Source organism: Megalobrama amblycephala, linkage group LG15, assembly GCF_018812025.1.
Source record: "Megalobrama amblycephala isolate DHTTF-2021 linkage group LG15, ASM1881202v1, whole genome shotgun sequence".
Taxonomy (NCBI): domain Eukaryota; kingdom Metazoa; phylum Chordata; class Actinopteri; order Cypriniformes; family Xenocyprididae; genus Megalobrama; species Megalobrama amblycephala.
The window spans coordinates 1,647,916-1,762,100 of NC_063058.1; the positions used below are offsets into that span (position 1 = coordinate 1,647,916).

General features: G+C 38.9%; 3 protein-coding genes and 1 pseudogene across 10 annotated transcripts; 2 read left to right on the top strand and 2 right to left on the bottom strand.

Annotated features, from left to right (window-relative positions):
• The first annotated feature begins 2,182 nt into the window (after nucleotides 1-2,182).
• LOC125247289 (calcitonin gene-related peptide-like) lies at nucleotides 2,183-4,227 on the top strand. Of its 2 annotated transcripts, XM_048158552.1 has the most exons (5): nucleotides 2,183-2,347; nucleotides 2,498-2,589; nucleotides 2,671-2,802; nucleotides 3,788-3,952; nucleotides 4,032-4,227. In XM_048158552.1, exons 2-4 carry the CDS (start codon nucleotides 2,504-2,506, stop codon nucleotides 3,945-3,947), a joined length of 378 nt encoding a protein of 125 aa, XP_048014509.1. In that variant the 5' UTR covers nucleotides 2,183-2,347; nucleotides 2,498-2,503; the 3' UTR covers nucleotides 3,948-3,952; nucleotides 4,032-4,227. The 2 variants fall into 2 exon arrangements, with proteins under 2 accessions (XP_048014509.1, XP_048014508.1); XM_048158551.1 differs by lacking the exons at nucleotides 3,788-3,952; nucleotides 4,032-4,227 and adding an exon at nucleotides 3,131-3,732.
• A 3,834-nt stretch (nucleotides 4,228-8,061) lies between these two features.
• Nucleotides 8,062-44,493, top strand: LOC125247251 (protein inscuteable homolog). Of its 3 annotated transcripts, none has more exons than XM_048158517.1 (13): nucleotides 8,062-8,733; nucleotides 22,360-22,444; nucleotides 28,137-28,485; nucleotides 29,105-29,157; nucleotides 29,236-29,359; nucleotides 30,274-30,387; nucleotides 33,247-33,372; nucleotides 34,544-34,715; nucleotides 40,124-40,302; nucleotides 40,521-40,587; nucleotides 40,664-40,819; nucleotides 41,137-41,213; nucleotides 43,969-44,493. In XM_048158517.1, the coding sequence occupies exons 2-13, from the start codon at nucleotides 22,389-22,391 to the stop codon at nucleotides 44,095-44,097; spliced, it is 1,602 nt and encodes a 533-aa protein (XP_048014474.1). In that variant the 5' UTR covers nucleotides 8,062-8,733; nucleotides 22,360-22,388; the 3' UTR covers nucleotides 44,098-44,493. The 3 variants fall into 3 exon arrangements, with proteins under 3 accessions (XP_048014474.1, XP_048014472.1, XP_048014473.1); XM_048158515.1 differs by having other exon boundaries at nucleotides 8,066-8,733; nucleotides 28,134-28,485; XM_048158516.1 differs by lacking the exon at nucleotides 8,062-8,733 and adding an exon at nucleotides 17,185-17,316 and having other exon boundaries at nucleotides 28,134-28,485.
• A 939-nt stretch (nucleotides 44,494-45,432) lies between these two features.
• Nucleotides 45,433-67,353, bottom strand: LOC125247248 (NACHT, LRR and PYD domains-containing protein 12-like). Of its 5 annotated transcripts, XM_048158509.1 has the most exons (7): nucleotides 67,289-67,353; nucleotides 64,259-66,118; nucleotides 57,876-58,049; nucleotides 57,595-57,768; nucleotides 53,877-54,050; nucleotides 53,747-53,793; nucleotides 45,433-46,218 (listed from the first exon to the last, which is right to left on the bottom strand). In XM_048158509.1, the coding sequence occupies exons 2-7, from the start codon at nucleotides 66,034-66,036 to the stop codon at nucleotides 45,659-45,661; spliced, it is 2,907 nt and encodes a 968-aa protein (XP_048014466.1). In that variant the 5' UTR covers nucleotides 66,037-66,118; nucleotides 67,289-67,353; the 3' UTR covers nucleotides 45,433-45,658. The 5 variants fall into 5 exon arrangements, 4 of the variants coding, with proteins under 4 accessions (XP_048014466.1, XP_048014467.1, XP_048014468.1 ...); XM_048158510.1 differs by lacking the exon at nucleotides 57,595-57,768; XR_007180048.1 differs by lacking the exons at nucleotides 45,433-46,218; nucleotides 53,747-53,793; nucleotides 53,877-54,050 and having other exon boundaries at nucleotides 57,628-57,768; nucleotides 57,876-57,999; nucleotides 67,289-67,344.
• Nucleotides 67,354-70,223: 2,870 nt separating this feature from the next.
• LOC125247249 lies at nucleotides 70,224-74,893 on the bottom strand (annotated as a pseudogene).
• Between the last annotated feature and the right edge of the window lie 39,292 nt (nucleotides 74,894-114,185).

Consider the following 114,185-nt stretch of genomic DNA (forward strand, 5'->3'; position numbering starts at 1 on the left):
TAAAGTATATCACAAGGTTACAGTGTTAATCTGGACACAGAATATGTACGACTCTAAACAGACACATCACAACAGTCAACGCACCCATCACGTTTCATCAGGTTCACATCATTTATGAGGTTTAAGGCTCATTTAGCATTAGTAATTTTTTTTAGTAACATAATATACACATTTATGAACACATTTACTTGTATTCACGCAATAACTGGCAACACTTTACAATAAGGCCTTACTTCTTAACATTAGTTGATACTAACATTAACAATAATACATTTGTTACAGTATTTATTTATCTTTGTTAGTGCTAGTTACTAAATATACAATTGGTTAGCTCAGTTTCTGAAATAATATTAAAAGATACAACTTTTAAATTTAATAAGTGCTTTAGATGTTTTCTTTTTGTTAGTTCATAACTATAGGACAACACCAGACAAAGAAGTTGGGAAACACTGGGGTTTAATTTATAGGCAATACCTTTCTGGACCTCAAATAGTGCAATGTCATAGTGCCTATGTGTGGATCAGATACCCTCGGATTTCATCAAAAATATCTTAATTTGTGTTCCAAAGACAAACAAAGGTCTTCCGGTTTAGGATGACATGAGGGTGAGTAAATTTCATTTGGGGGTGAACTAACCCTTCAAGACTAGGATACTCACAAAGATGCGTTTTTACAGGATTTTTTGTGAATATGTCAGTTTTATCCCAAGAAGACGTAAAAGAAACTTCAATGCAGTTTTCAAGCGCTGTCTAAGACACAGCTTTCTGTGTGCGCTTCGGATGTCTGTGCACAGTAATCTTCTCGTCGTAATACTGTAGGGAGCCACTCGTTATACATAAAACATGTAAACGTTTTTATGTATTGCTATTCATGTATTGCTGCTGCCATATCCAACCGAACTACAAGCTTTCCAGCGATGTCTGTGAAAAAGGATGCATGCTGGACAAGCTCATGTGTCTGTACCGGTGTGCGCTCAATCCAGGTGTTTTACTTCTCGCACACATTAACTTTATAGGCGTAAATATTTAATTAGTTTAACATTTTATTAACTCGATATATTTACTTTATAAACAGTTTAAATACACCAGAGGTAACTGGCAAATAAGACACACCTGGGAACAATCAAAGAGCTAATCAACAAGAAAAAGACTACAAAACATGGCACAGAACAGGAAATAACATAAAAATACACACAAGACCAGGAGAACACAGGACAGCAATGTAAGGGGACCCTCCCATGAAGAAGTGGCTCCAGACGCTGCTCAGATGGACAGTCCAGGAGGGTGTTGAGGTGGAGTGGACAGGCGGAGCTGGAACCCACCATGGTGGAGCAGGCGGAGCAGATGGACACCACGGTAGATCAGGTGGAGTTTGAGATCACCACGGCAGATCTGTTCTTGTTTTGTTACCGAATATTGCAGTGCTTGTTATAAATGATCAATCTGTGCACATCATTATCGTTTTAAATTCATGTTCCTCTAATAACTCTTGCATCTCTTTTCTTCTCTGATGACGAGGGCGGGGCAACCTGTCACTCACATGAGATCCACCAATAGCAAACCACAACCACAATTCCCCTCAAGCCCCGCCCTACATTTGATCTTGTTCCAGAAGTGTTTCACTCGGATATATGGCACAATAGTGGAAAAAAAAGATGAGCACAACTTCTGTTTCATGATGACTTTACTAAGATTAATAAATGTTGTAGAAGTATTGTTCATGTTAACTAACATAGTTATCTAATGTTAACTAATAAAGTGTACATGTTACAGATTTGTCATGATCCCTGTCACAGAAGACGTCTCCTGATACCTCAGAAATGTAAAGCACTGACTAGTTAAACTCCTGTAAGATTCACACAGAAAAAGCTAGAGAACAGAGTGATTCACCCTCATAGAGATGTGTTGTGTTCCTCTCTCACCAGCAGATGGCCACTGGATCACAGTGATGATCCAACAGCTCTGGATGACAGTAAAATATTGATCTCCCAGCACATGTTTATTCAGAGCGTTTATTCAATTAATTTAAATGAATGAGCCGAATGTAGATCCAAGTGCAGATATCAGCGTGATTTTAGTGAATGAAGCACTTAGTGGCTAAAGAATGACGTCATAGTCGATCATCAGACATTATCAGTGCGCCAGAGCCATGGGACGGATGCAGATTGGCTGGCGGGTGCCCGTCTGTGCTCTGATTGGCCGATGGGAGATAATTAAACACCTACACAGATGATACCCAACTCCTCATGGGGAATATATAAGGGCTTGACCACTGAAGCCACACACAGTAGTATCACGGTGGTCTTCAAGTTCAGAGAATCCATATTTTTACCAAACAGCAAGACAAGGTAAGACCTTAAAGCTAGTTTTGACTGAGATCTTTGTGATGTTGGACAGGGGCGTCTTTCTCGTTCTTCTGCTTGGTTTGAGGGGTGAGTGAGGCTTGACACAGACCATGAGGACGCTAAAGTCATGCAGTCACTGTATTTTTGTCCCAGGGTACCATGTTCATGCTGAAGATCTCTGCCTTCCTCGTCGCTTATGCCGCAGTGGTGTGTCAGATGTCCGGCTCAAACGCCGCCCCAGCCAGGTAAAGCTTTCCTTCCTTCTCATGTTGTGACTGGAATCAGCAGATGGACTCTTTCATCAGGTGGTTGATTTGTGTCTTCAGACCTGCTTCAGAGTCTCTGACAGACAGATTTGCGCTCATGGACTACGAAGCGCGGAGATTATTGAGCGCTATTGTCAAAAACGTGGTGCAGATGACAGCGGAGGAACTGGAGCAGACGAGCGATGACAGCAGGTATGAACTCCTTTCAGGACTTTCCGAGCGCGTTTATCTGAAACGACCGACTTCTGCTTTTATTCCTCGAGAGGTAGTGACAGTAGATCCGGTTAGTGAAGTGAGGAACCCGTGGAGATTGAGGTGCAAGGGAATCCCGTTTGCTTGTCCTAACAGCAGCATGTCAATCTTTCCGGAATGACTGCATGTTAACCCCAGAGTTTCCCACCTGAAGCATGTTCTCTCTCTTAACCTGATGCATGTATGAATACTAACGGTGGTGTGGGTCGGGCGGGACGCTGCATGTCTGTGATGATACGCCTGTCTGCATGTGTGTTTCTCCCGACAGCCAGGGCAGATTCCTGTCCAAGCGCTGCTCCAATCTCAGCACCTGCGTGCTGGGAAAACTCTCCCAGGAGCTGCACAAATTACAAACCTTCCCGCAGACGGACGTGGGCGCCGGTACGCCCGGCAAGAAGCGCAGCCTGCTCGAGGGCAATCAGTTCACGAGCTACGAGGAGACGTTTAACGCCATCTAACCCTAACCCTCCCGTTGCATGTGGATTCTGCCTGCTTGACTGACCTGGTTGCATTGGGCTTTTCTTTCTTTCTTTCTTTCTAAAACCTAGACTAAATCTCTTCCATACGGAGTTGTTTTTGTGCATTTCACACATGCCTCTTGAATAACTCTTGAATAAATGTATTATAAAGGTAATATCCACTGATAACAATCAAAGATTAAAAAAAAGTATGATTTCTTTCATGTGTTTAAAGTTCAATAAAGGTATTTTTATATCAGGAACTCTAGTTTTATTGTCAAGTTATTAGTTACATTAAGTTTATTGAGTGCCTCTACAAATACATCAAGATTTCTGCAGGTAAGATGATGACATCTGTGAACGTGCTCAAATAATCAGACTGATAAAGCCATGAATAATGCATGAACGTACATGTATAAGTGTCTCGATCCCTGTGCTGAAGCGCGCTCTCGCTCTGTGTTGGTCAGCGTGACGGCGCAGAAGCGCGCGTGTAACACCGCCACGTGTGTCACTCACCGGCTGGCGGACTTCCTGAGCCGCTCCGGCGGGATGGGCAGCAGCAGCTTCGTCCCGACCAACGTGGGCGCCGAAGCGTTCGGCCGCCGGAGGAGGAGCTCGCGCTTGTGAGCGGGGTATGCACGCGCTGCTGATGCTCTGACCTGCTGTGTGTCACGTGCTCGAGAGTTTCTGACTGTCTCTTCTCTGTTTCAGAGCTGATGAACTCATCTACAAACACAGAAACCTGCTCGCGCGTTCCCAGCTGAGATGGCGGCATTCTCTCTCTCTGAACAAGACTGAATTTTAAACATGCACTTAAGCACTTGTGTTATCCATATGTATTGACAGAGCTTCTAAAACACAGAGAAATCTATAGATTTTTATACGAAATAAATCAGATTCATAAAGACATTGTGTGTTTATTGTGCGATAAATCATGTGCCTTAATTGAAAATAATTGGCATCGAAGAAGAACCTTAAACATCCACAAAAGCATCTTTATAGTGGGAAAAAAAAAGTTCTTAAGATTATTAAAATGTTCTTCACACTGGTCTGATCACTGAAGGTTCTTTGGTGAAACAAAATGCATATTTAAAACACATTTTAGACCCTTTATTTTTAAGAGTGTGGGTTGTTATAATACAGTATTTGATTTTTGTGAACTTCTAAGAAGACCATGTATTTTCTGAGTCCAGCGAAGGCATTGGTGTTTACATTAGCAGGAGTGCTGTGTGTGTGTTCGGCTTTATGAAGAAACAGGCCAGACCTGCTGAACTGAGATGACTTCATTCAGCATCATCTCTCTCATTGAATCTCATGGTATCAGTTCTCATCTGCAGGGTTTGTTATGAATCTGTAACGGAAGATCAGAGCCATTAACAGCAGACTATTCAGTCATCTCCAAAAGGGCTTGTTATAATCCTGTTATGATACAGCTTGCTGTGGTTTTCAAATGCATTAGCTAAATCACCAAATACATTAGATCATTCATCGAGACATTTGAGATTTAAACCTGTCCCAGTTCAAGCTTGAGAGAGTGTTGTGCTGTCATTGTCCAACAGGTGGCAGAGCGAGTCCCATTTTAAAAGCCTAATTTTTACTCAAGATGAATGATTATGATGTTTATTATAGTCATGAATATGATTGTATACTGTCCATTCAGCACATATATTCAGTCTGCTTTATACTTGATAACACTATATTTAACATTATCTGAACAAATGAGAGTGGTGTTTGCTCATGCATTGGGCATTGCGTGTTTGCACAGGCAGTTTCACTGTAAGATGTTAATATTGTGCAGCAGTTAAACTAAGGAACAAGCAGCTGCTCTCGCTCCTTCACTGGGATTTATTCACCTGTTTTCTGCTCACTCTCCTCAACGACACACATGATGAGAGGAATCATTCACAGGCTTCAACACATTCACATATCTTGAGAAGCAATTGCATAAATAAAATATTATTGTCGTTTCTCCATGTTTCCATTGTTCTATATTCTTCAGTGATACGAAATCAGGATCACGGAATCACTTTTCTGATGATATTCACTTTCTTTATTGCACATTGGAGATAAACATTAACACTGTCTGGGTTAAAAACAACCCAATTTGGGCTGGGTAAATATAGGACAGAACAAATGTTGGGTTAATTTTACCCAGTATTGTTTATTTAACCCAGCAATGGGTTTATTCATTTTTACTATAATACTAGCTTTCTTTTACTTCATACATCAATGAATGTTTACAGATTAAATCCTCTAAACTTTTTTAAATACTCCACACAACCACTGGTGTGCATAATAATAATGCTTTATTTTTAATACATATTGCCTACATTTAAGCTCATTTAACAAATATTAGAACTATAAATTAAATCGACCAGTCTCTGTTGTCCTGTTTCCATCATAATGGCGCTAGATCTTGTGCCGGAGATGGTTCGCGTTCGGCGGGGGAACTGATAACTTGGGTCTGCGTTTCACTTGTAGCCGAAAGACACCATGACTGACTCCATAACCTGTATATAAATAATCAGCGTACAGTTCTGAGAATATATTTAACATCCCAAGTATTTATATTCTGTATCTTTTTGAATAAATTCATAACATTTTATGCAAGGCATCAGGCGATTCCATCACTCAAAAAAACTACCCAAACACTGGGTTGTTACGTCTGAACCAGGAGCCGGGTAACACAAGTACTACCCAAACACTGGGTTGTTACGTCTGACCCAGGAGCTGGGTAACACAAAACCTACCCAAACACTGGGTTGTTATGTCTGACCCAGGAGCCGGGTAACACAAGTACTACCCAAACAATGGGTTGTTACGTCTGACCCAGGAGCTGGGTAACACAAAACCTACCCAAACACTGGGTTGTTACGTCTGACCCAGGAGCTGGGTAACACAAAACCTACCCAAACACTGGGTTGTTACGTCTGACCCAGGAGCTAGGTAACACAAAAACTACCCAAACACTGGGTTGTTACGTCTGACCCAGGAGCTGGGTAACACAAAACCTACCCAAACACTGGGTTGTTATGTCTGACCCAGGAGCTGGGTAACACAAAACCTACCCAAACACTGGGTTGTTATGTCTGACCCAGGAGCCGGGTAACACAAGTACTACCCAAACAATGGGTTGTTACGTCTGACCCAGGAGCCGGGTAACACAAGTACTACCCAAACAATGGGTTGTTACGTCTGACCCAGGAGCTGGGTAACACAAAACCTACCCAAACACTGGGTTGTTATGTCTGACCCAGGAGCTGGGTAACACAAAACCTACCCAAACACTGGGTTGTTACGTCTGACCCAGGAGCTAGGTAACACAAAAACTACCCAAACACTGGGTTGTTACGTCTGACCCAGGAGCTGGGTAACACAAAACCTACCCAAACACTGGGTTGTTATGTCTGACCCAGGAGCCGGGTAACACAAGTACTACCCAAACAATGGGTTGTTACGTCTGACCCAGGAGCCGGGTAACACAAGTACTACCCAAACAATGGGTTGTTACGTCTGACCCAGGAGCTGGGTAACACAAAACCTACCCAAACACTGGGTTGTTACGTCTGACCCAGGAGCCGGGTAACACAAAAACTACCCAAACACTGGGTTGTTACATCTGACCCAGGAGCTGGGTAACACAAAAACTACCCAAACACTGGGTTGTTACGTCTGACCCAGGAGCCGGGTAACACAAAACCTACCCAAACACTGGGTTGTTATGTCTGACCCAGGAGCCGGGTAACACAAGTACTACCCAAACACTGGGTTGTTACGTCTGACCCAGGAGCCGGGTAACACAAAAACTACCCAAACACTGGGTTGTTACGTCCGACCCAGGAGCCGGGTAACACAAAAACTACCCAAACACAGGGTTGTTACGTCTGACCCAGGAGCAAGGTAACACAAAAACTACCCAAACACTGGGTTGTTACATCTGAACCAGGAGCTAGGTAACACAAAAACTACCCAAACACTGGGTTGTTACATCTGAACCAAGAGCTAGGTAACACAAAAACTACCCAAACACTGGGTTGTTACGTCTGACCCAGGAGCTAGGTAACACAAAAACTACCCAAACACTGGGTTGTTACGTCTGACCCAGGAGCCGGGTAACACAAAAACTACCCAAACACTGAAAAAATAACACAAAAATATTTTTCAATCCAGGACTTGGGTAGAAAAAATAACCCAAGATTTTTTAGAGTGCATATTCATTTCACCTTAAAACATATCACCAGAGACACATTTATAATTACACAACCTCCTAAACCACAGAATATGCAGCGTCTGCATTAAGGTGCTTTATTAATTTGAGCTAAAAACAGAGAGGAGAGAGATGAACTTCTGCTGTCATTAACATTTGTTCTTGTGCTTAATGGCGACTTACTGGAAGATGGGGTATGCTGTCTTTGAGCACATTATATAACCCAAAATTATAGGATTTATTTAAAAGAAATTCATTTTCCACAAGTTGTTTTTACGGTCTCCATGCAATCCGCTGGGATGACTGAACTCTTGCGGTGTGTCCACATGGAAAGACTGTGGCAGGGATTTGTGTTTTCTTCCTCGCTGGGTTTTGTAACCTTCTCACTGATGCTCGTACTCTTAATAGTGAACAGCTGTTTGTCATTTAGTCATTGCTGTTGAAAATAAACCCTACGAGGGTGAGCAAGGATATCCTTCTTTACAAACAGCCAGAGAGTCGCTGCTCTTATTTTCAGTGCATTTTAGTCCCATTTTCTCTTCCCTATTTTAGGATTGAGTTGGACTATGCGTTCCTCAGCATGTCTTTTGTTTTCATAGGCTTTTTTTTCCATGGCTGATTTTTCCACCGAGTAGATGAGGTGAAATCAGATACCCTGAAAGTTTAATGGTAAAAGTCTAGGAATAACCGAACCCAGACGGCTCCTCCCAAAATCTCCCTTCTTCTGAGATTTAGAAGAAGGGGAAAAAAACAGTCTCCTGTCACATAAAACAGTTTTCTTTCTCATGGCAGCTCCTGACTGTTTTCCCCGGCCTCTTTCGTTCCTCCCCTATTCCACATCTGGATTCCAGGCCCACATTTATTTATGTGACTCCAGTTGTTTTTGAGGGAGTTTAAAGTTCTCGACCATGTACCGTTGGCAGCCGGGCTGGATCCGATGAAGTCTGCAATTACATCTCACCATAGCCGGTCATTCTGCAATTACATGTTTGACCACAGAATGTCTTGAAAAGCAGAGCTCTGCCGCTCATATGGCAGACAGAAATAGACTGGTTTGGTGTCTGGTTGGACCTTCGCCCAGTAGAAACTATGCTGCTTGACTGACGAAGAGATGTGGGCTCTGCTGAATTCAGACTAGAGCTGCAGACCCGCAGACGCTCCAGACCCGGCTCTGCTCCTCACTACAAACCTTCACAAACCGACAAAGTAAGTGTTGTTTATTTACATGCACCTGGTTTAAAGGGTGTTTTCTTCTGACTCCCTGAACTCAGTTTACTGTGGCAGCATCAGCAGCTGGGTAAATCATCTAGTTTGATGCGTGACTGCTGTGGCAGAATGATTTTCTGTGAGGTGTTTAAAAGGTCTTGTGTCTGATAGGAGCTTTGATTCTTTGAATCCACTTGCCTTGAATTAATCACTCGCAATTATTGTGCTCTACAGACTCGTTTGAAAGGTTGATCTCTAGTATAAATCATTTGAAAGCCTCTTCAACATTGGACATTGCATTATCATGGAAACAGTACTTTAAATACTTTTCTTGGCTGTTGTGATACTACTTCAAATTTGGAACACAAGTTGGTTAGACTTTTATTTGATCAAATATATATTATGTGTAAAATAAAGTACATTTGCTTTACAGTAAACCTAAACTTCTGTAACTGCTTTGACTGTAGCAGTAATCTGCTGAGTATTTCTTTAAAGGAGTGTTTGATTATGATTTGACTTTTTTAACTTTAGTTAGTGTGTAATGTTGCTGTTTGATCATAAACAACATCTGCAAAGTTACGACGCTCAAAGTTCAATGCAAATGAGATATTTTCTTTTACAGAAATTGCTTTTTAAACAGCTGGTAGGAACTACAATGAGCTTCTTCCTGGGTTGGTGACATCACAAACCCTAAAATTTACATAAGCCCCGCCCCTGAGAACACTCAACAAAGGGGGCGGGGCCATGTTGGGCTGCTTTAGAGAAGAGGAAGAGTTGTTGTAGTAGAGTGTTGTTGTCATGCCGTCATTTTACGCCGGACTGCTTCACAAACGAGGGTCAATTCAACACAAAAGATGAACATGACGGCACATGCTAGTGGATGAGTTGAATCAACTCCACAGCAACTACATCAATTTATCCACTAACCATTCAGAAACGTCTAAAAGTTGTAACTTCTCTCCATCAGTGTCGACTCCGGTTTGAACAATGTAAGGCTGAACACCGTTACTGACAATCCTCATTTTGGCTGCGTGAGATTCTCCAGCTTTGTTGTTGTTGAGCTGTTAAAGCTCCGCCCTCTTCTGGAAAGGGGGCGGGAGCAGCAGCTCATTTGCATTTAAAGGGACACACACAAAAATGCCGTGTTTTAGCTCACACCCAAATAGGGGCAAATTTGACAAGCTATAATAAATGATCTGTGGGGGATTTTAAGCTGAAACTTCACAGACACATTCTGGAGACACCATAGATTTATATTATAGGTCCACTTTAAGAAGAGTCTGTATTCCAAAGCATTCATGAACTACAACCACTAAAGATCAGATCTGTGATCAGGTTAAATACAAGTTAAACTCTGCTGCCGTGGAGCTGATGGGTGTGCATGTGACGCGTCACGCACACACACACACACACACACACACACACACACACACACACACACACACACACACACAGAGAGTTTTACCACTAATAACAGAGCTGAAAGAGCAAAGCGTTTAATGAGCATCTAGAGATGAGCGAGGGAGACTCAAACAAATGCATGCGTGGCTTTCTGAGGCTCAGGGATACTGTTACTCCCTCCATCATCCACTCAAAGACTCTTTGTTTCAGGAGAGTCAGGCCTGCAGTCAAACTCACCCATGCAGGGTCGCAGTCAGCATTTTCCCCAAACCCAAAGTGAATTCCTTTCTTGCAGCTTGCAGAACGTCTTCATAAGCAGTTTTAAAGTGGCCGGTCTGTGTTTGAGAGTGGCAAGAGTTCACCATCAGTTTCATGCAGGACAGCCTCGTCCACATTTATGTCTGCAGATGATGTTTGATATTGTGGTTTGTTTTGCACCAGAAATTCAGTTTGGAGGTCAGAGAGTCACTGAATCAAGAGCAATACTTCAGTAAGGTGGTCTGTGTGAGAAAGCATTAATCCAGGTAGAGTAGTTTTAGCAACTAAATCAAGCAAGTTAACTATGGGTAAGCTGTTAACTTCAACATTCACTTCCAAAGACGAGGGTAACTTTCAGGGTATGTCAGTGGCAACTAACTCCATGAATCTGACTTAACCAGAGTTATTTTACCTCAGATAAACGTCTCGACTCATACGTGCCCATTTGATGAGGCTCCAGTGGGTGTGACAGCACAGATTACACATGATATTATAATTATACAACATTATAATCATGCAATCCCACTTGTTTTTCTGTATAATATTCTCTAAAAACTGACTATGCATTTTCAGAAAACAGCAAACAGTCTGTAGGTTTGCTATAGCATCACTGTTGAAGGTTAAAGTTCAAACATAATGTTACAAACTGCTCCGACACTCAGGTTGAAGATCCAAATGCAGCTTTAATGGGAAAATCCAGAATCGTAACACATATACCCGCACAGGGGCCTACACTGGGGATGGGCCTACTGGCTGCACGAAAATTATATTTTTCAAATAATTATTTGTATATATGGGAGTTTTCAGCAGTGACAATAGCATTAAACCAACTCGCACACCTGTACATTTTCAGGACTATCAAATGCATTTCCTGCAAAGCCCTGCTGTGCGAATGGAAATGGACTGGACAACTAGTTTTCTGTACTGTCATTTAGTGCGAGAGATCCACCCTGCGCTGAACGCAGGTTCAGTCATTTTTGCGCGGATATAATCTGGGTGTCATCTGAAGGATCCAGTCACTGTTCCATCAGTGCTGCTTTAAAGCCTCAATAATTTCAGGAGTTTTAAAACTGGGGACGGAAATACATGAATCGCAATATTGCTTAAATGTGATAATTAAACTTTAAAAGGCTATGATTTAATTAATAAATACGCCAGCACTGCATGTTTTAAAGAATAGATGCTGTGCTGTTGTTGTGCAATTTACATGCTCGTGCTTTTAGAGCAGTTTGCAATCACCAAATAGCCCACATTTATGCTATTTATACTGATAATAATTTATGTTATTTATACTGTATCATGGAGCTGTACCTGTAAACTCTTGTTTTGTTTTGTTTTTGTGCACAAAAAAGTATTCTCGTCTCTTCATAACATTAAAGTTGAACCACTGCAGTCACATGATTGTTTTAACGATGTCTTTACTACATTTCTGGATCTTGAAAGTGGTGGTTAAATTGCATATTGAAGAGTCAGATAGCTCTCAGATTTCATCAAAAATATCTTAATTTGTGTTCTGAAGATGAATGAAGGTCTTACAGGTGTGGAACGACATGAGGGTGAGAAATAAATGACAGAATTTTCATTTTTGGGTGAACTAACCTTTTAAGTGCCCCTTTATTGTATTAATATTATATTATCTGCAAATACGTTTTTTTTTTAAATACATTTTTAAGATTTGACATACACTACAAGTGCACATTCAATACAATTAAGTGTACTTCTTTTTCACTGTTATTGTCATGAACACAGAAGATCCCCTATCAATAGCAGTAGTAGCCTTTATGCTTCATTTGCCAACATGAAAAATAAATAAATAAACAAATATGCAGCAGACGTGATTAGTGTCAGTGATGAGCTCTGTGTTTAGTGCTGTCATTCTCCGTTTTGAGAACTCACATCCAGTTCTTTTTCTAGCTAACTTTTTACATTTTTAGCTGCTGCATCTTTTCTGTTTCCATGGATTGAGTGGAAAACCTGAATCAACACTCTATAGCGTGTCTAAATCAGGAAAGTACAGCTGTTGGGCCCATTTCCGCTGGTTGTTTGCTATTCTCTTTGTCTAAAGGAACTTGTGGCAGTCAAAGGCAGCGGTTTTTATCACAGGTCGCTTGCGTTTATCTTTACTGCAGGAATGTCAAGTGACTGACAGATTGCTTCGAATTCCATCCCTGCTTCCTCCCACTTTTCATTGGTTTTCATACTCACAATTGAGGCCTGGGGAAGCGCTGTGTCTTGAGTGTCATATGAATGATGCTAAAAATCTGGCTGAACAACACAAGAGCTTTTTCCGATTGCATAAGAGGCCGGATGCCTGTCTGAACCTGTGGAAAGGTGGTACAGAGCGTTCAGAAACAACAGGACTCATTACAGCTGCTGTGTTTCACCATCTTGTTGTCCTGCTGGTATGTATGACGTGCACCTGGCAGTAAAAAGAGTCTCTCATGGATGTGAAAAAGTATTTATCTTGCAGGGATCCACCCAATTTCCAACCAGTGTGCATCAGAAACAATGTGTTTGAGTAAAGTGTTTATTATAGTTATAGTATGGGAGGTGTGCTGATGTTTCTATCAGCCTGTGAGAGCGAAGCGCCGCTGTTCTCATCTCTAGTCAGAGAGGGCATTTGTGTTTGGATATTACAGGCTGCTGGAGTACATAACTCTAACCCCATCTTCACTTGTGCTTGTGAAGGACGTCCCAAAGGGAGCCTTGTGCACTAATCAGTGGCTCTCGAGGAGTCTGTCATTGTGACCTGTGGCTTCACACACATCCTCAAACAAGACACAGAGAAACAGGTTACAATGACAAGTCATCCGAGTCTCTTTAGGACAAACAAAGAGATCTAAAGATGCCAAAATCGGAATGAAAAAAGTTACAAATTTCAACAGGACATACAGTGGGATGTGGGAAGATTTTGTGTTGATTGTGATGATTACAGAGCACATGGGCAGCATGTGCATCCGAGAGTCTAGTTACACTTCATTCATTATTAAAAGGCTCAAGGTGTTTAGCCGCCTACATCCCGTCTGTTGGAAGTCTCTCCGTTTCATTGGACATGAGCATTTCTGTAAACTCTGTAAAGATGTTCCCTGAGCTCCTGAAGACATTAGTCTTTGTGAGCCTCCATTCAGCTCCTGACAGAAACCATCTCCCATCATCTGTGCCTTTGGATAATAGCAACTTTTAATCAGTTTGTAAATGGTAAGACACACTTTATTTATGTCTGTCTGTAAGTGTTCCTCTACTGTATGCATCCCTCTGTCCATCTATGAGAAGATAAAGAACATCTTTGACACTATTTTAAATGGCAAATGATTATGGACAGCCCTGTGGTTTACTTGACTGATGTATTGAGGGAGAGTATTATTCGAGTGGTTTATATGAGTGTGTCTTATATTTGCTTTGTAGTCCAGACCAGAGGGAGGGTCTCTCTCTGTGAATCGTAACCTGACCTCACTGAGTAATCTGACCTCACTCGGACATCTGTCATCTTCAGTGTACATGGACCTCAGTGTACCAGTCCTGCTCTTTTGACAATTTTTTGCTCATTATAGAAAATCTAATATTTGCCAAACTATACCAGCCATGCCAGTATGATGACCCACTCTGACATCCATTTGTTCAGAGTCAGACAAAATTGGAGAACATCATTTTCCTGTTTACAAAGTTTATAACTAATTACATAAAAGTATTCTGAAACTAGATATACAACAGAAATATATCAAATTTTTATATTGCATATTATTCTTTATTATTTCCAAACCATTATATTCTGACTGCTGTAGCTGGTTGAACCAGAGACACATTATTCAATTGTGTGTATTTTAGGTAAAATGTTGTTTTACCACACATATATATATACTTATGTTTCTTCACACACTGAAATGTAAAATTTTGACGTATTGGCAGCAACTAAAACTTAAACCATTTACGTATGAACAACTTTACTGACAGATAAACGTTATGAATCTTTATTTAATCTATGGATATTTTGATTCATGGATTTAATCGTGGATTTGATTGTTTATGATCCATGAGATTATGTTTTAGGGTAATGTTCAACAAGGAGATGAGAGTGTCCATTTGCAAACAAAAACTACAAAGTGATGGGAGGAGGTGATGATGTCCATATGGGGACAGGAATGAGGGCCAGGACCCCCGAGAGGAAGAGACGGAGCCAGAGGAGGAAGAGACCACGGAGGAGCCAGTGGAGAAAGAGACTACAGAAGAGCTGGCGGAGAAAGAGACCATGGGTGAGCCAGAGGAGGAAGAGACCACGGAGGAGCCAGTGGAGAAAGAGACTACAGAAGAGCTGGCGGAGAAAGAGACCATGGGTGAGCCAGAGGAGGAAGAGACTACAGAGAAGCCGGTGGAGGAAGAGACCATGGAGGAGCCGAAGGAGCAAGATTCCATGAAGGAGCAAGAGTCCATGAAGGAGCCTGCAGAAGGACCATAATGGAAGGAAGACACTATGGGGGAGCCAGAAGAGGAAGAGATCACGAGGGAGCCGGAAGAGGAAGAGACCACAGGGGAGCCGGTGGAGCAGAAGATGACCACGGGGGAGTCAGCGGAGCCAAAGGGATAGAAGACAGAGACTGGAAGACTGGGAAGACTGGCCAGAGGACCCGGAGAACCAGGGTGATGCCACTGGGCTGGAGGGTGAGGTAGAGTCAGGGGATTCAATGACCAAGACAGAGCTGAGGGATGGGAAGTGGAGCCAGAGAGATTGAGGACAGTGGTGATGCCAGAGGGATGGAGGAACCTGATCCTGCAGTAGCCCCAGAAGTCCGTAGTTGAAACCATGGGGATGACGACCCAAGACAGAAATGTTAGGACGAGAGACCCTGTTGGAGCCAGAGGGATGGCAGGAAATGGTGGAGCCGATGGTTTGAAGGGCCGAGGGGAAGTCCTGGGCTCAGAGGGATGAGGTGGAGCCGCAGTGTCACAAGTCCCAAGATGCGGCCAAGAGTCCTTCAAAAACAGTTGATGGAGCTGGGTGAGAGACCGTGGACCATGCCAGTGGAGCCAAGGGGCTGAGGATGTTCAGCAGATCAAGAGGATGAGGCGGAGCCAGGGAACTGGATGTAACCACTTTGAGAGTGGGCACAAGGGTGGGAGGCAACCCCCCCAAAAAATCAGGAAAACTGCCAATGAGGGGGTGGGTCAAAGAGTCCAAAAGGCAATCAGGAAATGTTTAGGGTAGTGAGTCTGATATACCAGGCCAAAAAATTTTGGGTATGGTCTTGATACATGCCTTCACGAATGGTTTGGGTTAGGCTGAGAGATAGGAGAGAGATCAAAAATTTCAATTTAATGATATAACTAAAATGATTGTCACTGTAGATTTTTCTGCCTGATTAGTTTCTATGTTGTTATGTTTAGGTTTGAGGCAATGAGTTAAGGGATCTAAAATATATCTATAAAATGGTGTCAGCATCTACCCAAACTTTTTTGTACCTGCAAATTTTATGTGCGAATACCTATGTTTAAACAATGAGAGCAGTCAGTCATGTCAGATTTACTGAAGCACACAGAGACCTTCCTGCTCTCCACACGCCACCTCTCAGATCCTCTCAGCCGCATGAAAGCCGCAGCCTCCTTCAGATTCATCATTGCATGTTCCACAGTCATGCTTTGTTTAGTTTTCATTATTTGCTGTTTTATCCTGTCATTGGCAGTTGAGCACATGCACTCATGAGCAAATAACAGTGAGGAAGTGTTTATGGGTGATTTGTAATGATGGATGCAGTGATTATGTAACACTCAGAGTGAGCCGTCACCTGCCCTCCGTTCAGCATTTGCCTATAATAAACTGCCTCGAAAATACATTACTGTGACAGCCAGCTTTTGAAAGTAATGACTCACTCATGGCCGTTTGGCCATTGCATTGCAAGCAGACCTCGGTAATTTGTTCCACTTATACCACAGTTATATTTAATGCGTTTATCTTAAAACAATTTTCACATTCTTCTACTTTATGCCATTGTTTAAGCAGCCTGATTAGAAACACCCTGGGAATATCTGTCAAACAATCAGAATTGGGAATATTTCATTGTCTTCTGAAGCCCTGTTCATCTCTATTGTCTCTTGTTTAGCTTGTTTAGCTTACTCTTGTTGAGTTCTGTAGGTTCTCCAGTCAATCGCTCGAGGAGATCATTTAGGGCTTTGCACTACACTTAACCCCAGGTTATCATCACTCTAAACCTCACTTTTAACCCTGTGTAAACTAATGTTTCACACTTGTAATTTAGAAACGGGGTTATTTACCTAGAGTTATGAAACTATTTCATTTACTGTTTTCTAGTGTGAAAAGCTCTTCTGTATCTACATGTGATATTCAGAGAGAATCTACAGGCTTTTGATGTAGTGATGGCAGAGATGGAAATGAAGTTCAAATACTTTACACTGCAGAAGATAGCTGATTAAATAGATGAAACATTATTTTATCTTGAGTCATGTAGGTCTGTTGCTAACAGAGAAGGTCAGTCCTTAATAAGATGACCAGATGTCTCAGGAATGAGCAACATTTAGCCCTCGAGTTAAGACCTTTACTCTCACTGTTTACAGCAACAGAAGAAGGCGCTGATTACATCCTTCTGAGCTGCTGATTCTCCACTCTTACAGTCAGTCCTTCTGCTGTGTTGGTGTTGTGTATCTGTGGGATTGAGAGGTGCTGTGGACTTTCACTCACACGGCTTCAAGAACAATGACACGAGTTCACAGCTGGAAAAGCGCTCGTCCCAGTAGCCGCTGCACTCGGCCCACTCCTTCATCACGTTCTTCTTTTTAGGTTCGGGGTGTATCACATTACTGTGTTGCAGTGACAGATAGGCTATGATTTTTACTGATCGAAGCTCTTGAGATGGAGATATTCACTCAGTGGACTGTGAAAACACTCTTTCAGCTCTGGGAATCTCTTTGAGATTGGTGAGTGAAATGTGAAACACTGCAGTGAAATATCTTCACTTAAGGATCATGTTGTTCAATGCTGTAAGATCAGGCATGTCTTTAAAACAATCCTGTCAAAATGGAGATAATACAATTGAAAATTTTAATTTAACCCTAATAAGGTTTTTTGGTAATTTTTGATCAATTTGAATGGTTTCTAAATTGTGTTTAGTTTCGTTTTCATGGACTTTTAGTTTGCATTCATCAGTTCCTGTTTTCCTTTGTTCAGTTTTCCCGCCACTCTTTAGTTGTCATGGTAACAGATATGATTAGTTTTCAGTTCAGCTGTTTGTGATTAATTACGCTTGTTTGCCTTGTTTAAGGAGCTGTGTTTGCACTTCTTTGTCTGGTCACATTAAAGCTTAAGTTGTGTTTGCTCGCCTCCCTTTTGGAATCGTTTGCTCGTATGGATTATTAAACCTTTTTTGAACCTGATCTTCATCTTCATGTGCTTCCTACAACCTAAACATGACCGAAGACATGTTATGTTATAATCCTGGCCAAAACATGATCGATTCTTATATCTATCTATCTTTCAACTTATGGAAGTGAAGATTTTTACTGGAGTGAATTTCAAGAAGTTTGCATATTGCTTATTTGTCTGGCTATCACCAGACCAAGCTCAATTTAAAATTGAACATTGGTCTGGGGAGTTTGCTATGTATTTTCTACTGCACAAGAAGCATGATCATCGAGCATTATTCATGCAATTGGATAGTCCTTCAACCAATCAGATCAACGATCCGGGTGATGTACTTTTGCAGAGCGACGTAAAAACTCCAGACAGGTTTAGTTTGTATTGGTTTGTAGCATTGATCATTGGTTTGCAGAAGCAGCCATGGCATCGAGCGATTTTTGCAGGTTGTGCAAAAAAAAAAAAACATGAAAGTGAGTGGTATTTACACCCACTCGACCGATTTGTTTACTAAACTAAAGAAGTCATTCAGCATCGTCGAGAGGTTGAAAGGAATTGGATTGACGGTTGTGCTTGCCGTCGCTTCTCTATCGTCATCGTGTTATACCCGCCAATAGCGAGCAATGTGGATAAGCCAGTCTGTGATTGGTTCCCGCAAAAGTGTAACAGAAGCAGTAGAAATGAATGTACGGGTTTTCAGACTGAGTTGACGGGTGAAATCAAATCGCTGGCAGATCAGGCTGGGTTTACCCAGTCTAATCGCTTATACAAAAAGTTTAGGAAGGTTAAAGGTCCCGTTCTTCGTGATCCCATGTTTCAAACTTTAGTTAGTGTGTAATGTTGTTGTTAGAGTATAAATAAAATCTGTAAAATGTTAAAGCTCAAAGTTCAATGCCAAGCGAGATATTTTATTTAACAGAAGTCGCCTACATCGAACGGCCAGTTTGGACTACATCCCTCTACTTCCTTCTTTAATGACGTCACTAAAACAGTTTTTTGACTAACCTCCGCCCACAGGAATACACAAGAGTTGCGTTTGTAGAGTGTGTTTGTCGCCATGTCGTCGAAACGCTGTTATTTTCATCCCGCAGTCCAATCACCGGGTCTGATTCCGGCTCAAATTGATAGGGTAAAATTAAAGACATGTTTACAATAACACTGAGCGCGTGCATCTCCACGTTATGGTAAGAGGCGTGACCTTTCCGGGCAAGGAGCGCTCAGAGCTGTCGAATCACAACACAGGAACCGCTGGCACAATCAGAACTCGTTACGTATTTCTGAAGGAGGGACTTCATAGAACAAGGAAGTCATCAGCCCGTTTTTATGACAGTGGAAACAGCGGTATACAGATAAGTAAATTATGTGAAAAATACTGTGTTTTTTTACACGCGAAACATGAACACATGTTATATTGCACACTATAAACACAATCAAAGCTTCAAAAAACCACGAAAAACGGGACCTTTAAAAGAAATCTGTCCCTAAAGAAAGAAAAAGTCTGCTAGGTCTATATTCGACTACTGTTAGTCCGTAGAAGAAAAAACACTTCATTTCTCTTGATAACAACCTTATATATGTGCTGCATTTCTATTGGACCTATTCTGGACACAATCGTTTATGAACTTTATATTGACTAAGAGTGAACGCTGCTTGTGATGAATGTGTTCCTCTTTGTTTGGATAGCAAACATCTAACTCTTCTTTTGTTGAGATAATATGCTGATATCATCACTGATTTGGTGTCGCTACTATAAATGAAAAGATTCTGGAGTGCCTTAAAATGTCCTATAAGAAATGCACAGCTTTCATCATAATATAATATTGTACAAAGACTCGACGCTCAATCACAGTGTCTTTGAGACTCAAGAGTGAATCATCAGTTTCAGAATATGACTGCAGTTTCCTGCAAGACATGAACATATAAAACCAAGTTACTTTCTCTGCTTTATCCAGCGACGTCTACATTCATCTATGCTGAAATCACACATTTCATTAGTCATCACGTTATCAAATCACTTGATTCCAGCGAAATTGGCTCTTATAGTGAAATGGTGAGATCACTTTCAATGGCTCTTGACACGACACTTCAGCGAACGCCGTTGGTCACGACATGCTTGACTTATCTACTTCAATTAGCGTGTTAATGTCGTAGGTGGTTTTAATGAGAGCTCTCGAGGAAGAAAGAGATGAGGGAGGGAGTTTTTAATGGAAACAGAGCAGTCCTGCATCCCATCACATGGAATATAGGATTTGATCACTTCTACTATGGTGAGGTGGTCTTCTATGATGACAAACTACATGATTTGTGTAGTGTTTGTGCAAAGGCAAAGCACATTAACTAAACGTTCTGTCAAGCCTGAAATCGGTTCTCTTAGACTGTCTTCTGTTCTGCGACAGACAGGTGTGGCTCAAACATATTCAGAGTTAGAGAAGTGTGAAACTTGATCTCACATCAGAATTCAAACTCTAAAGGCTTTTCTGTCAATTTCTTTGCTGACTTAGTCTCTGTTCATAAAGCTCTGAAGTGTTTTTTGGGAGTGGCAGAAACATGCATTTTTACTGGCTTGTCCTGTCACTGAGACAGATGAGTAAACTTCAAACCATCCTGCTGCAGGATGTCATTAAATGAATCAGAGGAGAGTAAAGGCTTCCATGGTTAGCAGGTTGTGTAAATTGAATAATGTAAATGGGATACATCAATAAATAACATGGAATGAGCACTAAAGCTTACTGAGTCACTGGATGGCTTTCTGCCAGTAATCAGAAGATACGGCTTATTCTTTTGGCATAGTAATACAATTACTATGGAGGAAAGGACAGGACAAGAATAGAAGCTCTTCAATTTAGATCAGTGGTGGGAGATGAACCTGGACAGAGCCTTTCGACCGCAGTTACATCACTGAACACACGTCACTCACTGCTAAATTTTCACAACACTCGGCGAAGGGAAATTGCTCTTTCTGATAACACATCAGTAATCAGACTTGGGGAGATCATTACAATTACAGAAGTTAACACTACAGAATGATCTGATGAGCTGCAGATGCTCTGTTGCCCATCGTCGACCACCTGACGGCCATCAGTCCCGCTACAGAAGAGCCTCGTGTGCCTCCGTCGCTGTCGGGGATCAAACTGATTGGGGAAATGAGGGTTGTGTGGGGTTACAAATTAAAAAAAGCTCCACAAATACAACACAATTCACAGATGAATAGAATGAGATCCCAAAATATATGTTAGAATATATTGTACATATATATTCTCAACTTTGTCTGACATTCATTTGAGGATTGCTTACTGTTCATTTGTGGATCACAGCACATATTTCTGAAATATGTCTACTCAAGCCAATCTGATAATGGTTACACTGCACTGACCAATCGCAGGACATTCCAGATTCAGCCAATCACAATTTGCTTTACAATCAGGATGTGAACAGAGTCATAATACACCGAACTCACGTTATCAAGGCTGAGCCCAGTTACTGATACTTTCATTCAATCTTAATAAAGCAACACATCAGGATTCATGATATTGTTACCATAAATGAGATTTAAAGTGCTCATTTCTCAGGCTTTTGAAGGACACTGGGGCTTGTGGGTTCAATGGAATGAAAAATGTAGAAAGAAACATTGTAATGTTGCATACAAGTGATTGCACAAAACATAAACACAATGTTTGACTATCTATAAACCTACACTCTAATAAATGCTGGGTTAAAAACAACCCACGTTGGGTTGAATATGGACAAACCCAACTATTGTTTAAAAATTACTGGCTTAAAATGAAGCCAAAATATGTTGGAAATTAAAAATCAGATGCATAATTACTAGAGGCAACAGTAATAATCAAAAGGTGAACATTTATTAATAAGCTATTTAATAAATGTTTATTGTTTAATTATTATTCATTAAACTTATTAATAAATGTTCATTTATTAAGCATAATAATAAATGCTAATTTCCAACATATTTTGGCTTCATTTTAAGCGAGCAATACAGTCATTTTTAAACAATAGTTGAGTTAAATAAAACTACCCAGCAGGTTGGGCAAACATTTAACCCACCTGCTGGGTTAAAACAACCCATTCGCTGGGTTTGTCCATTTTCAACTTGGGTTGTTTTTAACCCAACATTTATGTAATAATAAGTCATTACAAAGTCTATTGCATGTGCTTGTGTATTTTAGGAAAGGGGTCTACAGTTTACTATCCAATTATTGAAAGCATTATAATATACTTTTATTTGAAATCATTTAAATATAAACATATACATTTAAAATAACAACATTTTATGTAAAAATTCCCTTTAAAGATGATGGAAATGTGCCATGGTCTAGTGGAAGATTGCTGCCATCTACTGGAAAACAAACACTTCTACAAATAAAATAACATGAAATTTCACTGACAGCCACTAGATGGCAGCAGAGCATTACTCAATGGCTCAATAAAGGCAGGATGACTCTGTGTTTACGGTGTGTAACACGATGCTCATGCTCTAATATCAGAGCAGCTTGAAGACTGTAATAATAGTTGTCAGTGTAACTGTTTCCTGCACAACATTTGCTCTTTATAATGGCTTGTGTTCACTCTGTGAATATTGTGTTTGGTAGGTGCTATGTTGAAGTAAGGAGGACACAAAATGGCGACGCCGCAGACTTCCAGACAGAGCAGCTACTCCTCAATCTCTGGAAAGATGTAAGTGACGTTTCATGCCTTATTATCAATCCAATCATCATTCTTCTTAGAAATTTAAAAGAAAATAAGCAAGTAAGATATTCACTGAACAGTACCTGATGGGTGTCATTTCATAATAAAGTAGATGCACAAGCATACAGTATTCCAGTTGTAATGTGCAGTAATAGACGATGGCGTGAGTCGTGGAGTGTGAGACAGGCTCAGATTGCAGGTCAGAGTCAGTGTAAATGACTGCATGTGTTTCTGTGTCTGACAATAATCAAACTTTCTCATGACTACATGCCCAGAACACATTTTTGGTCTATATCTTGTGTTTTCACTTGGTCTACCTCCTCAGATATACACCGATCAGGTATAACATTATGACACTGACAGGTGAAGTGAATAACTCTGATCATCTCTTCATCACGGCACCTGTTAGTGGGTGGATATATTAGGCAGCAAGTGAACATTTTGTCCTCAAAGTTGATGTTAGAAGCAGGAAAAATGGGCAAGCGTAAGGATTTGAGTGAGTTTGACAAGGACTAAATTGTGATGCTAGACGACTGGGTCAGAGCATCTCTAAAACTGCAGCTCTTGTTGGGTGTTCCCGGTCTGCAGTGGTCAGTATCTATCAAAAGTGCTCCAAGGAAGGAACAGTGGTGAACCAGAGACAGGGTCATGGACAGACAAGGTGTGGTCCGATCCAACAGACGAACTCCTGTAGCTCAAACTGCTCCAGAAGTTAATGCTGGTTCTGATAGAAAGGTGTCAGAATACACAGTGCATCACAGTTTGTTGCGTATGGAGCTGCATAGCTGCAGACCAGTCAGAGTGCCCATGCTGACCCCTGTCCGTGCCTCGACGGGATATGCTAAGAACAACAAGAAACCAAACACCAAAAGCATTATTCAGAGCGTACATTCATGCACGTGCATATAAATATGAATTGATGTGTGTATAAATGAAGACAGCAGGCTGAACCGAAGCCCTGGTGTTTTGCGGCTCGTCGCTCCAGCAGACAGCAGGTGGAGGAGCGTGGCGTGTTGTGCTGCTCATTCATGTTCACGGTGGCGCTGAATCATCGCGAGTTGAGTTTGCCTTCCACCCCTGATGAACAATTAGCATTGCACACGCCAGCGGTTTGGACAGGTGCTTGTCTGAGCTCCACTGGATTCTCCATCTGTCTACACACACAAGACTTACCTGCGATATAACAACAGATACCGTCATCACAGATGCTTTCATCAAAAACCAGGCCACAAACCTCAGAATATGTTCATGTCAGTGTGTTAATGAATGTGAGTCACAGTAGCTTTGGGACGAACATGAATAATACAGGAGCTTCTTCTGACAGCTCATCCGAAAGAATCTTCCGTTTGACCAACAAGTGAAGAAACTGACATGAAGATTCAGACTTTTCTCCATATGCATCATCTCTGAGAAGAAAATGCCATTTTTATTCTGAAAGACGCTCCATTTCAGATGGTAAATATAGACACGATGTCTGACAAGATCAGCTGAATAATTGATGTGTGTTGGGTAGGAGCGCATGCTTTAATAGGCCAGGATGAGGAGTTTGTAGGTGTACTGTGACATAATGCGGAAGATAGAAAATACGGGGAAGTATTAACTCGATATATTTGTATTGCGTTTTTCCACATCTTCACACAGAGTAGTGTCGTACTAACGCCTGCTGGCGATAAAACCCCTTGCTTTACACAGAGACATAAATCAGAATCTTCTTCAGCCATTTCTGAGGCGATTATGAAATGTTTCATTATGGTAGGAGTTGCTATGGCACATTGTGAGAGAGAATGTGACGTGTCCTGTGAACTTCAGCAGATAATATTAGCATCAAGACTGGTTGTTGGTCTGATTATCCACAGCGTCAGGACTGTGAATGTGTCTTCCTCTCTCTCAGGTGTGTTTACTCTGGAAATGACTTTAGCTGAATGATTCCAACCTCACTGAATAAAAGCGCAGCGCTTTCTGACCCCTGAATGGGTGGAAATGTAAATATTTGTGCTGGAGAGCAGCTTTTCCTCCACATCCATTCAAATAAACCCATTATCATGATGATCCATTCACAAGAGGCCTTTCTCGCAGAAGTTGTTTATGTCGGTTGATACTTTGTTCAAAATGGCCAGCTGTAATAATGTAACAGTCATTTTTACACATTTCTGTACAGAAACAATAACAATTCTTAGTATATAACTATAGATATATTCAGCTTTTAATTTGCATAGCATGAATGTATGTACATCACATGTGAATATCTGCTGAAGACATACATCTATCTGCTATCATTGTAAATGCACACCAATTTTGTTTTTCAATTTGGCCTTCTACACACAAATCTGTGGGTCGTGACGTTTTCCTGTTCCTCTCGATGCTGAACCTTGACACTCATTAGATCACATTGCCTTAGTGTAGGAGGAGAACACCTGCTGCGAAACACACTGGACGCTTTGTGTGTGTGTGTGTGTTTAATCTGAGAGTCATTATCTCTGAACCAAACTCAATTGTTAATTAGACCTCAATATAGAGAAAGAAAAAAGGCATTTGTTTGTTTGCTGTGGTAATATTTGCACTGCCCTTATGTGCCCTATACTGTTTAAATTGTGTTTTCATATCTGTAAAACATTTAAGTTCTTGTAGCATTTTCCCCCAAAAACTGCACTTTTTTTCTTTACTATTATTTTTAATGACTATCTGTAAATATATTCCTCTCTGACCTGCGATCTGACCTCTGCGCTGACCTCAGATCAGGTAATGAAGCACAATCAGGGGTGTAGCAGCCATTATAGCTGGGGATTTCTGCATGCGTCCCACCTCTTATTATGAGGAAATCATCACCATGGCCTACTGTGTCCCCTCCGCTTAATTTAATTGGTCATTCGACCCATAGTTACTGGTGTATGTTAATAATACATCCACATGTGTGTACACTGATAGAAATATACATGCACATCGATCATTTAGCCAGATGCCTCTAATCAATAAGTTATTCAGCATGTTGGTGTAAACGGAAGGGCTTCATAAACGCAACTTGGGCTCATTGGAAACATATGCCTCTACCTACATTTTTGCACATCTATACATACAATTCACTGCCGTTTCCTGTTGAAATGAAACGCCAACAACTTTTATTCCTTTTTACACAAATAAAGACACGATAAAGACTTATTTTCACATGTTTGTCTTGCACAATACTATGTTGTGACCTGTAATTACGTTTTGAGGTTTGCATCACATATGTGTGGCTTTTCTGATGTAGTAAACGTGCTGGGCGGCTCATCTGGTACAGCAGTGCTCTTGTGATGTGAAGCGCTCCAGAATGAGGCTGCGTTCCAAAACTTAGGCAGTGACTTGTTGCCTCGCTGCCCTTTCAGGCAATGACTCTGCAGGCAGTGTTTGAGCATGAAGGCAGCTCACGAAACTGATTTCAGACAGACTTCTGAGGCAGCGTAACGATTTAATGATCTACAGAAAAATACAGCGAACTTTGATGAGAACTAAAATATTTAATAACTACAGTAGTCATTTTTTAGCTAGAAATGATATCAGAAGTGGAAAATACTGATCAAAAACATACATTTACACACAAACTGACCAACAAACCCAACTTTCAGATGCCATCTTTCTATTTCTAGCTCAACTGTCACTGAATAGAAGCACAGGATTGTGGGATATCAAAGGCAGCAAAGGATACATCTATGCTGCTTTCAAAAATCAATCAGATGAAGGCATCTCAGGAAACAGGAAGTGAAACTAACTTTGGATTTGGATGTGCCTTGATGCCTTCCTTCCTTGAAACGTGTCCTCCGAAGGCAGCATTTTCCAGTTTTCAGATGCAGCCTGATTCTCCTGAAACACGAGGCACAATAAATAAGCTGAGAGACTTGTAGAAGCAAGATAAAATGGCATGGTTGCTTCAACTATTGTGTTTTTATTGTGTTGTGAAATGTGTAAGTCGTAATGAAATTTTGCAGAAACAAGCATGTTTCAAGCATGGCTCAGCCATCTCACATCACACGATCTTATTAAAGGTGCCCTAGATTCAAAAATTGAATTTACCTCGGCATAGTTGAATAACAAGAGTTCAGTACATGGAAATGACATACAGTGAGTCTCAAACTCCATTGTTTCCTCCTTCTTATATAAATCTCATTTGTTTAAAAGACCTCCGAAGAACAGGCGAATCTCAACATAACACTGACTGTTACGTAACAGTCGGGATCATTAATATGTATGACCCCAATATTTGCATATGCCAGCCCATGTTCAAGCACTAGACAAGGGCAGAACGTCTGGATGTGCACAGCTGAATCATCAGACTAGGTAAGCAAGCAAGAACAATAGCAAAAAATGGCATATGGAGCAATAATAACTGACATGATCCATGATAACATGATATTTTTAGTGATATTTGTAAATTGTCTTTCTAAATGTTTCGTTAGCATGTTGCTAATGTACTGTTAAATGAGGTTAAAGTTACCATCGTTTATTACTGTATTCACAGAGACAAGAGCCGTCGCTATTTTCATTATTAAATACTTGCAGTCTGTATAATTCATAAACACAACTTCATTCTTTATAAATCTCTCCAACAGTGTAGCATTAGCCATTAGCCACGGAGCACTATCAAACTCTTTCAGAATCAAATGTAAACATCAAAATAAATACTGTACTTACGCGATTAGACATGCTGCATGATGAACACTTTGTAAAGATCCATTTTGAGGGTTATATTAGCTGTGTGAACTTTTTTTTATTTTGTTTAAGGCAAGTGCGAACTCTTGGGGCATGGAGCACGAGATTTAAAGGGCCACACACCCTGAATCGGCTCATTTCTAATGATGCCCCAAAATAGGCAGTTAAAAAAATGAATTACAAAAAATCTATGGGGTATTTTGATCTGAAACTTCACAGACACATTCAGGGGACACCTTAGACTTATATTACATCTTTTAAAAAAAAGTTCTAGGGCACCTTTAACTGCTTGTCTCCTGAACTGCCATTATCTTTAGCACACTATTCAGTGCCTTGCATTCAAATTCACTGGTTAAGTTTAGGGAGTAGGGTAGGTTTAGGGGTTAGAATTAGTTGTAGCATTGTAGGAAATCAGCACTGTGATTGACATGACCAGTGAAATCTTTAGAGTTGGCTACGGGGTGGAGTTTGTGTTGAACTGGATCGGGGGGAAAATCACACATGCATGTCATGTGCCTGTCTGTCAATGGGAGGAAGCCACGCCCTATTTTGGATTGGAGTTCCCACCCCCATTTGGAGATCTTCAGGCTGCAGCTATACCCCTCTCAATCTGGTTTGCCTAAACTAATTATATCTCAAAAGACCCCAGAGGAACATGTGCATAGAGCGTAGAGCTTGCTGGAGTACCTCTGCCTCTGGGATCCATTGGCATCCCATGACTCCACTTCTGATCAAGTGTCTTGGCACGTTTGAGCACAGTTTGAGACAATATTGAGATCTCTCCAATAACTCTGGTTGAGGTTTCAGCAAAACTCTCCATTTCATCACGTTCTTAACAATATTCTCTCTTCCCTCATTACAGTGAATCTCTGAAAACAGGAATAGCTTTAATGACCCTTATTTTCTCAGACTGTATAAAGGCTTCTCAATCCTGTGTATTTTACGGAGTTGCTTCAAAGGTCCTGTCCTGATGTGGTGCTGTGTGTCCGTGCAGCAGGACGCACGCCATACATGTGGACTCCGTGCAGCGCTGGATGGAAGACTTGCGGCACATGACGGAGGTGGAGTGCATGTGCGTCCTGCAGTCCAAACCCATCGGCGTGGATGAAGACGCTCCAGGTGAGCTCATCGTGTCGGCCGTGGGCGAGCACGTGACCCGGGATAACCTGCAGACGCTGCTGAAGAGGGCGCTGGTTGTCAGCACGGAGCTGGGGAAGATGTTCCAGCGGCTGGAGAAGCGGCGCTGGCAGCGGGTCCACAGCACGGCCGTCAGGGTCAACTGTCACGTGCGCTCGCTCATCCAAGAGTACAGCACGGCCAGAAGCGCTCCGCCAGACATGCAGAAGGTGCCGTGACATCTCAAAACTTTAATCACTTATAACAAACAGGTTGTACTGATGATATGTTTTCTGGTTATAGTCAAAGAAATTGCAGGGGTATGAACCCAGCTATCAGAAATATATTCTAAGAACGTTTGGCTGATGTTCCCATTAAGTTATTTCTGAATGTTCTCTGAAGTTCCTGAAACAAGCAGTTACATTTCAGAGATAAAACATTCCATGAACGATGTATAAATAATGTTTTTGTGCTAACGTTTTGAGAACATTGTTAAAGAGCAGATAACTTTGAATGAACATTCTATTAATGTTAACTGAAAGAACCTTGCCAGACCACTGACCAAAGTTCTGAGAGCATTTCCTTTTAGCTGAGAAAGCATTTATGATTCGTAAATGGGCAATTCACGTTTATATTTTTATAGCGCTTTTCACAATATTGTTTGGAATCAACTTTACCGAAAATGCATGTTTCACAGAATATTATTTGCATCATATTTAAGGTCTAACATATGGCTAAAAGTTATGCTCAGAAAACTTCTATTTGTGTAGATAATGTTCACACCCTGCAGGACTTGATATTGTGAAGTACTGAATGTTTGATATTGTATGTGTTCATCTCTCGTGACAGTATGAGAAATCTCTGCTGGAGAAGTGCATGGAGCTGAACGTCATTACAGAGAGGTGAAGAACAGCATCACACACCTTCCTTCATCATCTTACAGCTCTAATCCTAAAGATCTGACATCGTTTCTTCCTCAGGTGTCTTCATACTGAGGACGAATACTTCCTCAAATCCATGAAGGAGGCCATTCACGAGATCCTGACTGACGTCAGCGACTCCTTCAGCCACATGATTGACATGGCACTGGCCAATGAGATTCAGGTAAGAGTGGCCTTATTGTATTCATTCTTCATTAGATTCACTGCATTTTAATATGTGCTTCCATTATTTTGGTTGCAGCTTCAGGATTCATGAATTATTATTGAGTAATACTGAATAATTTAAAGGGACCTATAATGCCTCTTACACAAGATGTAATATCAGTCTCTGGTGTCTCCAGAATGTGTCAGTGAAGTTTCAGCTCAAAATACCCCACAGATCATTTATTATAGCTTGTCAAATTCGCCCCTATTTGGGTGTGAGCAAAACACGCCGTTTTTGTTTGTGTCCCTTTAAATGCAAATGAGCTGCTGCTCCAGAAGAGGGTGGAGCTTTAACAGCTCAACAACAACAAAGCTGGAGAATCTCACGCAGCCAAAATGAGGATTGTCAGTAACGGTGTTCAGCCTTACATTGTTCAAACTGGAGTCGACACTGATGGAGAGACTCAGGAAGAAGTTACAACTTTTAGACTAACTAAAGTGAAAAACGTGAAATCATAATCAAGGACCATTTTAATAACAAATGATTTTCACAATTGTCTAAAAATTGCAGTTCTAATGCTATAAAGTTGATCAGATGGGTTAGGGTTATGTTTATTTATGTTAGTTTCACTGTATTTTAATTTTGTTTTTTTTGTACTGTTCCTGTTTACTTGATTTCCCAGTCATTGTTAGTTTCCATGGTTGTTAATGAGTTTTTCACCTGATCCCTGTTGTGTTGATTATCTTCTCATGTGTATACAAGCCTTCAGTTCATTCAGCTCTTGGTTTGGTGTTGTTCATGTTTATGTGGTTGTGTCTGTGATTACTCTGTTTATTGTAAAATCAAGTGTTTGTGTTGGATTCTCCCTGTCATCGTGCGCTCATTAAACCACCGTTTGTGACATTAGTGACATTTATTTTCTTTTTTCACAGATTCTGATCCGTCAGATTGAGGATTCTGATAATGTTTTTGCCATCAGCACTGCCATCAGTAACCTGCTGTCTTTAACTCAGGACGGGCCGCAGCTCTGCAGCATCATCGCTAAAGTACGGCAACACACACACACACACACACACACACACACACACACACACACACACACACACACACACACAGCTGTGATCATGTGATCAGCTCCTTCTGGCATCCCCTCATCTTATGTAATGCATTCACTCATTTGCGTTTGTTCACATTTTGTTTCTGTTTAACCAAATTTGTAATAAAATGCAGATTTGTTCCAGCTCGGACCAGATCAGATGGAGATCATATGTGCTTCATACCACACATTAATCTCAGCTGGATTCATGTCTGGTTCATTTCAGGCCACTAACTTTGTTTTCCAAGCCATTCCTATACAGATTTAGTTTATTTAATCAGTTTGTTCTTATTCACCACTCACACAAGATGAAATCATATTTACATTATTGTGCTATATAGTTATCTTGATAAAAGCCCTTTATTTTTAGCATGGATCTGGAGGGTTTGGTCTCTGATGTCACAGCGAACCGCAGCTCATGTCCATTAGTCGTCTGGTTTTCCTGGTGTGTTTCTAATCAGATCGATACTGTCCCGCTCCATTAGCGTGCTGCATTGATCACGCCGACTGTCGTGTTTCTGGCTCTCTTCCTCGGCTGCGTCACGCGTCTGTATGAGGATTGACTACCGGCCGTTGACCAGCGGCATCTGAAGCCATCGCTCACTTCTGTCTGCCTCAATAGATCCGCATGTTAAAGATCTGTCAGCGCTTGTGCTTCTCACTTTCTGTTTCATCTCCTCTCATTCCTCTCGTTTGATTTCAAGCATCCAATACAATAGATTTATTTGAAAATGTTGATTTATAAAGAAAACAGGTATGTTTCTAATTCTGTATGAATTTTGGTGTCATCCACTGCTATACATATAGGAATTTACTTCAATCTTCTTAAAGTACAGTTAAAGGTGCAATTCAAGGATAAAAATGAATACCTAAATAGGAACATAGTAGTGTACTTAAAGAGCAAAAATCATATAAATGGTAAAATATAAGTATAATGTCAAGTTCACTTAAAGAAAACTTCACGTAAAGTTGCTTACTGAAAATTTACTTCATAGTGTACTTACATAAACTAAAAAATGTGCTACATGTATTTAAACTATCAGTACACTTATAAGTTCACTTGAGTTGAAGTACAAACAAAAATCGTAGTCGTAAACTAGTTGTGTACTCAAAGTTTACTACTGTTACACTTTTAATACTTTTATACAGTAAAAAGTGGACCAGTTTAGTCCCAAGTACACTTACAAGTATAAAGTATACTTAATAAAATGAGCATGAAGTATTCTTATTTTTTGTAAGGGAAAACCAAAATTGCACTGAAAAATGGACGTCCTTTCCAAACTAATTCAGTCAAGATTCATCTTGCTCATTGATCGATTTCCTAGACAAGCAAAGAAGTATTCATTTCCTTAAAATAAATACATAAATAAATAAAACAAAGCTACGAGCTGCAGTTTAAGGCCTTTAAGCACATGCGTAAAAAGATCTTATGTTTTAATGAGCAAGCCTGTAACCATCTTGATCGTAGATGGAAAAGACCATTTACAGCAAATACAGGCAATTTATCTTCGGAAATATATGCTTTATAAGCTTTTTAACAGTTATAGCGGTTGAGCCAAAAACAGAGGACTAGTCGGCAAAGTTAGGTTTTGAAATAATCTCCAATATTTACCAACGATTCGATGGACAGCGGTGGTCGTAGAGGCAAAAATGTTTTTCTCAGAAAATCTGAAAAGTTGCGCAAAAATTCACACGATACACAATCCTTTACGCACGTGGCCGATTTCTTTCTAATTTCTCACAGGCCTATAGGGCCGTGAGTCAAACAGGCCCAGTGAGTTTCGTTCTGATCGGCTGCCCTAAATTTCACTGGCCGACGGCGGACATGTTTTTTGAGATGCGTCAATGTCCTCAGAAACAATCATGGCACCTCGGACGAAGACACTGCATGCCAATTTTCAAATCAATCGGACTAACAGTGAAGTAGTTATAGCCGTTTTTATGTTTTTTTGCTGTTATAGCACCACCAAGTGGCCAGTCCTGGTTCACGCGACCACATAATGAGCTCTTATATACTGTAGCTGTGCTGAGTTTGGTGAAAATATCTCATTCTGTTCACGAGTTATGGCCATTTTAGTAAAAGTGGCTCCGCCCACTTCAAAAGTTTTGGCGCCCCTTAGAGACCGTGAATCGAAATTTCAACTTTTTTCTTCCCAGAGAATCTCGCTGCACTGGTTTGCTTCAGATCAGACCAAAAACCTACGACTAGTTCGCAAAAGTAGTTTTTTCAAAAAATCCAAAATACCTGAAAATTTCGCTGAGTATTTTGATGAGCAAATCTGGAACAGTCTGTCACTTGCCAAGATAATAATCAGAATAAACATGATTATGATTAATGTTAAAGAAAGAAAAATAAACATATAATAGCTAAAAAAACAATGTTCTTACTACTGTAGCCACAAAATCATTCTTCAGTAGTTTGTTTTTGTCACTGATTGTAAGATGAAATGAAGCAGGTATTTTAAACATGTTGACATCAGCGAGATCATGTTTTCTTTAAGATGTTTTTGAGTCTCTGAACGCAGAGAGAGCTGAAGTGTGTTTGTGAATGTGCTGCAGACTGAGCCTCTCATCACATAATGAAGCTTATTCACATAATGACAGTGGTTAGATCCTCGCGCAGGCATTTTCTCTCTAGTGCCCACCGGCTTCTGTCATCCACAGTCCTGGGTTAAAGGACACTGATCTAATGTCTGATTTCTGTGAAGAGACACACACACACTCCTGATGCACACACTCAAACAGCACAAAGATGAGTTATTTCTGAGCTATAACTGAATGAAGAGAGTTTCTCTGCTGTTCTCCACAGGAGGGTGCTGTGGTGGCTCTGCTGAAGATCTGCCGGCAGGACTGCTTCAGTTCTCTGTACGCTCACGCGCTCAGGACCGTCGCCTCCATCTGCTGTGTGGAAGAGGGCATCAGCCAGCTGGAGAAGGTATCCGTTTCCCAGCATGCACTTAAAAGGAGCCATATGTGAGTCTCCGAGAACGCAGTAGCTCTCCTTTCATGATGATTCTGACCATTCATTTACTTAGATGATGATCAGACTAAACATTTATAACATTAACAGTAAAATCTGTGAATGTGGAGAGCTTAGAGCCACATTAAACACTCCGACTAACTGATTTATAAACAGACCGCAGAGGTTTGGCCAAGAACATCATGATGTAGAGACACACATTCTCCTCACGAGTCCAGAGACGGGGATGGAAGATAATAAACTCTCACAGACGCAGATGTTGGTTTGCTGAAGATCTTCCAGCTGGGAAAGAACGACACAAACACACCAGCTTTATCTGTTACATGTTTACGTCGAGCTTGTACTGATTTCATGAGCTTCCTGCTCTTTTCTTTTCACATGTTAGTAGAGATGATTATAACACTTATTTAGCCTCAAACCAGAGTTATTGTAGTTAAATGAAACTAAAACCATAATTTAATTCTTGAAATAAACTTTAACTGGAATATATATATATATATATATATATATATATATATATATATATATACACAGAAAATACTAAAACATTAATTAAATTTAGAATGAAAATGGGAAATAAATTCTAAAATCAAAATATTCATCAAATCTCAATGTTACTAAAATAACAGCTCAATATAACGGCTAGTTTAACTGTATCCGACTGAAGTTATGAATATAGTTGAGTATAGTATAGTATAGTAATGACTGCTATCATGACAGAGATGTTTGAGGCAGTGTTATGCTATCAAACAGCCCAAAATAATTCAAAACATACAGTATAACTATAAGCTTTTAAGTGCTTTTTTACTAAACTGTAATTGTCTTTAAAGACGTGTATTTTGTGAGCAGGTAGAGGATTGAACTGTATCTGACATGGCCAGCATGTGTTATTATCCTGTCTCAGTTTGTGTGACAGCGCCACTGTGTGGTGATAGATTATATGAGCACAACTGCATTCTGAAACTGTAGATTACTGTACGTCTCAGCATGAGTTTGATTCAGTTCATAAATCATAAATGTCTGTACTCCATACGTCTGTATTTCGGTCATGAGAGACTGAATAACCTTAGGAAAACAGTGAAATGATGCAGCTGAAGGTCAGAGGTGTGTGTGCTGTGTTGGTCAGGTGGACGGGATCCTGTGTCTGGCAGACATCCTGACGGACGGAACGTGTGCGGAGGCGACGCGGGCGGAGGCGGCGGCGGTCATGGCTCAGATCACCTCCCCTCATCACAGCTCCACACAACACCTCGCCAGCTTCCTGGAGAGCATGCAGGACATCGTCACGGCCCTCATCAGTGAGTGACAGGATAGGAGATGACAAAACACATATAATCAGTGCTCTTTCATCAGCAGTCTCTCATCAGTTTATAACAACATAAATATTAAGGCTGTGAGACAGTGAGCTCACGAGACGAGACAGTATTTTTAAAATCCTCGATGAAATTCATGACTGGAAAAATAGTCTGCAGGTGTATTTGAAATATTTTAACTAATCGTCTTGTAATGAATGTCATTTCAGTTCTACTTTCTGAGTATGAATTATCATATGCAGTAAAAGACAACAATACTCAAGCACAGTAAAAGGTTTCGCCACAAACTCAACTGACTGACTTCTCTTCTGTATGATTTCAGTCTCTTCAGATCTTACTGTACATGATTGATGAGCTTCTACAACCTTTGACCTCCTAACTGAACTCCTTTCACAAAGTGATCATAGGAATAAAAACAGTATAAATAAAAATGAATAACACAGTTTTCTTAGTCTTATTAAGTGCAAACAATAATCAAAGTACTCAATATCCAAAGTGCAAGACCAAATCTAAGAGATGGTTACCATTGCACATCTAGCCTAAGATCGCTTTCATATTATTTGTACGCATCAGGGAGCCGCTTTCAAAATGCAGGGTATTGAAATTGTGTTTGAATGTTCGCGTTTTACTTTCGCTTTCACGATCACGCATGTTCTGTGAATAGGGAGTGGCGGTGCTGAGCATGCATGCTGCAAGGCAAGACATTCATTTTTTCATGTTATGACGTCCCAGTCTACGCTGTGCGTCTGTTGGGTGTGTGTGATTCTTAGGTGCCGTCTGGAGGGGGCATGGCCGACATACCTGACACTTGTTGGATGCGGAGTTAAATGCCACTGAGACTGGTTGTGTGGGAGCTTTTGTTGAATGGTCGTCTGGTTCCAGCATGGCACTTGATGGCCTGCGTTACGCTGAGTGTCCTGCCTGGCCCTAAAACGCTTCTTTATTTCTGTTATATGTATGTCTTTCTTGTGTAAAATAAATGTTTCTGCAAAGAAATGGCGCGTCTAGTCTCCTATTTGTTGCAGCCTAAGAGCCGGCTGTAACAAATGGGGGCTCGTCCGTAAATTTAAAACGAATGCGTTAATCACGTTTATTATGATTTTTGTTTGATTAATTTAATTGTGTTGGGATAAAGAAATTGGTAATGGTAGGATTAATTCTAAAATAAAAAAATAAATTAATAAAAAATTAATAAATAAATAAATTAATTAATAAGTTAATAAGTTAATAAATTAATAAATTGATAAATTAATTCTTAGTGCCTGGTCAGTTTAAGGAGGCGGTATTAGGTGCTGCCCATGGTGATGTGGCGGGCCATTTGGGCATGAAAAAAACTTATCACCGGGTTTTGTGGCAATTTTATTGGCCTCGTCTTAAAAAAGATATCGCAGCATTTATTAAAACTTGCCACACTTGGCAGGTGGTGGGTAAACCCAATCAGATTTTAAAGCCTGTGCCATTGTGTCCGACACCCATAGTAAATCAACCTTTCAAGCACATACTGGTTGACTGTGTTGGGCCGTTGTCTCTGCCTAAATCTAATTCGTATTTGCTCACAGTTATGTGTCAAACAACTCATTATCCCGCGGCATATCCTTTGCATAAGATCACTACTAGGGCTGTGGTTAAAGCTTTAACGCAGTTTATTTCTATTTTTGGTATACCGAAGATTAGTTCAGAGTGATCGAGGTACCAATTTTATGTCTGGAATGTTTGCAGAGATTCTGAAACGGCTTGGGGTAAAACACAACCAGTTGAGCGCGTACCATCCTCAGAGCCAAGGGGCGTTGGAATGTTTTAATCAGTCCCTGAAGTCTCTGTTACGCGCTTACTGTGTTAAATTGAACAGGGATTGGGAAGACGGGTTGCCTTGGTTAATGCTCACGGCTCGGGAGGTGACACAGGAGAGTTTGAGGTTCAGTCCAAATGAGTTAGTTTTTGGTCACACGGTACGGGGACCACTTGCAGTGTTGTAAGACAAATTAAAGGACAAAGAACCGTGTTTTTAGTCTGGGCAATGAAGTATTGGTACTGTTGCCTCATACTGGATCTCCGTTTTGTGCAAAATTTTCTGGTCCATATACGGTGGTACGGAGGGTTTCACAACATGATTATGTAATTGCCACTCCTGATCAAAAGAAATCTAACCAGCTTTGTCATGCTAATTTGCTTAAACCATATTTTTCTCGCAGTACTGAGATAAAGATAAGTCCCGTTTCCGTTGCTGCCACAGTACCAGAGGAGCCTCTGTATTCTCCTTGGGAGGGTGAGGGTGTTAAGGCACCTGGAGACAGTGAGCTGTTTCCACGTCTGAGAAATTCTGAAATGCTTGGGAATTTCGAAAGTTTGTTACAACATCTGTCTGATGGACATAGTCCGAATTAATTCATTTAGTGACCGAATTCCCCAGTTTGTTTGGAGATGAGCCGTCACGCACACGCATCTGATCCATCGTGATGTGGACGTTGGTGATGCACAGCCAATTCGGCAGCGTTTTTATTGGGTCCTGGTTGAGAAACAAAAAGTATTAGAATCTGAAGTCCAGTATGTGCTTGATAATGGCATAGCCCAACATTTGTTTTATAGCTGGGCATCGCCCTGCTTGTTGGTGAGAAAATCAGATGGTACATATAGATTCTGTACTGATTATCGTAAGTTAAATAAAATAACTAGGCCCGATGCGTTTCCTCTTCCTCGTATGGAAGACTGCATTGACCAAGTTGGTGCATCCAAGTTCGTGAGTAAGCTGGACCTCCTATAGGGTACTGCCAAGTGCCGTTAACCAAACGTGCCCAAGAGGTAAGCGCTTTTATCACGCAATCAGGATTATACTCAACTCTGTTATAGTTTTGGGTTGCAAAACGCACCGGCAACCTTCCAGAGATTAATGAATTGGGTGGTTTTGGGTTTGGATGGTTGTGCTGTCTATTTAGACAACGTTATTATATTTAGTGACAATTGGGGACAGCATCTGCAGCGTTTACAGGCATTGTTTGAGCGGTTGGTTGAAGCGCGCCTTACCGTCAATTTGTCAAAATGTGAGTTTGCCCAAGCCACAGTAAAGTACTTGGGAAAGGAGGTGGCACAGGATAAAGTACGTCCTCTCCAAGCTAAAGTTTTGGCAATTGAAGGTTTTACTCCTCCATCGACCATCGGGGGGTGGGGGGGGGGGGACAGGACACACACACACAGTTTCTGCCAATCTCATGTTAATCTTGAGTGTATATAGAGTAATACTGCATCCTTCATATCTCCCAAAAGTCTTTAGTTTTATTATATTTATAACGGATAGATACGCTAATCCGAGTCTTTCCGAAAAAAGCCGAGCTCCTGGAGGCGTGTCTGCTGTCAGTGCTGTGGGCGGAGCTAAAGAGTCACAAGCACGTGCAGTTTTTGTGGAGATTGTCTGATAGCTGGACATCATTATACAAAAAAAGAACAAAACGTTTGTGTTGTTTACATTATATGCACTTGTGCGCTGATTGCCAACAAAACACAAACATCTGATGCAGCTTTACTCACCGCCCGTGATCTGCAAATCCAGAGCGAACTGGGACTTGTTTACAAAGTATCTGTCACCAAAATCCCGGGAACAAACAAACAAACATACGTGCACAACTCCATTGCTGCCCCGGAAAACAAACTTCATCCTCTGTTCCCTACACGCCAGGTCCTTTGGGAATCTGAAAAAGGTAATCTTTCCCTCACAACCAAAAACACTTCCTCGGTGACAGGAGCTGCGTCTCATTTCAGAGGCTGCATCCTCCGGAGGTCACATTTGAAGGCTGCATACTTCATCAAGGATGTCTTATTTAAGAAAAGTAACCGTAATAAAATTGACTGATGTTCATTGTGAGGTGTAAAATACTGTAATTTACTTCTTGCGTTGAAATCTAACGGTTATTTTTAATGTATGCAGCCTTGAAAGGGTGCAGTCCCTGAGTCCCACAACCGGAAGTAGTATATTTGGTACAGAAATACTCCGCCGTACGTCCAACTCGTGTTTTGGCCATGTTTAGCATGAGAATGCAACTCTTTAACAGTGTAAATAAGTCAGAATGCATTCATAGCATTATTAAAAACAACAGTGGAGGCGTAATGTAAATGTAGCAGTGGCATATCCTATCCTAATTTCACCCTCACACTCCGTCATGGCAATATCGTGAATCAGTTTTTCACCTCAATGAGAAATCTCGTCACATTTTAATCTCGCGAGATCTTGTGGCATGTGATCTCGTCACATCTCTAAAAAATATCCTATGGTTGATCTACATTAACTCAAACTCAAAGCATGTATGACCAAATATTGACACTTAAACTGTCACATTTCATAAACTCAAAACTTTAAATGAGTTGACAGTCTCTTACAAATGCTTAACCATGTCTAAGCAGCTCACTGGAAATACTTTGGGTTTGGTCATGCTTCCACCTGATCGAGTGACATGGAGCTTTTCTCTGATTCCTCAACAGGTACAGTGACCTCTGCTGTTACTTCAGAGTCAGTAGATGTTGTTTTGAGAGGGAACTTTGATCTGGTGATCTGTAGGGTTGAACTCATCAAAATGTGTCTGCGATCTGATTCGACCACGAACAATCTTGGTTTCCTGCAGATGATTTTTCTTTGCTTCTTACTTTGTTGTACCCTTGAGGAGTTTGTAACCTGACAACTTCACCTTTCAGAAGGGCACAGAGAGGCTTGATGGTTCAGTCATAAGACAGCTTCTGTCGATAACACGTGTGCAGGTTGTTTTCTGAGTGTGACATGGCTTTTCTCTGAAGGGACAAGCAGCTTTTTGTCAATTTGGGAGTGTTGTCCATGTTTGTCTTGACAGAAGTCATTCTGCTGGTGATCCAAGAATTCCAAAACGAGGAATGTTTTTCAAATTGAGTAGATTGAGGAAGACGTCTGCTCCATCTCGCTTTGATTTTTCATCAGCTCATTTGCACTTCACACCTCTCGTTCCTCTTTTGAGCATATTTTGTCTTGGTTTTTGTCAGGGTGCATATGCTATAGGACAGGGATGGGCAAACTCGTCCTGGAGGGACACTTCCCTGCAGAGTTTAGCTCGAACCCTAATCAAACACACCTGATCCAGCTAATCAATGCCTTCAGGATTACTAGAAAGCTACAGAAAGATGAGTCTGCAGGACAGTGGACCGAGTTTGCCCATCCCTGCTACAGGATCATTTTGCTGAAGGCATGACACTCCACACTGCGTCACATGTCGGTGTAATATGTTTTGCCTTGGAAATGTGTTTCGGAGAAGAATGCCTTGGTTTTAAATTACATTGAGAAGTTTGATTTATTTCAGTGATCCATTAACGTTGAAACTGAAGCCGTGATGGAGCTGCTGGGATTAAGGTAGTTTAGCGCTCCTCTTGTGTGTCTGCAGGTCTGTGTGAGAGCGCGTCCTGCGGCGAAGTGTTTCTGTTGGCCTCGGCAGCGCTGGCGAACATCACCTTCTTCGACAGCATGGCCTGTGAAATCCTCCTGCAGCTCAACGCCGTTCACATCCTGCTGCAGGCCTGCAGAGACCGGCAGCGCGTCGACACGCCGTACTCCAAAGACCAGGTGCTGATCTCTCCGTTCACAGGCACAGCAGTCGTTTACTGCAGTTATCCTTCACAGATCTGTTCCTCTTCCCTTCACTTCCTGAATGAACTGGTTCTGTGTTGAGCTAAAACTAGGGCTGTCGATTAAAGGAGTTAATTTGGTTCCATTAATAAAATGTCATCTCACATTGCACACAGTTTAGTTACGAACATGACACGATGCTTCAATCCCGACAGGTTGTGACGATCCTTGCCAATCTGTCGGTTCTGGAGCAATGCACTGCAGATGTCCTGGAGGAGAAGGGTATGTGCGCTAAACATCACCCGTCAGTGTTTTTATCTGTCCTACAACATCTGAGAGTTACACGTGCTGTGTTCAGGAATCGAGCAGCTGCTGGTGTTGCTGAATGAGAAGCCCTCGTCCTCCAGTCCATCGGAGGGCGCCGCATGCGAGCGTGTTCAACAGAAAGCTGCTGTCACACTGGCTCGTCTCAGCAGAGACCCGCTGGTCGCTCAGACCGCCATACAGCTCCGGGGTATGAGAAAAACTCTTTAGCGATGCTCAAAACAACTAGACCTGATATCGTTACACAACTCAACACTTATAAAAGCAAGTGTCAAATACTGCACAGGCTTATCTGAGAAGAAAACAGATCTTAGCTAGAGTGGATGTCTGAAGTTCCCACAGAGGAACCATGTGTAAATCAAATACTGTACATGAGACAACATACAGTAAATAATGCTCAGCATCTCTTTGGCGTTTAGTATCTTATCAATTAAGAGATTATTAAAGCTGTGGCCTGATCTTTAGGTTTGTCAGACTGCAGATGGTAATCTTGTATCTTCTCCTCAGCTGTTCCTCGTCTCATTGAGTTGTGTCGCTCACCAGCCGAAAGGAACAACAGTGATTCAGTACTCGTGGCCTGTCTGGTAACTTTTTTTTTATTTCATGTGTAAAATTGTACTAATATTCATTCTGAGCAGAAATGTGTTGCTATTTAAATACACAAGTATTCTTCATTATTCCTGCATGACCGTGTTATCAGTTAGCAGAAGTCAAATCCCAGAAGGCTGTAGAGTTAAGCAGATGTTTGATAAGTTCAATTAAGCACAGCTGTTCTTCAAATCAATCATTGTTAATGTAAACTGTACCTAAAAGTAAGGTTTAAACAAACTGCTTGAATATAATGTGGAAAGATGAATTTTGAACTTTCTGAACATGACCAGAGCCATACAATCCTAATAACAGAAAACACATTCTGTTTGAGCAGAACTGGAGGATGTGTTGTTACCCTTACAAAAAATAAGTATACTTCATGTTCATTTTATTAAGTGTAGGTAAATGTGGTATCATTAGATTTTGAACAACGCTGTTGGACATTGTTGATATTTGAAATTAACCTAAACAAACCCACTCCTCTCTTCATTGCTCCGCCTCCAAAACTCACCCTCCAATCCTAACCACCCTGATCCGAGTCAGTCTCAAACCCTGGCCCGATCGCTGCTGGCATGTGAGGCAAATGCACTATCAATGATGTTAAACACCTCATTCTCTAGCGGGCGTCAGTGTGCAGTGGTTCAACTGCAAAACTCTCACTATCTGACCTCTGTTACACATGCAATATGAGAGTGGATGTCTGTTTATCAAAGCTGACACACAACAAAATGCTTCATGAAAAATAAAGCACAGATGATGAACGAATGACAAGGAAGCACAAGAAATGAACATGCAGTATTCAAGAGTGAATACAAAAAAGTTTTCATTGCTAGTCTTCAACAGCACAGCAGCTCCAGACACTCAAACCCCAGTGTTACTCACACGAGGATCGGGATCAAAGCAGTTTTCAGACCTTTCCTCTTAGCTCTCTTCAGCACTGGAAAGCTTTTCTAATATAAACACAGATCCTAAAGCACTTGCCCAGTCATAAACCTTAATTCCAGTGATATTCTTTTGAGCTTTTGTATTGTGTCTCATCTCTCATTCTGCATTTTTTTCTTATTTTCAAATCTCCCTCTTACTCGTTCTCTCTCCTCGACCGTCACACGCCCCCTGATGCTGATTGGTTGGACGTTTGTTGTTGGTGTCGGCCTGACTAACTTACAAACTGTGTTTATGAAATACTACTGAGTCCCCCTTTAAGTTTATAAGTTTAAATTATGTAGTAATTATACTAATAATATCAATGTACTAGTAGTATACGTATGTGTTTCATTTTAATACTGCTTGGGACTACATTGGCCCACTTTTTAATAGAAGTATACTTTAAGTGTAACAGTAGTAAACTTTGTACTGCGTCTGTACCACATGTGAACTGATATTGATAGTTTACACATTTTTACTATATAAAAGTACACTAAGTACACTAGTTTAGTAGTTTTATACTGCAAGTATAGTGGAGTTTTTCTTTAAGTGAACTTGACATACTTATAGTTTAAAACTGAAACAAAATTATGTTTTAATAATTATTTCTTATTTTAAATTAGATTTTTTTGTATAATTTCATGTCAATATTAGACTCTTTAATTAAATCGAATAAATTTTAATGATTCTGAATTGTAAAAAATACAAGCCAGTAAAATAGGCACACTTGAGCTGAGAGAGGAATATTGAGCGGACCGCACAGTGATGACGCTTGAGCCAGAGTGAAACATGAGCGCTGACGGACGGCGAGGCTTATGTTTTCAGCTCATGTTTTCTGCCTTTTTTCTCTTTTGGCCAACCAACGAAAAAGCCATTTTCAGCGGCTGAAATTTCAGTGCATCCCCAAAATATTTACAATTATTGCTAGTTTTACAGTTTGTAAAACTATATGAAAAAGTATTTAACCTTCATCCTCTCCTCGCAAATTATAACCTCATTCTCTCGCGGGTCAAAATGACCCCAAGCCCTGAAATTCTACCTTTTTTCATTTCATTTTGATAATATTTTTTTCAACTTTTTAATGCAAGAGTTTTTTTTTATTTTATTTTATTTTATTTTATTTACCTTTAAACTACTAGATTTTATCAATAAATAATATAATAAATATAATGTAAGCACATTCTTCACATTCTTTCAACTTAAATTCAAAATAACTCTCCATTTCATGCATAACACTTTTAATTCAGCTCAAAATATCTCACATTGGGTGTCTCTGCTGACCTCTTGTGGAAAAAACATAATATGACATGGTATTTCATGACTCTTACCACTAGATGGCTTTATAGCTCTATATGAAATGACCTCCTCGGTCCTTTTTTCCAGTTTATTTCTTCAGTGTGCATTCAGGTGTCTATTTAGACACTATAAAATTATTTTTTGGTAAAGTTTTAGCATTTTTAGTTTTAATTTTTACCTTTTTTAGGTTTTTCTTTATATACTGAATTGCCAGATTCAAGTTAGTAAAGTAGACAGCAGGGAAAACCTTGATGAATATTGATTTGAAAATGCTGATTTTAATTAATTTTGGGTTATAATTACAAGCCAAGTACACTTAGAATACTTCATTATATTTTTAAGCATATCTTGATCAAAACAAGTACAGGCCAAATATACTGAGACCTTACTGTCAGTATAAGTCAAGTATACTTAAGTGTGTTTTCTGAGAAGTACATCGAAAGTAGACTTTCTCATTTTTTAGTTTAAAAGTATACTAATAGCACTCTTGAACACACTTCTTTTCATCATTCCGTATATGTTTGACAGGCTGCTTTGAGGAGGCTTGCGGCTGAATGTCCGGACAGTATCGGACCTGCTGACCATCAACAGCTGATCAAGCCCAGACTGGTGGACTCGTTCCTGTTGTGCTCCAACATGGAGGAAAGCTTCGTCTGAATCAAAAACAACCTGTGCTATTTTCTCAAAGTATTTATTTGTTACCAAAAGAAACCACATTGGCTGACCTGTATGTTTTTGTATACAACCTCCATCCATCTGGAAGAAATATAACATGGATCATGCATGACTGAAACATACTGACTGATGTAAAAAGCATTATTTACATCAGTCAGAGATTTAGAATATCTTTGTACAAAAGTATCAAATACAAATGAAAACTCATATTCAGCTGCAGCTGTGCTTGAAGAATCAGACATTTTAAATGTATCATGTGTATATTTCCTATTCAAATGAATGTAAATGTATGTTTGATACTGCAGCCTATATAGTGCTGAAAACTATTTAAGAATCTGGTAAAGAAGCATGTGCTGAATAAAGCTAAACTCTGCTGGGTCTGTGCTGAATGTTTCTTCCCTGAGTTAGCCTAAGGGTGTGAGGGAGACGGAGACACAAGAGTTTAGAAACAACTTTCCAGGCTATGAGTTGACAAAAGTTGTGTATAATGATAAACCTCAGCCTTTAAAGGGATCATGAATTCAAGTTTCTCTTTTATTGAAACCAAGATCAGAAAATTACTCGTTTCTTAACCAATAAGATTCCACGTAGCATTTTCATGGATCAGTCGTCTCTTCTGATTGGTTGATAACTTTTGAGCGTTTTTCAGCGTTTTAATCCAGAAGCAAATTAATTTCTGCAAGAGCACGGAGAGATTCACGAGTGCACAGGACACAGTTTGAGTTCACACACAATATCTGAGCGAGAGGAGAATCAGTTCATAAGAGAGCACTGTATATTTGAGAGCAAAGGATAATTTAATAACGCCATACATGTTGTGTTTACTTGTGTTATCTTTGTTTGATGATCTGAAATATTAAAGTGTGACAAACATGCAAAAAAATAAAAAGTCAGGAAGGGGGCAAGCACTTTTTCACACCACTGTATATTGGTGTATATTTGTGAGCAGATGAAAAGTGAGTGTTGATTTCTGGAGATATTTCAGCGAGAGCTGCGGCTCAGAGGCTGGTGTGTTGCTCCTGTCATATAAAGCTCGTGGAGACCTAATAAAGCATAAAAGAGCATAATTTCAGAAGAAGAGATGCTGATGGAGATTTTCTAGAGATCAAGGCAGCAGATTGAAGCTCTGAAGCTCCTGAAAGACTGAATTACCAACGGTGTTCAGCAGCGACACTGTGAGTGTTTGTAGTGAAGACAGAGAAATAAAGCACACTATCAGGAGACGACGGGATTTCTTCATTCTGCTGATCTGAATCACATTCATGATCATTCATACTGTCATCAGTTCACATCAGTCATTCACAAACCAGTTCAGGATTAAATGAGTCTCAAATGTGCTTTTATTCAATCTGATGAACAATTTACAACATGAATATTAAAGCAACTTTATTACTCTGTTTATTCCAGATTCAGAACAGTGTGTGTGTCTGATCTAGATGTGTAACTTCTACAATGAACAATGAAAAACATGAATTAAAAATGAATGAATACAAATGTGATGAAGTGAGATTTGATGAGTGTGTGTGAAGATCAGAAGGAGGATTTACAGAGTGTCTCTCGATCCTTTAATATCACACAGAGACACTGAGAAATGAGAATAAACAGTAAATCCAGCACAGAGGGGTTCAGTGAATGTAGTGTTGAGTGTGTGTAAGTGTGTGAGTGTGTGTGTGTCAGAGACGCTGTAGAAGGACAGAGAGCCGGCCGACACGTCCACATACACTCCTACTCTATTAGAGGATAGACGGACAGCAGGTATAACAGTTTCGTTAAAATTGTGATGGACAGTGTATCCTTCATTACCATGGTACAGATTCCAGGATTTGTCATTCCTTCCAAACACACAGTCATCAATCCCTCCTTTCCTGCTGATTCCTTCATATGCCACTGATATTTCAGGAATCTCACGACCTTCAGCCTCCCAGTAACAGCGTCCAGTCAGTCTCTCTCTACACAGAACCTGAGAAAGCTCATCATGATCAAATCTCTCTGGATGATCTGGATACGGCTGATCCTCATACACTTCTGTCACCTTCCTGTTCCCATCAGACAGAACGAGTCGAGGGTTTGCTGTGTTTGGATCCAGTGTGAGATCACAGGCATCTGAACACAAGAAGAGAGAAACATCAAGAACAACAACAGTGAAGATGTGTGTGTGTGTGTGTGTGTGTGTGTGTGTGTGTGTGTGTGTTTGTGTGTGTGTGTGTGTTTACAGCTTTGACAGAATGTCCTCCAGATTCACAAATGTCCTCACTAATCCAGTGAAAGCTGTTGAACAGAGACTAGAGATTCAGACCTCACTAGCAGTGCCGGTCCTAGACTTCTGGAGCCCTAAACACAACTGTGTGAAAAAGCTGTCAGGCCTGAAACAGAGCAGACTAGTGTTGTCAAAAGTACCAAAGCGACACTTAAATGTGAAGCGTAATGATAGCAGGCTTTCTGCAGCAGCGGCTCGGCTCATTCCTGCTGACAGACGATCCTGTGTGTGTTTGTGTGTGAAGAGCCTCGACGCTTTCTATTTACTGTGTGTTTCTGCAGTGTTGATCACCGTAGCCAATCACAGGCATGTTTGTTGATCATGTGAACACAACGGTTTAGTCAGAATCAGCTCAATCCTCCAGAGTTTGTTCAGCGTGAGCTCTGCACTCTCCAATGGTTTCTCTATAACAACAGTGTGAACATGATGGCAATAAGAGATAGAGACAGATGTGATGATCGTAACAGCAGTTTTCACTCAGTCAGTGAGTTTGTGCTGCGGCTGAACTCAAGTCAAATCACATTCATTGATTATAAACAAACACATTCAGAATCTGAGTGACAGTTTTATTGTTCATGCTGCTAAGATCACACAGTTTCAGGAGTTACAGCCGTATTGAACTGAGTCTGAAACTGTGATGATTGACATTGTGATCATAAGCAGAGCGACGGACGGACAAAAACAATCTGATATGAACAGATCTGTGCTTTAACACTTCAAGTTTAAAACTGACCTGACACTTGTTCTGTTTCTCATTTCGTTAAAACTTTAGTTATATTAAAATAAAATAATTACAATTACTTACAATGTTACTATGGTATTTATATTGGTACAGAATATGTTTACTGGTATTGGTTTATATGTAAATATATTTACTAGTTTTTCATGAATGTATTTTACAACAATATTAAAAACAGATGTGTAACATTTTACCAGATTTAGTGCTACACTGATTTACTTTATTAATGTTTCTTCACTAGATGTTTAGATTTTATAAAATTACTGAGCGTCACTAACTGCTCCGAGACTCAGAGATTGAGGATCCACACGCAGTAGATTATTAGAAGAGTAATCCAAAAACACAGTCAAAAACAGACAAGAGGTCCAAACACAAGCAGTCCAAAACAGATACTGAGACAGAAACACAGGAGACAGATCCAGAACACGGGAAACAGGGTCAGAACCAACAATCAGATGAACACAGAAACACTCAGAAATGCAGTCGACACTCACAAAACCTCACAGAGAATGACAGTGAGAAGCTTTTATAGGCAGAGCTAATGAGGCTAATGAGCAACAGCTGTATGTAATCATGGTTGATAATCCAGGCAAAGGATTATGGGAAATGGAGTCTGACAGTAGTCTGGATTGCAGTGCCCTCTGGTGGCGATCAAAGGCACTCTAGCTGGTGACTGTGACGCAGCTCTCATGATTATCCTAGAGGAACTGTTGCTGCTGAATTATCCACTAAACTAGTTTATCCCTTGTGCATCCTTATGGACATTTTTGTCCATTTCAGTTTTGTTTTTTGTTATAAGTGTGCCTTTGTTAATGCCAACTACATGAATTTTGGCTCAGGTGTTTATTTTTATTGGAATTTTAATATTTTACCCTCATTTCCTTCAAAAAATCAATTTTACCCTCTGTACAAAAAATACTCACACTTAGGACCTTAAGGACAAAAATGTCCACATTGAAACCCATTAAAACTGCAATTTTTTAACCCAGGGCCATTTGACTATAAAATGAAACAATATTTGCAAATAGGCATTCATTCTATCGGCAAGGCTTCAAATTTTACATTTTTACCATTTTTTACTAGATTGTGCCATATTTTCAAATTTGGCATATAAAAGAAATACTCGCTTTATTTGAGTTTTCTGCTTATGCATATTATAGTCTATGATAAAGTCAATTTGAAAAATAATGCAGCTATAAATGTGTGGGGATATTGGTAAGGATGTCAGAGTGTAGTTTGCATGTGTTTACTGAAAATTTATTGTGTGTAATTAGTTTGAAAGAAATTATATCGTACTGGCAATCAAAAATCCCACTCCATGTATGAGTCACACCCATGGCAGGGTCATAGGGTCATGTGAAAACTATGAAAAAGGTCAAAGAAGGCTTTGAGGTTTTTCTTTTTTGACCAAACACGCATTTTAACCCTTGATTGCACTTTTTCACTTGTTGTTGTTTTTGTACGGAGATAAAAGTTACGATTGAATTTGAAGTAGAAGTTCAGAAGCCCCTAAACACATTGTTTTAGTTTTCACCACAAGAAAATGCTGATTTTTTAGTCTGGTAGATTTTATAAAAAGCTTGAGTTCACACAGGTATCCTCACAGCCAAACCTATAAATATGTGGTGCTTGAGGGGTTGATCATTTCATTGTTTGAAGAGACGTTACTCAGCAGAGGAAGCTCTGAAGCTAGTGCTGCCCACTGACAGTGAGCACACAGGTGCATTAGAAGCCGAGGATGTAAAGAAACCGATTTGTAGAGCGTTAAAATTCTGAAAATGAATGAATATTTGGTATCTATGGATAGAACAGATGCTGGTTAAAAAATTGACATCAGTGAAAGTGGAAAAAATATTAATATATAATATTTCTATGACAGTTTTTTGGCATGGACATTTTTGTCCATTATGGACCTAAGTGTTAGTTTTTGTAAAAAATCTGACACTACATAAAAAATATAAATGCCTCAAAATAAATGTTGTTGTTCTTCATTGACCCACCCAAGAATCTAATAAGCAAAGAAAAAAAATTCTGCTTAGCATTTAGTTTATGAAAATAAACTACTATTTTTAATTTTTTCATAAAAAAACACCTATGGCATTATGTAAACAAACCAGCATTTAAAGGGTTTAAGTTCTTAAAATGAATGAATATTTGGTATCTATGGATAGAACAGATGCTGGTTAAAAAATTGACATCAGTGAAAGTGGAAAAAAATATTAATAAATCATATTTCTATGACAGTTTTTTGGCATGGACATTTTTGTCCATTTTGAACCTAAGTGTTAGTTTTTAAAAAATTTGACACTACATAAAAAATATAAATGCCTCAAAATTAATGTTGTTGTTCTTCATTGACCCACCCAAGAATCTAATAAGCAAAGAAAAAAAATTCTGCTTAGCATTTAGTTTATGAAAATTAACTACTATTTTTAATTTTTTCATAAAAAAACACCTATGGCATTATGTAAACAAACCAGCATTTAAAGGGTTTAAGTTCTTAAAATTAATGAATGTTTGGTATCTATGGATAGAACAGATGCTGGTTAAAAAATTGACATCAGTGAAAGTGGAAAAAAATATTAATAAATCATATTTCTATGACAGTTTTTTGGCATGGACATTTTTGTCCATTTTGAACCTAAGTGTAACTTTTTTTTTTTAATGCACAAGGGTTAATATAGTATTTTGTCATGGATTCTGATTATATATTTTTCATTTGTTATTTTTCTTCATAATGAAGTTGTCTGTATTCAGTAGATTGACTCTATTGATCAGCCGCCACTGAAACACGTATAAGAACGTTTTGATGTGCACTGAACTAACATTACATTTCCTCTAAAGCTGAATGCACAGTTATGTTCACATTATGTAGTGATACGCTCCTTAAATCATCTTTGAGAGAAAATGAGCCCCTGGTGGTGACCGGCACTGATAACTAGTTAAAAACGCCTCATAAACTGGACAAATCATGTTTCTCTGTAAATCTAGTGTTTTCTGTGATGTTTGTTTGGGGCATAAAATATATCATTAACCTGATAGAAAAACAATTAAAGTCTATGAGATGAGCTCAGTAATATAGTCAAACTGTGTGTGTTTTTAATATAAACCTCTTTCACATACTCGATTTATCTTCTCCTACCCTCCTTTGACAATGTAGAACTGAAAATTAGGATTTTGGAGAAATTCCTCACGTCAGCAACCTTTCCTAAAGTCTCCTCCAAAAAATAATGGATCTCATCTAAAGAGTAAACCTGATCACAACCTGGGAAATATCTGACAGATCTGAACCATCAGATAAACACCATCCTCATCCTCAGCCTCATTCATTTCATCCTCACCTAATTTTAGTAGTTTTTCTCTAGGCCGACATGAATTTACCTTCCTGACTCTATTCTGATCTTCAGTGCTTCCAGATTCTGTCACTACACAATCCCTGCTTCTCCGGCCCTCCATCCCCACAACATCGTTTATTTCAGAGATCTGCACTTCAGCATCTACTAGAGCTGTGTCTGAAACCGCTCACTCGTTCACTAATCCCTATATAGTGTATGTATTTGAGTGCACTATATCTGCATGGAGTGACGAAATGAAGTGAGTGAATTCAGACGCTGACGTATACACTGTGTGTCGGAGAGCTGGAGCTGTCGCAGAAACACTTGACACGATAAAACTATTTTATCCTACATGTTACTAACATTATAAAATAATGTTAATAACAATCATAATGACTATTTTGTAATCATACATGCCTCCGTGGCAGCTTTGTAGTTTAATCGATTATATAATTGGTTTGTCAAGCTTATGTTTTCATAATCATTAAATACTATAAATTACTGCAAACAAAAATAAACACATTAGGCTAACAAGTGTACATAATTTCATGTATTTATCATTTTTAATGAAGTTTTTTATTTGTTAGAAACTCTCACACTCACAGATGACGTGATCTTTGAGCGCCCTCAGGCGGCCATTATGATTTGAATATGCGACCTACAGATGATTAACAATAATTACCAAAAATATTATTTATTGAGTTGACAGCAGTGCCACAAATGATTAAAACACCTTGCTGTTAGTAAAACACATTAAACTGATTTAAAGGTGCTAAAGAGGATCTTTTCGTCGACTGAGAAACCAAAGACTGTTAGTGAGTTTTTGAAATGAGCGCATGCGTAAGAACAGCCCCCCTCCTTCACAGCTCATTTCGAGGGAACGCCTCCCAAAACTTGTGCATGAGTATTGGAACACGAGTGTTTACCACCGGCATTCGCTGTGTCGTGTTAGTGGATTCATTATGTCGGACTCACCGCAGGTAACTCATAATCTGCAGTTGTTACTCCTGTCTCCTGACAAAAACATTGCATGCGGCGCCTGTGGAGTGTGGAAAGTTACTGGAGCGCGCAGCCGCTCGTCTCTCACAAGGAACGTCATGGCAGTGATTGACAAGCCAGAGGGCCAATCGTTTACGCGATGATGTTTTTAAGGCCCTACCTCGTGCACAGATGATGTATATTAATATTATTACTTTCAGTGCACCTAATAAATAGTCTTTTATCAGTTAGTAAAGACAGTTTCAAGTAATATTGCAAAAATGTATAAAACAAAACATCCTCTTTAGCACCTTTAATGCCTACATAATATATTTTAATAATAAAATAATAATAATAATAGCCTATTTAAAATTCATTTAGGCCTATGTAATAATGTCTCCCTATATTTTAGTAGGTTTTATTCAAGTAATGATTAATTTAAGAGGTAAAAAATAAATTAAAATAATAGAAATTAAATTCATTTTAAAGCAAGCTGTAAAGTAATCTCTGGATTAAACTGGCTCGTATTTCCGCTCTTTCACACGAGCTCTCAGTCCTCTCCGCATTGGATTTTGTGAAATAGTTCTTCAGCAAGTGTACATCGAATACACACTCGAAATCAGAGAGAATTGTGTGTATAAAGTAGTGAACGAATGTAGGGAATGAAGTCGTTCACTCAGAATTCGGACACCACTACAAAATGGCCGACACCCAATATAGTGGACTATATAGTGGACAGGGAGCGGTTTCGGACACAGCTTACGGCTGTAGCTAACCATTATTTTGGTAATCCAGTAATTGTTTGATTATTCTAATGATTACTTGAGTAATTCAAGGTTTGAGATATTTAAATACACATAAGTACTAGTGACAATACATTTAGAGTTTGTAAAATATACACTGATGTCTATGGAAGCTGCAATAATAATCCTGTCCATTATAATTAGACGACGCGTTATATTCATATCAGACACATATTACATGCTGTGAGTATCACCGTGTCCTAACCAGACGCGATGCGATAATATATTCCAGTGACGAGCAATTTGACTGTCCACACTAGATGCGAGAGTGAGAAGTGATAAATTCAATCAAAACCACAGCCAATCAGAGGAGAGTGTGGGCGGGCTCATGGCAAGAGCACAGCAGACACAATGAAATGGGCAAGTACATCGTAAGATTCATAAATATTACACCATTTAAACATCATTTAAAGTACAGACGGAGTGACTGATCCAATCTTTGTTATAAAATACACTTGTTTGTTCGCATTGAGTTGACAGTTTGAATGTTCTTGTGCCCATTTATTTATTTTCAACATCTGAGGTGAATTAGCCAGTGTTGTTTTCATTACAGCTAAAGCTGGGAACACAGAATGATTCAAACTCACATTGGACGATTTTAGCATCAAATAAAGCACATAAACAGTACCTGATATCATCATTCTCATACTTTGTGTTGCTGTTCCAGCCGCGACGTGGTGGAATTGTACAACTAATGATCTTTATGTAGTATAACAAATGCCTGCATAGGGCGCCAGCTGCCTGACAATTGTTTTTACACTTTACAACGCGATCTAGTTTGAGACGTGCCACTCATCAACAGTTCATGTGAAGCTCTGAGACGCACATAGATAACCTACACACATGTAAATTACAGCGCATATATATTAAACCTGCAGCACATACATTTATTTAATTCACAGCCTTTGTAAATTCCAGTAGCATTATGCTTTATTATGATTTTTAAACAGGTTTAATATAGTGCAGCCTTAGAAAAGGGTCTAATAAATAATGCGCCACTTCCGGTATTTTACTGGTTACTCGACACAGGCAAACTGAAATCGAGGATTTTTTAATAATCGAGTATTCGAATGTAATCGAGGAATCGTTACAGCCCTACCTTCAACCATTCGCTCATTCTCAAAAGTCAACTCCTTGTCTTTCCTTTCTTTACACTCTCAGTAGGAATTAAGAATTAACATTAAGAGTCTGTGAGTTTAAAACATAAATACTTGTTGCCTAAATGACTGCACACGTTTCAAATACTTGTCGATAATTGTTCATCTAATTGTTCACCCTTGAGAAAAACCACCACTGCTTTGTTCATTCAGGATTCAGAAACAATATTCTCATGTCCCACACGTTCAGCCACCTCCAACTGCACATCTTCCACAGACTCTCCATCATTCATGACACACCTGATGCTGTGACGGAGTGACAGAGATGACGCCTACACACTCATGTGTGACGCCATCTCATTTTGTGTGTGTGTGTGTGTGTGTGTGTGTGTGTGAGAGAGTGAGAGTGTTTGTAGACCTACACTTTCGTAGTCCTGCTGTCATCATGACCTCTCCTCCATGATCCACACTATAAACACACAAACACACATTAATGTAGATCTGCATCATTCACACACACGTTCAGTTTGTCATTATTAGTGTTTGACATACTTGAGTATCTGCAGTTTATAGTTTGGATCCTCCAGTTTGTGGTTGAGCAGCTGCACTCCTGATTGTCCTGGGTGATTGTAGCTCAGATCCAGCTCTCTCAGGTGTGAGGGGTTTGAACTCAGAGCTGAAGACACATAACCACAGCCTTCCTCTGTCACCATACAGCCAGACAACCTGCAGACACACACCAGTCAGATCATCTACAGATACACAGTCAGATCATATATAAAAACACACACAGTCAGATCATCTACAGATACACAGTCAGATCATATATAAAAACACACAGGCGGACCATGTTGAAAATCCCTGAGACTGTTGATGTCATTGAAGCCCCGTCCACTTTCAACAGCTGCAGCCTGTTGTGACTTAAATTAGCGACCTTTAAGAAGACTTGCATCAGTAGAGTGGTTTACTTCCTTTCCTTGTCTTTGCTGCTCAGGAATTGTCACATGGTGCTGTGTACAAATAAACCAGTCTGATGCACCCATGAAATGACTTATGTACTGTCATTGGTGAAAATAAACCTTTAAAATGGATATTGCCTCAAGGTGTTTTTACTGACGCCCCATTGTGATGCTCCCCCTGCGATTCAGCAGTGTCCTAAGAGTCTTTTACATGGTCCTTCGAGCCGGAGCTGAGCGTTCCAGTGGACCAAGAACAATCAATTAGCCAATGCCATGTATCATCTCGTCAATGTCAAATGTCAATAGATGACGTCATACAGCAATTAGAATAATCATTATGTCATTAAGTTTCATTTGCATTCTGCCAAGTGTCAGCCCTTTTTTTTTTGTCTATTTTTTTTTGTCTTTTTTTTTTCCTTTTGAAAGTAAATCACAAACCACAGTGGAGCTATATACACATTTTTGGCAGCTGCCTGTTACAGAAACATTTTTACAATAAATATTTTGATTTAACCTTGAGTTTTGAAGTATTAGACAGATTAGATAGCTTTGATATTTGCACCACTATTTACAATGATACTAATGATTCTTAATTTCTAATAGTGATGCAAAATCATGCAAAAATCAATTAGTTGATTTTTTTTAATAGAATAACAAGACACAAACATCACAGTGCATACACAAACGTTTAGTCCCAAAGTACGCACATTTGGAGAAATACATTTACCTCATATTTCGTTAGATAAAATAGAAGCGGGGCCGTACACAGGATTTCATAATTACCGAGGTCACAAAATGTAGTTTACTAGTCCAGGGGGGTACGGGGGCATGCTCCCCCGAAAAAATGTTGATTTCCTTGGTGTAGACATGTGCATTTAAAGACATTTTATGGCCAACAAATTGGATAAAAATAGCTTTGAAACAATATAAAAAAATAGCCTATGCATGCAGTTTTGAGGCAGCTTTAATCGCATGTTTGGTAATTTCATGACTTAATTTACAACAGAAGAAAAATGGTGCATGTTCGTAGGTTCTTTTGCGCTTTATTTAAGCTGTAATTAAAGTAATTATGCAGTGCGCGCCGGCACATTTGCGCATGCAATTCTTGAGTGTGCGCCGCGAGCACAGTATAACGGCTGTTTGGACAGTCATGTTCATTTTTCTGAGTTTTACTGACATAGCTTGACATCATCTCATCTGACTGCAGTCCACTATTGTTCAAGTAAAGGTCCCTCATCCTCACCTATCTTTTCCGCACTCGTTTGACTTGTGCGTGGCACTGAGGCGAGGTCAGAATGTGCGCCTGAAAAGTGGCCCGTTTGTTGTGGTTGTAAAGAGACAGTTCCATATAAATGCGTTTTACTTGCCGATGTTTTAAAAATGTTTTTATTTTTGGTATTTCATATGCTCTGTTGGTGGTTTGTGGAGTAGCATATATATATGCTACTCCACATATATATGCTACTCCACATATATATGCTACTCCACATATATGTATATATATATATATATATATATATATATATATATATATATATATATATATATATATATATATATATATATGCTTTCTTGGAAAAAGCAAGTCGCAAAAGGGGTTTGAAAAGGCGCCAAGTTGGCAACACTGAAGCAGCCTTCCGTCTCCAGGATCCCAGCCCAGCCGAAGGCAATTACTAAACTGGTTCTGTGTGTGTATCACACCAATGTACATATTTTGCGACAGCAAATCAAAGTTATTAATTATGTAGGCTATATTCAAAATAAAATGGTAGTATTGTTTTTCTTAAAAACTATCTAAAAAATTTAATGCCGTTAGGAATAAAATTGAATGCTTTTTAATGCCACTTAAGGCCTTAATTTTCGCAAAATACATTTAATGACTTTTAATGCTTTTTAATGCCCTTTGGATACCCTGCAAATTGCTAAATTTTGTCCAATTTGCTGACACACACACGGATCATCTACAGACACACATGAACAGTGTGACCATCTGACATACTTTATCCATTATATGTTCTTAACCCTCTACCACATAGTGTTGCCATATGGCAACATACACTTTGTGTTCATTTCCTTACCACTGTCTCTTTAAGAGAACATTCTCATTTTTTTTTTGTTGGTAAGAGAAGACCTTAGTTTAGCCAATGATGTGCTTTGGTTAAGTCACATGACATGCAATTTTTTTCTGTGGACAGATTTTCTGACAGACTGCCGTCTCTTGTCGGTAGTTGCTGAAAGCAAATTAAAACGTCAGTAACAAACAAGGACCCGCCCATGTCACATTCACAAACAAATTGTTAACATCATCTCAGGTAAGTTATGATGACATTCACCACTCAAAAAAGTTTTTATGAAATTAGTTTTTGGTAAATCGATAAAATGTCTGTGTTGCCATATGGCAACACTGCGCAATAATGAACATTATTATAATAGGTTAGATAGCTAGCAAAGGCCAGCTGCAGTCTGTTAAGCTGTAACAATAACAACATTAATGCTAGTGATATAATGTTGATTAGTCATATGTTAAGGACTGCCATGACATTTGTATTATGGATTAAATCAACATCAGAGACCTGCCACCACAGCCAGTATACTGGCCCAGACCTACCACCGTCCTACCATTGTGTCTCAAAAAGGCAGGTGCAAGTGGCTGTAAGTGTATTGTTAGGGTAAAGTGCACCAAATGTGATGTGTACATGTGTCTCACCTCTGAAAAAAAATGCTTTTTGAAGTTTCATACAGAAAAAAGGTGAAGTTTCAAGGATTTTTGGTGGTTCATGTGCATAACCTTCCTCTCATAAGATTGCGTAATGTTGGATTTTCATGAACTTCAATGTTTTTGGTTTTATGTCATTGTTTTATGATACATGATGAACAGTATTAGATTTGTTTTTTACTGTCTACATTTGCAATTTAAGTAATATTCACGAAAAACGTAATGAAATTCAAAGAATATAAAGCATTATTCAGCAAAAGAGAATGGAATAAATAAAAACAAGATGTTGGAAAATAAGTATAAGGTGTTGTTTATATTTACTTATAATAGCACCAATTGATTTAATACAAACAACATTTTTTTGGAAAAATATTAACTATATACACTTACACTTATTCTAAGTTATTTCCACTATTGTACGTTGTTGCCATATGGCAACATATAAAGTACCTTAAAATAATATTTTTTTGCAATTTTTTTTTTTTTTTTTTTTTTTTTTACAGCACTTCAAGTTAAGCCATTCTAAGAAAAGAAAAAGAGTCAAATAATTTTTTTTATAAATTCATCATAATGTGTGCGGTAGAGGGTTAAATACCTCAGGATCTGCAGCTGACAGTTTGGACTCTTCAGTCCATCAGAAATGAAGCTGACACCAGAGTCCTGTAGGTCATTGTTACTCAGATCCAGCTCTCTCAGGACAGAGTTTGAGGATTGTAGAGCTGAAGACAAACCGTCACAACACTGAGCAGTGAGATTACAGAGAGCAAGTCTGAAAGAGAGCAGATCAAACACACATCAACAGTCAGATCATCTACAGACACACATTAACATTTTGACCATCTGACTGTACTTTATCCATTATATGTTCTTAAATACCTCAGGATCTGCAGCTGACAGTTTGGACTCTTCAGTCCATCAGAAATGAAGCTGACACCAGAGTCCTGTAGGTCATTGTTACTCAGATCCAGCTCTCTCAGGACAGAGTTTGAGGATTGTAGAGCTGATGACACAATTTCACAATCCTGATCTGAGAGATAACAGCCAGAAAATCTGGAAGAGATGAAAGAAAAAAAAAAGAGGGTTTCCAGTTTTCTGCCCTCAGGAACGTAGGATGACATGATCTGAACACTGAATCACAATACAATGAGAATTTGTTTATGTCTGCACAAATAATTTCACACCGGACTGATTTGTGAACGAATATCAATACAATGGGACAATACAAAACAGAGACTGAAAAAAAGAGAAAAAAGAGAGTTTATGGATAATATTTTAATGCACACTTGCACTGTGTTTTAAACACTTACAGTGATTTTCTAGAGTGAAAACAGACGCTTCATCTTTTGTGTGAAGTACAATTAATGTTATACAACTCATCTGTAAAGTTTTGGCCATCATTCGGACGGCACAACAGGCCTGTACTAATATAGTGGATAAAAACAAGAAGACATTATAAGTTATAACCGTAATTGAACTAAACTATACCTGTTCTCATGTTCTCTATATCCTGCATCTCCATGAGCTCTTGAAGCTCCGCCCTCTTAGGTCGATCGCAGCAGCTCATTTGCATTTAATGGGCCCACACTGAAATGGCGCGTTTCAACCACTAAAAGTGGCTATTTTAACATGCTATAAAAAAAATTATCTTTGAGGTATTTTGAGCTAAAACTTCACATACACACTCTGGGAACACCTTGTTTTACATCTTGTAAAAGGGGGCATAATAGGTCCCCTTTAATGAGTGCATGTTAGGGGTTACACTGACTAATCGACTTTAATGCCATGCCGCTTTAAGCATGACGTCGACTAGTCACTGGTCATGGCCTATAGAGGCCGCAACACGACAAATAAATGCAATCTCCAAGAGCGCTCCAGAAGACATGATTGATTATACCATCTGGATCATATTAATATATCATATTAAACAAGCTCTATTTGAATACATTGTGCATTTATTATTGTACATTTCTAATAGCTCATTTGTTCATTAGTTGACCTCGACTCGACTTTAATCACATAAATGTTGACTTTAAAAAAATCTGAAGTCGTTCAACCCCCAGTGCATGCTGGGAATGAAACTCTATGTCAGCTGCTTAAAGCTGCTGTCCGTAACTTTTTTTGGTTAGAATTTATCCAAAATTAATTATTGAGCGAAGCCATAACCAATCAGTGTTCAAAACTCTCTCCTTACCTTAGCTTGATTCACAACGGTCAGCTTGTAATAATGATTTATAATCTGACTGAAACTGGCAGGAATTCATGGGAAATACGAGTTTGCTGACGTTTGTCTTTGTGTCATTACGTCACGTCAGTAAACAGGAAGGAGTCCTGGCTAGTAGGCTATATGGTGGATACTCCTGTAGCGCATCATTTGTAGCCTCTTCTTACAGCAGCTGGAATGGATTAAACTTGGGATGGAGGCTTGAAATCCAGAAAGTTCAAAACCACAATCATCACTGACAACTGTGGTAAAAAGTAAAAGACTTCAGACTGCAGAGAGCCAGTAAAAAAGAGAAAGTGACCGGGCTCGTGTAATAAAAGAATAAATGTCAACAGGGCTTTTGAAAGGTGGCGTGACCAAAGGCAGATGGCTATTTTTCTGCTGGACAGGTTAAGACAATTCAATTGTTGACTGGGTAATACCACACCACACAGGGCTCAAATGCCAGAGTTTTTGTTCAGTTCTGACTCAAACACCTCTGATTGGCCATTGTGAAAACAACAGATGTCTGTGATTGGCTACATTACATGTAGATCATATGCCACTCTTGGTTGGGCGGGTTTTGGTACCAAGTAGAAGGAAAGTTTAGATAGTTTAGATTTCAAATGACTAATCGGGTGATAACATTGAACTGAGATTATTCCAAGCGAATGTCCAAAAAATAAATTAAATTAAAAACGAAATACGTCTTTTTCTGCCTAGTTCTCCTATAGTCACGCGCCGGCTCTGCCTATTCTAGACTATAGAGCTGCACAATTAAGCAAGTTTGAAATCATGATTACAGTTACGGATGCCACAATTATGTCATCGTTCAAAGACGCAATTACAAAAAAAGTCCACTTACATCATTCTGTGTGCACAAGATAACTGAAGTTAGATAACAGAAGATAACTTAAAGGTTTTTTTTCCTCATTGTTTTAATTTTAGTTTTAGTATAACTACCATGCATATTTATATTTTTATTTATTTAAAGCAACTAAACCAATGTATATTTGACATGTGAGGCTTAATGCTGTAGAAAAGCAATAAAAGTTTTTCAGAAAGAGTGTTTTCAGCTTGTTTGTGTTGATATATAACAATATGGCATGCAGTCGCTTCAAATAATGGCATAAAGCTATTCAAAACATCATTCAGTGTAAATTCTGATCATTGAAATTAATAATCACAATTACAATTTCAAAGGAATAATCATCAATTATGATTTGTCATAATCATGCAGCTCTACTAGACCACGACACAAACATGAATAATCCTGATAACCTGCGATTCTAAAGTAAATCATTTGCTGTTTTGTTTGTATAATTACTCCAGTGAACTAGCTGTTGTTGTGTTTGTATTAATTTTGATGAACACAATAAAGAGTTGGACATGTGGGCTTTTCTTCTTTCTTTTGACTGAGTTATTCCTAAAACTCAGTGAGATTCACATCACAGTTTAGAGTTCTCTAGAATGAGTGGCCAACTAGTGCTTATTCCTGGGTTTACCATCATTACAAAGTTGCTTGTCACTCAAAAAGAGTATTTGATGGAAGCAAGCTGCCAAAACGACTCTTTTCTACTTCCTCCTGATCACTTCTGGAAGCAGAACAGCAGCGGTGAGCAATGAGGAGACGAGGAGAGAGACGCAATGACATCAGCCAATCAAAACAGAGAGACGCAATGACATCAGCCAATCAAAACAGAGAGCCGCAATGACATCAGCCAATCAAAACAGAAACGCAATGACATCAGCCAATCAAAACAGAGAGACGCAATGACATCAGCCAATCAAAACGGAGAGACGCATTGACATCAGCCAATCAAAACAGAGAGACGCAATGACATCAGCCAATCAAAACAGAGAGCCGCAATGACATCAGCCAATCAAAACAGAAACGCAATGACATCAGCCAATCAAAACAGAGAGACGCATTGACATCAGCCAATCAAAACAGAGAGCCGCAATGACATCAGCCAATCAAAACAGAGAGACGCAATGACATCAGCCAATCAAAACAGAGAGCCGCAATGACATCAGCCAATCAAAACAGAGACGCAATGACATCAGCCAATCAAAACAGAGAGACGCATTGACATCAGCCAATCAAAACAGAGAGCCGCAATGACATCAGCCAATCAAAACAGAGAGCCGCAATGACATCAGCCAATCAAAACAGAAACGCAATGACATCAGCCAATCAAAACAGAGAGACGCATTGACATCAGCCAATCAAAACAGAGACACAACGACATCAGCCAATCAAAACAGAGAGACGCATTGACATCAGCCAATCAAAACAGAAACGCGATGACAACAGCCAATCAAAACAGAGAGACGCATTGACATCAGCCAATCAAAACAGAGAGACGCAATGACATCAGCCAATCAAACAGAGAGACGCAATGACATCAGCCAATCAAAACAGAGACACAACGACATCAGCCAATCAAAACAGAGAGACGCATTGACATCAGCCAATCAAAACAGAAACGCGATGACAACAGCCAATCAAAACAGAGAGACGCATTGACATCAGCCAATCAAAACAGAGAGACGCAATGACATCAGCCAATCAAAACAGAGAGACGCAATGACATCAGCCAATCAAAACAGAGACACAACGACATCAGCCAATCAAAACAGAGAGACGCATTGACATCAGCCAATCAAAACAGAAACGCGATGACAACAGCCAATCAAAACAGAGAGACGCATTGACATCAGCCAATCAAAACAGAGAGACGCAACGACATCAGCCAATCAAAACAGAGAGACGCATTGACATCAGCCAATCAAAACAGAGAGACGCAACGACATCAGCCAATCAAAACAGAGACGCAACGACATCAGCCAATCAAAACAGAGAGACGCAACGACATCAGCCAATCAAAACAGAGACGCATTGACATCAGCCAATCAAAACAGAGACGCAATGACAACAGCCAATCAAAACAGAGAGACGCATTGACATCAGCCAATCAAAACAGAGAGACGCAACGACATCAGCCAATCAAAACAGAGAGACGCATTGACATCAGCCAATCAAAACAGAGAGACGCAACGACATCAGCCAATCAAAACAGAGAGACGCAACGACATCAGCCAATCAAAACAGAGAGACGCAACGACATCAGCCAATCAAAACAGACGTCATTTATCATAAGCCGAGCGTTTCTGACAGACGCTCACAGTGAGGGTGGAGATATTCATGTTTTGAACATGTTTGACTTTTGTGCAAAAATATCTAAACATTCTTAAATCAAGATACATTTACTTCAGGAGAAAAATGACATAAAGTCTAGAGCCCGACCGATATGGATTTTTGGGGGCCGATGCTGATATTAACTCGAAAAGAGCCGATTTATAAGCCGATATTTTGATTTTGAAAATAAACTGGATATTAGACCCATTTCATATAAACTACACTTACACAACATTCAATAGCAAAATATCTGCCTGTTCTATGTATGTGGGCTGTATAAACCATTTTCCAGAAGGGATTATGTTAAAAAAAGCCTTAGATTACAGTCTCAATGAATAAACAATTGCACATCAAAAGTATATATTTTTTAATGATCAAAAAACAGTCTGGTTTTAAACATTTAACAGTTTTACTTCCAGTTCAAGCTGGTTTTAACAGTCTGTGTGTGTACTGTAAATAAATTATAATACTAAAGTTAAAGTAAAAGAGCTATACCAAACAAATTCAATATACCACAAAACCATGTCAATGAATTGAAAATAAAATTAAAATAAGTTAAATGGGAAACACTGCAGATATATTTAGAATAAGTTAAACGCTAACGTTATAGTTTGACCTCTTATTAACGTTCGCGCTCTTCCACTGATAAACATGGTATTAGCTTTGTGGCTAATCTAATATAGCAATGCATTAGCGGCTGTAAGTGATGTTACAGAATATTTAGAAGTGATAATGATAGGACCGTTAGCTAGAACTACCACACTGTTTTTATATACAGTGTATGAACTAAATCTACAATCATTTCACATGACGAACGACAGACTCACCGTCAAAACAGTACATCTCCGTATCTCGGCTGATAGCTATCTTCTTTAGTGGATTTCTGGCGCTGTTGTCAACTGGGGAGTTGCAGAGCTCCCTCTGGTGGGAAAACTATGCAACACTCATAACATGAGTGAAGCATGAGACTCTGTTTCTCATGTTTCATCGGCCGTTATAAACGCCGATGCCGATTTAAATGCAATTAGCTCATATCGGCCGATAATATCGGCCGGCCGATATATCGGTCGGGCTCTAATAAAGTCTCATTTTCTGAAAAGAAAAGAAGTAAAAATTGCCAAAGGGCAAGAATAATAATCTTATTGTTCTTTAAATTAAGATTATTGTTCTTCCCTCATTGGCAGATATTTTTATGTGTGTTTAATTCATGTACGTGTGTGACCTGATGAAATGTAAGTTAATCTTTTATTTTGACATTAATGTCTCAATGCTGACAGAGTAAATATGTGTTAGAAAACTAGACCTTCATCACTCATAATATTCCCATTCACAGTAATCCACCTTCTCTATCGTTTCATTTATTTTATGGCATAATCACTCCTCTTTAAATATATAATAATGTCAAACACTGACACTTCAAGCACAGCCGTCACTGTAATAGTTCACTGTAACAGTCGTCAAATAGCTGAACATTAAGCATTTATGATGAATAATTACTGAAGATTAAATGTCATGATGATATATTATTATTGCTATTAATATTAGCAGTAATTTATGTCATTTTATCTTCATTCACAAGTGAAAATGTCTCAGTTCCAGCTTTACAGATCAATGGCGTCGACCGTCCCTTTGCGCCACCTGGTGGTGATTTCACCAGCGAGTTTCACACGTGACTGTGTTGTGTTTACCCACGGCGGTAACAGGCGTTTTAGTGACTATCTGCTGTATTAAAGAGGCGTGTCGTGACCCTTTAAGATCCTGTTATTGAGGAGAAAATCTCTCATTCAGGAACATTTATTTTAAAGGTGTCAGATTCATGATTAAATATGATACTTTAGTTCATGATTAAACACTCACAGAGCTTTTCTGCAGTTGATCACAGCTGGTATCAGTCTTCTTCTCCCCTCAGCTGATGTGTTGTATTTCATGGGGTTCAGCTCATCCAGCGGCTCCTCTGACATCTGGATCATGTAGGAGATTGTTGAGCAGTGAGACGGAGAGAGTTTCTCCTCTGAGCGTTTGTCTGATTTCACAAACTCCTGAATCTCTCTGGACAGAGACTGATCTTTGACTTCCAGCAGACAGAGGAACAGATTGATGGAGCTTTCAGTGGAGAGAAATTCATCTTGTTCTTCATATTCATCTTCACCTTTGATCTTCTCTTTAATGTACTGTGTGATTCTCCTGATGCTCTCTGAGCTGTTCTCAGTGTGTGTCAGTAGATCCTGTAAGAGTCTCTGATTGGACTCCAGTGAGACGCCCAGCAGGAACCGCAGGAACAGATCCAGCTGTCCATTCTCACTCTTGAGGGCTTTATCTACTGCTGATGTTAGTAGATCATCCAGAGAGTCTTCATCAGATCTGTAAACTCTGAATTCATCCAGTAGTTTCTTGTTCTTGATCACATGTGAATAAAACAGATAGAAAGCAGCGAGAAACTCCTGAAAGCTCAGATGAATGAAGCTGTAGACTTTCCTCTGATGAATCACAGATTCCTCCTTAAAGATCTCAGTGCAAATCCCAGAATACACTGAGGCGTCAGTGACGTCTATGCCGCTCTCTCTCAGGTCCTCCTCATAGAACATCACATTGCCCTTCATCAGCTGATTGAAAGCCACTTCAGCAAGTTTCACAATCACTTCTCTGTTGGACTGCAGCAGTTTCTCTGGATCTCTCTCTTCATACTTCTGGTTCCTCATGTTGATCTGAATCAGCAGGAAGTGGATGTACATTTCAGTCAGAGTTTGAGGGATTTCTGCACTCAGATCTTCTTCCAGGAGCTTCTGAAGCACAGTGGATGAGATCCAGCAGAAGACGGGTATGTGGCACATGATGTGGAGGCTTCTTGCTCTTCTGATGTGTGAGATGATTCTGCTGGCTTGATGCTCGTCACTGATTCTCTTCCTGAAATATTCCTCCTTCTGAGGCTCATTGAATCCCTGAATCTCTGTCAGACGGTGGATGTATTTGGAGGGGATCTGATTGGCTGCTGCTGGTCTGGAGGTGATCCAGATGAGAGCAGAGGGAAGCAGATCTCCTGTCATGAGCTTTGACATCAACACACTCACAGATGAAGTCTCGGTCACATCAGAAACTTTCTGAGCATCTGGAAACATCAGTGTGATTCTGCTTTCATCCAGACCATCAAAGATGAACACAACTTTACACTCCTCATAAATCTTTGGGTCCAGATCTTGAAGTTCAGGATGAAAGTCCAGCAGAAGTCTGTGAAGACTGTACTGATGATCTCGGATCAAGTTCAGCTCTCGAAATGGAAGCACAAACATGAAATCTACATCCTGATTGTCTTTTCCCTCGGCCCAGTCCAGAATGAACTTCTGCACAGAGACGGTTTTTCCGATTCCAGCGATGCCTTTAGTAAGAACAGTCTTGATCTGGTGTTTCTCCTCACGTCCTGGTTCAGGTGAGGCTTTAAAGATGTCATTGCAGTAGATTGGAGTGTCTTGTGAGTGTTGTGTTCTGGCTGTTTTCTCCATCTGGAAAACCTCATGTTGTTCATTCACTCCTTCACTCTCTCCCTCTATGATGTAGAGCTGTGTGTAGATCCTGTTCAGGAGGGTTTCATTCTCCTGGAGGTTCAGTCCCTCAAATAATCTCTCATACTTGTTCTTCATGCTGGTTTTGAGCTGCTCTTTGACTCTCTGGAGTTCATCATCTACTGCTTGAGGAGAATCCTGGTCTCCAGTCTGATCATCTCTGATTGGAGACAAAATACAAACATAAAAACATCTTCATCAATAAATCATGACAGGAACAGCAACACATTTAAGAGAGAAGTGTCAGTTTAACAGACTCCTGTTATATTCCACAGATTTACACTAAACTTTAACATATTTTCTGGAATTTAAGTCACATTTTCTCTCATCTGAAATGTGCTGCATCTTATATTTGTCTGTTTTGGACTCTTGTGTAGAAGTTTTGGTCTCTCAGATTCCTGTCCTAGTTTTGTCTTGATTACTTGGGCTTTAAAAGACACTTAATATTCAGAAATATTATTGATATGACACACTGAAACTATCAGATGAGAACAAAACATGAGCTGAACTGAGCTGAATAATGACACGACTGTCTTCTGTAGAGCTGCTTTATAGCTGAAATAATAAAATATGATGCACAGATTTAATATCTGCATGTTTTCCCTCTCAATAATGTAATTTTTCACCAGTTGTGACTTACAGTCAGTTGTGATTTCTGCTCAGACTTGTACATATTTGAACATTTCTTCATATTTATCTATATAAGTAAACACTGACATTGTACATGTATTTTCTTATAAATAAGTGTCTCAATCTGGGCTGCTTTCCAGTTCGGTTTTTAAATGCCCTTCCCTCGCTAACTTCCCTCGGTCTCGTTGACTCGGATGTACGTCATTGCTTACGTTGCACGAGTGCCCACTTCTGGCAGAACCTTTGCAATGGGCTGAACTGGAACGTCCTGAGCCCTTGATCACTTGGAATCCGCAATGGAGCTGATTTATTATTTATTTTTCCCCCCTGTTTAATACAGCATTCTATATGTATATATGTGTGTTTTAAATGTTTAAAAAAATAATTAATATATCATAGAGTTGTTTGTGGTAGGGTAAATTAAACGCGATATGCGGTGACGTCATAATCGTGTTGCATTGTGGGTTATGGAGCTGCCTGAAGTGTACATATGAAGTAGACTCGTTCCCTCGGTCAAAATCGAGGAAGCGAGGGTCTGTCCATATAAACTTCACGAAGTGGAACGTACTTCAAAATGGCGGCAGGGATTCCCCGAGGGGAAGTGTTTAGGGGAGTTTGCGAGTGCGTGTCTAAAACTGGAGTGGAACGCAGCCCTAGTTTCACTACAGCAGGAAACTCACTAAATAATGCTGATAATCACCTGGGGTCAGAGGTCACTGCTCCATCACTGAATTCAGGAGGAACTCTGGATCGACTGCTCTTCAGAGACACAGGACTGGGATGAGGAAATGAAGACCTCTTCCTGAAGATACTGAGATATAATAATAACAATAATTCATATACATCTTTACACTATAATTAATGTAATATAATTAATTCAAATGCTGTTGTATAAGTGGGCAATTCCAGTGTTATGGACGTGACATTTGGAGTCAAAACTTGAAATATAAACCTCAAAGAATGCATTTAATAGCAACATATTGAACTGTCTATTTGTATATTCATAATCCATTACTAAAGGAGTCCAGACATTAGAAAAATGTCAGTCTATACAACCGTTTTATATTTTAGATGAGGGAAATATACAGCGTTACGGACGTGACAAAAAAAAAAAGTCACTAAGTTTTGGGTGACAAAATATTTTTTAGGAATTCTGTGAATTACACTGCGCAAACCAAAAGTAATACTGCCCATCGAATGAAGAAGGGTTGTTTTGAAATAATAATTTTATTTCATTTTTTGTGTTCGCATTAATGAGGAAAAAAAACGTTACGGATGTGACCGGTCTGAAAGCGGCAAAAAGCTTTAAAACTGCTTTAAAACTTTCACAGAGACCTCAAGCAGGCATTTAAACCATCAAATATTGAAATCTGGGATACCAGTATGGTAAGACTCCACAATTTATCAACTTTTTACTAAACTTTATACAACTTTATACTCTGTATTGCAAAAGGTTATAGATTAGACCCATTTCTCATGTTGACAAGCGTGTGCGTTGTTCAAGAATAAATTTAGAGACCATGATTTTCCTTCTTACAGAACTGCTTGCTAAAATACATTGACAAATATTAATGTTTATCATAAAGCAGTTTAAAATTGCATGTTTTCCCACAGTCAGGTGAACCGATTGACGTAGCCTACACTATTCCCAATCGCAATCATGTCAGTTTTATGTTTTGTGTATGAATGACCACACGGTTTTCGGCTAGTTTTCACTGTTTAAAGCAGAGTCTTGAGTCAAAATGATCAAACTTTATTTCAAGTCAAAATTATTGCAATCTTATTATTTTTATTTTGTCAGCTTGATCGCGCGGATTGTGATCAATAGGCGAGGCTATTCATTTTTTAACCAACAGGTAAAAACGCGACATCCCAATTCCCGAGGGAAGTGTCCTATGAGACACAATGCTCTTGTACTGTATCATATAGGCCTACCTTTTGATGTTCATATTTCGTTCCGTAAAGGCTGGCGTACACGGTGCGAACTCTGATGGTGTGAAGATCGTATGTCCACGCACATGTCACGAGTGAGTTTATCTGAAAATCGTACGGACGAGGTGATATACGACGCGATTTTTCGACCTGCCGATTTCCGAAGCAATCGCTCAAATCAGAATAGCCTACCCTTTGACATGCTGGATAGAAAATAGGCCTATGTGAAATAAGAACGACTATAGTTGTTCAAGCCATTAGTTGACTAATCACATTCAATTTCTTAAATACTGGAGAGAATATTATAATTAGCTTTTATATAGCACTCAAGCACACGCATAAAGCTTGCCAAAGAACCGGCAAAAGAAATTAATATGAATGTGACAAAAAAAAAAAAAAAAAAAAAAACAGCAAGGAGACAATTTAATTTTTTTTAATAATCTAATGTTTTCTAAATCAGTGTCGGCTGCAAAGATGAAGTTGACATTTGAAGTTGACATTGATGAAGTTGACATTGATGAAGTTGACATTGCTGACTCTCATCATCTTCGCAGTGGATGTGCCTAGAGAATGCACATTTCATTCGGATTACATCATCAGAGAGTAGCCCATTTCTTTTCATTTTGAATTATTTCGGTTAAAAGAGACATTTCAAGCTTTCTGTAGATATATTTCTCATGTCTTATGAGTTTCAGTTCATTTAGCCTATAAGACGCACTCCAGTTCAGGCGCCAGTGATCGCGCCCGCGCATCCATGAATATATTTGCTTCTTATTTATTAAATCCAGGCAATTGTTGAATGAAACATTGATTAAAATTAAGATACAACTTTTACAAAACGAATTTCACTGTAAAGAAAGGCTTTCTACAAATCAAAACTTAATGAAGTGGTCAAAATCATGTCTGACCCACTCCATGTCTCCTGATGTATTGCGCATCTTCTGTCTTACTCATGCTACAGTTATCAGGTTGAAAAATAAATTATGCTTGATACGTCTCGACTCATGATCCACTCTTGATCACAAAATGAAATTTCTCTATACTACTGTACAATACATGTTGGTAGCCATTAAAGAAAACATATTTAGTTTCATATTTATGTTTAAATATGCCTATTATAATGTTATTTATTTTTTAATTTCATCTATTTGATTAAGACAAGTGAACAGCATGAGACATCATATGATGCGCAATACATCTTGAGACATGTAGTGGATCAGACATGATTTTGATCACTTCAATAAGTTGTTTTTTTGTTTTTTTTTGTTTTTTTTAAGCCTTTCTTTAAAGTGAATTTCTTTTTGTAAAAAATGTATCTTAATTTTAATCAATGTTTCATCAACCAATTGCCTGGATTTAATAAATAAGAAGCAAATATATTCATGGATGCGCCGGCGCAATCACTTGCGCGTGAAACGTCACTGTAATAGTTCACTGTAACAGTCGTCAAATAGCTGAACATTAAGCATTTATGATGAATAATTACTGAAGATTAAATGTCATGATGATATATTATTATTGCTATTAATATTAGCAGTAATTTGTGTCATTTTATCTTCATTCACAAGTGGAAATGTCTCAGTTCCAGCTTTACTGATCAATGGTGTCGACCGTCCCTTTGCGCCACCTGGTGGTGATTTCACCAGCGAGTTTCACACGTGACTGTGTTGTGTTTACCTGCGGCGGTAACAGGCGTTTTAGTGACTATCTGCTGTATTAAAGAGGCGTGTCGTGACCCTTTAAGATCCTGTTATTGAGGAGAAAATCTCTCATTCAGGAACATTTATTTTAAAGCTGTCAGATTCATTATTAAATATGATACTTTAGTTCATGATTAAACACTCACAGAGCTTTTCTGCAGTTGATCACAGCTGGTATCAGTCTTCTTCTCCCCTCAGCTGATGTGTTGTATTTCATGGTGTTCAGCTCATCCAGCGGCTCCTCTGACATCTGAATCATGTAGGAGATTGTTGAGCAGTGAGACGAAGAGAGTTTCTCTTTTGAGTGTTTGTCTGATTTCACAAACTCCTGAATCTCTCTGGACAGAGACTGATCTTTGACTTCCAGCAGACAGAGGAACAGATTGATGGAGCTTTCAGTGGAGAGAAATTCATCTTCATCTTTGATCTTCTGTTGAATGTAGTGTGTGATTCTCCTGATGCTCTCTGAGCTGTTCTCTGTGTGTGTCAGTAGATCCTGTAAGAGTCTCTGATTGGACTCCAGTGAGACGCCCAGCAGGAACCGCAGGAACAGATCCAGCTGTCCATTCCTACTCCTGAGGGCTTTATCTACTGCTGATGTTAGTAGATCATACAGAGAGACTTTATCAGATCTGTAAAATCTGAACTCATCCAGTGGTTTCATGTTCTTGATCAAATGTGAATAAAACAGATAGAAAGCAGCGAGAAACTCCTGAAAGCTCAGATGAATGAAGCTGTAGACTTTCCTCTGATGAATCACAGATTCCTCCTTAAAGATCTCAGTGCAAATCCCAGAATACACTGAGGCGTCAGTGACGTCTATGCCGCTCTCTCTCAGGTCCTCCTCATAGAACATCACATTGCCCTTCATCAGCTGATTGAAAGCCACTTCAGCAAGTTTCACAATCACTTCTCTGTTGGACTGCAGCAGTTTCTCTGGATCTCTCTCTTCAAACTTCTGGTTCCTCATGTTGATCTGAATCAGCAGGAAGTGGATGTACATTTCAGTCAGAGTTTGAGGGATTTCTGCACTCAGATCTTCTTTCAGGAGCTTCTGAAGCACAGTGGATGAGATCCAGCAGAAGACGGGTATGTGGCACATGATGTGGAGGCTTCTTGCTCTTCTGATGTGTGAGATGATTCTGCTGGCTTGATGCTCGTCACTGATTCTCTTCCTGAAATATTCCTCCTTCTGAGGTTCATTGAATCCCTGAATCTCTGTCAGACGGTTGATGTATTTGGAGGGGATCTGATTGGCTGCTGCTGGTCTGGAGGTGATCCAGATAAGAGCAGAGGGAAGCAGCTCTCCTGTCATGAGGTTTGACATCAACACACCCACTGATGAAGTCTCAGTCACATCACAAACTTTCTGAGCGTCTGAAAACATCAATGTGATTCTGCTTTCATCCAGACCATCAAAGATGAACACAACTTTACACTCCTCATAAATCTTTGAGTCCAGATCTTGAAGTTCAGGATGAAAGTCCAGCAGAAGTCTGTGAAGACTGTACTGATGATCTCGGATCCAAGTTCAGCTCTCGAAATGGAAGCACAAACATGAAATCTACATCCTGATTGGCTTTTCCCTCGGCCCAGTCCAGAATGAACTTCTGCACAGAGACGGTTTTTCCGATTCCAGCGATGCCTTTAGTAAGAACAGTCTTGATCTGGTGTTTCTCCTCACGTCCTGGTTCAGGTGAGGCTTTAAAGATGTCATTGCAGTAGATTGGAGTGTCTTGTGAGTGTTGTGTTCTGGCTGTTTTCTCCATCTGGAAAACCTCATGTTGTTCATTCACTCCTTCACTCTCTCCCTCTATGATGTAGAGCTGTGTGTAGATCCTGTTCAGGAGGGTTTCATTCTCCTGGAGGTTCAGTCCCTCAAATAATCTCTCATACTTGTTCTTCATGCTGGTTTTGAGCTGCTCTTTGACTCTCTGGAGTTCATCATCTACTGCTTGAGGAGAATCCTGGTCTCCAGTCTGATCATCTCTGATTGGAAACAAAATACAAACATAAAAACATCTTCATCAATAAATCATGACAGGAACAGCAACACATTTAAGAGAGAAGTGTCAGTTTAACAGACTCCTGTTATATTCCACATATTTACACTAAACTTTAACATATTTTCTGGAATTTAAGTCACATTTTCTCTCATCTGAAATGTGCTGCATCTTATATTTGTCTGTTTTGGACTCTAATGTAGAAGTTTTGGTCTCTCAGATTCCTGTCCTAGTTTTGTCTTTACTTGGGCTTTAAAAGACACTTAATATTCAGAAATATTATTGATATGACACACTGAAACTATCAGATGAGAACAAAACATGAGCTGAACTGAACTGAGCTGAATAATGACACAACTGTCTTCTGTAGAGCTGCTTTATAGCTGAAATAATAATAATAATAATAAAATATGACTTATGCACAGATTTAATATCTTCATGTTTTCCTCTCAACAATGTAATTTTTCACCCGTTGAGACTTACAGTCAGTTGTGATTTATTTTCTGGAAAATACTGTAACTGTTTCCATGATAACTAAAATTCTGCTTTCTACTCAGACCTGAACATATTTGAACATTTCATTATATTTATCTATATAAGTAAACACTGACATTGTAGGTCCGTGTAACGCTTCACAATTCAGTTTGTCCGAGACTGCCTTATATTTAGCACAGTTATTATATTAATAATAAAAATGATAGAGTGAAAAGATCATCCTTTATGTTCATTCTTTTAAACTACTCCTCAACATGCAGTCAGTGTAAATAAAGCAGTTACATCAGTGAGACGACAGCAGTCCGCGGCCACACCCCCGCGCTAATGCTACAGCCCACGCCGCAAATTACAAGACAGAAAATGGAAAAATAGAAAATCGGTTAGTTTCATTTATTCAAATGATTGTTTCTTAAGTCATCATGTTGCAAAAGTGAAATTGAGAAAAGGGGGAAAAAATGGCAAATATCCATTGATGATGTAACCGAAAAACAGCAAAAATGAACGTCTGGTTTCAATTTTTCATTTTTGCATTTGCATTGTATGGTCTGAAAATTTAATTGTGAAGCGTTACACGGACCATTGTACATGTATTTTCTTATAAACAAGTGTCTCAATTTAATTTCACTACAGCAGAAAACTCTAAATAATGCTGATAATCACCTGGGGTCAGAGGTCACTGCTCCATCACTGAAGTTAACAGGAGGAATTATCATGGATCCATCACTCTTCAGAGACACACAGCTGGGATCTGGAGATGAAGATCTCTTCCTCTTCCTGAAGAAACTGTAATATAATAATAATTCATATACATCTTTACACTGTAATTAACATAATATAATTAATTCAAATGCTGTTGTATAAGTCAGTCTATTGTCTGCAGTACAGGACAGTGTCTCACCTGGGGTCAGAGGTCACTGGTCCATCACTGAATACAGGAGGAATTATCATGGATCGATCACTCTTCAGGGACACACAGCTGGGATCTGGAGATGAAGATCTCTTCCTCTTCCTCGTCTCAGAGTCTGACATCTTCCCTGTATATGGAAACACTGGGAACATTACATTAATATTACATTTCTGCATTTAGCAGATGCTTTAATCACAAGTAATTTACAGTGTGTTCATTTCAGCACATATCCCAGTGAACAACATGTGCTCTAAGAGTGTCTTATACTAAGTTATGAAAACATTATTTCTAAATATTCTCTGAACGATCAAAATGTGTCTTAGTTAGGTGAACACTAAAGGAATATTTCATTTGATCATTCTGGAAACATTAAGGGAACGTTACTTTTGAATGTTTTCTGAATGTCCTGATAAAGTAGAAGTTAAAAAGAGACATTCATCTAACATTTGACACTAACAGATAACTTTCATTATATCACGATCTAACAGATAACAAACCATCTATTAAAGTTACTGGAGAGTCGTGGGGTTTCTGGGGTAACCGCTGCATTTCTGCTGTTCCATCAGCGCCCTCTGCTGTCAGACAGTGAACGTGCACTTTCATTCAGCGCGTCTCCTTCACTCGTTCCTCCATGTGCTTCTCATGCACGCTGGGCTTGTTTACATCTGAGCGCCTGTCCCATTGACGCAGAATACAGCGGTGTTGTGCATTTTATACAGTTTGATGGGGAAAGTATTCTTATATGCAAAATAAAAATGTTAATAATTCATAACAAATTATTATTTACGGTATTTTGAAATGCCCACTATAACAATACCGTGCATATTCATTATCGTGATATAGTCTAATATGAACACAAAGTCACTTGTCATGATCACCTGTTGAAGTGGTCTTGATAGCCACTAGAGGGCACTCCACCCCGGACTATTGTCACCATCACAGACTCCATTTCCCATCACCCACTTCCCGTACTCATTACTGATATTGCACACAGCTGTTATCAATCATGTCATTTGTTTCTGCCTATTTATACCTGGTTTGTTTCAGTCAGAGCCTGCTTACACCTGGTCACTTCATGCGTTTTCTCTGATTGGATAGCTATATGATTTATAAAAATTATTGCATTTACACATACATGCGTCTCCGCAAAACGAATATAAATCCAATCTTCAGTTCCCGCTCTATATATGCAGATTTCATGGAGTTCACGTCACCAAAAGCAACAATAAAGAGCAGCAGTTCATTGATCATCAGCTAATTTCAAAATCAAAGACGCAATAGGAGAGAGCACGGTAACAGCACTGGTATGTAGTGATGGGCAGAGCGAGGCTTCGTGAAACACTGAAGCAGTAAAAGCAAATGTGCCGTATTGTGTCGAGGCTTCGAAACAATCTGACACTCTCTCCACGGTGACCCCTAGTGGTCAGAATAGTGTAAATGCAGACCTGCCAACCTTGGAAAAAAATTTTGATTTTGAGTACCAGTGGGACGGGACGGGACACTGGGTTTTATATATGTTTTATATATATTTTTTATTTTATTTTATTTTTATTTTACACAAAGCACACACACACAGACACACACACACACATCTTCGTCAAATTTAATTTTGGCTGTTAAAGTTTTTTTTTAATTTGACAATTAAAAATTTCACTACACCTGCTCAAAAGCATTTTTTAATTCATGATTAATATTGCATTGCATAATGTCTGCTTATACAAACTGACAACCACAAGTTCAATCACATTCATATTTAATATGAACTAATAAATTTTGTTTGCAATTTCAAGTAGCCTAGGCTATATTTACATACAACTAACCTGACAGTCGAGTGTTTTATACAGCTTTTGTAATGAAAACTAGTCTAAAATTAAGAAACCCTTAGAAAACAGTAAACATTGAGTTTACATGTGATTCATTTAAAATAATTTATTATTCCAATATCCAAATATGATACTAAATCCCACAGGAAAAAGGGTTTCTATTTGTAACGTGCTGCTGTCTTTGAACAAGACAAACATTCGCTGATTAAAGGTTAGCCAATAGAAACATATTTATAGAAAACAGTTGACAGTGAATAGAAAGGACCAATAAGAGCAAAACGAATCGAGTATCCAAGAACAGAAGTTAGTTCGACATAACGAGGGATGTTAACTAAAGCGTCCGTCATTTACCGATTCTTAAATACATGGGTGGATAATTAAAACCAAATCACCCTTTATATAAAGCAATCTGAAACATCACCCAAACCAATTAAAACACCATATCAAATGAACAAAATAACATCATTTAAATGGACAGGAAACAGTGCCACTAACTACATCAATGCTGTTGAATCTTCAGAAATTCAGTCCCTCTTACATTCATTCCAAATACAGGTATACCCTAAAAATCAATTCGGCATCAATCAGGAAGTACAAGATCTAAACAACATATTCTACAAAACAGCACGAAAAAGTAATTTGACAATTGTTAAATCAAAGAAAAAATATTTAGAAACTGACAAATGGTTTGATTTGGACTGTGAGGCTCTGAGAAAAAAACTCAGAAATGTATCAAATCAAACACAGACAACCAGATAATCCCGACCTCCGCCTTCATTACTGTGAGGCACTAAAACAATATAAAGCCACACTCCGTCGGAAAAAAGCACAGTTTCTGCAAAACCAGTTTGAAGAAATCGAAAAGTCTATAAATTCACACAAATTTTGGGATAAATGGAGATTACTATACAAACCAAATCAAGAAATTCTGGCAATCCAAGATGGGGAGAAGTGGAAAAACCACTTCCAAGAATTATATAGCCCAACTGAAATTCTAAATTCTAATCAAAATGAAATAATAAATAAACTAGACAATTTGGAAAGATCAATTAAAGCAAATCAAAACCCCTTAGATTTCCCCATAACAATAAAAGAATTGGAAGACAAATTAAGGATCCTTGAGTCCAAGAAAGCCTGTGGTGTTGACAGCGTCCTGAACGAGATGCTGAAACACACAGACCAAAGCTTCAAACTGGCCATGCTAAAACTGTTCAATGATGTTCTGAGTGTCGGGTTCTTCCCTGAGATCTGGAACAAGGGCCTCATCAGCCCCATCCACAAGAACGGTGACAAATCAGACCCCAACAACTACCGAGGCATCTGTGTGAACAGTAACCTGGGGAAGGTTTTCTGCAGCATCTTGAACACCAGACTCCTAGACTTCCTTATGAAGCACAATGCCTTGAGTAAACGTCAAATTGCCTTTCTTCCAAAATGTCGCACATCCGATCACTTTTTTACATTACAAACACTAATTGATAAATATGTACATCAAAACAAAAGACAAATTTTTGCTTGTTTCGTTGATTTCAAAAAAGCATTCGATTCAATCTGGCATGAAGGATTATACCTAAAACTTATTGACAGTGGAATAGGGGGAAAATTCTATGATTTGATCAAATCAATGTACACAGCCAGCCAATGTGCGGTTAAAACTGGAAACACGAGAACCGAATTTTTCCCCAGGGGCGTGGAGTGAGACAGGGCTGCAGTTTAAGCCCCACCCTCTTTAACATTTATATCAAACAGTTGGTCAATATAATAGAAAACGCTCCCATTCAAGGTCTCACTTTACATGACACAGAAATAAAGTGTCTTCTCTACGCAGATGACCTGGTGCTCCTGTCGCCCACTAAAGAGGGGCTTCAGGACAGCCTGAATCTGCTGGAGGATTACTGTCAGTCCTGGACACTCAACCTCCAAAAAACTAGAATCATGATGTTCCAGAAACGCTCCAGATCTCAGGGACCAACACACACATTCACACTATCACACAGAACCATTGAAAGCACAAAAAAATACACTTACCTCGGCCTGAAAATAACTCCAACAGGTAACTTTACTTTGGCTGTGAATGAACTCAAAGAGAAAGCTCAAAGGGCTTTCTGTGCCATTAAAAGATCAATTAAAATTGACATCCCAATCCAAATTTGGCTCAAACTTTTCAAATCTATAATTGAACCTATTGTTTTATATGGCAGTGAAGTGTGGGGTCCTTCTATAAAATTTGATTTCTTAAATTGGGAAAAACATCCGATGAAAATTCTACATTTAGAATTCTGTAAAAGAATACTCAAAGTCCAAAGAAAGACGCCAAACAATGGATGCAGGGCAGAATTAGGCCAATACCCTCTCCTTCTAAACATCCAAAAAAGAGCCATCAAATTCTGGAAACACCTAAAAACAAGCAACCCCAACACATCCCATTACAAAGCCCTAAAACACCAAGAGCTGAGCGTAAGTAAGAGTCCCCTGTGCCAGCTGGTGCTGAGACTGACTGACCTCACACCAGCCTCAGGACCCACACACACTCACACACATTCGGCTTACACAAATTATAAACAAGTGCATCACCCATTGGACAAACACCATTAAAAACCAACACAAACTGGAATGCTATTGGGCACTAAATCGAGAATACACTATTGCGAACTACCTGAGCACAGTGAGTGATGTGAAACTCAGGAAAACACTGACGGTGTACAGACTCAGCGAGCACAGTCTGGCCATAGAGACGGGCCGGCGCAGACAGACCTGGTTCTCCCGTGAGGACAGACTCTGCTCGCACTGCATCCTGGGAGTGACGGAGACGGAGCTGCACTTCCTCACAGAATGCCCAAAATACCAAGAAATCAGAGACCACTACTTCCCCAAAATTAATAAAATATTTCCCCAATTTAACTCCTATAGCCCAATCCAAAAACTATGTTACATTCTTGGCGAAGAAGCCAAATGTTCCAACATAGCTGCAAGATTTGTAGCGTCTTGCCATCTCCTGAGGGACAACCAGAAATAAACAGCCAGTAAACACACCCATCAGACCTACACACATGTATATAATGTATTTAATGTTCAAAAAAGTTCAGTTGTTACATGATTTCCGTATTATTATCTTTATTTATTTTTTTATTTTTTTTTAATAATCATTTATTTTATTTTGTTACTAAAATTATTTTTATTTATTTTATTATTTTTTCTACATAGACTTTACTCAGATGTTCTGTTGTTCTAAATATTTTTCCATGTTGGTTAAATGCTTTGGCAATACAAAATTGTTGTCAGTGAACAAGAGTGTGTCACGATCATATAAACACACAGAACAACATCATATAACAACATGACACGATATTAAATAAAGCTGATAACTGAACTTACCGTCAAACTCACTGATGTTTGTTCAGCACCGACACTTCAAGATCCAATCAAAACGAAACAGAAACAAACTTCTTCTTCTTCTTGTTGATTTTATGGCGGTTGGCATACAACTTCAAGGTGCATTACCGCCACCTGCTGGTTAGGAGTGTGGACCAAGAACGCAAGGACCTTTACCTATCAACTTCTAAACACCTATAATCTTTTATCTAAATCAGTCATTTTTAAATATAGTAATAAAAAATCAATACACTCCTCATGTGAGTTCCTTTGCAATAAATTTGTCAAATTAAACTTCATCTTAATTCTTTTTAAATTAAAAATCAATACTCTCCTTTCACTATTATATTTTGGACATTTCATTATAACATGTTCCACTGTTTCTTCTTGATTACAATACTCACATGCTCCTGTCTGGTGTTTCCCTATTTTATTTAGAGTACTGTTAAGTGCTGTATGTCCAAATCTAAGTCTAGATATAATTGATTCTTCTTTTCTATTTCTCCTTGTTATTCTGCCTTTACCAACAATTCTTTGGATGTTATAAAGCCATCTTCCTGTTCTTTCATCCTCCAATTGTTTCTGCCATCTATTTTTCACATGTTGTTTGATTAAAAACTTCAATCTCAGCCTTACTATAATTTACTTTTATATCTATATCTGATTTTCCTGTGGCTTCCTTAGCACATTCATCTGCTAATTCATTCCCCTTTACTCCTATATGAGCAGGTACCCAACAGAAAGATACTTCTAAACCCATCATCTGAATCCTGTATAATGTTTGAAGGATCTCGATCAATACGTCAGATCTGCTCTCAGATTGACCACTTTCTAGTGTCATTAATGATGAACTTGAGTCAGAACATATAAGTGTCCTCAATGGTCTATTTTCTTCAACCCATTGTAGTGCCAATAAAATTGCAATCATTTCTCCAGTGTATACTGATAGATTATCTGAGATTCTTCTGTTAACTTTGACATTAAAATCTATAACTGTGAATGCCACGCCTACTCTGTTTTCTATATTTTTAGATACATCTGAATAAATCAAGACATAACTAAAATAATGAGATTGAATATATGTCTGCACCATTCGAGCATTATAGCCATCCCCTTGGTCCTTGTCCCTCTTCTCTAGCAGTGACATGTCCACTTTGGGCTGTGGTAATAACCACTGGGGAATTACTGACCATGGAACAGTTGGACTAATGGCCATCTCATTTATTTCCATTTCTCCCGCCACTCTAAGTATCATCCACCCAAAACTCTTGATTTCAGACTTTTCTTTTTCCCAACATGGTTTTATCACGTCTTTTGCTGGATGGTCTATAACATGTCCTTTAATACTGACCAAATAATTCAGAGACAGTTGCACTCTCCTAAGTTCTAAGGGCATTTCCCCTGTTTCAATCTGCAATGCTGCAGTTGGAGTGGATCTTATAGCCCCTGTTAATAACCTTAACGCCTTATATTGAATTTTGTCCAATTCCTTCAACCTGCTTGTAGCAGCAGATTGAAATACTATACAACCATAATCAAGCACTGATCGCATTAATCCGGTATATATACTTTTCAATGCCAACCTTTCAGCCCCCCAGTCCTTACCCACTAAACACCTCATAACATTCTTAACTTTCTGGCATTTATCAATAATTTTCTCAATATGCATTTTAAATGTAAGTTTCTCATCAAACCATACCCCTAAAAACTTAAAACAAGAAACTCTTTCTATGTCTTGGCCATATAATTTTAATTTTATCCCAAAATAGTAGCAATAACACAACTATGCTACAAAAGAGAAAACTAAACCATTGTCATTTAGGCTAGTTGTTTTAAGTACAACCAACTTCTCCAATAATTCAGGAGTTAATCCCCTTCTATGAGGGCGGTAGACCATGCCTGCAAAAGAAAAGAGACGCTCAACTGGTGCTGATGATGGCAGAGTGGTGTTGAATCTCACAAAGAGCAGCTTGATTAGTGGATGCGAGTCCAGTGAAGCCAGGTCCTTTCTGGGGTCCTCCAGGAAGTGAAGGGTCTCTAACTCTGCTTTGCTGTGGCTAGGTAAGACCTCTGTGTCCATCTGGTTGTCGATTCCTGTTGAGAGTGAAGACAATAGAATCAGAAAAAACAAACATTGTTATTCATATACTTTCATACACAAGGTAACAATATGACATATGAATAACTTCTCATTTAATGATTAACACCTGAAATTGCTGTTTGCTACAAGCCTTCTGAAGTGGATACATTTTCTCCTTACCTTGATCAGAGAAGACAAAGAATTCATCTTCATTCTTCTCAGTGGTGCTTGTTGATGCAGCATCACTCTATGACAGAAGACCAAGCTCTTCAGCTGCGTGCAGAATGAGTTGATGTATCCTCTTCTTCTCACATGTTAGTCTCAAAGGCAACCACCTCATCTTGAAAAATGGATGTGTTACTGTAGCAAGGATGGCTTCGTTTACATCCGTCTTCAGCTGCAGGAAGTTGCTGAACCTCCTCTCAAAGCCAGCTAAGGTAGCTTGCAAAATGTGTGAGCAGTACCGCAGGTTTGAAGCTTGCAGGTCTTGTAATTTAGCTCGGACAGCAAAGAGAGTCGGTAAAATCTCACCACAGAAACATGCATTTTGCCCTTGAAGGCGATCTATCGAAATAGCAATAGGCTTCAGCACTCTGCAATATTCATCAATGAAGTCAAGTTCCACTTCTCTGAAACAAGGGAAGTTGCAAGGCAGTCATGATCCCAGGAAGCTTCTCATGAAGACATGCCAACTGACTCAAGCAGTCATACAGAGAATTCCACCTGCAAATGCAAGGTGTCTTGAGTTGCTGGTCAATCAGTTGGCTTAGCATCTCAGCACTCTTTGGTCTGCCAGATGCAGTCCATAGGGCTGAGCACTTTGTCATGGTTGAGTGATTCAGTCTAGAGAGAGCTGGATGCTCTTTGATTGATTTCTTAGCATCAGTTGTTGAGACCAAACTCAGTGTGTGTGTGGCACACCTGATGTGAGGTGGTAAAATTATAGAACACCCTGACATTTCTTCTTCTTCGGGATCTATGATGACGTAGGACAGATCACGTTCCTGCTCTTCAATTTCATCTTGTCCATCCGACAGTATACAGATATTAAACTCTTCAAATGCCTTTACGAAGTTGGAGGCATTATCAGTAACTGTAGCCACAATCATTTCTGTAGTCAGTCCATACTCTGTGTGAATTTCCTCCAAAAGCTCTGCTATACGGCTGTATGTATGAGGGCTGGGAAAGCGTCTGCACGCAAGAGCAGCTGATTCTCTTTCAAGTGTATCTCTATGTATCCAGTGTACAGTTACACCCATATAACTGGTCTTTTTTGTTGACCAGATATCAGCAGTTGTACAAACATGCTTTAAGGTTTTAAGTGTCTCCTTCAGGTTTGTTGTCTTTGCAGTAAATTCATCATCAATTCGTCTTCGGAGAGTTCTTCTGGACATGACACCAGCACCCGGGCAAAGTCCCTGCACTAAGTCTGTAAATTCTTTCTGTTCAACCGTGGCTAATGGGTACATTCCTTTGACAATAAAGGATGTCACAAGGGAGTCAATTTTACTTTGTGGTACTGATAGGCCAACGTGACCAAACAGAGTAGTCTGTGTCAACGATTTTTTGGCTCTCTTTTGTTGTCCACCGGTACATTCCTTTTTGTAATCGTCAAATTCCCTTAATTTCTCAGGATGCTTCCGTCTCAAATGTGTCTTAAAGTTTGATGTTGCTTGATGCGAGCCACATATGATTACTTTTTTGGTTGTGCACAGCTGACACTCAGCTTCTATCTTTCCACTTGGAATATGAGATACTATTTTGAAGAATGTCCCATCCAATATGGCACACTTTATCCCTGTGGTACCTTCATCTGTTGCTGTGGCAGCCTGGCACAGTTCTGATGGGTTGTGATCTTTACTCATCTCGGATGTCTTGCATTTCAAACTAAATGGTAAAAAATATTATTGTTAGATTATCAGTTGCAATTTACACAGCCATAACTCAAATTACTACACACCAAAGAATAAGCTCTATTAATAAAACATTTAGTGAAATCTATTCACTTTAAATCAATTACTTCTTCATAATTAATACAGGAAAATTCACACCATATTGCTTTACTGAATGTACATTAAATGAATGTCTTTAAGCCTACTACAGTAGGCCTATCGCCTGACCTTTAAAATAGATTTTGAGAGTGGTAAATATATATATTTCTCCCAAGACCCCTACCTCACTAGGTAATCAGCTCATTAGCTCTTATCAGTGGAGAACTAACATTACTGCAGAAAATGGGGGATAGGCTAGTACTCCAGGGGGAAAAAATAACCGACTGAGAATGTTTGTCACAAAATCAAAATTCCATTTTAATCATAATATATATGATTAATCATTTACATTTATGCATTTGGCAGACGCTTTTATCCAAAGCGACTTACATTGCATTCAAGGTACACATTTTACATGAATGATAAAACATTGTAAAAAACATTTTACAAGGTACACATTAATCATAATATGTGTGGGTTTGTTTTACACACGACACTCTACCTGCCCTGACCGCGTATGCCTTTTCCATAGTAGAATCGCGCTGCGTGCGCAATTATTGAAAAACAATGGGATTGATGATTATTTTATACAAAATCCGAAGGAATATCAATATTTTGCATATGTAATACGTTTAAAAACGTGTAAAACTGCAGATGGGGATTTTATATTGTGAACGCTTGCTTAGCATGGAGATTTCAGTGGAGTAACGAGCTTACAACAATCTCATAAGGCACAGTTTTCTCTATAATGCCATTCAGTGTGCAATATGTGTGTAGACTGTATATTTTTCACAAAACACTTTACCTTAATGCCGTTTTTAAGAGGAGCAGCGCGGCAGCGCCACTTCTTCTGTGTTCAAAACTTGTTCAGTTCTTGGAGGGAGCCCGGTCCAGGGGTCTCATTTATAAAGCGTGCGTACGCACAAAACGGGGCTGGAAGCGTGCGTACGCCAGTTCCCGCGCAAAGGTTGTGATCTATAAAAACATACTTGACGGGAGAATGTGCGCACCTTTAAGCAAACTTTGAGCCACATTCTGGAGACAAAAGTGATATGAATTGAGATAGTAGATGTGCTACTTTCGATCACTTTTCCAGTACACGCTGTTTTATGACAGCGAGGAGCGCTGGGAGCACAATAATTCCTCTAAACTGCAGATGTTATGACAAAATATTTTTTTGAGAATGACGATCAGTGATGCACACTTAACTTCGATATTATGGAAGACACTGCTGGATTCGGTGGTCGAACGGTCCGTTGTCCAGTTTAAATAGGTCCAATGATATCTTACTGTACAGCCACAGCTGCAGGAGGTGTTGATGTCGTGTGAAGGATCTTCAAACAATTACCATTTGAAGAATATAATTTGAGGAAAACGGTAAGATTTGCATGTTTTCTTTTTAAAATACTTTGTCAGTGACGCGCTGAGTCAGACAATTGTATTTACACTGCAATAAATAAGTAGGCCGATCTGTTTCCACTAAAAATAGCCTATAAACTTCCTAAAAGATATGTTCACCTCATCAGCAAAACTGCATACATTTGATTTGAATTGTTTAAAACTATTAAAATACTATTTGGCCAGTGGAAATGAATGAATCAACTCTATTCTAAAACCTTTATCTGAAGTATTTTATACAATTTTGTTTTTATGGATATTTTGATATATTTATTCTAAAACATAAAGAGGATACTGGATGATCTTTATCAATATAATGTGTGGCACAAATGGCATTTATAGTCCATAACTAATATTTTCCAATGTCTTGTACCTTTGACGGTGTTAACCGTGGATGTCACGTGGATGGGAATATGTATGGAAATGATATGCAGATGAGGTTATGCATAGTAAAACTAGGCGTCGTAAGCTCCATATATGGTGATTTCGGGGAGGAGACAGGGTGGAGATGCACGTACACACAATCTTCCGCTGACTGGGATTTATAAAAGGATTTGTGCGCAGGTTCTGGCGTAAATCTGATTTTTTTTGTGCGTACGCAGAATCTAGCTTTTGCGCGTACACTTTTAGTAGGGATCCTACGCAGAGTTTTATAAATGAGACCCCAGAGCTGTTAAGGGTGTCACGTGATTTTCGTGCATCTAACCTGGACATTGCCATTGCCAACATCAGACCGAAAATATGGCAAAATCATGGTGATAAGCATATGGTGATTTTTCTTAAGTATTTAAGTATTTGAAATACTCTAAATACACTCCCTCAAAATATTTTGTTACAAACTACATTTTATTTTTTCCACACCTGCAAAATACAAATTACAAAATACACTAAAGTAATTAAATACATATTTAAAATACGTTTAATTGAAATACTGCCCATGTCTGACTACAGGCTACTGCATAGTGTTGACAACTTGAAACAAACCTCTACAAATGTATCTGTGGCCTAATAAAAATATTTTTGATTTAATTTCTTGATATTTTCAGTGTTTATCACCACAGTAAGACTAACATAGGCTACCCTTTATCAACACCAAACTACAAATATTTCCTGTTTTCTCATATTTTCCTGGATATCACGACAAATTATCGTTATAGTCCAACAAGTAAATGCACACTTGATGTTATTTGTCACATATTTTTGTTGCAAAGCAGCATCTTTTATTTTTTTTTTTTGAGTTGTTTTTTTTGTTTGTTTTTTTGAGTTTTTCACTTTCAACTGTTTTTCCAGCAATTTTTTTTTAACATGTAAATATTTGTACTGCTGGGGAAAAACAGTTTAGGACCCTTGAGACCAGATATGTTGAATAAAGACCCGGAGTCAAAGTTTAAAAAAATTAATAAATTGAAGAAAAATTTAATGAAGAATAGTTTGCAGTTTCATCAGCAGAAGCCAGCTTCAAGGTCTCACAAAGGAGTTCGTAGGCCGCTCTGTGTATATTCACATTTTCCACAATAATTATACTCTAACAGAGTCTAACTAACTACGTCATTACTTCAGGTTGGATGAATTCTGATTGGCTTAAGAAAAATAGACAAGATTAGAAATTTTCCACACGTGGACAGATATTAAGAAGCATATCTCCATTCGTCACGGTGATGACGAGGGGGACCCTGGATTTAGGCACTGGATGTCCTTTTGGGGTCATGATGTGGTGTCTGCTGGTCTCAAGCAGAATGCCAGTTGTCCAATACAAAGGGACCTGCACAAAACTCTTAGCGCACATACACAGATACGCATGATTCACTGCTTCTTCAAGGCTGAAGTTGATCTGAGATCTGCTCTGAGCAGGAAACTTTCCCAAAACATACTGATAACATGTTCTTTTCTCTTAGTGAGAGGTACAGAGGAAAATAGATGCTTTAACATACATTGAAGAAGTCATTCAAATAATTTAACAGAAATATAAATGTTGATTAATAACTTAAAAGATATATATTGAAGCGGCAGTGGATTCCAGAATCCACCCCTTCAGTCCCCCCTTAAAAGGTTGATGTGAAGTCTTAAACACCACATCTGGTCTTAACAATTTAGGCCGCTTCAAAATTTAACATTGCTCACCCATGCTCCCCTGGCAGGTTACAATTGTATAAAATAGACAATAGGTTTTCCCTCGAAGGGCTTAACTAGAACAGAAGATCCTACAGAGCACATAGTGCATTATTGACCTTCAGTCCTTACACATAGTCGTCTTTACATCAATCTTTGTGATTTGGTTTATCATCAAATTCATTGACTACAAAGCAAATATTTATTCTCTGGAAGCCGGGCTAAATGAGCAAGCGCTGTTACTGCATTCCTGGCATGGGCCAGACCCTCAGTCACTCCTCAGATACTAAATACAGACATTGCCTGTAATCATAAACACCAGGATATATACACTGGTGTTTAGAAAAATATAATTTCCAATTCATTATATATTACAAGGTGATGGATCGTAAATCCACTCCTTTCACTATACCCTTATAGATAATTTTTAATATTAAAAACAAAATTGTGGTCTAATTCAAAATAAACAACAACAAAAAATAAATAAATAAATAACTAAGACCCATCATAATCCATCTAAGTATTTTAAGTTTCTTAAATCATTGTTCAGTTTATAGTCTATAGACATAGTCTATAGACACATCATGTACCACCTTAATTCTAGAACATCTTTTAAATCTCTTTTTTTAAACACCTTTAAAAATAGAAATAAAAGAAAACAAATTTACATGACCATTTCAATTATCCTTTTCAATAAAACATAGAATTGTAACTTTTACTTAATAATCCTTTTGTTAAGATTTCTGAAAACAAGAGTCCAAGATGGAGTGCCCTCTAGTGGCTGATGGGCACTCTCACAGGTGATCGTGACATTATCCTTTTCAATAAAACATAGAATTGTTACTTTTACTTAATAATCCTTTTGTTAAGATTTCTTTTCACAACAGATCATTATAGCCCACAAAAAATAAACAATAAATAAAAATAAACATAAACCTAAACCTTTGAATTTTAAAATATTTCGTTAAAAACCTTTCATCAAAATGAAATAATCATCAAAACATATACATTTAGTTAGAGTAACAATTTCTTTGTCTTGACTGATATCTTTGTCATGACATTCACTGTTAATAATACTCAATACCTAATTATTATTAATCTGAAACTCAATTTTCACAACATTTCACAGTATTGAGACTGTCAAAAGTACAGCATTCAAAATAATTTAATAATAATTAAGACTTCCTTTAACGTCAGTTTTAAACTCAAGTTTCTTGTCAATTATAACTGCATAGGCTGACCAAAATCTTAATGACCAAAATCTTAACCCTCTTCTTTGGCAGGGATCTTTTTCATTATTACTCACTGCACCAAAATTGTCAAACAAAAACACAAACGGACAGATTTTCTTCCATAACACTTATAAATTATACAAATTTGTACTATAAGACATTATAATTTCTTTAAAGCTGTTTTTGAAACAGTTTCTCTTTTTTTTTTCATCACAATAATTTCAACTGCTTATAATTTTGTCACTCTATCCCATCAAATTGTTAGTCTGCAGATCTAAAAATATATTATCGTTACTGTCTCAGTCCCACTTATCTCTATTGTTTTGCAGAAACCAAATTATTGTTTTTCTCAAATCCCTAGGTTACACGGACAGCCTGATAGCTTCTTTCACCTTCAACCCTTATTACATAAATTGTATTTCTCTAGATATCTAATGTCATGCATCCATTTAATGGATAAAATAAAATAAAATAAAATAAATAAATAAACAATAATGAATAAAACTTTTATCAGTTATATTCACTCCTCCTTTGTTTGCCCACCGGCCTTCCATAAATTTGAGGGGTTTCTCTGGATAATTTACTAGTGGCTTAGCCAATGTGTCACTTTGTCTCTGCCGTCAAATCTTATAACATTTACGTTTATCATTCTGATCAAACAAAGACAGTGTTTAAATTTAGACCCTCAGTTGAATTTAGACAAGGGTTTTTAACCCATGGACGGCAATCTTCAATTCCACAATTACAATTTATATAAATGTTCTTAAAAATACTAATCCAGAGAATAATTAAAATCAACATCATAAATGACAAAAGTCATAATTACCATTAGCAGACAGAGCTGGATATCCAATCCGCTTAAAGCTCGTCTGTATCGTCTTTTCATAAGATTCAATCCGAAATATCAGCTTGTCATAATTTGATGTTTCACTTAACCCATCTGTGATGATAAAACACTCATTCCAGAGGTTAATGACATACACACACTGAGGACAGATTATTTCCCCAAACTAACACATACACAACACAAAGTTCAGTCAGCCTCACACACACTAGACACATGAATATGAACCGCTCATTGTCAAGGTTTGCTTTTTGTTTTAATTCTAAAAACACATTTAAATTTCACATTTTCCTGTAGGTTTTACTCTTATGCAGTCTCAAAGCATGTCTCTTCACTATAATTTGTTTTCAGAAAAGTCAGCTGGGTTGTTTTGGTTCTAATCTCATTGTTTTATTTAAGCTTTATCAGGCTGATAACAGACAGACAGAGTATCCTTCCCTCCACTCAAGCAGTCTCTCTCTCTCTTACTGCACTAATAACCTTTTCAACAGAATCACAAGTCTGTAACTTAGACAGAATTTAATATTAAATTATTATATGGAAACCCTGGTCATTCGCAAAGGTTAAAATGCAAATATTTAATCTTTCAAATAAAAACCATTTCCACCAACTAAAATATGTTATGCTAGTAGCCATTTTTGAGGTTATCTTTAGTTTAAATGCTGAATGCACTTATCTGTCACTTGAATCTTCAAAATCAGTCTTCATCTTTAACCACCACTATGTCTACGAATTATCCTCTGCCATGTCCAATGACCTGCAGGAGTAAAAACTATAATACAGACACATTAGTTCAAAATCAACACAGCCTCATTGATTTAGTGATTCGTACTGTTGAATCTAAAACTTCTATACAGTTCTTGCCAATAGGGCAACCAACATCATGTTACTAAACTTTACTCTGGTCTCCCCAGAAATTACGGACAATCACCTCATGATCTCAGTCGGCTCTTGAAAGCTCATTCCCATCAGCTCTATATCAATAATCTTCTTCTCCTCAGGGTCTTGTCCCCTGGCATAGTTGTGGACTTGTCACCATGAAAAACAAGCCCTCTCGGGAATGCGGTTTCTGGTGAGTGGTATAGAGGAGCATGTTTGGGTCAGACTGCTGTTCTTCTCACAGGTCATTCCCTCTTCATGATGCTGCTGGCCTCACAGACATCTGCTCCACTCTCATACCCATCTCACATAAACACCTCCCTCCAGGGTAGATGCCCAGTGGCGGCGGTAACCCCCTGCCTTAGGTTGTCCTCTGTCTGGCCAAAGAGGATCTTACCCGTCATTGAGAAATCACCTCGTGCACACTGGTACCCGCTCTTTCCCATCATGAAATCTTTGACAGTTTTCTTCAAACATAATCAGGTGTTTTCTGGAGGTTAGGGAAGTTGCATTCAAGAGCCACCAGAGCCATTGGACTGCCTAATAGTGTTAAAACATGGAGACAGGTTAATAACAGCAGTATTTAATCACTGAAATCATTAGACTGTGCATTCTCTCAGCAGCAACATATTAGTGCTGAGATTATACTCAGTGAATTTAATTCTCACTGTCCATTCAATGCAAAACTTATTATTATAGATTTCCCTTCAAGAGGAGTTCCTTAAGACTACAATCTTTTGACCTTATTGTTATCTCTTGTTATTCAATTTCACAAGCTCATTCTCAGACAGAGTGGAAGTCTCTTTCTTTTTTTTTTTCTTTCTTTTCTTTCTTTTGTTTACAATATTTTACAATATGGCCAAGTTTACCACACTGTCTACACTTTTTAGGCGGGTATTTACAATTACGGGCGAGATGGCCCTTCACACCACAATTAAAAGACTCCTTGTCATCTTTATCACATTGGACAATCAAATTGAACCATCCCTCAGTTACTTCTGGGATTTTTTTTTTTTCATACAGGGTTAATGACACTCCGCCCATTTTACAATTTGATTTATAAGCACAAACAACTAAAAAGTTAATTTTTTCTGTTTTTTTCTTTGTTTGTAGCCAGTCTGGTTGTTGTTTAACTTTCCAATCAGAATCAAAACCCTGACTAACCATTTTTTTTTTTTTTTAATAGTCTCTGTCTTTGAAGTGAGAGCTTCAGAGCAGAGCTGCTTACAGCATTTTGCTCTCTTCAACCTCATTATCTGTATCAGGACTGATCAAGTTTATGGATCAAGTTACTCAATTTGTCAGCCATATTTTAGTCAAAGTTAATACTCACCTGAAAGAGATGGAGGCGGCGATCTTTAAACAACACAGCTTTGGCTTCTGCTTGATGAAACTGCAAAGTATACTCCAAAATCACAGTTACATGTACTGGTCCAATCCAATTAGGGTCACAAAATTTTTTTACTTTTCTCGGAATCGTTCCAGATGCATCCCAGGCAAACAAGAAACCCTATCTCTATTTAATTTTTATTTTGTAATTAACTAATGGTTTTAGTCCCTAACTGTCTGAATCACTAAGTTCGGGGTCCCCCTATCTGATGTGGAAGAGACAGAGTTAGGTTCACGGTGCCACTGGAGCTTCTCAATCCAGTGTCTTACACTCCCTGTAGGGGTTCCTCTGTACACCACGCAGTGTTTTAATCACTTTGTGTCCCTGTATTGAAGTGCGTTCGATGCGCTGCCTGCCGTCACGTGGCTTCAGCGACTTCTTATACTATCAAATTTGTAACGAATGTAGCGGTTCGTACAGTTATTAATCCATTTATGGATGAAATATGAATATAATAATTCATAAGGTTATGAATAAATTATGATTCATATACCGACCCAACGGGGAATTAAACATATATTGTGAATCAATTACAACGAATTATCATCAATTACATATATGATTAGTTCTGGTTTAGTAATTATTTAGAGAAACTGTTCGTCCAGCAAACTAAGTCCCTCACCGAATATTATAAACGGAGTTATTCTCTGGCCATGAAAATAACTTGCTATTAGCATAAAGCGATCGAAAAACGTTAAAGTGACTTGGTCTTCAGTTGAAAGAACGAACAGAACAATCGAGCATGAATTAAAGTGTTTAATATATGCAGCTAGGACTGAGATTATACGTCTAAAATATATACAGAAGGTATACACATATATATACACAAGAGTGAAAATGAAGAAAAGACAGGGAAAGAAAGCTGATCAAAGAATGGCAAATTACCCAGTTAAACCCTTTTGAGAGAGCCAGCACAGAAATCAGTTTAGACAAATTTCAGATAAATGATAATACTTGCTTATTGGTTCAAGTCTGTGAGTAGCAGTTTCAGTGCGCTTGGCTTGGTTGGTCCTTTCCGAGAGGGTTTCTCTGGCGGGGTTTTTCAAACGAGGTTTAAACTGAAGAGTAACTTAGCCGAAGAGAGAGAGAGTCTAAGGAAGTGGTCCACCCGAGCTGCGCACGTGGTTGGGAAGCGCGGTCACCTGAGGCGTCCGGAGAGACGTGCACGAGATGATAGGGAGAACACCGGGAGAACAAAGGAGAAGGTGTGTGTCGTTGTTTTTAAGGAAACCCAAGCTAACACACCTCCTGAATTGTAGCGGCCAATAGAGGCGCAGCACTATTTGGTGGGCAAAGTTCCTTGGTTTGGTCTCCTAGATGAATTTGCATACTTAATGGCTATCAGCCCGGATTTCGAGATCGAGTGCTTTCTTCACAGTATCATTAAACACATAGAAAATGCATATGTCAGCCATGTGACCCACCTCAGTGAAAAGCTCGAGTCCGGAGCTTTACGGAGAGATCAAACTCGACAGATCAGAAAGGCATAGACAAGAAGTTATGGTTTACAGACAGGATTCCCCTATTAAAATGCACACTAGCACAAATACACTCATTTAAACACTAGGAAACATGCATAGGCTCTAAAATATATCATATATATATTCCAGCATAGTGGTAGTTCACATATACAGTTAAAAATGTATGATTGTGTGTTTCTGTATGTGTCTGTGTGTGTGTTTTTGTGTGTCCCAGTGTGTGTGGGGTGTTGGAATGTGGATCTGGTCAGTCTCTGGGGGGGTGCTCCTTTTGAAGTCACCAAAGTGAGGAAGTTGCACTTTCTGTTTACCCTCGCAGGTCCACAAAAGTGTCAAGTGGCTTATCTTTGGCAGATCTGTTCAGAGCCGGGATGGTTTTACAACCCAGTCCAGCATGCTAAAAACGTTCTGAACATTCCAAAGTTTATTGATTATCCTGATACGTGTGCATACGCTACAAATTCAATGATCATCAATATCATAAAGCTAGTATAATTAGTGTACCTCCCCGGCCTCCGGTTCTACGGTACTCCTCACTCACGTCTGAGTGAAGCTCTGCTGCTCTCCTGCCCCAATCTCTTCCACTCAGACAGCCCTAACCAAATAATAAAACAGCTTCCTACCTTGTTTGTTGTTTAGCCAGGGATGTCACCGAAGAATGATTGCCCACATTCTCCACCATAAACTGTTGGGAAAAACAGTTTAGGACCATTGAGACCAGATATGTTGAATAAAGACCTGGAGTCAAAGTTTAAAAAAAATTAATAAATTGAAGAAAAATTTAATGAAGAATAGTTTGCAGTTTCATCAGCAGAAGCCAGCTTCAAGTCTCACAAGGAGTTCGTAGGCCGCTCTGTGTACATTCACATTTCCACAACAATTATACTCTAACAGAGTCAACTAAGTACGTCATTACTAAGGTAAAAAGGATTCTGATTGGTTAAGAGAAGATGGACAAGATTAGAAATTTTCCACACGTGGACAGATAGTAAGAAGCATATCTCCATTCGTCACGGTGATGACGAGGGGACCCTGGATTTAGGTACCTGATGTCCTTTTGGGGTCATGATGTGGTGTCTGCTGGTCTCGAGCAGAATGCCAGTTGTCCAGTACAAAGGGACCTGCACAAAACTCTTAGCGCACATACACAGATACATGATTCACAGCTTCTTCAAGGCTGAAGTTGATCTGAGATCTGCTCTGAGCAGGAAACTTTCCCCAAAACATACTGATAACATGTTCTTTTCTCAGTGAGAGGTACAGAGGAAAATAGATGCTTTAACATACATTGTTAAGTCATTCAAATAATTTAACAGAAATATAAATGTTGATTAATAACTTAAAAGATATATATTGAAGCGGCAGTGGAGTCCAGAATCCACCCCTTCAGTACAAACAAAAAGATTCAACAACTGAGACATAAACTGAACAAATTTCACAGGCGTTTGATCAACAGAGTATCTGAAAGTCTGATGTGGCAGCATCTCATCCTCATGGACAGCACCAGATTTGCAGCTCTTGCAAGTTCTCACTGTACCACATGACTGAATCTATACTGTAGTTGATCTTTACAGATGAAGGGTGAGTTACAGTAATGTGTCACTCTCTGCCATGGTAATGCCTCTTTTTACAGCATCACATGGCATTCTATAATGTAAAATGATGTTGGTTTGCCATGTTTTATGGGGACTTTCCATAGATATAATGATTTTTACTTTATAAATGCTATATTCTATTCCCTACCCATAAACCTACCTATCACAAAAAACTTTCTGCATTTTTACATTTTATAAAAATTTTATTTCATAAGATTTATAAGCTGTTTTCCTCATGGGAACATTTGGTTCACAACGCAGTGTTTACCAGGACCACAGATGCACACGCATACACACACACACACACACACACACACACACACACTTTGAAAATTGTGGTTATCATCTAGGTAAATCTGAGATAAATTGCTTATAATGTGAAAAGAATTTGTTACATTTGGTTATCCATAACGTAAATTGCAAATATGTTCTATAAAACTATGCCTATAAAATCAATATCTATAGAAATCTATAGGTGTACCAAATGATTCATTGATTAACCATTAAGTTCAGTTGGATTAAATAATAGACAGATGTATTAAACTGAAAGAGAAGAGATGCAAATCACAAGTTTGATAGTAATAGCATTATGAAAGGCAGTTACTGTGAATGAAACATTTATACAGATGAAACACTTATTTTGTGTTGTGAAAACAATACTTTCTGATTTTGAGTATTGTACTAACACAATTGAAAATATTCTGAAATGTTTGAAAAAAGTGCACTTTTGATGATCTGATGTGATATTAGTACTAAGAGTTTTGAAAATATACACCTTACTTGTGAAAATAGTACCAAAGCGAATAAAAAAAACTGTAAAGGCCTTTGAGTTTCACCTCAAATCTACTGCTGACATCTAGTGGACAAAGATGGAAACTGCACTCAATATTCTGTGTTATTATAAATATAAAACACAAATCTGATTCCTATTTATTTACAATGCCTTAATTTCTATTTTAAACTAGTGACATTCTTTCAGTTTAATTCACTGAGTGTCATTCAGTTATCAACTCAAATAATAATGAGATTTTACATTTTGTGTCAAATGACAGAACTTACAGCAAACTTATGTTATAATGTATACTGTAATGTTTTAAAGAGTAGATATTCAGTGTTAGTAAGTATTGATCTGATGTTGTTCTGATCAGCTTCAGTTCTCATTAAAGTCTCTAATGAGCCGCTGATGTCAATCAGTGTTACAGTTTTTTCAGTTGCTAACAAGCATTGTTCAATACTGAAACCACATTTTCAAAACTCTTCACACAGTCAGAGAAACAGAAGTCAATGCAGACCAAACTGTGAACCATTTTTCATTGCTTTCAGACAAAATGCATTCAGTGACCACACTTTTCAAAATTCAGGAGCTCTTTTCCCATTCGTACTCCACAACATGCAAAATACTATGTATTTTCAGCACATTTCCTAATGCTAACACACTGCATTCAAAATGATTAAAAACACATTCAAAACAGAATGATGGCAAATTCCAAGCATTTATGCAGTAATTATTTTAAAATATTCTCAATTTTATAGCCAAAAATTTAAAAAAAAAAATCATATTTTTGATTATTGATGTGATGTTGATGAGAACTTGTGGCCAAATGCAGGAGAGAGAGAGCAGACTAGAACATCACTGTAATTTACTGTAATGAACAACTACACATGTTGTTACAGTAATGTGTAGAGTGTATTTTATTTATTCTTTTATTATTATCATTGCAGCCCTGGAGTTTTTTCCCTCTTTTTTCATCTTTTGGTTATTACAGTTTTTCTCGATTGCTAAGACACATTTCTTGAAAGCTGCTCTCCTTTTCTCTAAACTGAACACAAAACCCAATTTTCAAGCTACATTCACAAAACCTCAGACTCTTCTTGCAAAACCAAACTTTCACCTCAAAACAGTTCAATCTGCGCTCAAAACTGAACTATGTTGTCAAATCGTGCCCCGAGTCAATCAAAATTAAAAACACTACTGAACAGTCACTAAACACTACGTAGAAAAATAGAAAACACAATGCTCAGGACATGAAGCTGGAGAAATAAATGTTTATTGTTCACTGTAGGCTAAATGCATGTTGCAAAACAAAAAAAAACCCTGTGCATTCAGCACTTGTACAAAAAGACAAAACAGAAATCTTATGCGTTTGACACTTGTGTACAGTAAGCCCATGTAAAAATAAAGTACAAAAATATACAAATAAGTGCATTACTCAGCCACAGCATCATGTCTCCGTACTGGGTCAGGCCACAGGACTTCATCCACATCACAGGCCACATTTTGTCTGGCCAGGCAACGGGGGAAAAACCCCTGGCATGCCGTATCCAGGCTTGGCATGCCTCCACACCTGTATCACCACAGGCAAGTCCCATGGCTTGCAGGAGATTTACCCTGGTGTAAGGTTGGCGTCCATATACCTTCCACCGCCATGAGGAGAAGAATTCCTCAATGGGGTTTAGGAAAGGGGAGTACGGTGGAAGGCAAAGACTGATAAAACCTTGGTTCATATTGAACTTGGCTCTGTGAAAACTCACATTGTCCCAAACAACAACATAGATGGGATGCTTCATCCTGCTGCCCTAACGGAGCATCTCGCGTGTGATTGAGGAAAATGAGGAGCTGGTGAGTGTTGTAGGGCCCCAGGTTGGCATGATGGTGGACAACCTGCTGATGGCAGCACATAATGTGACATTGCCTGTACTATAATGTCAAAAAAAGGTGATTACCTGTTCTCTTCTCTAAATCTTCAGATTATGGTGGACACAGTGAATCTACTGATGTTTGGTTGTACCCTTTGTCCAGCCTCCCTCATGCTCATACCATGGACAAGATCATGGTCAATCACAGTAGCTCTGATTTCATCAGATATTACTGTTCTCGGTCTTCTGTTCAAGACTTTGTCCTAAAGTGTCCAGTCCTGTTCCTGGAGAGTTCAGCTCAAGTGAAGTTAATAAACGTAATTTCGGGAGGAGTACGCCCATCTAATCTCCCAAATAAGATCAAGGTATAAAACCAGCATCTTCCCTCTTCCTGTTGTTATTCTTTCAGCATCCCTCCTCCTCCCCTTCTCCTCCTTTTGTACTATTGTACCTGTTATAGGGGCAATCTGAGCTGGAGCAGAATATCCTCTCTGAGCCCCTCTATAGCAGACAGCAAGCTTTAGCACTTATGCTAAGATTATATGGGCACACAAACTCGTGAAACCCTGATAATCAAGATCTATAATCTTCAGACAGTGTTGAGATGAGCTGAGATAAACTCTACAGGACAATCAGATGAAAGATCATCACAAGGTGATTTATTTCATACTCACAGAAGATAATGAGTGAAATGTTATTTACACTGAAGCTGAATGTGAAACTGTACTGTATCTTTAACTGAACAGAAGCAGATTATTTTACATCTTTCAGTATAGCTTTCAAGTAAAATTGTATTATGTGAGACTCATTGTAATCCATGATTTCTATGGATATTGTTCAATTAGGAGATGATGAAGATTTGATATGAATCATCATCATCATCATCATCATCATCAGATGAATCCAGAAATCTCTGGTAAGAACATGAATTATTCACTTCATTTAGTGTTTGTAGTTTAAAGAAAGTGATCTTCAGAATCAAATCTTCTGTGTGGTTTAGTGTGAAATGAAGAATGAATCAATCTGAGAATAAACATGATTCTGTCAGATCATCAAACATGAGCTCCACCAACACACACACACACACACACACACACACACACACACACACACACACACACACACAATTCACTACATTTGAGAAAACAGATCTATATTTATTCAACTGTTGGACTTGAATTTGACATCTTTGTGTTTAGTTCTGCTTCCTAATGAACTGTCCTGTCTCTGTTTACAGTTTTTTACAGACGCTAGGACACATTTCTCAATACTTAGGTCACTTTTGCAAAACTCTTCACACAGTTCTCCTAACCAACTTTCATCTTGGCAAAGCAGTTCATTTCACATTCAAAATGCACTACAACTACCAAAACACTGTATTCAGGTCTCAAATCAACTTATTCTTCCAGAACACTAGCAAAGGTTGACAGCCGACAAACACACTTTGTCACCCACAAAACAATGACCTGAAAAACACTAACAACATGTAGCATTATACAATGTTTTCTTGTGTAAAACAAGGACACATCTCTGTTTATAATTCACTGCAATATATGTTACTGGAATGAATCAGACATGATGCAGAATTTGTCAATATTTTATGTCGTTTATTTATTTTTATAATTTTTTATAATTCCAAAATACAAGAATTTGTATACACACCATCCACTGATACAGATACAATTCAATTTTTTTTTATAGCATTTAATTTTAAGATTTAAAATATATTTTATTAAAATATTACTGTAGGAATGTAGCAAATTGCTGTCTTATTCAGTTTTGTATTATGTTATTGTTTTGAACATAAGTTTAAAAGTTTTGAAAACAGTATGTAAGCATGTGCAAATTGGCCTGTACGTACAAAGAGTTTTGGCAGTTGTTGTGTCTGAGTGAGAAAAGAATTCATGAAATTTGAGAGATGAAGTCATTGAATGCATTTTGTGCCAAAGCAATGATAACTGATCCTCAGTTTAGCCCACATAGACTTCTGTTGTGCTCACTGTGTGAAGAGTTTTGCAAAAGTGACCTAAGTATTGAGAAATGTGTCCTAGCGTCTGTAAAAAACTGTAATGATTTCTGAGGAACACTTTCTTCTGTAAGATCTGTTCATGTTAGTGTGAAATATCAGTGTAGATCTTTAACTCTGATGATCACCAGTAGAGGGAGACACTTCACTGTATTACAGGAGCTCTGATCTCACTCTATACTGCACTTTATTAGAGAAATGATCAATTCCTTCACAATCTTACATCTGGATTTGATTTATTTCTCAGATGTTGATGATAATGATACTGATTCATCTTTTCAAACACATGAAACATTAATATATCACTGACACAACAGGCAAATATTAGATCAAATAATACATAGGCCTGTATTACTTCTGCACAATGTAATCTATATATTTTTATATATTTTTATAATTAATTGTAAAAGACAACCCAGTGATCTGAACTATAAATGCCATGTGTAAAATGTTACGTTGGTTCAAGAACTCCATCGCATCTCCACATTCAAAGCCATTCAAATATGTTTATTCTGAAAAACACACTTTAAATCATAAACAGGTGTTTTGATGTTCTTCAGAGGCTCTTAAAAGACATTTATTTAAACTTCTGTGTGGAGTTTGCTTGTTCTCCTCGTGTATTTTGGCTTTCCTTCAGTTTCACACGATCAAACTCCTGCTGAGCTGTTTGTAGGAGTGAGAGAGAGTCTGAATGTCTGAGAGTCTTTCTCTCTGTCTGATGTACAGTACATCGTCAATCACCATCATCAGAGACAGTGACATATTTACAGTAGATCAATACTATTGATTGATGATGGAGAACAATGAGAGTTCAGACTGAGGGTACAACTAAAAACAGAAAAGTGTTTTCTTTGTACAGATGACAACATTATCAAAACTATCTGTTCACACAGATCGACAGAAATGACTAAAAACACTGTATTACATTTCCAGACAGGTAGATGGCGATGTCTCTTTGTAAAGAAAGATTACGCGCCTGCGCATACACATTACAGAGCACTCACACCAAACACACACATCTATCCAGCTTATTTTTACAGTTTACTGCTCCTTCATGTTCTTCTTGTTATTTCCCTGTAGCGGATAATAAATCAGAAGTCTCACACATTCACAGAAAACACCTTATTTAAGGGCTGAAAATAATGCGGAGAGATTAATCGTGCATGACATCAACGCTTTCACAGATTCACGTTTTTTCAGTTCACACGGAGATGATAACGGTATCGCTTTCACAAACTTGCACTTTGAAACCCGTTTTCAAAAGTTGATGAAGATGATGATGAAGATGGTGATGAAGATAGTGGTGATGATGAAGATAATGGTGATGATGATGATGATGTTTGTGATGGTGGTGATGAAGATGATGATGAAAACAGTGATGATAAATGGTGGTGATGATAAGGACGGTGGTGATGAAGATGGTGATGGTGATGAAGATGGTGATGACAATTGTAATGGTGATGATGGTGGTGATGAAGATGATGATGAAGACGGTGTTGATGGTGATGTTCAGGTCTTCAGCATTTGCTGATGGATGTCAGTGATGAAGATGATGTTTGTGATGGTGGTGAAGAAGATGGTGATGATGAAGATGGTGGTGGTGATGATGGTGATGGTGGTGATGATGATGAAGACGGTGGTGATGGTGATGATGGTGATGGTGGTGATGATGATGAAGACGGTGGTGATGGTGATGATGGTGATGATGATTGTGATGGTGATGATGATTGTGATGGTGATGATGGTGATGATGGTAATGATGAAGATGATGGTGATGAAGACAGTTGTGATGGTGATGAAGATGGTGATGGTGATGATGATTGTGATGGTGATGATGATGATGGTGATGATGAAGATGATGGTGATGAAGACAGTTGATGACAGACAGACTGCTGATGGACGTCAGTGATGATGGTGATGGTGGTGATGATGATGATGATGATGAAAATGGTGGTGATGATGATGTTCAGGTTTCAGCAGCTGCTGATGGATGTCAGTGATGAAGATGATGTTTGTGATGGTGGTGAAGAAGATGGTGATGATGAAGATGGTGGTGGTGATGATAGTGATGGTGGTGATGATGATGAAGACGGTGGTGATGATGGTGATGCTGATGGTGATGATGGTGATGATGGTGGTGATGCTGATGGTGATGATGGTGGTGATGATGATGATGGTGATGATGAAGATGGTGATGATGATGATGATGATGAAGATGGTGGTGATGATGGTGATGATGGTGATGCTGATGGTGATGATGGTGGTGATGATGATGATGAAGATGATGATGAAGACGGTGGTGATGATAAGGAAGATGGTGGTGATGTGATGATGGTGATGATGATTGTGATGGTGATGGTGATGATGATGATGGTGGTGATGATGAAGATGATGATGAAAACAGTTGTGATGGTGATGTTCAGGTTTCAGCAGCTGCTGATGAACATCAGTGATGAAGGTTTTGATGAGAGAATCTCTCCTCACGTTTGACATCAGAATCAATCTTTACAGGCTCGTCTGGATCACATGACACTAGAAATCACAAATATGGTGAATTTATGGGACATTGTTCTTGATCACACATCTATGAAAAGCTTCAATAGTCTGTAAGTGCAGAAAGTCTGAAGAGTTTGATTAGTAAATCTAACAAAACTAAAATGTCATGATCAAGCGTTAATGACCCTCCTGTCCTCCCGTCAGGATCTGACCTTCTGATATTGCTCTTTGAATAAACTCATTTTTCTTAAATTATGTTGTACATTTAAAATATTGAACATGAATGATATTTGTGTTGGTTCTGTTGTGTTACTCTGAGGGGTTATCGCTGCTCTCCCTGATCTGATCATGCTAGGCTGAGGGAGGGAACCGCACAATCTGCAGTACAAAAACACTCACAGTATGGCTTCAGTCTCTTCATACTGTCACATCTGTCAAGTCTCAGTTCTCTTTCCTCTTGTGTTTCACTGGTTTGGGTCTCCATTTCTCTCTCTGTCTTCTTGTTTTCTGCTGCTCTGTGATTTCTGAGGCTCCAGCAGTTTTCTGGATGCGTGATTTTCTTTCTCCACTCCATCTGAATCTGTTCAATCACACAGAGAGCTTTATTAAAGCGATATAACATCAGATCACGAGACATCAGATCAACAGCTGCATGAGCTCAGTGTTCTTACAACTTCTGATATTAAAACATTCATAATAGATATTAATAAAGATGTTGAAGTATGTGGGATTGATAAGTGTCAGATATATAAATGTGATTTTATGAGTCAGTTCAGATTTGTAAGCAGCTTTCTCTTCTCAGCTCATGTTTGATCATATTTGATTCATCAGAACGACACTTTACAGCTCCGACTGGATCAACAGAGACTTAATGATGAAAAACAACTTTTTATCATAATTTAAATACAGTGGCTGGAGTATGTATTTCCATCTAATTTAAACAATGAAATATGGAGACAAATGATGATCACACTGTTACAATATTGCAAACATTCAATAATTTACTAAGTGGCAATATTAAAATATTTCTGAGAAAATAGCAAATAATCCAGTCTTCCATATGAAAATAAAGCTCCTCAGTAACGTATAACAATAATGAAATGATGTATTTAGAAACATATTTCTCACCTGTACGAAGAGGAGAGATGTAGAACAATCTTATAAAATAAGATCGTTTGTAAGAAGTTTATAGAATCACACATATATATCTATAATGAAAAAGTCATGCAAACATAAATGTCCAGAGTCAGAATAGTGTTGAGGAGCAGTTGAGGAGAATTCAGTGACTGTAACTCTACACTCCTGCGCTCGCAGTTTTTATTCTGGGTTTGACATGCAGAATTCAGCTGCACTGATTGACACACCTACCGGCGCACAGGTTTAAAACAGAAACCACATCAACCCTCTATTGGAGGAAAAAGACATTTTTCGCTATTGTTCTTGCTTGCTTACCTAGTCTGATTGATTCAGCTGTGCACAGATCCAGACGTTAATACTGGCTGCCCTTGTCTAATGCCTTGAACATGAGCTAGGCATATGCAAATATTGGGGGCGTACATATTAATGATCCCGACTGTTACGTAACAGTCGGTGTTATGTTGAGATTCGCCTGTTCTTCGGAGGTCTTTTAAACAAATGAGATTTATATAAGAAGGAGGAAACAATAGAGTATCTCATGGATTTGTACAGTGTCCCAACTTTTGTGGAATCGGGTTTGTAAATAAGTATAAGTCATTTTATAGATCAGTGGGTGCTACACACTGAGTATTAACATTTTACACACAAATTTCTTGAAATGAAATTAGTGTAATGCTAATGAAATTAACCGTGTCATATAATATATGTTATTCAAGACTGTATCCTAATTACACGTGTAACTCTCCTACCGTTTTACGCCTCCTCTTCGACACGCAGCATCATCTCACCAAAGGCCAAGTCCTGTTTGGTCGATTCTTCACGTGATCATGTGGTGGACGAAACATGATGCTTTCAGTACAGCAAGGAGTTCAATAACGAAATAATGAAGGGCACAATTTTAATAGTTTTTCATTTGTATTTATTTGTTATTTAGCGCTAATTGTATGGGGGGGTTTTCTAGCTTATTGACAATGGTAAACTAAGTTTTAATATATTCAACAAATTATAGAGCGATTGCAGGTAAAGTGGGTGTTGTGGAAATTTTAATTTTTCATATGCTTTTTACCTGTATTCTTGTGAAATATGATGCTTATGGAACAAGTTATTGGTCATAGAAGAAATTCATCAAAATAGTCACTTCTGTCCTTCAAGGTCTATATTATTAATTTAAAGACGTCTTTACACTCATTGAGTTTTCCTTTAACAAATTTAAAAGTTAATTTCCCTCTTCATGGCAATCATTTCTTTTAACATCTCTGTGTCCATGATTTTCAGCTGAGACACTGTGCTTCAGTATAAATAGCTTGTTATCTCTTATGACACAAGCTCAGATAGCAGCATTTAGCTGACTTTGAATGAGAGAGAGACTGAGGATTTCAGGACTGGTACTCTGCCTTTTATAACTTTTAACATCAAACTTTATCTATTGTCTTTTTCCAAAAAAACAACTGTTTATATTTGTCTTTTACTCACACAGCATGGAAATTAGAGGTTACAAATTTCCAGTCAGGTTGAGTCTTTGTTACAACTGGCAGTCTCATTTTTTCTGCCATTTAACTTTTGACCATCAAAAACCAAACATTTAGACATTAAAGGTCCAAAATCATTTTAGTCATTTTACATTGTGATAGCGATGCGCTGATCACCTAAAAACATACTTGAGACTGTTCAACCTTTTTTTTCCCCAAAGTGAAACATTCTTTTAGAATTTTCATTTTCACTTTCATAAAATTAATTTTTTCCTGCTATATTTCCCTTCATCATAGCCACTTATCTCACTATCAAATAGTTAGTTTGCAGATGCAAAACATATTATCAATATGGTTTCTACTGTTTTGCAGAACCACAATATTATTTTAATCATATTTCTAATAAATTGGTTGGACTGACAGTCCTTATAGCTGCTTTCTCCTTCAATCATTCTTATATAAATTGTAGTTCTCTAGACATCTAATGTCATGCATCCATTTAATGGATGAATAAACAAAACGTTTTTGTAAGTTACATTCACATCGAACTTCTTCACATGCCAATTCTTTTTGCATTCACCTTCTTTCCCTTCTGCCTACAATCTCTAGTCTGCTTACATTTCACACACTCGGCGCTTTCACACAAACACAACATCCCCAAATCGCAGTTCTCTTCAACTCATTCCCTTATGACCTTAAGTCTTATGACCACTCAACGTTCCCTCTTCTGGGAAATCACGAATACTTAACTAACTTTTCTATATCTTACATGCATCTTTGGCCATTCAATTTTCTCATTTGATAAAACACTGGTACATCATATTTTACAACACCCCCTATCACTTCACTTTTTGCAAGCTTGCTCTGGGATTTCCCCATTTTGGCTCTCCTTTTCTGCCTCCTGTGGATTTCCTTTCGGTGCGCACCTAATAATCTGGTGGACGTCTGGTCCAGACTTCCAACTTTTATCCCACAAGATTGCTCCAGCTCGCATGATACCTCAAAATTTCTCCCTAGACAATTTTCTGCAGCAGCTCGAGCGCTCAATTCCCAAAACCCCCCGACCATGACCACAGAGTCAGTCACCCCGAGTCATCCAAAATGGTTTGTCCTGTTTCCTAATTACTCGTTTTACCAAAACATAAATTGCCCTTTTTTCACTTTTTCTATTCCAAACTTATTTTACCCACATAAACTCATATTTAAATCACTTAAATCACAAATTTTTCATTTTTTTCCTGTTTCCTAATCTTCCAAATTTTACCAAATCACACTTACTCTTAATTCCCCATAAAATTTAAATTTATCTCTTACCAGAGAGTCGTGTAGCCACCTGGGCTTCGTTTTCTGATTCCAGTGGTGTCCCCCTCTGGACCCTGGCGGTCAGGCCCCTCATCCCTTAATCTATTCGGGGTAGGGCTGAGACTACTATTAAGTCCAGGATGATCAGTCACCGTCCGCTCTCGGGTCCAAAAGGCACATCCATGGAATCCCACTTTCTGACACCAAATTGTTGTGGCAAAAAAATCAACTCCGACTCTACTGCATAAGAGACAAACACGTCCAATTGTCTTTAAAGGTTTTATTTCTTGCAAGAAAGGTCAGACAGGTCATACAGAAACACAAGTAGCTGCAGAGTGTAAGACCAAGAACGAAAGCTTCCCCTCACTTTTATATCTCTAACCTCCAAGGCCGAAGCCTCTGTCCTTTTACCATATTACGAACATCTCTTAGCGGCTGTAACTTTCCACACATTGTTTAGCACAGACATGTTTTTAACATACATCTTGCATGTCCCCATACCATATCTTGCTCTTTCTACTTTCTAACATCTATGTTAACACTATGTTAAACATTACCACTCTAAGCCAACATCATACCATGTTCCATAAGCATCATATTTCACAAGAATACAGGTAAAAAGCATATGAAAAATTTAAATTTCCACAACAGTGGGCCACTTGTTGTAAAATGTAATTTAGATATCCAGATGTTTTTTTTCTTTTCTTTTCTTTATTACTTTAGTTAACTTTAATGTCCAGCTATAATATTTCAATCTGAATATGGTTCATATAAAGTGTTATTTGTATAAGCTGGTTTATTGGAGAAAGTGATGCAGTATATAGTAAATTTAGGGATGTAAATTATTGAGTTTCGGCAGAAATATGGAAAAGCACAACCCTGACAGCAACATAATGTCGGCCCAGATCCGGCCCACATCTGGTCCGTGTGTAATCCACATGTATCAGATGTGGCCACATTATGTTGCTGTGTAGGAAGACATACTTATAAAGGAAAAAGACAGAACAAACAGTATGTCTTGTCATTACATCATGGCTAGATCCCAAAATATAAGAGATAACATAAAGACACTATGTTAAGAGACATATTACAAGAGACACACGATGTTATAGAATCTTACAGGTATAAACATTTTTAAATCATGCACTCCAGAAAAAATTAAATAAAAAAATTTCAGTTAAAGTGGGCCAGCTGGTCTGGTAAAGTGGGCCATTCCTTATTTATCAAAAATTATGCATCTTAAAAACAAATGATGAATTAGCACATATTATCTGAAAAACATATTTAACAACATATGTAACAAATCCAAAAAATATATAACATACAGGTTGTGAATAAAAAAAAATCATGTAAATCCTCATATCAATTCATGTGTGAAATTCCAAACAACTGATGATGTTTTCACATTAAATTTGATTAAATCGGAATATCAGAATTTTCATAAATCAGAATATTAACAAAATGAACTGTTAAAACTATGTTAAAAATGCGACTATAACACAAGAAACAAAAATATATGAACATTTGAAATGGTAACTATATGTAAAAAATGTTTTTTCTATGTACTCTAAACACTTTAAATGAACTTTAATTGTGTGCATATTTTAAAACTTTATATTCAGCGTCTACATTTTGCTCCTCACATCCATTTTCATTCCACAGATTGAACTGAATGCCTCAAAATCTTTTTTATTCTCTCTTCCCTTTCTTCTAACTCTGACTTGAATTTCCTTACTGCAGACTCATTTCTGTTTTTAAAAAATATAAATCTTACATGTCAGCTATAAAATAACCAGTGAATGTCAATTTATTTAATGAATTTGTGTGTATTAACTAAGGTTAAAGGTCAGCCTGCTTTACCTGATTCCCACTGGCCCACTTTATCTAACATATTCAGCCAAAGTGGGAAAATAATATTTGAACACCTTACATTTTACAATTTACAGAATCAAAAAGTCAAGTGTAATTTACAAACTACAACAGCACACAAATAAAAAGTCAAATAAAGTCCAGGCTAAAGAGCTTTGGCTATTGACTCTGATACATTTACAATATTTGTATAACACAAACCTCATTTAATTACTTAAGGGGATGCTGAGGGGGATTGATATACAAGGGATACATGAAAACACACTGCACAGGAACACATAGCACACTTTAATTAAAATACAAACAAATTTGTTTATTAATTTATTTACATAAAACACAAGCAATTGGCCATTTACTAGATGGTCTTCAGTGCAGGTTGGATCCAGATCCAACTCCTCCCACCTTATATATCCCTAAACTGCAGTGAGGGGCTACTGGAATTTACGGGCATCCAGTCAGACAAATGAGGGAGGGGGGTTGTCAGAAATGAATCATTTCACACAAAGTATTGTTGTGGTGTATCAGTGTTACATACAGAGGAGGTCGGAGACACAGGTACAGTTTACGATGTTTATTGAGACAACCAGAGCAATGAGCAGGTGAGTTAAGCAGACGAAGTATCCAGACAGCACAGATATCAAGACAGGAATACTTGACTTGATCTTCACACCAGATTCGATGAGGACTGAGAGACGTGGAGCAGGAGCAACACAGAGGAGGACTGGAGAACAGAGAGGATCTAGGAGACACACTGGAGACAGGTAAGGAGTCCGTAAGGTAAGCATTCAGGTTAGTATGCGTTAACGAGACCGGACCATGACTGAGTGACTGTGAGTGTCTTTATTGGTGCTGCTGATTGGACTGGTGATGAGTGTCAGGTGCGTGTGATCAGTACTCTGGTGAGGGAGTTCGACGTGATTGGCTGGGTGCAGAGCCTGGTGTGTCTGTGACAATCAGGTGTATCAGACCCATTTTAGTGACTCTTTGGGTTTTCAGACAGAAGAAAATAATGGGGGTAAAATCCTGGCACGTGGGTCAAAATGAGCCTGCCAAAATAATACCCCCCTAAATACTCAATCTGTCCATGCAGATAATATTTCACTTTAGATACAGTACTGCTATTATAGGTGTATCAGACCCATTTTAGTGACTGGCATTTGCCAGGCTAATAATCATTGTAAATCTATCTTTTAAGAATAAACATGATTATGATTAATGTTAAAGAATGAAAAATAAACATATAATAGCTAAAAAAACAATGTTCTGCTGTACCACACAAAATCATTCATCAGTAGTTTATTTTTATCACTGATTGTAAGATGAAATAAAGCAGGTATTTTAAACATGTAGACATCAGCGAGATCATGTTTTCTTTAAGATGTTTTTGAGTCTCTGAACACAGAGAGAGCTGAAGTGTGTTTGTGAATGTGCTGCAGACTGAGCCTCTCATCACATAATGAAGCTTATTCACATAATGACAGTGGTTAGATCCTCGCGCAGGCATTTTCTCTCTAGTGCCGACTGGCTTCTGTCATCCACAGTCCTGGGTTAAAGGACACTGATCTAATGTCTGAGAGACACACACACTCCTGATGTACCCGTGCACACACTCAAACAGCACAAAGATGAGTTATTACTGAGCTATAACTGAATGAAGAGAGTTTCTCTGCTGTTCTCCACAGGAGGGTGCTGTGGTGGCTCTGCTGAAGATCTGCCGGCAGGACTGCTTCAGTTCTCTGTATGCTCACGCGCTCAGGACCGTCGCCTCCATCTGCTGTGTGGAAGAGGGCATCAGCCAGCTGGAGAAGGTATCCATTTGCCAGCATGCACTTAAAAGGAGCCAGATGTGAGTCTCCGAGAACGCAGTAGCTCTCCTTTCATGATGATTCTGACCATTCATTTACTTAGATGATGATCAGACTAAACATTTATAACATTAACAGTAAAATCTGTGAATGTGGAGAGCTTAGAGCCACATTAAACACTCCGACTAACTGATTTATAAACAGACCGCAGAGGTTTGGCCAAGAATATCATGATGTAGAGACACACATTCTCCTCATGAGTCCAGAGACGGGGATGGAAGATAATAAACTCTCGCAGACAGACATGTTGGTTATCTGAAGATCTTCCAGCTGTGAAAGAACGACACAAACACCAGCTTTATCTGTTACATGTTTAGGTCGAGCTTGTACTGATTCATGAGCTTCCTGCTCTTTTCTTTTCACATGTTAGCAGAGATGATTATAACACTTATTTAGCCTCAAACCAGAGTTATTGTAGTTAAATGAAACTAAAACCATAATTTAATTCTTGAAATAAACTTTAACTGAAAAAAAAAAAAAAAAAAAAAAAAAAAAAATATATATATATATATATATATATATATATATATATATATATATAGTGGATAGTGGAGTTATGTAGTGGATTCATTGGCGGATGAATTTATTTTAACCCATAAAAGTGGATTTGTTGATGCTTGTGCAGGTGGCATTAGCCACCGAGAAAATTTGTCTTTGCAGCGTTCATGGAAATTTGATGTGCCTCCTATTCAGAGGCCGGTTAACTATGCACGTGGGAAAACTGATGTGAATGTTTGCCATTATTGTTTAAACACGGGACATTGGAAAAATGAATGTCCAGTGTTGGCAGGCAAACTGAGATCGCGAAGTAAAAAGGTCAATTCTGCTCCTGCATTATTAGTGGAGACATTGTCTACTTCAGTAAATTTGGAAGTGCTCCCTGACTCTGTTGAATTAAAAACTCTTGAGACGATTCTGATTATGCTCCGTTTATTACTGACAGTTTTGTGTCTTTACTTGATGGTATTGACAAAGTACCAGTTAAGATCCTGAGAGATACTGGGTCATCTGAATCATTCATTTTAGAGTCTATTCCACCTTTTTCTGCTGCCTCAAGTGTGGGGGAAAATGCATTGATAAGGGGGATAGGGCTGCAGACCTTGTCAGTTCCATTGCACAAATTTAACCTAAAATCTGATTTGGTCGAAGGAGAGGTAACATCTGGAGTGTGTCCATAAATGCCTGTGAATGGTGTTTCTGTATTTTTGGGGAATAATTTGACAGGGGGCTGAGTGTGGAGAGATGTTGTTCCTCCACCTGTAGTTTTGTTTATTCCATTAAAAGAACAAGCTGATAAATTGGAGTGTCAATTCCCTGAGGTGTTTCATAGTGACATGGTAGCTGCGCAGCAGAAAGATCCTGCTTTACGAGCTCTGTTCGCTGCTGTAGTGCAGCCGGAGGAGGTGGAGAGCGTAGCAAATGGCTACTTTATACAGGAGGGCTTGCTGTTGAGAAAGTGGAGTCATCAAAACAAAGATTCAGGTGGTGAAGCAATAATTCAGGTAGTAGTGCCTGGTCAGTTTAAGGAGGCGGTATTAGATGCTGCCCATGGTGATGTGGCGGGCCATTTGGGTATGAAAAAAACTTATCACCGGGTTTTGCGGCAATTTTATTGGCCTCGTCTTAAAAAAGATATCGCAGCATTTATTAAAACTTGCCACACTTGGCAGGTGGTGGGTAAACCCAATCAGATTTTAAAGCCTGTGCCATTGTGTCCGACACCCATAGTAAATCAAACTTTCAAGCACATAATGGTTGACTGTGTTGGGCTGTTGCCTCCGTCTAAATCGGGAAATTCGTATTTGCTCACAGTTATGTGTCAAACAACTCGTTATCCCGCGGCATATCCTTTGCATAAGATCACTACTAGGGCTGTGGTTAAAGCTTTAACGCAGTTTATTTCTATTTTTGGTATACCGAAGATTGTTCAGAGTGATCGAGGTACCAATTTTATGTCTGGAATGTTTGCGTAGATTCTGAAACGGCTTGGGGTAAAACACAACCAGTCGAGTGCGTACCATCCTCAGAGCCAAGGGGCGTTGGAATGTTTTAATCAGTCCCTGAAGTCGCTGTTACGCGCTTACTGTGTTGAATTGAACAGGGATTGGGAAGACGGGTTGCCTTGGTTAATGCTTGTGGCTCGGGAGGTGACACAGGAGAGTTTGAGGTTCAGTCCAAATGAGTTAGTTTTCGGTCACACGGTACGGGGACCACTTTCAGTGTTGTAAGACGAATTAAAGGGCAAAGAACCGTGTTTTTATTTTGTGCAAAATTTTCTGGTCCATATACGGTGGTACGGAGGGTTTCACAACATGATTATGTAATTGCCACTCCTGATCAAAAGAAATCTAACCAGCTTTATCATGCTAATTTGCTTAAACCATATTTTTCTCGCAGTACTGAGATAAAGATAAGTCCCGTTTCCGTTGCTGCCACAGTACCAGAGGAGCCTCTGTATTCTCCTTGGGAGGGTGAGGGTGTTAAGGCACCTGGAGACAGTGAGCTGTTGCCGCATCTGAGAAATTTCGAAAGTTTGTTACACCATGTGTCTGATGGACATAGTCCGAATTAATTCATTTAGTGACCGAATTCCCCAGTTTGTTTGGAGATGAGCCGTCACGTACGCATCTGATCTATCATGATGTGGACGTTGGTGATGCACAGCCAATTCACAGCGTTTTTATCGGGTCCTGGTTGAGAAACAAAAAGTATGAGAATCTGAAGTCCAGTATATGCTTGATAATGGCATAGCCCAACATTTGTTTTATAGCTGGGCATCGCCCTGCTTGTTGGTGAGAAAATCAGATGGTACATATAGATTCTGTACTGATTATCGTAAGTTAAATAAAATAACTAGGCCTGATGCGTTTCCTCTTCCTCGTATGGAAAACTGCATTGACCAAGTTGGTGCATCCAAGTTCGTGAGTAAGCTGGACCTCCTATAGGGTACTGCCAAGTGCCGTTAACCAAACGTGCCCAAGAGGTAAGCGCTTTTATCACGCAATCAGGGTTATACTCATTCTCTGTTATGAGTTTTGGGTTGCAAAACGCACCGGCAACCTTCCAGAGATTAATGAATTGGGTGGTTTTGGGTTTGGATGGTTGTGCCGTCTATTTAGACAACGTTATTATATTTAGTGACAATTGGGGACAGCATCTGCAGCGTTTACGGGCATTGTTTGAGCGGTTGGTTGAAGCGTGCCTTACCGTCAATTTGTCAAAATGTGAGTTTGCCCAGGCCACAGTAAAGTACTTGGGAAAGGAGGTGGGACAGGATAAAGTACGTCCTCTCCAAGCTAAAGTTTTGGCAATTGAAGGTTTTACTCCTCCATCGACCAAAAAGAGCTGATGCGTTTCTTAGGGCTTGCTGGTTACTATCGGAGCTTTTGTCCTAATTTTTCCACTGTTGCCTCTCCATTGACAGATATGTTAAAAGGATCTACGAAATTCGAATGGACTTTGAATTGTCAGAGAGCTTTTGACAATGTGAAATTGTTATTGTTGACATCCCCAGTCCTTGTGGCACCCCAGTTTGACCGTCCTTTTAAAATTCAGGTGGACACAAGTCAGGTAGGTGCTGGGGCAGTTTTGATACAGTCAGATCAAGACAGAGTGGATCATCCTGTATGCTTCTTTTCACAAAAATTTAATGTACATCAGCGAAATTATTCAGTAATCGAAAAGGAAGCTTTGGCTATGATCTGGGCGCTCCAGCATTTTGATGTCTATGTGGGGGGAGGCACAGAGGTGTTGGTGTACTCTGATCATAATCCTCTGACATTTTTGCATTCGTTACAAAGTCCAAAGAAGATTCAGATTCAATATATCAGAGGAGTTGATAATGTTATGGCCGATGCGTTATCTTGCGCATTTGATGCGGTCGCATAATGGTTGATTCTCAATGTGGTCTACTTTCCCTTTGCTCTCTACTATTTTTCTCTATCACCTTAAATTGCTTTCAGGATCCGGATTGCTGGGGATGAAGATGGTTGGTGAGTTAAAAGGGTTAGGGGGATTGGTTCCAGAGTTTCTGCATGGATATTATTTTTAGCATAAGTGTTAGAGTTTAAATGGGTGTTTTATATATTTATATTTTTGTTTTGCATTATGGATTTGGTTGTGTGGGAGCTTTTGTTGAATGGTCGTCTGGTTCCAGTATGGCGCTTGATGGCCTGCGTTACGCTGAGTGTCCTGCCTGGCCCTAAAACGCTTCTTTATTTCTGTTATATTTATGTCTTTCTTGTGTAAAATAAATGTTTCTGCAAATAATTCTGGTCTCCTATTTGTTGCAGCCTAAGAGCCGGCTGTAACAGTGCGCTTTTAGGCTCTGTTGTGCAACGAATCTTCCGCCATGGTCTCATCAGTCATCTCTTCACGTGATCAGTGAACTCTGATTCCTGCTGCACTAATGTTGGATGAGCTGGATGTCATTGAAGCGACCATTATCAAACTGAATTAAGGGGGGGGGGACACAGTTTCTGCCAATCTCATGTTAATCTTGAGTGTATATAGAGTAATACTGCATCCTTCATATCTCCCAAAAGTCTTTAGTTTTATTATATTTATAACGGATAGATATGCTAAACCAAGTCTTTCCGAAAAAAGCCAAGCTCCTGGAGGCGTGTCTGCCATCAGTGCTGTGGGCGGAGCTAAAGGTCACGAGCGCGTGCAGCTTTTGGGGAGATCGTCTGCTAGCTGGACATCATTATACAAAAAAAAAGAACAAAACGTTTGTGTTGTTTACATTATATGCACTTGTGCGCCGATTGCCAACAAAACACAGACATCTGATGCAGCTTTACTCACCACCCGTGATATGCAAATCCAGAGCGAACTGGGACTTGTTTACAAAGTATCCGTCACCGAAATCCCAGGAACAAACAAACAAACATACGTGCACAACTACGTTGCTGTCCCGGAAAACAAATGCCGGGTCCTTTAGGAATCTGAAAAAGGTAATCTTTCCCTCACAACCAAAAACACACTCCTTCGGTGACAGGAACTGCATCTCATTTCAGAGGCTGCGTCCTCCGGAGGTCACATTTGAAGGCTGAATACTTCGTCAAGGATGTCTTATTTAAGAAAAGTAACCGTAATAAAATTGACTGATATTCATTGTGAGATGTAAAATACTGTAATTTACTTCTTGCATTGCAATCTAACGGTTATTTTTGATGTATGCATCCTTCAAAGGGTGCAGTCCCTGAATTGGGACACAGTCATTGCTGAAAAATCTCTCAGTTTCCGTATCCCGAATGAAGCGTGTTGATGGGCGGCTCTGGCTCTGGGTGATCTGAGTGTATGTGTGTGTGTGTGTGTGCACGCTTATCAGGGAGAAGTGCCTATACAAGGAATTCCAACCTTTATTATGTGATAAAGGGCCATACTTGAAATAAATTCGGCGAAACCCGTCCACAACCGGAAGTAGTATATTTGGTACAGAAATACTCCGCCGTACGTCCAACTCGTGTTTTGGCCATGTTTAGCATGAGAATGCAACTCTTTAACAGTGTAAATAAGTCAGAATGCATTCATAGCATTATTAAAAACAACAGTGGAGGCGTAATG

Excerpts from the sequence above, each read along its gene's own strand:
- LOC125247289 (XM_048158551.1), top strand. The coding sequence starts at position 2,504 with ATGTTCATGCTGAAGATCTCTGCCTTCCTCGTCGCTTATGCCGCAGTG. Across the intron at positions 2,590-2,670 it reads TCAAACGCCGCCCCAGCCAG|ACCTGCTTCAGAGTCTCTGA; the intron begins GTAAAGCTTTCC and ends TTGTGTCTTCAG. Across the intron at positions 2,803-3,130 it reads CAGACGAGCGATGACAGCAG|CCAGGGCAGATTCCTGTCCA; the intron begins GTATGAACTCCT and ends TTCTCCCGACAG.
- LOC125247251 (XM_048158515.1), top strand. The coding sequence starts at position 22,389 with ATGGCGACGCCGCAGACTTCCAGACAGAGCAGCTACTCCTCAATCTCT. Across the intron at positions 29,158-29,235 it reads CTGAACGTCATTACAGAGAG|GTGTCTTCATACTGAGGACG; the intron begins GTGAAGAACAGC and ends TTTCTTCCTCAG. Across the intron at positions 40,820-41,136 it reads GACCGCCATACAGCTCCGGG|CTGTTCCTCGTCTCATTGAG; the intron begins GTATGAGAAAAA and ends TCTTCTCCTCAG.
- LOC125247248 (XM_048158509.1), bottom strand. The coding sequence starts at position 66,036 with ATGAAGAACAAGTATGAGAGATTATTTGAGGGACTGAACCTCCAGGAG. Across the intron at positions 54,051-57,594 it reads TGTCAGCTGCAGATCCTGAG|GTTGTCTGGCTGTATGGTGA; the intron begins GTATTTAACCCT and ends GTGTGTCTGCAG. Across the intron at positions 53,794-53,876 it reads TATAAACTGCAGATACTCAA|TGTGGATCATGGAGGAGAGG; the intron begins GTATGTCAAACA and ends GTGTGTTTATAG.